Here is a 133,876-nt window from a genome sequence, read left to right on the forward strand (position 1 = left end):
AGGACAGCATTACATTTTTGATATTAATAGTAACTCTGGGCCTCTGTGGAGTGTGCAGCTGATCTTATCGCTTTCTAAAAATGAATAACAAAACCTAAGGAGTCCTGAATCATTCAATAGCACAGATTATTATAGTAACAGGTGTGTCAATCGCTAACTAGCTAGCAACAAGCCCCCAACACATTGCGTATGCTAGCGGCTAATCTTGCAAACGAATTAAAAACAGAGTGATTTTAGATGTTGTAGCTTAATTAAACGAGTCGTCAGTTATGGTAAACCCATCAGCAAATAAACTGGAGCAGCCAGGCTACGTAAAAAGTGTAGGGGGGCGTGTTTGCAGTCATGTCCAGCGGGTGTGTGGGCGGGAGCGTTACACAGTCGCTCCACCTCAAGTCACTACTAGGGCTGGGTATCGTCACTGATTTTTAGAATCGATTCAATTCCGATTCACAAGGTCCAGAATCGATTCGATCCACGATTCGATTTAATTCGATTCGATTCGATTCACTTCGATTTGAATATGGGAAATTTTGACAGTCAGAAATATTATAATTCTGATTAGTACGTTTACATATTTTTGTATCTATAAAAAGGAAGCTGACACACACAAGACTTTAACAGAGGTGTGAGCGTCACAGCAGATGCCTTTGTGTCAAAGTAGCTGAAGATAAAACACAGAAACACATGAAGGTGATTTTTCCTGGCCTGGATTTTATAAAAATATTCTGCAGTACATCAAAAACGAAAGAAAACCATTAATCAACACATGAACATTACCTCTGAAGTTACAGCGGTTTTATTAGAGACACGGCTAAGCATTTTGCATTTTGCATAATTTTAAAAAGTTTAAATTTGTTCAGCATTGAACGGCAGAAATTAGGTTTTCTTTTCGGAAGTATATAAAACAGAAAAAAAAAAAGTCGGCCGATAGCGATGTAAACAATGGTAGACTTGTGCATAACAAGCAAGCGAATAATAGAGAGAGAGAGAGAGAGAGAGAGAGAGAGAGAGAGAGAGAGATGTGCATCGTGGTTGAAGCAAAACAGTAAAAGTAAGAGTGAATACTTGACGATGTTTTTGTGAAGCGTAGTTTGGATCTTCTTTTGCTGCTGGTTCGGTCAATATTGTTTGGAGAGACATCAAACTAACAGCTTTAGAATCAGCGCATAAAGGGCGTGAACACAAAGCGCAGACCCGTCGGCTTTCAGCCCCAACTGTGAGAAATTCGACATCTAACTGATTCTGATCCGCGGGCTGCGCTGTGTGTTTAAGTCTTTGTGCAGAATCCGTGTTCCTGCTCTCATTTACTGTTTTAGCTGTTTGGTGATTGTTGAAATTTTGTGAGATTTCACCTGAGATTCTGGCATTTCGGGCAAAATAAATTTATATTAAAAAATCGATTCAGGATTTTAATGAATCGATTTTACGTAATCCAAGCCAGAATCGATTTTAATCGATAAATCGATTATAAAAACCCACCCCTAGTCACTACTGCTTAGACTCTGGCTCCGAAATTGCAAGATGGCAGCCTCCACAAGCGGGATATTTTGGCTTGATTTTTGCACAATGGGAGGATCGTCGCATCGTCCATGTTTTCTACAGTCATTGATTGTGATGCTAATTTGCATTGCAGCAGTATTTTTAAAATTAAATTGCTAATCCAAACAAACATTAATCCGTGAGCAAACAGGAAAGGGAAATGGATTTTAAAATGAAGAGTGGAATCGCTATTTTAAATTGTGTTTTAAAAAACGTTTTGAAAATCAGTTTAATTTGGAATTCGAAAATGGTTTTTGAAACGAGGTTTTTATTGACATTTAGGTCTTTTCTTTGTAAAATTCATTATCAAATTGAAGGGTTTATTGATGGATTAATAATTCATTTTGAAAAAATGTATTTAAAAATAGTGTTTAGATTAAGTGATTTAAAAAATCAATTCGAATTCTATAAATTATTGTTTAAGCACAGAATTCTTTATTTCGATGTGTGGCTCTTGTGGTCCTCCATAGAGGAGGCGATCAGGGGAGCAGGATGACGCTGTCAGTGAAGGGAGGAGGAAGAGGAGGAGGGTCCTGCCCGCCGGCAGCAGCATCATACTGAGCCTCTCTCCATCCCATGTGCTGCAAAGGGAAGAAAATGGGCTCACGTTCAGACATGTGCTCCTAGAATTTCAGCTCTGTTCGGCTTTCCTGGTTTTTAAAAAATATAGCTGGTGATAAGAATACATCAACAGCCTGGAAGATAATTTATCAATCAAAATGCTTCCCTGCTCACCATCCGCGCAGATGGAGGGATGCGAGGAGGAGGAGGAGAAGGACGCACACATGCAAACAGAGGTAAAATGACACAAACGTCTCCTGTGCTGACTTCCGACACTCCAAATCAGCGTGTGAGAGGCGAGCATGTATGCAGGAGCCCGAGCGGCTCTGTTGCCCCTGTGGGACATTTCGCCGCCCGGCTTATGCTAGAGGAGCTCAGACATCAAAGAGCCGGACCCCTCCCTAAATCATGCTCTTCACGCCATTTAAGCGAACTGAACCAGTCAGTAAGGAGAAATGATACGAATAGCACAGCTACATCTCCCTTCACGGGGAAGTTTCTGGGTTTAAAACACGCTGTGTGTCTTTTTGTGTAAAAATGTGCGGAGTGAATGAGGCTGCCGTTTTATTCTGGACCGTGTGTCTTACTGTGTGCTCCCTTACAATAGACAGAATAAAAAACGCCTTAAATCATGTTCTCACACCACCAGGGCTTGGTTATGACCCCAAACACCTGCATGGTAGGGGTGGGCACAGGGGAAGTGAACCCCAGACCCCATTTTAGTGGTAATGCCTTGCTCTTGGAATTTACTTGCCCCACCCTTTGACCTCCAAGAGCGAAAAATATGCTTAAAGTTGAGGTGGGAACAAAACCATCAACCTTTAGTGCTTATTCACCTGCTTCTTGCCCCCTTTTGATGGCTTTATGCCACTTACTTACTGGGAAACCTCAAACCAAAGTGTGTCAGTGCCTTGCTCTGATGTTCAAAGGCAGTAATGTATTACTAAGCTTTATGCTCGATCAGAGTCAGGGTTTCATCAGTAAATTATGTCTTAGCACCATCTTCTGCAGAAAAATGTATTTGTAGCTGTTTTGTGGGTGAAGAAGAATAGAAAAGAGTCAGAGTCTTACTCACATTCTAATTTAACCTGCTAATATTAAACTAGTTTGCTTTAGTTTCTTCTTGAACTTTGTAAAGAATTAAGTTATAATCCAAGAACAAGAGCAGAATTGTAGGGTCGTATTGCAGTTTTCAGCTAAATTTCCTGGTCTTCATTTGGCTCAGGCACTCTCCCAGACACCCACCTCAACCATGATCATACAGTTAAATATCCACACTTTAGCCGTATTCTGGTAATTACTTTATTGGCTTATCAAGGCCCAGCTGTGAAGCCTCGAGCTGGATTTTTTAAATGCATGAGCGAGGCGTGGATCCAAGAAACACTGCATGATCACTGCAAAGAAAGAAAAGCATCTACATTTTAGCTAAATCTACCTACCGTTTACAAGGATTCAGCCAAAAGAAAAAAGCTTAACCTTCCAGGTATTATCATATGTGCCAGCATTTTATACTGAAAGGAGAATGGTTGGACCATGTATTAATACTGTAATTGTCTCGGTGCAAAGAAAATGAAAAAGTATTCATAATAACAGTTTGTTTCCATTAAAATTAAAAGGAAATGAGAATCAAATAGCTTGGGACTGCTGCTCTGATAGGTGGTTGGGGAATAGGTTTTTTGTCGTGGTTGGTGGGAAGTGCAGGAGATCGAACCGCTCAACCAGGCAACCTCAGTGCCTTCCTGTGTGCCGATGAACCAGCTGCCCTCACTGTGCTCCTGAGGGAAATCTAAGCTGACAGTGTGTGAGGCTGCAGGTAGAGCCGGGCAAAAGTGGGACAAGTGCTTCCTGCTGCTGGAGGAAAAAGAGAGAGAGCATGAGCGAGCTGGATGCTGAACGTCCTTTTCGTTTTGTCGCAATTCCGCCCTTTAATGGCCTCGAACTTTGACCACTGATATGAGATCAAGCACCGTTTTCCTGTCAGCATCAGAACACCATGAACACATCTGTGTCACTGACACAAAATAGATCTAATCAGACTGTGTTCATCTGTTTGTAGAGCTTTTTAGGTCACATCTGTGAAATCTAATGTAAGGGGAGCTGAGAATGGTGAAGGATCAGTTTAGGGCTACACCCCAAGAACAGTTTAGGTTCTTAGAGCTCAAACCAGGAAGTGCTGGTGTCTGTCGGTCCTATATTTTATTGGAATAACATTTAACGGGTTTAAGAATTCCAGAAATTAGCCCAGTTCTCCAAGTAGCTGAAGTTACACCTCTGACATCGGTGTGTGCAGGTGAAATGTGTGCAAATAGGTCTTACATTACAAATCACAAGACGAGCGAGCACCAATTGTATGGAAAAAAAGACATCCCAGAATTTATATCCATATGTGGGATTTTGCAGTGTTGTTACTTCTCTGTTTTGTCAAGTGTTGGTACGTCATCCACAAAATGTCTTCCATCACTGTCAGAAACACCAGGTAGCTTTAGGATCTTCAGTGGAAAATGTGGTCAAATGTGTCCCTGACCACCTTGTTTAGTGATCTAAATGACCCATGAGCTATTTGTCTTGGTGGTCATTCATGACCTAGCCTGCCTGCGACTATAATACTAGGTCATTATGGCCACACAGAGTGAAACTAATGGTGCTCTGTGAAACTCATCAAAGTCAAAAGTTGGTTCATCAGCTGCAAGTTGCTCTGTAATGGCAGATTAAGTCAAATAACTAACATTTGTTGGAACGACCACAGAGTAAATAAAAAGTAAGGGGGGGAAGCCACCAACATTAAGTCACCCAGCGGTTTGTAGAGTGTTACGAAGCTTCAGGTTTGGCCTTTCATCCGTCACCATCTTTGTTTCATTTAACCTGCATCATGAGGTGGAGGTGACTGAAAAAGTCTAATCCACCTTTCCAATCCCAAAGCTGCCACACCCTGATGCAAGCACAGCTTCATCTCTTGTGGATCAGAAGTAGAAAGAATAGAGGCTTAAGATGCCTTTGAGCCCTGTGCACACTCTGTCGAAACAGCCAGTCTGTGTTTGCATCACACCCAGCTGCTGCATCAGTCAGATGCTTCTCCTGTATTTACCAGTGACTGATGACCACCTGAACACAAACCCCTGATGAGTACAGTATGGTCACCGTGGGATTTGTCCTGGCTTTACAAGCAGACAGTAACTGCCTGAATGCATCTTTAAATTGCTGATGGGCAAGCGAGGATGGACACTAAAAGCCACAAAGGAGACATCATCTTCTATTTCTGAGAACTATAAAAATCGAACGTCTGTAAGTCCAAATGTTCGAATCATCAGTCCTTGAAGGAGCCTGTATTTGGGCCACCAGGAAAATTCACTTCACCTTGACTGACTATAAAACTCATCCCCAGTTTCTGCCTTTTGGCTCATCTTATGTCAGTCCATCTGAAGTAGTTACCTCCAATGACTGTGCTAATGACATGCTGCATGTGGACATACCATTTGGCCTAAAAGTTTTAACCGCGTTTTAACCTTGTATTTGGCATTTCCGTATGATGCGCTTTGTCACGTGTGACATCACTGCAGCGGTCCGATGGAGCGTGTAAAAGGTAAATCTTTTTAACGATGCACTCCCTGCAGAGGGTCTGATTCTGATGAATCTTCAAGGTTTGGCTGTTGCCAGTTTGCATCAGTCATATGTTAACCATTATGTTTGTTTCACTACATTGCTCCAGAAAATGAGCTTGAAGCTAATCAGTGTTCTCCTGTATGCAGAGAGTGATGTTTCATTCAGTGCGTTTGTACTCTGGAGGTTGTTTAAACCCACAGGGAGACGTTTCTTTGCCTGTGTACTTTTGTTTTTTGCTTTGCAGGAGGTCACTGAAAGCTTTACGAGTTTCAATTACCATTTTAAATTAATTGTGTGCGGAGCACAGCAGCACTGCAGATACTCTGTTAGTGGCTGTGGTCACTCAGGAGGGCACTGTACTTCTGTCCTGTGAGAGGGAGGAGATATGAATGATGGGATGATAATCCAACAGTTACTTTTCTGCTCAGTGAGCAAGCACAGACACATATCTGAGAGATGGCTGACTAGAAAGAAACCGTCATCATCCCAAAGCTTCTTGGGGCTGCTCTTTTATTCACACGATGCCACCACACACCTGGCTTCACCTGTTTGATTTAGCAACATGAATCCTTTCATATGTCAGGCAACTCTGTCAATGTTAGTAATACGGGGAGATTCTAACCAGCTGTGCGTGTTTTTCTCAGTCAGACTAGAAATACATGTTTGGGTGTGGTGGAAAAGTTGATTTGTCTTTCAGTGTGCATGTTGAGTTTCTGTTAATCTGTGACGTTTGCAGCTGCTTTCATTTTTCCAACATTCAAGCGTGGCGTCTCCTCAGCTGCTTGTCCGAAACACAGCACAAGAAGAGACAGTGCATGCGAAAATAAGCAGTTATGGCCTTTCTGGCTTTTCAAGTCAGCAGGAGCAGAGTGAGTCAGTCTGTTATCAGAGGTGATGGGCTGTCAGTGTTATTACAGAAAGCCAGGCAGCATTTTAAGACGATAGAAGAGGGCAGCGCAGCCTTCAGCACAGAGGGGCATCGGGCAAAATGAACGCTTATCTGGAGGACGTGGTAGGAAGGAAGTGCTTGTGATGCTTCTGTTAGCTGCTAACACTGTCACTGCAGTGTTCTAAGCATTACTTCACATTAGCCACATTCAGAAAAGATTAATATTATTGTTGGATTTTAAACATTGGTGTCACCAAGTAAAGTAATGCCAGTGAATCTTAGCAATCACAGCTTGAGAACCACCAGATGCATGCAGCTAATCCTGCAGAAATATTCTACAGTGGCAGCAAGGTCATGGTTCGTACCCGCCTAACGTGTGGTTCTGTGAGGGGTCTTTGTGTTCTCCCTGTATCTGTGTTGGTTCTCTCCAGTTTCTCCAGCTTCCCCAAAGGTGTGCGTGTTAGGTTAACTGGTGACTCTCGATTTGATGTAGGTTCTGAATGATTGTTTGTCTGATGCACCAACTTCCAGGTACTGCTCGTTGTCAGCCTGTTGAAAGTGTTACAGGATAAAATCGCTGCTTTGTCACAGCTGAGTGTGTAAACTGTTGTGCGTGTGTGGGTGTAACTTCACTCTGCTGATATCAGTGACCTGTGCGTTCAGCCTGTTGTGGAACATGATCTGATGGGTTGACCCTGCTGTCTGCTCCAGCAGTGCAACAGACTGACGGAGGAGAGAGACGAGGCAGAGAGACAACTCAAACACATCAAGAGAGGTGAGTCCAGCTTGTTTACACCTTCTCAAACTCTCAAACACACAAAAAATGTGTTTTGAAGCAGGAAATGAAATTAAAGAATCTTTGCTAAACAACAAAGTTAACCTTCAGCAGCTATAACAACCAATAATGGACTGACATACATTTATTCTGCATACATTAGTGCTCTATAGAGGATGAATAATACCAAGTCTTGTGATCTTCTTAGTTTTAAAAGCAGTCAACTCTGAAAAACCTTTACACATATCCCATCAGAATCAGTTGATTGTTTTTGTGTGCAACAACTTGTATATCTAATTTTTTTTACCTTCATACTATGAATATTTTCCCAGTTACAGGCCCTAAAAGTACATGGGTGTGGCTTCGAATTTTTATCAATGGTTTTTAAGCCTTATAACTTTATAAAACAGAAGATATCTATACCAAATTTCCTGGTCCTAAAAACAAGCTTTGTACCGTGGATGTTTGATCTGTACCCTGAAGATCCAGCTACTCCTGGCATTTCCTGTCTGCTCACTTTGACCTTGGGATAAACTGGTTTAGAGTTTCTGGATCAGCCCATATTCATTAATAGTTTCTGCTCATTTTTCTTCACCTGTCAGATTTCCATTTAGTAAAGTCCTCGTCCTCCTAGAGGTTGCAGAAAACTATAATTATCATTTAAAAGTAAAAAAAAAAATGGTGCCATTAATCCTTCAGTGCACACAGACAAATACTTATGTCCAGATATCAAATACCACAGAGCAGCCTGACACCTCATCCCAGTGAGCCTTCACTTCCTCCCTCCTTCTTTGCGTTATTCATCTGTGTCTCTGCTGGTATGACATCACCAACACCTTGTCCTCTGAACAGGTGTGTTTAAGAGGGTGTCACCCGTTTCCATGGTGACTGTCAGTTTAGTCAGCCAGTTGTAGAGGAGCACTTTTGTTCTGAGGAGTGATTCTAAAACTGAGGAAACGGCAGCACTTACCTACGGCTCCCATGCCTTCCATGATTATTCACGGAGGTAAGAGAAGGTTTACTGATGTTTATCAATTATAGAAGCATGTAGGAGTCAAGTGTTTGCATAGCTACCTGATTATGTGTGGGATGGATAAATTAGTGGTGCTAAATGTCAGTTTAGGATGCTAAAATTCAGACTACCAACTTTTTCATATTCAAAAGGCTTATATTCGATATTCTTGTAGATTTAGCCATATTAACGAACACACAAGCCAACATTTGTCTTCCAAAAAGAGTACATTTTAATTATCCTTTTGTGTCTTAGAGAAGCGGGTCAGTGATGTCAGTCGGTTCAGTCAGCTATGTGTATGTGGGCGAGCTGTTATTGTCCAAAGGTAACAGGAGAACCAGGTGTTCTCCATCTGTGGCTTGTCCTCAGGTGACGTTTCAGTAAAACAGGCCGATTCAGAGTCATCGCCTACCACCCCTAACTACAGCAGTTCTTCCTAAATCTAACGGTGTCGTGTCAATGTCTGATTTAAGCATAGTTTTGTTTTACTGAGGTCCTTTGTTGATTTAATTTAAGTGGAGGCATTCAGATGATCTTACCAAAGTTAGTGTCCCCTGAGGATGAACTCTAATGATGCTGTCAGGGCTCATCCTCTACATCTGGTGTCACCACAGGGCATGACACTGTATTTTTTAACCTTCTATGAACATAAGTTAACAGCTGTTGGATAGATTACTGAGAATTTTGATAAACTCCAGCTTGGCCCCCAGAGGATAAATCCTAATGCAGCTGACATTTCCCTGATTGCCATCAGGTCAAACTTTTTATTTGACCTTTTAATTTGCACAACGTTGTCATCTACATTCGTGATCCTGCAGTGAGACTGACCTTTTGTATTTTTAAGCATTTAATGCATTGGCATTAAATTTGGCACACAAGCATGATCCCAGCAGCATTATATTAATCACACTGGTGATTTTTACTGCCTGGCATCATAAAGTTATAATTAGCGTTACCAGTTATTGGGTTTATGACCAGTTAACAGCCTTTTCTTTCCTTAGTGTTCTGTGAGAATGATTAAACTGACACGCTACAAGCTAAACTAAGATTGCAATCATTGCAGAGATCATTATACTTAAGCATCAGCTTTAACCCTGATGCACCGTTTGTGTTATATAATTAAGAGCACAGAGCTGCCGTTGTGTCTGCAGACTTTCAGTCGGTTGTAATTTTGTCTAACTGAGCCAAGCACGAGCAGCTGTTGTTGGGGCGGGGCCTATGGCTAATGGGGATGAAATAAATGAATAAATTAACAAATGTTTGTTGGTTTAACTGGCGTTTAAAGAAACATGAGCTGAGTTATCCAGCTGGTGTTTTGTTGAGGTCTTCAGTGACTGTCAGATATCGCAGTCCTCTCCTAGAACTCAATAATATTCATATTAAATGGTAATGATGTGGCAGTTTAAAGCGCACGGCATGCTCCTAATGGAAGGAAATGATTGTCTTTCATATTTTGCAGTTTAAAGTAGAGTCAGTATATGATACAACGATCGGCAAAAGCATATCATTACACACACAACAAACTTCCTGTTTGCAGTCCTTATGTTTAAAAGGTGCAAATTAAAATCTGGGTGTTTAAAATTTTTATCAGAAAGACTTCTGTTCATTTGGGGATTTTTCTCAGAACATTTCATGGAAACCTGTGAGAAAAACATATTCTAGTCTTTTAATCCGACTCAAGCCTCAAACTGCCAGGAAAGTGTCACAAACTTGTCGTCAGCAGCAAAACTGGACCTAAGATCCTCGGCCGTGTCAGCAGAATGCTGATCCTCCTTTTCACCATGGGTCTCATCACTTCACACACCCAGTCTATCGTTCATTCACTCATTTATTCATTCACCGCCTTCCCCCAGAGAAGACAGCAGTCGCTCTTGTCATGTTATTCTCATGAATTATTAAAACCTCCTGACATGAATAATTCAGCAGCCGAAAACTGGGGACGGACGAGAGTGTGTGTGGGAGGGGGGTGGGCTCATCTTGCCTGACTCTTTATCCACTGTGGTCCTTGAAAGGCCCTTTCTACCTGTTCCTCAATAATTGATGACCGTGCTCTAATGGCTTTAATGAGGGAGACTTGGCTGCCTGGCAGGTACTTGATTTTGAGCTCTTTTGGAATTCAAAGGCCAGTCTGAGATTAAGTGAGCATAAAACAGTGAAAACATGACCCAAACCGGAGTCTCTGTGAGATAATAAACTGGCCTCAGTGACGGAGGATCCTATCCACACTGAGAGCAAACATAACTAACTGACTTTATTACAATCCTGTGAGTAAAGTAACAGGATACGTACATGATTATGAAACTCACTCAACATTTCACATTTTTATATTTTTGTTTCTATAAGTTTAATTTAAGCATATTTCTGTTATTTCTGTTATAGTTTGAGACCAACTATATATTATAGTTGGTCTCAAAAATGATTGTGGTTAAAAAGTCCACCTTGGCATCTCTCTGTTTGCTTCTACTGCTGTTACATTTCTTCTGTGAGTGCAGTTCTTATAAGGTATTTTTAAGGTTTTAACTTTATCTCCATTTATGGATTCCCACTGTAATTGTTTAGCATAAAAATTTATCAGTTAAATATTTGTTCCTTTTCACAAAATCAGACTCTGAGTATTTAATGTTTGTTGCTTATAAAAGTTGCAAAAAGCACAGAGAAGAACAACAGCGTGGAAGATCATGGGTTTGATGAGAATGCTACTAATACACAGGTGATTATAACGAGGCTTACTTTGTGTAGAACTGTCCCTCTAGTTGGTCTTTGAGATATCCACATTCTAATTTGGAGTCGATTTTAATGTGTTGAGAATTAATTGTTCCAAAAATCTAAAAATCTAAATATATTTCTGTTGTTTTCCTGTGACTGGACTAAAGATAGTCCAGGCATAGCTGCCCTGTCTCGTCTGGTGCAGCGTTGTATCATATTCCATGGCAGAAATTGTGAGTTTAGTCCAAGATTACTTCTATAAATATGTTTGCAAGCTGACAAACCCTAAAGTAGGAATAACTAAACAGATTGCAAAGGTCCTAACATGTTTCCTGCAGCAGCGAGCACTGAGGAGCATCATTTAGGAGGAGGTGATCTGTCAGAAGGTTTCTTTCCCTTTTGCTTTTCTTGAACCTTATATTTTCTCTGTTAAAATGGAAGCTGTCCGGCGCCCTCAGCTCTTTTCCTGAACCTTTCAGCCAGTAGGAAGCAGGCGGAACTGATGTCTCACAGTCTGCAATTTATTCTCTATTAAACCAGTGCAGCAGAGCAAGTAAAAGAGCACAGGAGCAGAGTGACAAACCCGCCTTCTTGGGAGGGATTTTGGCAGCAGCCAAAATTTGTTTGAGCTCAGTTAAAACCAAAGAACAATAAAAAAAACTCCACAGAACAGAAGACAAAAGAATATGTGAAATGCAGTGAACACATCAGCAAATAAACTTTAGAAAAGAGACAGAAATATATTTCTATGTTCTTCTTCCACCAGTGCTTTGCATCACCTACTGTAATGCTGCATGTAGCTGGAGGCCAACTGCGCAGCACTCAGCTTCACAGGCTGATCGCCTGCAGTGTTATTATCATGTGCAGCCTAGTTATCCAGTCTACTGTACTTAGATAAAAGCCTGTGGCTGCACTTTCCCTGCATTCGAGTACTGCAGGAAGTACTGTAATTACATGCTCAGAGTCCACAGAGGACCTGTGACCATGTGACTCTGGTAGAAACTTTCAAACTACATGAAATCAGGACCCGGGCATAAACACGATGAGCACAAAGGATCCGACACTCAAAAACAGTACAGAAAATAACAATGGCGTCAGATTTAATCACAGATTGTGCCCTAAAGCATTGAAGCTCTTGATCATGTTCACAATGAACTTCTAAAGTTAAAACATAGTTACACAATTAGACATTCAGTTATCTACAGCTTAGCTTAGTGTTGGAGCTTAAACTCCACAGCTCTCTGTCCTCTCCAGCATTTTAACCCTGTTTTAACACTCTGCGCTGGGATTTTGCTGTTATGATGAATGTCCAAACCGTTGGCTAATCCTGCAAATCTTCTGCCGATAACACGGACCGCCACTAAAGCGGCTTTACCAGCTGCAGTTCGTCGATGAAAAACAAAAGCCTGCCTCTGTTTTAGCTTCAATTGTCACAGGTTTTATTGGCACGTCATTTATCTCATGAGGCCCTGAGCTCGGAGGAATTACTGACCCAGAACAGCTTCTGCAGGACAAAGTGTGTCTGTGAGAGGATAGCCATGTGTTTTATTTCACACTGTTCCTGTGATGCTTTCAAAAAAGATGAATCGTCTGCTCTTCAATCCTTCCATCCTTATCTGTCAAATAATGGGGGTGGCTGTAGCTCAGGTGGTAGAGCAGGTCATCTACTGATCGGAAGGTTGGTGGTTCGATCCCTGGCTTCCCCAGTCTGCATGCCAAATATCCTTGGGCAAGATACTAACCCCAAATTGCTCTCCGATGCATCCATCGGAGTATGAATGTGTGTGTGAATGTTACCTTAGAAAGCACTTAGAAAAATGTGCTTGTGTGAATGGGTGAATGTACAAGTTGTGTACAGCGCTTTGAGTGCTCAGAAAGAGTAGAAAAGCGCTTTATAAGAACCAGTCCATTTACCATTTAATGCATCCTTTTTCATCATTTGTCATGATCTCAGTCAGCATGAGCACGCCATTTCAACTGGAGTTCCAGTTTATATTTAGTTAATAAATAACATCTTTAAACTCCTAATAATTCATATTGGTAGCTTACAATTTGTCACCAAAAGGTTGATTCTGCTCATCTGGACGTAGCGTTTTCAGTGGGAGAAACGTTTCGTCACTCGTCACTTATTTAAGCTACTATCGTCAGTGTACGCACACACGAGAAAAATGAAGGAGACACAACAAGCAGGGTCTGTGTGTCGCGTTCTGCTGGATAAAATGCTGAGCATGTGGCACAACCATATTACATTAAATATGGATTATAAAACCTACACATATCCACATATGTAAAGTCATCCTCGCAGACATGTGGAGATATAAATAAATGAATTATGCATGGTTTAACTTTAAAACAACGTAAACAGCCACATTAATGGTTTTTCAATAGAGGAAAAAAATAAAAGAAAGAAGAGGAAGAAGCTTAACATTTCTCACTGCACATTGTTAGGTGTGGGATTACCGGGAGATCCAGAGACTGCACCAGCTGAGGGTTTCTCCTGTAAAGTAGCATTTGAAATCTATAAATAGCTGAGAATGAACTGTTTGCTGCGTCTGACCCGCAGAGCTGCAGCTGAGCTGCAGTGAAGTCAAGTGGAGGACGATCCGCGGTGGCATGTGGGCTGAAGCAGTGTTTAAAGGGACCAAACGAATCCCTGAGAGATCTCTGAGGGTTTAAATGAGTCTCTGGATTGGAGGGAATCACACACCCAAAGCCCATCCACGAGCATTAAACATTGAATGAGGGATTAAAAATAGATCCGGAAGCCTTCCCTGTCTCCCTTCTCTCTCACGTCATCCTCACTGCTGCTTCCTCACCCATATCCAGGCCCTTATGTAAGCATGGCCGACACGCTGGGTCAACATCTTCTGCAGCTTTCTGTTTGCAGCTCTTGGCTGCTCAGAAATGTGTGGATGGATTTTATTTGGTCAGAGCTCTCTAATCAGCACCTTTCTTCATTCATTTATTACTTTCATCTTATGATAGGTTTAGAAACAGTTAAATGATGATGTTAACCTAGCTTTATTTGTTTTTGAAAAATATGCACTTAATAGTTAAGTGGTTAACCAACAAATACCATCCATCCATTTTCTGCTGCTTTCTTGGGGCGTGGGGATATAAGACACAGCACTCACTGGTCCTCTCTCAGCTTCCCAGGACAACCAAGGATGCAATGTCTCCTTCCCATATGAAGGAGCTCCCCGCCCCTGACGGTGTCCCTAGGGAGGTGCTTTGGGACTCCAGGGTATAAGATCTATTGTTACGGGCCTAGAATTTCAAGGCATGGCCAATTGGAGGATCAGACAAAGCGCCTCTTCTTTTTGCTGATGATGTGGTTCTGTTAGCTCCATCAAGCTGTGACCTGCAGCCTGCACCGGGGCAGTTTGTAGCCGAGGGTGAAGTAGCTTGAATGAAAATCGCACCTCGGGTCAGTTGGTGCCCATATCGCAGGCCTGCTTTATTTTTATAATAATTTATAATAATAAATCAAACTCAAAAAACCCAGACCTAAACATTTACATGATGAGGTACATGAGGAAACTATTTTGTTTGGGTCGGTTTATTTATTTGCCCCAACAATTTTGCTGTGATTTTGTGCCTTAAAAAAAAAATTACTCTACTTTAGAGATCCTTCTCATGTTAGTGCAAAGCACAAGTCCTCCTGTCCATGTATATAGGACAGAGGCTGTTAGAGCTTTGTTTTGGGTCTCCTCAGGAAACAGTTCCTTCCCCTGCTCCTCAGCCTCCTCCTGAGGATCTCCAAAAGTTGATTCTGTTCATCTGGACGTAGCGTTTTCTGGGAGAAACGTTTCGTCACTCATCCAAGTGACTTCTTCAGTCTCAGCTGACTGCAGGTTTCCCCAATCTTATAAACAGTTCTGAGGATGTAGTTCAGCTTTATTTCCTGGTGAAGACGATCATTTAAAACAGAGCCCAACAGGATTGATGTCATCATTTCTTTTAGCAAAAATATGTTTGATTCAGATCTACACAGATTAAAAAGCATGATTATTTGTGGTTTTGTAATATAGTTCTATAGTTGTTGTAGTATCTCCTTCAGTGCTCTTTTACTATTTTGGATCAGTTTCCCTAACAAATGTGTTGCTTTGCTTTAAAGGAAGTCATTTTTTGGTGGTCTTTAGATCAGATCAGTGTCTGAGCCGAGTGATGCTGATCCGCAGCTGGAGCGCGATGTCCCGCAGGCCCTTTAAATCCAGCTGTTTTTGTTTATGCAGAGCTGTTGGTATGTGCCCAGAATGCATCATCAGGCAGAGAAGCGTTAGTCATGTTTCCTGCAGGTCTCACCTGACTCTAAAATGTAATAAGCTCAGGTGACCTGAAGGCATCAGCGACACAGAGACGGGTTCAGCTTGTGGTCACTGTCATCATCGAGGGATTTCTATTTTCTTCTCATGGTCTGATATTACTTTGACATTTTTTAAATATGCAGATTTTTTTCATGCAGCAAAACCTTTAAACGTCACTGCTGTTTATGTATTTGTGAAAAGGGGACACCAAGGACAGGCTTTGAAGGACATGTATGGATTGGTGAAATTAGGAGTTAGACTTTATTTTTTGTTACAAATTAAGGAGAAAATATTGTGTATAAGTGTTATTAGATGATATTTCTGATCACTGTCTGGTCTGAGCACGCCGGCTGAGCTAACATCTTTTAAAGATGACGTTCAGGATAAGCTGACGATGTACGTTTCTGCATGCCAGCAGACGCGAAGGTTTCACTTACAGCAGCCTAACAACTGGTCTGGCAAATGATGGAGCAGCAGCCTGTCATTAACTGCTCCGCTCATGTGCTGTGTTATGAAGTCTGCATTCAGCTGGTGATGGAAAGTGTTACCCTGAACATACTGAGTGCTCAAATACAGGTTATTGAGATTCCTGCTAGGAAACAGTGAACAGGATTCTTCTGTCATACTGCATGTGACAACCACAAAGCAGCTTCTATTGTGCAGCTAGCTTCTGTTAGGTTTCTGTCAAGTTTGTTTCCTGAGTTTTGTATTAATGAAACTTTATGATGTTTGTTTGAGACGCTGCTGGTCTAAGCTGGTTCATAAAATATAATACAGATGCATCATAGATACGCTGTCTGTGCCTCTAAAGTGAGAGAGTTTGGTTGTAATTTGACAAAAATTAAATTCACAGGACAGTAAAAAAAACATTTTCTATGACTATGTCAATTCAACTTTTAGTTTTTTTATTTAGCAGAAAGAGCCGGTCATTTTGTGTGATGCAGGCTGTGTAAATGATTCAGGGAGTAGCTGTGTAAGACTCATTTAAACTTTAGATTCTTTAAACTGAGTACTAAGTGCAAACCCTGAATGCTGATCTAGTTGAACTGACCCTGCATGCTCCCTGTGCTGTTTACGTGCATTTAACTACACATTTCAGCTCTGCAGACCTCAACTGTGATTGGTCTGTGAGTAGCCTGCTGCACACAAGGATAGCACTTCAGAAAAAGGAAATGCAAAATTAGACGTGGCTGTAGCTTCAGAGACAGAGCAGGTCATCTATTAGTTAGAAGGTTGGTAGTTTGATCCCCGGCTGCTCCAGTCTGCATGCCAAATATTCTTGAGCAAGATAGTAACCCTGAGCTGCTCTCTGATGCAGTCGCCGGAGTGTGAATGTTAGACAGAAAGCACAACCATAGGAAAAAGGCATGCTGTGTAAAGCACTTAACTAGAGTAGAAATAGAAGAACCAGAATGTATTCCGCTTGCTCAGTATGCCAGTCTGTGTATGTTTCTCTCCATCCTTTATTCCTGTAAAAGTAAGTTCTGTTCTTTCATATTTTAGCGCCAACGTGAACTTTTGAGCTACAGCAGAGCGATGCAGGGACACCAGCAAGTACAAATACAAAAAATACTGAATGCTGCCCACTACAGCAGCTGTTCACTGCAAAGGTGTGGGTTACTCGGGAGTCTGACAGAAGTGTGCCGGTTTCATCTGTTTATGCCACTGTTTCACACCACAGACAAATATGCCCATAAATATTTTGACCAATGCTAAATGCTACTGCAACAACAACAAAGAAAGAGGACAGTACATCAGAGTTATTACAGAGTCTCTGTGGCAGAGGAGGAGGAGGGCAGGAACACATTTCCTCCTGCCTTCAGCTGAAGGAGTGAAGAGTATAATTAGATTTGGAGCTTGTATATTGATCAGGAAGGACTGTGTTAATGGAGCCGGGATGTTAGCAGCAGCTTCCTGTTGGCTCTAATATAATCCAGCGCCAGCTGCTGAGAGAGCCCAGGACTGACTGTGTCGCAATACTAAAACTTGTAATGTATTTCAGTTGTATTTGAAATACAGACTTTAGATTTAAACTCTGGGGATTAATCATCAGAGCTCTCTAACCAGTTACACCCAGAATGCAGCAGAGACGACAGCACAGTGAGACAAATTGAGCTTTATTTTGACACGATAGCAAAGCTACTTCTCTCCTCTCACTCTCCATTTTTTTCACCAAGTCTCCATATCTGGGTCATTTTAAAATAACCGAGGAGTCGCAAAGGCTTGGTGACACGTTCGAAGGCTGTGAGCGTCTAACAACCTCAAGCCTGCTTCTTTCAGCTGTTTGTGTTAGCAGATACTCTCTGAGCAGAATGACACTCTGCAGGTGCACGATGCTCTGCATGCTTCTTCTCTTCTCTGCATCAAGGAGACAGATACTCACTCAAAGGACCTTTCAATGACTCACTTTACATGTTTAAATATCTGTCTTTCTGATTGGTCAAAACCTGCAACTCTTTTGCTCCCTGTGGACATGTTAATAGAAGAGCCATTGTCCGCTTAAGGTTCAATAAAGGTTACGATCTGTACTGGAAACCTGATTTTTGTTATGTTCAAAGGTCGAGTAGCTTCAACTGCATCTGTGTGTGTCAAAATAAAAGTCGCTTGCAGCTAAAGTGAAAATTTGCTGAGCACTGATTTTATTCACAAATCTTGAGGTTTGATGCTTTTTTTTTGAAATGATGTTTTAATATTGGGTTCAGACAATAAAAAATGGTGATCTCTGTCAAAGTCAATTAATTCTGTGAATATTGTGTAAAACAGTAACAATAAAACCATATTTATGTACTTGCATTACTTATGCTGTGTTATTACTCAACATTTAGAATATGAAAACAAAACTGACGCTCTGTGTGTGTGTGTGTGTGTGTGTGTGTGTGTGTGTACTCCCTCAGTGTCTCAGATGGTGATTGAGGAGGTGAGTGTTCTGCAGACTCAGCTGGAGATCGAAAAGTCGTGTCGGGAGAATGCAGAGGCCCTGGCCACAAAGGTTGCACGCAAACACACGCACACACCACAGACCACACACACGCTGCTCAATAATCAATGCTAAGATTAGAATTATCAGGGCTCAGCTGGCAGTATCAGGAGGAGTGAGTCAGGATGTTTCTGAATAAATGAACTGATCGTTTGTCCAGTGTGACGCCTGACATACATGATGCCTGCCCAGATTATTATTATTGACTAAAAATAAGTTCTAAAAGACAAAAAAAACAACAAATCATCATCACAGAGCATTAGAAACATCTCAACTCATAAAATAAAAGCAACGTAACCTGTCAGACCAACTAATGCTGTAAAAAGCGCAATGCTTCATTACTGTTCTGAACAGTAATGAAGTAGACATTTGAAGTATAATGAAAAGAAAATAATCCAGACCAGAGCAAAGATTATTATTAAAATCTATTAAAATCTAAATGCAGTAAACAGGAAATGTGTGCTTCAGGATTGATCCCAGTAGTTTGTGATCTATGATTTCTGTGGCTTTAATCTCACTGAGCTGCTCTTACTGTCGACCCCTGTAACCTCTGACCTGCAGCTCAACTGTGAGAACAGGAAGCTGAAGTACCCGAGTCTGACGTCACGGCCGTGTTTGGACGAGCTGCTCCCCAGCATCTCAGACTGCATCGCGCTGGAGGCCGACGCAGACGCAGCTGACACGAGAGACTGCAGCCCCGACGTCTTCACGCAGTACCATCAGCAGGTTAAAGGTACAGCTCACCAAATGAGATTCACCTTCCACAAACAGCAGGAACGTGTTCTGGAACAACGTTTTGTCACGGATTCATTTTTACTCATTCATTCTTGCTAATAATATACTTTTAAATCACTGTACTTGAGGAGTTTTCCAATACACTCCATAATTCAGCTGCTAATCTGAATAAATGAATATACTTCACTGTGTTTGCTCAGAGCTGAGGGAGACGGTGAACAGCTTGTTGGAGGAGAAGAAGAATTTTGTCTGTCAGATTCATGACCAGCAGCAAAGGATAGAAGAGCTGATTACACAGGTGAATACTGCACAGCACAAACATTACTGTTTGTGACATCATGGGTCACGTGATTAGTTTGTTTCTGGAAACATTTTGTCAGTCCAAACCTTTCTCTTATCATACAAGCTTAAATTGTGGGTCAGTGTGATGATAGTCGTTAAGATTTCATAAATAAAAATAAAAAGAGACAATAAAGTTTCTGTTTTTAAGACGTTTTCTGTGTGTTTGCTCTTCCACTGCGAGCAGTCAGAGAAAGATCAGACAGAGATGAAGCAGCTTCATGAAACAGTCGAGCAGCAAAGCAAAACCATCAAGAGATTTAACAGAGGTGAGTCGAAACAAACTGCAGGCGAAGAGCAACTTAATGCAAAGCAGAGAGCTGGAGTAAAAGTAACCTCATTCAGCATCACATTTATGCTGCTATGCTAATAACTCCAAACCCTTGGCGTAACATCAGCGCCTTTCTAAACATGCATGTTCAACACTCTGTCTGTTTGGTTGTTTTTGAAATTAAAATAAAGTAACATCGCTGCTTTTTCCATGAGTCACTTGCAGTATTAGAAAAAAAAGAAACTCAAATTTATCCACAGATAACAAAAACAGGAAAGATGGCTATCAGCTAATAATCCTTAAAACATCAGTTTTTAACTCTCCTGGTAGAAGGCTGCCTTATATACTGAATAGTAATAGCAGTTAGATGAATGCTGTCTTTTTTAACCCGCCCCCCTCCCGTCTCTGCAGTCTCCATGATGGCAGCTCAGGAGTACGAGGGAATGAAGGAGCAGCTCGACTTGGAGCAGAGCCTCCGAGTCAAAGCTGAAACTTATGCACACGAGGTAAAGAGCGAGTCACAGAAATGCGGCTGTACGGTCAAACAAAAGAAGCTTAAAATCTGCCTTTTCCTGTTTGTCTTGGCAGAGCAGAAATTTGAAATATGATTCATGGTGGAATCAAACACTCCTTCCAGTTTTCCAGCTGGCAAACACAATGACTAATCTTTCACTACAATAATACATAAAAGCCATGCTTGCTGCTGCTGCGGCTGCTGTCTCACCACAGCTGCAGAACTTAATCTTCATATTTTGCATAATCGGCATTTGAGAGTTTCTCCTCTTCGTCCAGAGCACTTTGTGACTCCCACAGTTTTCTAAAGTCATTCATTCTGATAATCCAAGTAACTGTTTCCATGAACTGAAAGCTGAGCTTTGCTGCTGCTAGCTTCAGTGATAAACAGTGAGCTGTGTTTCTGTGCTTGTAACTGATGTGCGTGTTAATATTGGTGAAATGTCCTGAATCTGGTGTTTACTGATCTGAAAAGTGAACAGTCTGTGGGATTAAAGCAGATTCTGTGATGGTTTGTTTAGAGTAAAGATTCACAGACGGGCATTTCCTTCTCTCTTTCTAAAACTTCCTTTGTTCCCATCATCCTCATCATCGTCCTCGGTCTTCTGCAGATGCTGGTGAAGCAGAAGGAGGCCAACAGGCAAAGCATGCTGCTGCTGCAGAGTGCTGAGCCCAGCGTTCAGCTGCTCAAAGCCCTTGAAGACGTTGCTGCTGTCACCAAAACCCTGGAGGAGGAGCGACTGCAGCATCAGCAGAAGGTAAAATATGAAGCCTCTTCTTCTGCAGCCTTAATTTCACTGCCAGGAAGGCGGAGTTTCTACTGCTGGAGCTGTATGAATATATCCTGAAACAAGCAAATATGATCATCGCGCATGGTTAAGGATAATAGCAGAGGTGTGATTTTGTTGTGTTTACCTGTGAAATCATGTAGAGCAGTTAAATAATACTCTCAGTCAAAGCGGTGAGTGAGAGCTGTGCCTGTGCTGAAATATTTCAGCTGTGCTGAAAGAGTTTAAATATCTAAATTAAAAATTTTAAATTAAATTTATTTTTCTTGTGTGTCTTGTTGTGTTTTCACTTCCAGGCTTTGCATTTTGTCTCTAGTTCCTTTTCTGATCTTCTCCACCCTCATTGGCTCCATCTGTTCTCAGTTTCTTCTGTAGTCCTGCCTCGGTGCTTCCTGGAGATTCTGCTTTTCTAGACATTTTGGAATTTTTGCTTTGATTTTTAAATGAGTTAAATCGGTTTAGCACTGAAGCTTGCTCTTTGCTAACACTCTTCTTTTGTTTGCATGTTGATCAGACAGTCAATAATATACCTTTTATATAAGGTATATATATATATAATATAAAGTTATTCCTTGATGAAATGCGGTGGTCATGTGATTTAATGGGTCTGATGGCCTTTCATCCAGTGCTGCATGCTTGGAAAGCCTTCAGTCTGGTAACGGTGCTTCTGTGTAGCTTGTTCTGAATCATGTGCTACGCCTGTGTGTAGGTGCAGAACCTGGAGGAACAGCTGGAGCAGAACCGTGTGAAGACACAGCTAGAGGCTCTGCAGAGGCAGCTGGAGCTGTTGGAGGTGGACAAGAAGGAGTCGGAGGGACGACTGGAGCAGGCACTGAAGAAGAACGAGGAGCTGGAGGAAAAAGGTGGGTGGAGGTGGAGACGCACACACATTAAGAGTGTCCCATGGAGAATATATACAGGAGGTGCACTTCACCAGGTCCTCAGTTGAGCATTAAAATAAAAGATTAACATTAAAAGGAGACAGGAGACACACAGCATAGCAACAGAAAAAAACTATCTCTGATTGGCTGGCAAGAGTCCACCTAAACAAACTGAGTGTAACACAGTGAAGTAGATTGTTGCTTTTGTAGGAAGACGTGATGAAGCTAAAGATAGAACAAACACTTGCTCTCAGACCTGTGGGCGCGTCTCTTCTTTCAAAGGACAGAATAATATTTCAGCTGCATGAAAACTGGAGTCCTGTTAAAACTGGGATCAGTGAAGCCTCATGCTGCTACATGTTATTTATGCACCAATACTTTTCCAGCCAATGTGGCTCGTGTCAATTGACCCAGTTTTAGTGCTCAGATCAAGCTGCACCAGAATCAGACCGGTTCAACCTTCTGTTTTCCATTTTTGTTCCTAATAAAATGGACGTGCTGATGAATATGCAGAGGATTAGCAGGGGTGCACTCAATAACTCTGCACACCCATAGATTCCTCATTTTGTCAGGTGACCTTATGTGTTGATTAAAGCTTTAATATCATTGCGTGCCTAGTATACAACACTGGAGGTGAAGGGAGGCTGTATTTACTGAATTGTGCCCACTGTGATCTTCTGGAATGAAAGTTTTCCACATTATAGATGCAAAAATGAGTTAAAATAGGAAAAGGGAGTAACATACAGCAGCAGGCAGGCTAAATTGTAATCTGAGGCACCGATCAGGTCCCACACTCTGACATACAGAGAAAGACCCCACAGCTTTTAAACACAGAAGCAGGTGCCATGAGATGAGGTTCAGATAATTCTTATATTCAAGTAAAATGTTACAAACTCACTGAAGCTGAATATGAGAGACAATAATACAAATATTAAATGTTTAAGTCTGGTTTAACTCATGTTTTTGTCTGACCTGCTCCCTGATTGGCTTTTATATTCATCCTCCATCTTTCCTTTGGATCACCGGGCAGCTTGTCTGTGTCTGTGTAGAGAAGCAGGTGGATGCTGCTGAAAGAGACGGACAGTCTGTGGGTGAGAGTCCTGCCTGCTGAGAGGATCCTGGGAGTTAATCAGCTCATTCCTGCTCTTTATGATATCACTGTTCAAGCTCACAGCAGGTCAACACGGCTGTGAGTCCACCGAGGGTTAGGTTAACTGCTCGGTCCCTAATGCAGTTAGCAAAGTAATCAATAATTTCTATGTTAGCTTTGAGTCTCTTTCAAGCATCTTCTAAAGACGAGGAGCAAGTAAACGAACTGCAGCAGACTGATTAATGAGAAATAATCTACATTTATAATTCACATTAGGCAAAACTAAGTAAAAATAAAATATCCATGGTACAGTCAATGTTTTACGGTTTTTAGTGATTTTCTATTGTAGTATAATGTGAGGAGGAAACAGCTGACCCGACGGCTGATTAAATAAGAGGGTTACAGGTCTCGGTGCTTCGTGGCTCCTGTGTTTATTCCTCTGCTGATGCAGAAAGAAACAGGATGACTCAAGCCTCACAACACTGTCTGATACTCGTAAATGGGTCACATGATGTCAGGGCTAAAACCAGCAACCAATGACAACCGTTAAAAACATGACCGGATCCTGCTCTCTGAGTTTAGGAAGGAGGATTTTTAACCGCTCACGTTTTCTCCTCTCCAGTTCACGAGCTCCAGGAGGCCCAGAAAAAAATCGCCATGACGACCAGCACAGACCCCCCTCCTCCTGCACCTGGGGTCGCGCCGCCTCCCGCCCCTCCTCCACAGCCACCGCCACCCCCTCCTCCTCCCCCTCCCCCTCCCCCTCCGCCTCCCCCCTCCAGATGTAACCCCCTCAGGTGAGAGACCAGCGTTTGTCTCGGCCAATCAGAAAGCCTGGCTGCCAGTGAGGGCAAACACATGAATAAATAAATAAATATTAAGAGAAGGACTTAAAATCACGTATTTATTTTCCCGTATCTGATACTGAGAGTAACAACAATCTGATAAAAAGCTGATATGGATTTTCTTTCATATGTGAGATAAACATGTCGTTGAAGCTGTAATAGGAAGTAAATTTGACTATTTGCACATAAGTCTGACCTCGTGATTTTTCTTTTGTCTCTTGGTTTTTCATTTTTAATCATTTTGCCTGTTTCTTCAGCTCTCTGATAGCCATCATGAGGAAATCTTCCAAAGGTTCCAAAGCCTCCGTGAAGGCTGAGCAGCCTCCTGGTGGGTTTCACCACACTGTTTTATATTCATGTATTGATAGACAGAATGTTGTTGTTATTATTTATCATGATTGTTATGGTCAACAGCGTGTTCTCAGCCAAAGCCAGCCTCAGAAATAAATGAAAACGCTACATTAATCCAGTAGGTGTAATTTGGGTTTGTCTCCCTCTGGCTGTCCAGCTGCTGCTGAAGGTGTGGATGACGTGAAAGTGAAGGCGGTGAACGAGATGATGGAGCGGATCAAACATGGCGTCGTCCTGCGGCCCGTCAAGAGTCAGGACACCAAGGTGAGACGGAGCAGTGCACGCTGAGAGGCGTGACCCTAACCCTTTTTTTTCACAGATAAATTTGAAAAACAAGGACACGACTGGAGTTACGAGTGCTGATGTGAACTCCAGTTTAAACCAGTAAATGTGCTGAGCTGCATTTCCAGCATGACGAGGCACAGACATGCGTCACCTGTCAGAAATAACAGGCGTTTGTGTTTCTTTCGGTCGACCTGCCTCCGTTTCAGTCACTTGTTTTCTTCTCTTTCTTGTTGTTTTGTGTCCTTTGTGTGTCTCTTTTTTAGTCTTATATGAAGCCAACGACGAAGCTTGGGTCATTGTTGTTGGGGTTTTTATCTCTGTGGGTATTTTTAGAAACACTGACACCCCTCCATTGATTCCCAAATATATAAATGGATGTAGAAACACCTGAGCTTGATCTATCAGCTGGTAAAGGCTGTGAGGTGAAAGCTCTGACAGGAACCACATAAAATCTGATCCAAGAATAAGAAAAAACAGAAAACCTCGTTCATTTTTTTATCATTTCCTGCTCACTTTAATATGTAAAGAAAAAAGATCACAGTATTTACTATAGTGTATTTTAATGCTCCAGAATGTGAGTGAAGCATACACTCTATAAGAAGACGCATTTGCTCATCACCATTTTAAACTAATTGTCAAACAGGTTCTTTTGTTGTCACTTGTCAGCTTCCATTGATTTTTTTTACCTTCAACAAGAGTAAGAGATTAAATGTCACAAATATGAGCTGTAAAAAATCAATCTGTACTTCCTGATTCATCCTTCCTGTTTTATCTCAGCTCTGTTGTTCATGTGAAAATGAATCCGGGTGTCTGTTAATACTTTCAGGGTTGTTTTTCCTCGTGCAGTCTGAAAGCACTCTGCCTGATTGCTGTCCTCTCTTTCCTCTCCATGTTTCTTCTTCTTTGTGCCGCTGCAGAGGATAGCAGTAAAAGTGAGTCAAGTCACAGTTGCTCTCTGGCTTTCCAGAGAGACTAACACACACACACACAGACTGCAGGTCCTCTTCCAGTCACTAAAACATGTCACTAACGTCCATTGTTAAGCACTTCATGGCCCAGACATCATGTGCCTGCTCTGTTACTAGAAGCTTCTTCCCCTTTTCCATGATTCTCTGCTAGTGATGCTGCACAGATCTGTCGGTGGAACATGAAGGTCAAGTGTGATGTTTCTGTTTTTGTTCCAGCAGCCTCCAACCTGTGAGGAGAAACAGCAGGAGAGCGCCATGGAGGAACTGAAAGGCATCCTGGTAAAACGGGCTTATGTTGGCTTTACTGCAGCGTGTTAAACGTTGTTAAATGTGAAAAGAGAATATTCAGACAAACTTTAATCTGCATGGATCTTCCTGTGTAGACTGGAGATGTCAAGAGGAGAAATAAGTGCATTGCCCTCTGGTGGGCGGTGCGCATCGTAAGCTCTGACCCCACGAATACGCCAGGCTTAAGATGGTACTTGTTTCCATCAGACCTGCTGCAGGGTGTTTGAGGATTGATCTGGATGTGGTTTTCTGTTCCACATCGCTGCGAACAGTGCCGGGTTTCTGTTTCACTGAACCAAGTTGCTCAGAGCAGACAAAGAGCAGAGGAGGCCAGACACGGAAACAACGCAAAACATCAGGTTAACTGTGAAAATACGAGAAACTGCATGAAGGATAGTTCAAAACTCCCCCAGAGACAGACCTCATGACATTCAGTACATTCAGCCCTCCCACTCGAATGGGAGGGACACTAAACAGCCCACTAAGGAGGTTGTAGCTCTGAGCAGTTGTGTGATCCACTCTGACTCAGTGTCTCAGCCTCGTGTTTCCAGCACACCCTCACAACACGTTTGGGTGCGTCGAGACTGGAGCATCTTCCCCCACCACCTGATTGTGCCGGGTGCACTTATGAACACTCTGGTGCTCAAACAAAGTGTTTGTTAAAGGCAACCTGTGACTAGCACAGAGGTCTCAGGTTCAGCTGACTGACACTGTAACAATGTCTAAATGTAGTATTTATGTTTTCTGGACCTGACAGTTAGGATTGTGCAGTAGGATAAGTTGTAGCATCGTTGGTTGGAAACAATTTGTTTTCAGATTAAAAAACTGTACTTCCTGCAGTAATGTGTGTACTCCTCCAGGAGACGGTGAAGAGGAGCCCCAGCCGAGGCTCGCAGGAGTCGGGACCGTCACCTCCCGGAAAGAAGGACAGCGAGCTGGAGGTCATCCTGAGACGCCGACGCAACAAGGCGGGCGAGGCCGGCTCAGGAGGTAGCAACCTGCCACCAAGCTGCTCATCAGCGTTGCATCAGCAGCTATTTTCATTAATTACATACAATAAAACATTTCGTCTTTAGAAATATTGAAAATCATTATCAAAAGTGCCAACAAGGACCTCAAAGAGCTGCCATAGTGTTGGTCAGGATACTGTCACTAAAAGTTCTATATTATTTTGTACTATTGTTGTTTTTTACTGAAGTAAAAGTATTTAAGTATAATCAGGATAATATGAATATAAGATCTTAATAAGAGCTTAATGAACAAAAGTCTTTCCAAACGGCTGTGTCAGTTTGTGTCCAGCAGAGGGCGCACTGCACACACAGGACAAACACTTCTGCTCTGCTTTCCTTGCATTGATTCACCCGTTTGGCAAAAAGAGCCACGACCTTCTAATTTTAAGTGTGCAGAGTATTTGAGCTGGATAAATATTCATCTACAAAATTTCTAATTTCTAAAAAACAACAACAATGACACAAAGAAGAGCGAGCAGTAAGCAGTAGGATGTAGTTTGAGTAGGAGAAAAAGTTCAAGGAAGACAAAAACAGTGTTAAAAAGCAAATAAAAATAAAATAAAGATGAGTAGAAATTCAATACATGCAGTCAGAGAATATAAAGTCACAGATGAAACTAACATCTACCCTCTATTATCAGACATCTGACATTCTTTCTTCCAAATAAAGGTTCTTTACCATTTTGAAGGTTTTTTTTTAAGTCAGACTCATGTAAAAACCTGCTTTTTGGTTTTTGTCTGTCTCTTTGATAACCAGATGAGGGCCATATGAGCCACGTCTCATCTTCTGACAGCCTGAATGGAAGGCGAACCAGCAGCGACTCCGGCAAAGATCCAGAAGGGCCCGGCGGGCTGAGTGCCCCGTCTGACCCAGCAGGGCCCAGGCTTAGCCCAGAGAGACGGAGGTCGGGCTCGGGGCCGGTCGTAGCCCGGAGGAAGAGCTCGGACACGGGCAAGGAGAGGAGGTCCTGCAGCTCTCTATCTGAGAAAGAAACAGCCGAGTCTCCAGTCAGCAACGGCTGCATCAACAGGTGGAGCGACACTCATCACAAGCATGCCCTCCATCCCGTCCTTATACTTTCTGACCCGGGTGGAGACACCATCAGTATCCCTGGAAGTTAATGTATCTAATCTAAAAACCTTTGCATGTGTAAAAGAAACACAGAAAAGAATATTTGAAGTCATGCAGTCAAGAAGGACGCTAATCTCCACAGATTACAGATTATAGTGATCGCTGCGTCTCGGCTGTTCTCGGTCTCTGACATGTTGCTTGCTGTCTCTGCTCCACAGTGTCGAGGAGGATCAAATCAAGTCAAACGGAGTCGACCATGCAGTGCCCAGTGATGATGCAGACGCCGCCCTCTCCGCCGGCTCAATCAACGGCAGCGCAGACGCAGAGTGCTAGGATGGACTCTGAGTATCTTCGGTTTGTGCGTTTTTTGACAAAAGAGTGAGGAGATCAGATGATTTGCCTTTTGTTTACTGTGTCAGATCAAAAATGGAAACGTTGACTTTGTTGTACTTTTGTATTTATGTTTTTTTTGGATTTACACTAACCGACTAACAACTCGCTCGGATGAAGATGCGCAGGTAACAGAGCAGTAAGAGCTAATGCACTGGTGACTTTTTGAAAAAAGCAGGGCTCAGATAAGGGGAGGTGATCAGCCATTGTAGAAACTCCAGCGGCACAAAGACCGACTGTATCTGCTGCTCCATACGTACCACATGAGGCTAACGCGTTCACATTCAATAAAACTGACACTCGGATTTTTGTAGCTGCTTCTAAAAACACCAAAAAGTCTCAAAGGAGCCAAAAGAACAGCGTTAGTGCACTGTTGGCTTTTCTACAACGGCTTTTATCGGCCGCTCGCTTCTCTGATGATTTTTGAACATAAACCTGTGGATCCAGGAGGAAGGATGGGCTGCACTGTACAAGGGAAGCTGCACTATTTTTGCACAGATACTCAGTTTTCTTCAGACACTTTGACTTGTATAAAGACTGCAAAGCTTTAGGTTGATTTTTTTCTATTTGATGCACAAAGATTCTGCTCAGCGTCACTTTGTGTCATCAACAGGAATGCGCTGTACTGTTATAGAGCCCAGTTCTCTGGCTTCTCCTGCCTTGCCTCCACGTCCTGTATTTTTTCTCCTGGTTAAGTTAGACCTGTGCTGCAGCTGGCATCCTCAGCGGCGCGAGCATATCTGGTTTTGCTCTGTTTATGACCTGCAGTTGCAAATAGTGGAGAAACGCTCTTCTTCTGCTGCTTTTAAACAAACGAAACACTTTGTCATGGGTTGCTTTTGAGATGTGCACCACAGATTCTGCTGTGTTCTCCGGCAAACCAAGCAATACCAAATGTACCAACAGACAGTTGATTGCAGTTTTAAAAGTGTGTTTTTTGGTAATGTGGGGATGTTAAAATCAAAGCTTCTTTTTAGACATGTTCTAGTCAATGATGAAAGCATTGGATGTTTCAGAAACTTCCAGATGAGGTAAATGAGCAGTTTAGTTTTGTTGTGCTGCTTTCAGCTTCCTGCAGCTGCCTGCAGCTCCACCTGTCCAGGCGTTTACCTGAGTATGAGCTCAGGCTGATGAAAACACCTGGGAGTCATTTTTATAGACAGGGTTTAAAAAAAACAAACGCTTCCTGCCTTCTCACACCTTTCAGTCCAGGTGTGTCGTCATAAGTCATGCAAGGTGAGAAGGAGGGAAACACAGAAGTGACATGTGACTGATATTTCAGGTTTAGAGGAACACGACACAAGCTTTTTAACGATACATGTCACAGAAATGTTCTCAGGGTCCATGGGTCAGACCTTCATCAAACCTACTTTAGGGGCCTCAGTGAGAAAACGATGAGGAAAGACACAGACCGCTTTTTGTTTTTCTGGTTAAATGAGCTAAGAATAGAAGTGCTTTGGAGGAATTAGGGTGCTTGTGTACTTTTTCTACCTCTCCATACACCTGCATCTAAACCTCAACATCCTGAGTCATAGTCTGTGGCGTGAAAACTCACGAGATCGTGTCATAGTCCACCAGAGACGAGTTGTCTTCCTCCACTGAATCAGCACTGAGTCTAGAGACCTGTTTGCACGTGTCCTGAAACACCGCCCTGGTTCCTCACCACAACAGTTGACTTTTATTTTGTAGGGCTTGCTGTCTTTACATTGCTTTCCTGGCACGTGCCCGCAACATTAAAACAATTTTTTACGAGTATGCAAAGGCGCAAGGCACATTTATGTGACGCTTTCACTGCTTGTCATCTTTTATTAAAACACAGAATCACATTTAAAAAGTGCATTTTGTTCCGTCCATTTGGTGTGTTTTACTCTAGTGCAAAAGGACCACACACTCAACATCAGAAGCTGCCTCAGGCCTGAATATTATGCATATTGAGGCCTTGCACAGGCCTCCAAATGGCAGGGGAGTCCCCCTGCAGTTGGTGCAGGTTTTGGGTCCACGCATAGATTGCTTAGTTGGTAACCAAGTGGCTTCTTAACCGAGGGATATACCATATTTGACAGAGATGGGATGACTAGATATTGTGTGTGTTTGAGATATAAATGGAGTGTTGGTTTTTTTTAAACATCACTTTAAATAAATTGGAATTCAAATAAAACGAAAGGTTTCTGTCTTTATTTCAACAATGAATTTGGAAACCTGCAGTGGTTACATCGTTGAAAGATATGATGAATGTGTGCCAAGTCAAATATCACATGTGTGGTAATATGAACATATAGCATTACTTTGAGTGACAGCGTTACTGCCACTGAATCTTAAAGTCATAGACCAACATGTGAAATATGTCAGAGAAGATGATGTAAAGTTCAAAGGGCATAAAAATCTCCCCCTGCACAATCAGTGGATTTATTTTTGTACTCAAACCTATCACGCTGTTGGTGTTCACATAGGCCTATGTGCAAAGAACTGCTGTATTTTCTTTAGAAAATGAGAGATAGTCAAGCATTTTTTCTCCATGAATTTACAAAAGGAAGGAAAAAATGGAAGAAAATAAAAGCAAAATATTTCACAATAATTTACCTAAAAGCAGATCGTGCCACTTCTTTCCAGTTCTTCCACAAATAGTCACAAAAAAACTTTGATGTATAGATTAACCCACTTTAAACTGTATGATAAAACTCTATCAGCTGTAGCACATTAAATGCACATAGGCTGCAAACCAGACAGCTGTTAAACATCCAGTGTGTTGTGCATGGGTTGTGTCATGTTATGCATTCCACATTATTAATAATGATAGAAACAATACAATGAAGCTGAAGTAATTTTTGTTTTCTGGGATTTAAACTGAAGATCACTGACTGAGCTCTGAACTGTTTCATATTTTACTGTCATAGAGAAACGAGGATCTGACAGTTTGTAAATTATGGATGATGCTCATTCTAAATGTATTAAATAGCCCATTTCCCCCAAGCTCAACGAAACCTGTTTAAATTCATTCATAAGGTTTATGCAGCTGAAGTTTCTTCAAGGTGAAGTCTGGCTTTATGTTTTTCTTGTGTTGGTTTTAGTTATTAGAAAATGCATATCAATTCAAATAAATGACGTCACAGTTTGAGATTTCTTATATATTCTTTTAAATGGATAACTTTAACTTTTCTGTTTCTAATTTGACCGATTAATCATTCTTATGAGCAATATCCTGCAATAATAAGGCCTTTTCATTTGGTATTTAGAACGATTTAAATATTTTATTCCTTGCATTAAAAAATACAGATAAGATAGATTTACACATACTTCATTTCTACTGTTGTTTTCAGAATGTATTTATGTTACAGGACGGTTACAGGACCTTTTATAAAGTTAACCGTCTGAGCAAAGTAAACAAGTGTAGGTCCCCTCCGAACCACCAGATGGCGCGAAGGCTCCCTTAAACCCACATACAGTCGGCGGCCACTGTTGTTACGTAGGAATCCAAGATGGCGTCGCAGTATTTCCAAGAGATGCAGGAGAGCTTTAAAAATAACAACAAAAGCCGCGAATTTCCCGCTCATACGGCTAAAGTTCACTCGGTGGCGTGGAGCTGTGATGGCAGAAGGCTAGCCTCCGGGTCCTTTGATAAAACAGCGAGCGTCTTCGTGCTGGAAAAGGACCGTTTGGTGAGTCACATAGCGGCATGTTGCTAGTATGCTAGCGTTAGCCTGGTTAGCTCGCTACCGTGAATGAATGAAAGTTTGACGTTAGAGAGCCGACTGTCACAAAAAACACGGTCCCCCTGGATAATCCCTATCACTCAATAACTGCCACTAACCGAACAGCCTTGTAGTTATTTAGGAATTTACGTCATTAAGCAGAAACCTATAAGCTCCGTCTGCAGCCCAGCTTTCTACTTCATTTTTTATTCATTTTAATTACGTATATATTTACTGATTAGTATTTTTATCACTGGAATGCCCAAATTTATAAACTTTCATATTTATGTAAAGAGACATGATCAAATCAGAAATTTAAAGTCACAGTCCTCAAGTTCAAATTATAACTAATTTTTTCTTCCTTTCCACAAAGTGTGGTATGCAAGATAATCTGAGTCATATTTCTAAGATAAAACTTTACAGGTGATTGTCTTGCTGGGCTGCTTGTGGATGTGCTCTGTAAAGTGGCACATGATGGATGCCTGATACATGTGATGTTTGTCTGCAGGTGAAAGAGAACAACTACAGAGGTCACAGTGACAGCGTGGATCAGCTCTGCTGGCATCCCACCAACCCGGATCTGTTCGTCACAGCATCCGGAGACAAAACCATCCGCATCTGGGATGTACGCACCACCAAATGCATCGCCACCGTCAACACGAAGGGTAGGCTCTTGGTTTTTGTGGCGAACAGAGTCAGCAGCTAGTACTGACCTCAGGTTGCTGCTGTTTGCCTGCATTTTCTCTTTGGGAGTTATTGTAGCTGATAGAAGCTGACTGATTCAGGTAACTGACTGGGATCCTTTATGACCCCATCTGTATATTTATGTCAGTTTGTTAACATTGTAGGCTCTGATTTGATTGTAATTGGACATTTACTATTGACAGTTGAAGATTTTAGATTAAGATTAAAAGTAATCCTAAGTATTTTTGAGTGCTTATGCTCAAAGGCTTTGAAAGATTCCACTTCTTTAATCCGGATGTTCGTTCAGCATGAAACAAAATCATGAAAATAGCAAACAGTCCGAGTATGATGACATCATCCAAATTTGTTAATCAGAATGTTACAGAGTCATCTGTTCATGGTGAATTCATGAGTCCGTACCTGCTGATTCATTTTTCCCTGGTGGTTTCTCCCAGGAAGCTTCTGTAATTTGAACATCCGTCAAATCTAATTAAAATAATTGTCATACAGACTTCTGTAAGGCTTGTTTGTCTGATGTTATCCTCTAAACACACAGCTTGCATTAATGCTGAATGAGCTACCTGCACTCTTAGCTGCAGCGCTGCTTACTGTGACTAGATGGTGAAGAGACTCTTGAAAAGACACTGACATAAACCATTGTGAGTTATAGACTTCAGTAAAGCAGGAAAGATGTTTAGTGAGTCGAGCTTCCCAGATTATGAAGTCATAAGTAAAGCATAGTAAAATATAATTATTCCTTCATTCATGGTTACATTAGACAGCGAGTTGTAACCAGTTTTTTGAACAAATAACATCTCTCTGTGCAGCTGGTCATCCCAAAAAAATTTAAATGAATAAAAAAAAAACAACTTCTGGTTATTCAAAGATACAATAGTCTCACCGTCTGAGGAAAGTCTGCTGGGATGATAGCCGGCACTTTTGTATCGGTCATTCAAAATGCCCACCTGTACAGGAGTCATGACCCTTCTTTAAACCTCGCTCATCACTGTGTGATCAAAACTGAATCTTTGTCTCGAGGTGAAAACATCAACATCTGCTGGAGCCCGGACGGTCAAACCATCGCCGTGGGGAACAAAGATGACGTGGTGACTTTCATCGATGCCAAGACGCACCGCTCTAAGGCAGAAGAGCAGTTCAAGTTTGAGGTGAATGAGATCTCGTGGAACAATGACAACGACATGTTCTTCCTCACCAACGGAAACGGCTGCATCAATATTCTGAGGTACGGAGCAGATTTCTGCTCACGTTCATTCCTGACATGCATGTTCATGAAAAGCTGAGCATCATGTTCTCCGTCGCTTCTTACACACCAACACCAGCTAGCTGCTGAGTGAAAGTGTACAACTAAAGGTTGGGGAGTTTGATTTTTCTTTTTTCAAATCAAGGCGAGAAAATGTCTACAAGCTGATCCCAGAGCTGGCGGGAATGGTCGCCACTTCATTGTGGTTTGGCTTTAAAATGTGTTTTTGCATTATTAGAAAAACAGAGGAAGTTTTCTATCTGCTCCTAATTCTGTCTTTGAAAATGAACACGCAAACACTGCAGGTCAATAATAAGTAAAGGTCTGAAGGTATTTTACACTGACTCACGTTTTTCTTCACCTGTGCACGAGCCATGTGGACTCCTCTGAAACACTGGTGTCAAATTCGTGTCAGAGTATTCTGATTATCTCCGTCATATAAATGACGATCTGCACTCATGAAATAAACAGTGGGTTTGTTCGCAGTTATCCTGAGTTGAAGCCCATCCAGTCCATCAATGCTCACCCGTCCAACTGCATCTGCATCAAGTTTGACCCCACAGGGAAGTACTTTGCCACAGGAAGTGCTGATGCGTTGGTCAGCCTGTGGGACGTGGAGGAGCTGGTGTGTGTCCGCTGCTTCTCCAGGTCAGAGACTGTTTATTTTCAGAGTTTTATAATTACAGTAATGGTCTTTTAAAAAAATAAATAAAAAATGCATCATGGATCACATCTTTATCGTGGAATAGAAATGTGCCGTTATGACTCTAAGGTTATTCTGGATCTCAGAGAGTTTCTTTCTTTTATCGCTCTGACGGTGCAGACTGGACTGGCCAGTGAGGACTCTGAGCTTCAGCCACGATGGCAAGATGCTAGCCTCGGCCTCCGAGGATCACTTCATAGACATTGCTGAGGTGGAAACGGGTCAGTGAGACAGTTTGGAGCTGTAAATTTGAAATATATATATTTTTTTACTAAGCATTAAACACATTCTCCGTCTTCTCCTCGTGTTGTAGGAGAGAAGCTTTGGGAAGTTCAGTGTGACTCTCCAACCTTCACAGTCGCCTGGCACCCAAAGAGGCCCCTGCTGGCCTACGCCTGCGATGACAAGGAGGGCAAGTACGACAACAACCGGGAGGCGGGCACCGTCAAACTGTTTGGCCTCCCCAACGACTCCTGAGGTCATTTCTGCGTTCAGACTTGTTTAGCTTGAACTCTGTCAGCGAAACCTGCCAAGAATGGAAGTAGAGAGTCTTCTCCAGCGCCGAGCACGATCCTAAAGTGGTTGTAGCCTTCTCCTACCAGCAGATGGTGCTGCTTTCCTAGCGTTTCCTTTACAAACTCTAACTTCATTCCTCATTTGTGTACATGAATAAAAATGTGCTGTAAGATACTGTTTGTATGTAAAATAAAGTGTTTTGATATTAAAGCTGCTCTCTGTCTATAAGTCTTTTGTTTTGAGCTCTGATAGCTGAGCTGAACACCTGTACCCTGTATAAGTACTCACACACTCAAGCCAAGAAAATCCATTCGCTTTTGCCTTCAAGTCAAAGACTGATTCACTGCTTTTGTTACATGTCCACTATTCCTAAATAGTTCATTTTTATTTCTACATCACGAGACGTTTTATTTTTTAATTAGGCCATCGTTATAAGGTTTAACACTGCCGAGTGTAAAACAGACATCAGCTGACAGCAGAAGTGTCTTCCTGTCTTTTCCTCCTGTGACTGCTTTATCTTCCTCCACCCTGACATACGTTCACAGCGTGAGCAAAAATTTAAGGCCCTCAGCCCAGGCTGGTGGCAGCTGGTCACTCCCGGTCCCCAGAGCCTGAGAGCAGCAGGCTGCAGGTTGTTTTCCCCTCGCAGCTTCCTGTCATCTTGGCGGGGATGTCAACAGGAACCCTGCTGTCTTGCTTTGATTTCTTTTAATTTGGTTCAACCCCACATGAGAAATGTGCCCAAAAACCTTCCTGTGGAGTGGCTGCCCTCTGCTGCCTCGCCTGTGCTGGCATTAAATTAACCTTTTATTTTATATTCAGAAATATTTGCTGGAAAATGTTTTAATGCTTCATTCACTAAAGTCTTTTGGAAACCTTTAAGGTTTCTGTGCAAAGAAGACAATGTGGTGAAGTGTCACCACTGAAACTTAAAGGTTTGTGAATTTGATGTTGTGTGTCTTTTGTCTCCCACCACAGTGTTTAACATGAAGATAATCAAGATATTTTAACCTGAGCAGGCGTTCTGTAACCTTAACCAGGTCATTTTGATTTCTATATATATAGTTTATATATATTTATATTTTATAAGTTGAATTTGCTATATCTGTGCGATACTAAGAGGCATTCATATGCAACAGGTACTGTTGTAAAGGTTTTCATACATACTCTTGTTTTGCTATATTTCTTTGTAACAAACATGTATTAGTTGCCCCCCCCCACCTTCGCCCACAACCCTAACCCTAATGTCACAACTGTTACAAACAGGTTAATATATATAAACATTGCTGTATTTTAGTGCCTCTTACTGTATATTGTGTGAGTATTGCTTTGGAGCAGGCAGTTATGTGTCAGCACAGTCTCATCTGTACGCTCACTGCTTGCTCATGTTGTGTTTGGAAGTACAGCTGTTAACATGTGTGCAGGGTCCTTTCATCTGTGGCTCTACTGTCTGCTTTTTCCAAATTAACTGACAGTGAGGTTGTACTCTTTATGTGAATTTATAGACTGTCTTTACAATGTGTGGGTGAAGCAAATGGCAGTCACATACAAGTGATTGAGTTTGTATTCTTCTCATGAATCATAACAGCATAAATACACTAACAGCCAAAAGTATTCACTCACTCATCCAAATTATTGAATTCAGGTGTTCCAGTCAGTTCCATGTCCACAGGTGTATAAAATCAAGCAGCTAGGCATGCAGACTGCTTCTGCAAATACCTGAAAGAATGACTGCTCTTGGGACCTCAATGAGTTCTAGTGTGATACTGTGGATGACACCTGTGCAACAGGTCCAGTTGTGAAATTTCCTCACTTCTAAATATTCTACTAAGTATTAGAGGGATTATAACAAAGTGGATGCAGGCTACAGACCTCCAAACGTCACACGGCCTTCAGATTAACTCAAGAATAATGTGTTTCCATGGCGACCAGCTGCATCCAAGCCTTACATCACCAAGTTCAATAAAAAGTGTTGATGCAGCGGTGCAAAGCACACCACCACTGGACCCTAGAGCGGCAGCAGCATGTTCTGGAGTGACCAATCATGCTTCTCCATCTGCATATCTCATGGACGAGTCTGGGTTTGACGGTTGCCACGGGAACGGTACTTCTCTGACTGCACTGTGCCAAGTGTAGAGTTCGGTGGAGGGGGAATTATGGTGTGGGGGTGTTTTTTGGGAGTTAGTTCAGGTGAAAGGAACTCTTTGTGCTTTAGCAAAGACATTTTGGACAATTTAATGTTCTCAACTTTGTGAGGACCTTGCTTTGTGAAGACAAATGAGCGATTTAAACCGGCACAGGCTAAGCTGATCCTATAAGGATCTTCATTTCGATGCTGACATAAGAATTAGTTAAGTCAAGCACCTTTGATTGAATTTGGCCTCATGAACCTGGAGTGTTTCATCCAATCAGTGTCCCTGCTGATCCCAGCTGTTACTCATTGTGTCTGAGTATTGTGAAGAAGGTGGTCATTATCCATATTTGTGATTACCAGTGAGCATCGTGAGTTAATAAATCAAGTATAGTCACCTGCAGGCTATATCTGATCTACCTGGAGCAGCCTCACTGTTTCATTTACTGCTGGCCTGTAAATCACTGATATTTCAGCTTTTTGATGCAGCTTTGAAACCATGTTAACTCTGCTGCTGTTGCATGCAAAGCTGGAGTTATAAGCCTGTAAGACATTTATTAAACATAATGACAGAAACTGTTAAAAGTCAAATCCAAATTGGATTTTTGCCAGACTTTGTGTCTGGCCTGGGTCATTTCCTCTAGATTAATTTGAGGTAAACAGCAGAGAAGCAAGCAGGACAAATCTGCAGTAACATCACATCTCATACTAGATATCTGCTCTTCATCTCTCAGTATAATGAGACAACGAGTTAGCCTACATGAGCATACTCTGATGATGCCATCTACAATATTTGATGTTATTAGATAAATTCAGACAGTCTCTTGTGTTACTGGTTCAGTCAGCAAATTAAAGTTTTTACTACACGCATTTTTTTTAGAGCAAAGAAAGGTAGGAAATATAAGGGGATGGTGGCTCATGACTAGGGATGAGGGTTTAAGTGAGGTAATGTGGAAATTTAAAAAAAATCTTATTTCACTGTGTGAGGATGCAGGGTAGCATTTCCCTTGCTAAGGTGAAGCACACACTCACCATGTCTGAGGTGCCTATTTAAGGAGGTTTTTGGGGGGCTGCGATGTTTACGTGTGTTGAACCTTGGTATTTATAAAGAGAAATATATTCAGAGCTCTGGGAAACGACTGAAGTCTGTTGTGATTGTTTTTTCTGTCATCTGGTCCCCTTCACGTTAACTACCGACCGCTACATGCTGTAAAACATCAATTCCAACATCTCAAAGATGCTTTCCAACAAAGCTAAGGGCAGCAGGTCTGCAACATGACAGCCATATTAGAATCAGGGAGGTTATTTTGAAGCCCTTGTTCAAATAATTGGGGAGAGAGCCATAATGTCACCAGCCACTGCAACATAAAAATTATATTAACAGCAAAACTTTTATTTTGGCCCAAATAAGAACTTCTAATTCTGTTTGACAGCTTAAAACTGCTTGTTAACCTCTCTGTGTGACTTAATCGCTATGTTTACCACTTTGCCTGCTGATTGGTTCTTTGGTGTCAGGACAGTCTCCACCTTAAATAGAATAGAATAGCCCTTTATTGTCATAGTACCTGTACAAAAAAACTGAGTGTTCCACACCAACTGTTCCAGAATAAAATATAAATAGTAGTCAATAAAAAACAAACATTAGAAGTATATACAAAACAAGAGAAAGCCGTTGCAAAGTGCTTGGAAGTAGTGGAAAGAACAGACATGTCTGAGTATAGAGTCTGTATGTGAGTGGCCTGAGTGATGAGGGTTACTCAGACCATGGCTCAGATTGATGAGGCGAGTGGGTACGGGTGGAGTGTGGGGGCATAATGTTTAACAGTCTGAATGGCCAGGGGAAAGAAGCTGTTAATGAGTCTGGAGGTGCCATCCAGGGGGCAGCCAGTCCACCGGGTGGTGGGCAGGGTGTAGGGGTCCCCTGTGATGGCCCTGGTTTTCCTGAGAAAGCAGGATCTGGTGATGGCCTTCAGGGGTGGCAGAGGGCAGCCGGTGTTAATAACCCTCTGCACAGCCTTCCTGTTCTCAGTCGTGGCCCCTGAGTACCAAACACCAGGCAGGAGGAGAGCACGCCCTCCACTGAGGAGTGGTAGAAGGCCAGCAACAGCTTCTGGTTTAGGTTATTTTTCCTCGGGACATGGAGGAAGCGCAGCTGCTGCTGGGCCTTCTTTACCAGGGCGATGGTGGTGTGGGTCCAGGTGAGGTTGGCAGATATGTGGGTGCCCAGAAATTGGAAGGTGGAGACAGATACTACCCATTCTCTATTTATAATGAGGGGAGTGGACCTGTCTGTGCCCGCTGAAGTCCATTATGAGTTGTTTTGTTTTAAGGATATTCAGCTTCAGGTTGTTTTCTGAGCACCAGCAGCACATGTTCTCTACCTCCACCCTGTACGCTGTCTCATCTCCATCAGAGTTGAGCCCATCCAGCCAATGGTGTTATCGGCATACTTGACAGTGATGTTGGTTGGATGGGTTGGTTGTGTGCAGTCATATGTGTACAGAGTGTAAAGTAGGGGTAGACAGTCTCCGATGTGCTGAGACGTTACCTGCTCAAAACTTACATGACTACAGACGGGAGGGCTGTAGGTCTGTATTCACTGAGGCTGTCTACGCCAGTCTTTTTAGGGATGGGAATGATAATGGAGGTTGGATGGATATTGTAGACATCACCAGGCAAAGAGTGAGCAGCTGTGCCTGCTCAGACTACAGTCAGCATTATTGTGACTAAACAGACAAATGTAGAGGTATTTAAGCATTGCCTGTGCTCTCCTAACTTCATATTAAAAAAAAAAAATCCAGCTTCTGAAACACAGCAGGATGCTCACAGACTCCTAAACAGCCTTTCAATAATGCCTTCTTCTTAATGTGCTTAACAGTTTAAACATATGGGAGGTGAAACGTGTCAGGATTGAGCTGCAGCCTGAAACAGGTTTCACTAATCAATCGTCTCATTAACTGAACAGCAGCTTTCCCAATGTGATCCTCCTCTATTTCATCAGAGTGCTCAGATGTGCTCCAGCATGCTAATCAATCTATCCAGAAACTAATGCTTTCAGACAAGGTGTATGTAGGTGTGTGTGTCTGTGTGTGTGTGTGCTGGTGAAGGCCAGCTGTGTGCTGAGAGACAATCAGACCAGCCCGTTCATTTGCCGCTGCCACAATGAATTAGGGTCCAGATCCACTAAAGGGCACTTCCACCGTTCTGGATCGTTGGTGTGCTGCATTGATTGCAGGCTTCCTGATTGATTTCTGGAGTTTGATGAGAATTTTAAATGTCCCAGCAGTGACCAAATGTACTTTGTTTCAGCTGGTCAAATTGTTCAACAAACGTCCGTCAATCAACATTATTGATCAGACTAACATTCGTTGTATTTACATGCGCTTAAGGAACCGGACTACTCCAGCTTTCCAGCGTATTCCTGCCACGTAAACAACAAACCTTGTTACCGTAATGGAAATAGAGGATTAAAGAAATCTGATTTCCCAGGTGGATTTCTCTACAGTATTTGTGAGAAACCAGATTTCTAATTGGACTTTACAAGTGTGTATGGTGGGTATGTGCATGACAGAAGACTGCTGACAGGTATATAACACTGATGGAAGAGGTGTCCATATCTTTTATTAGATTCACTCCTTATGTGTTAATAGACCTCTCTGCACTGAATCAAACTTGTTATTAATCTCTGTCTCTCTTCCACAGCATGTCTTTTATCCTGTCTTCCTTCTCTCACCCCAACCACATACATAGGGCGATAGTGGGTCAAAGAGTTGGCAGTTCGTCTTGTAACCGGAAGGTTGCCGGTTTGAGCCCCGGCTCAGACAGTCTCGGTCGTTCTGTCCTTGGGCAAGACACTTCACCTGCTACCTACTGGTGATGGCCAGAGGGGCCGATGGTGCGATATGGCAGCCTTGCTTCTGTCAGTCTGCCCCAGGGCAGCTGTAGCTACAACTGTAGCTTGCTTCCACCAGTGTGTGAATGTGAGAGTGGATGAATAGTGGAATTGTAAAGCGCTTTGAGGGCCCCGAAAAGCGCTATATAAATGCAATCGATTATTATTATTATTATTAACCAGTCGCAGCAGATGGCCCCGCCCTTCCCTGAGCCTGGTTCTGCCGGAGGTTTCTTCCTGTTAAAAGGAAGTTTTTCCTTCCCACTGTCACCAAAGTGCTTGCTCATAGGGGATCATATGATTGTTGGTTTTTTCTCTGTATGTATTATTGTAGAATAGAATAGAATTCAACTTTATTGTCATTGCACATGTCACAAGTACAAAGCAACGAAATGCAGTTTGCATCCATCCAGAAAGTGCTTCAGCCATAATATAGATATATTACAAAATATATATTAGCAATAATATAGATAAATACAGAAATGGGTCTGTTATAGGTATGAGGGTACAAAATATGGGTCTATTATGGGCATGTTACAATGTGCACGGTATGAAGGTATGTTATGAATATGCTATAACCATAAGTATGTACAGGCTGTAGTGAGTGTACAAGCTATGTACAGGCTATGAACAGGATATAAATATTAAAACTATACAGAAATATGAACTATGCAAGTTATCAGTGTTGGGAAGGTTACTTTTAAAATGTATTCCACTACAGAATACAGGCCCCAAAATGTAATTTGTAACGTATTCCATTACGTTACTCAATGAGAGTAACGTATTCTGAATACTTTAGATTACGTAATATATTATCGTGCTTTTTACAACTACATGAATATATTACTGCTGTGTGATTTATTACTATTACTGAAGGCTATTCGCCATACCAATACCAACTAGATTTTTAAATCTTAATATAAAATGAATAACAGTAGGGTGGACACAGTGTTGGGGAAAAATGGAATACATGTACCGGCGTTACATATTTAAAATACAAAATATGAGTAACTCTATTACAGTTACAGTTACCGTTTAAAAAAGTGGTATTCAGAATACAGTTACTTTGTTGAAATAAATGGATTCATATGTTAGGCTACGCCCTCTCTATTTTTTGGTAATTCCACACCACATTAGCCATGTCTGGGTCCAAACTCTGCTGCAGATCCCTAAGTCAAATGATCACTGCAGCATTACTGAGAGTTGAAAAACTGCCTAAATTATTTCATCTGTTACAGGTTATGTGATAGGTTTTTTGTTTTACTTTTAGAAATATAAGAAAAATATAATGGTCCTTCATGTAGTGAATTATTTTATTTTGCAATTTTATTTTTTTTTTGCATTTTTTTGCATGCTGCTATCAACTGTTTATAAAGTAAAACTAACAAAAAGAAAAAAACAAATCCAGTTGAACTGTGCAGCAGAAAACAGCAGACAGTTTTTGGAAACCAGCCAGAGATGTTAGTCTGGTGCTGGTGAACACCAAAACCAGACCTAACTGAGTGAATATTGCAGTTAGAATCAGCAGCTGGACCAAAACACAATTTTAATATATATATATATATATATATATATATATATATATATATATATATATATATATATATATATATATATATATATATATATATATATATTGCTCGGTGCACTTCATTGGCTTTTTTCCCCTAACAGCTTCTCAGATAATTGAGAATTTAAGCCTATGATGCTCAAACCAGATCTGAGCAGCCTCATTGTCAATCCACACAGGCTTTGTTCAGCAGCTAGTGCTCAAACATTTAATTGTTGTGTCCAGATTAAAGTTATCGATTTATTTGAGTTGGGATCTGTAGGAGATTACAGACATGTAGAAAGGCTTAATTTTAATTTGAGGTTCAATTTATCAGAAGGGTTTTTTTTCTTTTTTCAATGTCTTTCTTTTATTTCTAATCACATATTTGGATGAAAGCGAGCGGTGACGTTTGAAGATCAGAAAGCCCAAACCCAGATGATCACGTTAACATGAATTATTTGTGCTTCCACAAAGTAGAGGGCAGGGCGAATATGCCCCTCGTGTTTGAATGCACATCAGAATGAGCAGTATTCCTTATTCTCAGAAATATGTTTAAAGGATGTGAAAGTTTCCACCTGACAGACACAAAGCTTTATAATTTTTTCAGAATATGTGGTTCTTACGAAGCTCTATGAAGAATGTGAGGTAGAAGTGCTCTTATATATTGTGTGTTTGAATGAGGCTCTGGACACAAGCAGCAGGTCTGGTTCTGGTGAGCTTGGATGAATCTGGAGAGACTTCATGAATATAAACAAAGATGTGTATTTCTACATTATAGCTTCTAGCTCGGCCCACATAGTTTGCATTTTATACGAAAGGTGCTGAACCGCGTGGAGGGGGATGCCAAGCGATCACTGTATTTATTTTTTATGAAAAGCGGCAGGTGTGTTCAGCAAGCCCTGCTTGGACAAATAAAGGCTTAGTCTATCACAGACGACAATACGAGACATTTGGGTGTCTAATTTGTGATTTCAACCTCAGGGGACAAGGCAAGAATGACACAGATTACTGCTTTAACTGCATGTGCAGGAGTCAGGACTTTTCTTTCTGGGGAGGCAGTGAACTGCTGACCGCGGCAACTCTCGGCTGACTGAAGCAAATGCTCTGCGTAAAGACGAGAAGCACTGGGACACACAAGCACTCACCTCAGCAGAATTCATCCTAAAGAAAGTCATCTTTTTTTACATTTTATTTTTTCAATGCAGCTTTATTTGTTCTACAAAATGTTTGCACACCTGAATTTGAAAGACACATCAGGGGAAAAAAACCTGAAGATAAATAATATTTCAGTCTGTCTGAAGGTCCTCATATATATCAGTTGCATGTTCTGTTTAAATCATTTCCAATAAAGAGCTCATTTACATATTTTTTTCACCTTCTGTTGTCAAAATAATGACTAAATAATGACAGGAATGCAGACTGTTAAGACGAATATCATTTTAGACTTAATGTTGATTAACTGATTATCATAATTGTTGTAGTGCGACATTCTAGCACATGTAGTTAATGACCAAACTCTGTACTTGATAAATATAAACTTCAGTATAAAAAATTTATGAGCTCGGTCATAAACAAGTGAATGCAGAAAAAAAAACTTATGTGAAGATTTGGACCTTAGCTGTAGCTGCACAGAGGTGAACTGTCAATGAACTCTTGGTTCTTGATTGGAGATGTTTCGAATAACTCTATTAGTCACCTTTTGCTGCATATCCCCAGGTCTCTTCCTGGGTCTGTGCCGTGGTAAAGGGTGTTGTGCAACGTCAAGACATCTACATCATCATAATCGCCATGCTGGATTATAATTCTGAGAAGGATTTGCTCTTCCATCAGTTTCCAGGTGGACTGCAGATTCAAGACTTTCAAGGTTTTCCCTGTGGATGTGGGCTTTATCAAGGAGTCCTGCCCTCTGGATTACTTCCATGAACACAAAGCACTGAGGTGGAACACATCTGTGCTGGGAGTCTCACCACCAACATCTCTCCCCTCAAAGATAAGAACAAAATCTGCATTAGCTCAGAGTGGGTTCATTTAATAAGTATAACTGATGTGATTTGATTATTGTTTTTATTTTTGCTTTTGCTTCACTACTGCCAAGCTGCTTTCATACAACCCAATTGAAGTCTAAATTGTTGACATTCACTTGTTAACCCTGAAACAAAAAAGGCATACATCTGTGTATTAATCTATATTAGTCCAAATAGATCTAATAGGTTGCTCTAGCCTTCCAAGTACTACCTTCCCCTGGAGCGACCCAGGCTTCTAAGACCAACCCAGATTAACAAGTGCCACGATCAAGAGGGGAGCTGCCATGACAAGTCTGACTGATAAGATTTAACCTGCGAGGTTACTTGGGTTTCTTTGTATCAGGGCAACCAGTAGATGTCAAAGCAGTCACGTTGGGCCTGCTTTGACATCGCCTGCTTTGACATCGTGCTTTGACACGTTGCCCCCCCCCCCCCCCCCCCCCCCCAACCACATCTGCTCTAGAACCTTACTGCACCCTCTACTGTATAGGATCTAGCTCATACAAGCTGAACAAGACTTTTTCTAATGTGCTTTTGTGGGCCTACCGATTGTCAAAGCTTCACCAGTCCATTTACCATCTTTACCATGCACCTGTGCACTAGTTTTGGCCAGTGCAAATGAGACCACAAATACAAGCCCAGCTCCAAAGAAGCTGGGAAGCTGTGTAAAGTATTTTATTCATAGGAAACTCTTCCACTGCTGGCATAGATGCAGTATACAGTTCAGCATCATCCTACTGAACCATGAAGGACTTCGCAGAAAAAGACATCTGGATGGGCAGATATGTTGCTCTAACACCTGTATGGAACTTTCCACATGTGCCAGCTGCCAGTTCCAGTTGCTGCTAAAGGCCTGAAAATCACAGGCATCAAACACTGATTTTCAGCCTTGTCCTGTGCACACAGAGATTTCTCTGTATCTCTAAATACTGCAGATGATGAGATATTCAGTCTTCACAATGTTTTACTGAGTAAGTTTTGGCTCCAGACACGCTCAGTTGTTGATCAGTTTTGTTCTGTCATAAGCAATCCTTCCTCTTGGCTGATAACTGTCATGTTTCCTTTCATAAACAGCCTGATTTACAAACGGTTTACTGCAACCTTTATAGCAGTTGTGATGAAAGATGCAGCAGCAATTCATCTCATGTTTTCTTCTTTGAAGTATTTCCAACAATCGAGGCAAGTGATGGATCGTTTCCCGAAGCAGGAGCGATGGCTTGTTGGCTGATGATAAACTGAGCTCCCCTTGTGACTAATGGACTAATCAGTGCGGTAACACCGCACAACAAAGGAAGAGGAGGAGGTAACCATCCAAAAACAGGGAAAACAAATATAGAAGCTGTTCCACTGAAGAAAGTTAAGCCGATACCAAGGTTTTACCATGCTCCGGTGACTCCACCGTCTTCACTTTCTTGTAAATTACTTCATTTCTTTTACATTTTCTCCTCCTACATTACCCAGAATGCTGGTGAGAAAACACAAACGGCTTTTTAAGCTGAACAGGGTTGGCGAAATATGAATTACAATCTGGTGTGAAGCTTATGGAGTAAGATTCAGTCCACTGCTGTGTTTTCGCTTCAGTTTAAATGCTTTATGAAAGAATTTACTGCAGCAGGAGGAAGAACAAAGACCGGATTAATGAGGAGGAAAGGAGATAAAGGAGGGAGAGCAGGTGGGGAAGAGAGAATAGAGGAGGATGACTAAAGGAAGCCTAAATGTGGTCTGAAGAAAGGAAGCAGAGACAGCGCTATGGGAGGGGACAAGACTCAGGATAAAGTTTATAGGCCATTTATAAACACAACACCACTCCCTCCCACTGTGAGTGAAGCCAGGTATGGTATAAATGACCCTTGTGCTAATGATGTCATTTGACCACTTATTTTTTACAGACATTATTTCATACTTTAAACATTTCTTTTCCTTTGTATTTTGCTTTTGGATGCTTCCGCACCTCCACATTCAAACTGTCTTGAGCCAAAAGCAAACTGGAGCAAAATATGTCGACCTTTGATCAGATTAAAGGAGGCAAACAGCTCCTGGACTGTGCTGATCATACAGCAGGCAGAAAAGCAGCTGGTCTTTTCTGGGATTGCACATTTATTTTGTAATGATTAAAGATTTGTGGTTGGATTTGTTTCTCGAGTTTCACGGTAACGTCATCATATCACCTGTTTGTGAAATAAGTGTAGAAATTTAGGAAATGAAAAAGAAAGCATCAAAGTAAATCCAGCTCCTTTTCCTACAGTGACCTTTTCCCATCACTGGTATACGACTCTGATACACACACACACACACACGTCTTCATTCAGTCCAGTCTCATTTCACGGCGTATATACAGAGGCGCATGTTACCTGTTCAGGAGATGGTGGATAATCACATTAACAGTAAGAATCAAGGGAAATGTGTTCTTATTGAGCAAAACCACTCTGAGGATAATTTTGAACACATTAATCAAACTTCTCTAAGCCTCTAAATGTACATTAGGGGCTCAGTTCACCTTTTTTATTCTCACTTTACACTAATGACTGTACTACCTCCCAGCCAAATCAATATGTTGTGAAATTTTCTGGTGACACTGTGATACTACAAACCCACAGCTGTGTAGTGGAGAAGTGCGTGAGCTGGTGTGATGCTCACCAACTAGATATTAGTACAAATAAGACAGTGGAGATGCTGGTGGATCCCAGGTCAGTTGGAGATCACCTTCCAGTGGCTGTAAATGGCCGAAACATCCGGCAAGTTAACTCCTTCAAATACCTGGGAATTCATATTGTTGGTGATCTAAGCTTGGTTTGTCCTCAGATCCATCAGTGTTGACACTTTCTCCGTAGACTCGGGTCGTTTGGTGTTTGCAGGGATATAATGATGATTTTCTTTTATAGAGCAACAATTGAGTCAGTTTTAAGGTATGGTGTTGCTAATGGTTTGGTAATCTAACTGGCAAATCAAAAGCTTATATTTGAACTTGCAGGGACGATCGTGGGCACAACAGCTCCTGTAAACCCTCAGGAATTACTAGAACCGACCATCCTCAAGCAGGCAGATGGCATCATAACATGTTCTCTCATTTTCTGCATTCTGAGTATGTTTTATTATACTTAAGGCAAAGGTACAGAGCTTTTCTATGTAAGCATAACTGGTACAAGCACTTATTCCTTCCCTTCCATCATTTAAGATGATTAATGAACACAGACCATGAGAGGAACAGGTCCAGAATAAAAAAAAACCCCAGATAACTAATTTGGTTCTTTAATCACTTTTATCTCGTGGTTACAGATATATGTGGGTTTTTGGGGGAGGTTGGGGACTAGTGTATTTTTAATTGATTTATTTACTTATTTTAATAATAATTTTAGTAATCTTCTAATGTCTTCATTAATCTATGTAGAGTGCACTGGGTCTGTGCGATGTAACCCGTCTGTCCAAAGGGAGACAAATAAGGAGACTTTGACATTCAGCAGCCTACACCGTACACACCACAGTACTGCTTCCTCCACATCACAATTGTGTTTTTTTCAGTCAAATCTGATTCTGTCGTTCACTACTAGATGCAAAGATTTTAGTAGTCATTTGATTTCTTCTCCTTTTTTATACAAGGGCGCTTTCTTGAAGGCAGCACATGTTTATCTGTGACTGCATTTTATAAAAGCTGTAAAGACACAAACTCGTGAAATTTCATGTCGGCATGCGGATCAGTCATTTCTTCATTCGAAACATCTCAGCTGATGCCTTGAAGCGGGGGGAGCGGGGCGCTTCGTGTTAGCACTGCGATCGCAGCAGCATGACTAATCTGATGCCAGTGACTTCCTCCGGCGCTGTTTTGATGGACAGATTTTTAAAAGACCTTGTTGCGTTGTAGGAATGTTCCTGGACTTTAAAACAGCAGGTCAACTCTGAAAGTGTTGATTCTGTGAACCACTGTTGGATTTAAACACTGATGGCTCTGCAGCATGTACACATGATAAAGTGTCTTGTGAGCTGTAAACAGATGGAGCATGAATCCAGAGCATATACAGTGTTTCATATGAATTATTCACTAATGGCTGAACCTTGTTTTAAAGTGACATCTGGTTAATGAAAATGCTGCTGCTGTTCTGTAGGAGGACTTTCATTTCTGGCAAACACCGGCTGCAATTAAACAAGATTATTTTTATTTAATTTTTCTTATTTTCTGAATATTTTGAGGATCTACTCAGTTCCTAAAATAAGTTTACAAGGAAAACGAATAAAACTATAGGGATGTCCTGTGGAGACGGATTTAAGCCCCAGCACAAGATTATCAAACCTTTACAGACAAGCAGGCCTGTTGTTTACTGCTGCAGTTTTTAACTGAAGCAATAAAAATAATTATATCTGCTAAACATGAAGGCTTTATATGCTTTTGAATAAAAAATATATATGCATCCACAAATATAACCATATAAATGAGCTTACTTCATTTAGCTGTTAGCTCAAAGGGCTTTACATCGTGAGGTAAGAACCCTGTCACCTAAAGCTTCTGTTGGATACAGCACAGGTACAGATACTCTACAATATTATATATATTTTCTTAAAAACAACAAGGTCATTAAGGTAAGATGTGACTTGATTATTCAAGACCTTGTATATGAGGAGCAGGATTTGGGATCAACTGATTTTAAAGGAGCTTTTATCACATTAATGTCATGGTCCCGAGTCTTGTGACTCAGTATTTATGGTTTTTGAGTATTTATATTCTTTATTTCTGGTTATTTCTGGTTATACTTTAGTGGTTTTGTACTGTGCCTCCTGTGTGCTGTCAGTGTATTCTGCTTTGTTTCCTGTGTCTCGTTATGTCAGATTAACTCCGGCTGTGCTTCCCTCCTGTTTTCCATCCCCTCTTTACTCCCTGGTGTATTTAAGCCCTGTGTTTTCCTCTGTCCATTGTCATGTTGTACCCTTGCTGTGCTGTTCCTCCCTTTGCGGTCCTGAATTCAGTCCTTGGTTTGTTTTCCTAGTTTGTGTTTCTTATTTTCTGGTGTCCAGTTTAGTTTCCAGTTTTCATGGTTTTGATTTGTTTTTTGTGAAGTTTATTTTTAATGGAAAGTCTTCCCAACAATAAGTTTCCGTGTACGAGTCCTGTGTTTGGGTCCTACATCCTGCCTGCCACAGCACACCCCTGACAATTAAACTTATAATAATGAATTATAACAGCCCCGCCTCATAAACAAGATGCAATTAAATAATGTTTTTCATCACTACTTGGACTGTATTCTAGTATCAGTATTATGAACAGTAAAATTGGCAAAGCCAACTGGAGTTGGTTTGGTTTGTATTTGTTTATAGAGAAACCAGATGGCAGCAAAGTCCATTTAGCTATAGTTTTATTTCACTTCAACATGTATTATTTAAATACATTAACTCTATTTTCTCAAAGACTCATTGCTGCAGCTTCTCTGTTTTTAAGTCCCACATGTGACGTATTTTTCCTCGGTTGGAGGCTAGCCTGCAGACGGTGTGGACACAGAGCACATTAATTAGCTTTATTTTCTTCTGCTAGGACAGTGGTGTTTTAAAGGCATGGTGGGTTAATTCAATTACATGCTCATGTCTGTTTTTTCCACAGAGCTGTCTCAGGCCACAAATACACAGCACAAGGTTCACGTCACTCTTCTCTGAAGTGTTGTCTCAGCCAGCTGTATGTGAGCAGGAATAAATCCTTAAATTCTTCAGACTATGATGACAATAAAAATCATATTTTATATATTATTTACTCTATTCTTTTCTAACAATGCACTTCTTTTATATACTACAGACATAAATGTGTTTGAACCTAGAAAATGAAGTCACTGAAGAAGTGCCAAAACCTGCAGTTCCTCTAATGTCCAGCAGAGGCTCCAGCAGGGAGTCAATCCCCACATGTTCACAGCCTGACACAAAAACTGTTTTGGAGCATTTTAATAACATTATGTGACCAATAAAATGGCTGCTGAGAGATTATACTAACAGAGCTCCAGTTTGAGCAAGCGAAATTGTAAACTGATTTTGTTTTGGATGTTAGCACTAATTGGCACAAATCTGTCTGTTGCAACCTGATAGTCTGTGCTTGTTCAAATATGGTCCTTCTTCCAATAAATGACAACCAAAAGTCAAAGTGTTATATCCAGAACAAAGTCTCATATATGCTGCTGTGTTTGGAGAAGTTGTACTCGTAGCTAATTTATTTGGAAAACTAAATTTAACATCCAGAACATTTCATCGTCGAGCCAAATTTTTGCCTTCTCTGTAGCAGCTGTGGTGTGATCGCCTTCCCGCCCCTGACAGTGTCATTTAATATGGAGCTAATCTAGCACTGCATTTATATTACAGATTCCATTTTCTGAAAATGTGCTGAGTTCATTCTCAGCAGCTTGGAAACTCATTTCATTTACACTCAGTTGTACTTAGTCCTATTTTACAGCCTAAACTTCATTAAAGTAAATGGGAAGTGTTGAGTATTCAAGGGTGATGTGCAGAGTCGTCACTACAGGGGGATAAAACTGATGAGCCATACCACGAAGATATGAGAAAGAGTTGTTAAAGCTAGGCTAAGATGAGAGGAGATGATCAGTGAGTGGCAGTGTGGCTTCCTGCTGAGAAAGAGCTCCACAGATGTGATGTTTGCTTTGATAGCGCTGATGGAGAAGTTTAGAGAAAGTCAGAGGAGATTCACTGATGATAGGGTGCCAAAAGAGGAAGTGTGGTGCTGCCGGGAGTATGTGAGGGTGGTGCAGGACATGTATGAGGACAGAGTGATGAGGGTAGGAGTGACAGATGGGTTGAAGGTGGGGGGTGGGATTACATCAGGGTTCTGCTCTGAGCCCCTTTTTGTTTGCAGTGTTGATGGACAGGCTGACAGATGAGATCAGGGAGGGGTCTCTGTGGATGCTGATGTTTGCAGACAACACTGTGGTCTGTAGTGAGAATAAAGAGGAGGTGGAGGAGAGGCTGGAGAGGTGGAGGCATGAGCTGGAAAGAAGAGGAATGACAGTCAGAAGAAGCAAGACATAACACATGTGTGGGAATGAGAAGGACACAGGTGGACATGCAAGGAGCAGAGCTTTGGAGGAGAGAGAATGGATATATTAGACAAAGGATGTTGAAGATGGAGCTGCCAGTCAGGAGGAAAAGAGGAAAACCATACAGGAGGTTCATGGATGTACTAAAGGAGGACATGCAGTCGGTGTCCTCAGTCATGACAGAGGAGGATGCTGGGAAACAGAAGCAGATGATCCACCATGGCGACGAAAGTTTAGTCTCCAAAAAAGATCCAAATTGTCTATTCATTGCATTTTGTGTAGTGAGTAATCTCATGTAGACCAATAGTGTTTACACTGACAGGAGATGTGCTGTTTAACAGAAATGTGGTTATGTAATCGCAGCCCGGCCTTGTAACAAAATGTGTGATGGCATACTGTTTCACAGTTAAGAGTTTTTATGGAATATCAGTGGGGTGGGACTCTTGGTGCTGGAAACTGGAACTGTGTAAAATGCTGTACGTGTCTCTGCAGAATACAGAATGCAAAATAAGCTAACCGCAATAGCTTGTCAATGTCTTTTAAAGTCAGGAATGAGGCAGGGGATCAGTTCTTGCTTGACCTGATTCATTTGCCTTCTCTTCGTGGGGCTTTAGTCTGCCTGGAAAAACCTTAAAGCCTTGTAGTACTGCAGACAACTCAAGCTGACATCTCCTTTGATGCACAATTTAAAACACACAGCCTGACATGATATGGGCCTTGATGGAAAGTCAGTTAATCATCAAATTGATGTTTGACTTTTTTTTAAAAGTAGAGGACATCTCATGCTCACAGACATCTGTATGAAATTTCATAGAAATAATATTTAAATATGTATGAGATGCAAAGAGAGAAAGACGAAGAAAATAAGAGTAAATTATCAACGCAGTCTAAAGTTTCATGATCACATTTGTACACTGATGTTGTGCAACATGACAGAGTCTTCTTATCCAGCCAATAATCACCTGCCTACATTTTTTTTTAATCATTGATTTCTCCAGGGGAAGTGGGTGTGTAATGCTGTGTAAGCAGCCTTAGCGGCGCCAGCAGGATGTAGTGGCAGTAAATATGGGCAAATGTCACTAATGGCAGCATCCACGATTGGAGTTTCACATCATAACACCAGCACCACTGACTTTGCAGACTTAACTAAATCTTAATAGCTGGTGACTGAATCCTCTGTTTTCAGAAGCCTAGGGATGGTTTTGTTTGCTTGTGTCTAAGCCACTTATTTGTTCATTAACACAAAAATGAGTGAAATGCGACCTTGCAAAAGTGGGAACCAGGAATCTTGACCATGCAAAGACAAACATCTGGTGACATTAACCCCGACAAGCAGCCTTTAAATGATTTTAAATTAGAGGATTAGCGTGTCAAAAATGCATCTCTAACACATTAACCAGCTAGAACATCCAAAGATGGAATCTGCTTTGGAAAAAGAAAAAGGTCTAAATAAATGCGCACATGGTGCACACAGGAGTAACCTCCCCCTGAACCCACATGATGGATGTTTTGGAGAGGTGATGTGATTGCCATAACATAGATTAGTATCCTCAGACGGCATAAAAGCCTGGGGAAATGACTGCCTCTGGGTAAGAGCCATCATTCTTTTGAAATATTTAAGGTTGCTTTGCAGAAGGATTTTTTAAAAGTAAAAATATAGACATTTCATTATTTAACCCCAACACAACATCTCTGCATAACTAAGTACAAACCATCTTTCAGTGTCCATGATGTAATTGTAGAGATTCAAACATATTCTTCATACGATTTTATATACATGAGAAAATGTATGTTTTTGGTTGTGTAATTAAAGGAAATGATATGAAAACTGATAACACTGATTCACTTTAAATTTAGAAGGTTAATAAAGTGAAAATGTTTCTGAGTGAATCTCAGAAAGTTGATTTCCTTACCTGGATTATTGAACATGGAACAAGACAAACAAAAAACAAAAACTTTTTTGGGTCATTCACTGCTGCAGTATTTAATCTCTGCATTTCTTATGCTTACTAATCCCTGACAGTACACCTAATGTTGTCACTTTCTGTAAGAAGTGTTTGAAGTGTAGAATAAAGACGCCAGTACAGCATCTGCGCTCATGATGCCCACATGCAAAGATGGGGTTTGATCTCAAAACGCATATTAATAAATAAACCTAAACTAATGCCTGGTGGTGCTTAATTGTAAGGACTGCGAGTTTGTTTCGATTCGGCTGATTCAGCCGTGATGTTAGCGTGACACGCAGGAGGCAGCACCTGTCCTATCTGTTTGCACAGGATCTGTGTACATGCGTGTGTGTTTGCTCAGCGATAAAGGAGCTTGGTAATGACACGTTAACAATGACTGCATTAGCGTTAGGCATCACGAGGCTTCGGATTGACGGCCTCCGGCTACGCAGGATGCTCTGAGAGCTGCTGGCCCCGAATGCATCAGCGGCACCATTGTTTTGATTCATAAAGAAATAAAAGCCAGTATGTGGCCTTTGCATCTGTTCTCGGTCACATTGTGAGCATTTATTAAGTTATAAACTACCTACAGCTGCAAGACAATAAAATCTGAACATCCTGTTATTTCATGTCACTGTTTCAACTCCCATGAAGGCTTGATGACTCAGGACCAGCTGTTTGACGACTCTAGGCTATTTTAAACTTCCAAACTTTCCCTTGAAGCCTGCATTGTTCAAAATTAAAGTGACACATGCAAGTCCCCCTGTCTGGCGCTTTCTTTCACTTCTACGTGTACAGCAGGCTAACTTTGAATTTACAAACAGCTGCTGCTGCTGGCTTCCTGTCGTGCGCCCACGTGGTCCACATGCATATTTCTATGAATGCTATTTTTTTTAAATGGCAGTGTCAGGCCTCTGTGTGAAAGAAGTAGCATTCGGTTATCAAAGTGTCCTCTGATCACATCTGGCAAAATAAAATAGATGGCATACTGTAAACTGGAATATTCACGCCCGCAATCAAAATAAATGAATTCACCGACACCCCATTAAAACCTCTGAGGGTAAAATCCTATTTTGTGTTCTGGCCTCTTTTTAATTGTGCACCTTTGTCAGCTTAAACACTGTTCTCTTTGAATGAACTTTATGTGTATCCTAACAGGCTCACTTGTTGGTGGTGGCGTGCGCACTTTGGAGAATTTAAACAAAGCACAAAGCAGCGTCTCTACTTTTACACGGATTCGCGCTCCTGTTGAGAATCTGTCGCCATATGCTCTCTCTCTCTCCCGTCTTGGAGGAACAGAGTGGAGGCTGTGAGGTAATAGTGCGCAAGAGGGGGTGGTGGAGAGAAAGAGAGCGCGCGCGTGTGTGTGTGTGTGAGAGAGACTGGATATAGGACAGGCATCAAACGAAAGCTCTCCTGCAGACTGGTCGGGATCCCATCGGCCCCTCGGTCCTTCAGACGCATCAGGTTAGTGAAAGCAAACGCAGCGCATGTTAGACGATGAGAGAGCCCGAGCTGCCGGGACGCCGCGGGGACCCCCGGTGCTCCGTGCTTGTTTGTGCTTTAGTGCTGCAGCTCTGATGGATGGAGGGGGAGCTGGCACTCTCGGTGAGGCAGACGGTTTTAGGCGTGAGGCTGTTTTGGTCTCGGTGTGTTTGTGCACGCGGGCGGGCTGAAGGTACGCGCTTCACCTGCTGGCGCGATGTCTGTGCACAATCCGCGCGGCTGTGGGCTGAAAGAGCCACTTCTGGCACCGGGGCGCGGAACACAAAGGCATGCTGCGGATATCTCCCCCTCCCTCCTGCTCCTCCTCTCCCCTCTCGCTCTGTTCCTTCCGTTTTCTTCCAGGTAAAGGCGGATCTCCTCAATCCTCCGCCGCCATCACTCGCATTCAAAGGTGTGCGTTTTGTGACAGAGACGGGAGAGGAGGACGAGGCTGTAGGGGAGTCAGCCGAGGGAGGAGGGCCTGGCCGGCTCCGGTTCTCCGCAGTGTTGGTGTTGGTGTCGGCGGGGCCGGCCGGCGGAGAGCCGGAATTATTTATAGCAGCCAGCGCGCTGATTGGCTTTATGAGCAGAGGGTGCCGTCACAGAGGAAGTCTCCGTTTGTGTTTGGCATCGTGAAAATCAAGTGTGTGCCTCCGTGCATGCGCACACATGCGCACGCGCTTTTGATTAGCGTTTGATAGGCGGTGTGTGTGGAAGTGAGTGAGGCACCCAGCCAATCACCTGTAGAAACGTAAGAGCAGCGGATCATTTACTCAAGTTTCCACCGCATGCTTCTCACAGACACAGTTACTGCAACTCTCACAGCTCTGAGCACGACGTTTATTTCAGATAAAGATTTCACTGACAGTGTCAGAGCCTTCAGTGGTGCCTGATCCTGGATGGGTTAGTTTATGATGTGTGCCACAGACAAACAGCTCAGCAGTAAAATGTCTCTCAGACGTTCCTGCATTAACTAAATGTTTGTATTGTTATGTTTTTATATTCCCTGTCACAGGGAAAGAAAGTAAATGTGTAAAAACGTAACTGTCTTTCAGCTCAACATAAAACTAATCTACATGACACATACATATCAGCTACCATCATAGATCAGTCAGCACTTCAAATACTTCACTGCATTCGTACAACTGATGTCTGATAAAGTCAGTAAAGCGTTAAGATATTTTACTCTGAGTACATCTCGCTGATTCTTTGTCCACTGATGTTTTGATGTTAGGTAAGATGAATGGACACTAGATACTTGTACATGTTTTTATATTTAACAGTCTTTAAAACATCAGTGGGGAAAAAAGATAAATGATGTATTTTTAGTGAAATAACTGAATTTGAACTTTAAAGTTTAATGAATCAGGTGTTAATCATACATCGGTGTCTTAAAGTTTCTCACCACCAGACGTCCTGCTGTTTGAGCTCCATCCAGTGCATAGTCTAGTTCTTACCTAGCATTTTTCTGCTCTGCTTCAGTACTCAAAGTAGCCTTGTTCATCCATTCACACACATACAGGATCCACTCAGTGTTCAGTATCTTGCTGAACTTTGACATGCAGACTGGAGCAGCCAGTCGTAGATGACTTCCTGTGTATCCACCTTTTCTCAAGCAGCCAAACACTTGACCACCTTTTGTAGTGTAGGATTTAGTAAAATTGTTATTTTACACTCTCACTGTAAGTGTCATTAAAGTGTGAGATTGCATGCATATCTGAATTCTTATGGTCAGCCCACCTGAGATAAAGGTGGCAGTCATGTGTCACCCAGCGCTCCCACAGACTGCTGTGACTCCAGACACGAGTGTGGTTGTTCTGATTGTGGTTGTGTTGACTGCAATGCTGAGATGACACTTGGGTCTCTGCTACTGTATGTAACGCTGTTGAGTAATAGCACATATTATGATAAAAGCTTTGCCATTTGAAATCCCATGTGGTTTCATATCATATCAGACATATTCATATCAGCCCAGATTCAACACAACCGTAGATGGAGCAGTAATCTCTGCTGCCACAGTGCCACCTTCACATCCGAGTAACTGACAGTAAATTTATTTACATGTTAAGAATCACATCATATCGCCTTTCTGCTGTATCTGCAAAGAGCTTCCCTAAACTCATATAGTTCCTGGACTGGACAAAAAAAAATATCCCACAACCAGTTCCTTTGAAGAGAACATTTAATCTGAGTTAAATCCAGATCACATCACACACATCACAGACAGTCAAGGTGAGGAGAATGATCTGCTGTCTATCCTGCATTGATCCCGTAAGTGTGCGTAGAAAAGAATGCATTTCCATGATCAGCACTGCATTGCTTTTCTGTTCTCACAAAAGAAAATCAGCCAGTGTTCAACAGTTGAATAAAACCGAGCATCGCTGGCTTTGTGCTCCTGAGCTGTGAGACGTTTGAGTGACAGCTGCACAGAAAAAAATCGCCCGCCGTGTTGGCATTCTCGCTCTGTCTGTCACCCCACTGTTGCCACAAACAGACCTCTATCACTGTGCTGATAGTGCATTATCTCGCGTTAGTCACTCTGGATGTATGATCACTATATAAGCTGTTTGTGTGAATTTTGTTCAGTTTTTCGACAAATAAAATGTTACTGAAAATAATGTAAAGGACATCACACTTTATGTCACTTGTTTTACGTCTGCATTCCTCTGGAATCACACTTTCAGTGCTCTTTGGCAGTGATGTTACTATGCTGCCCTGTTAAGGATCTTATGTAGTTCAGATATTTAGATTTTAAAGGTTTAACAAGTCAGTTAAGATGAAATAAATATAACACAAAAAAGAGCGACTGAGCTCTGAAAATAGGAAGATGGCAGCTGCCTGCACCGGCAAAACACCGCCCTGCTGTGCTAACATTAGCATTATCAGGGATCCTTTCTTCCTGAAATACTATCTTTATGGTCACAGGGTGGGTGGGGATATGTCAGCTGAGGCACGGTGCACACTGGACAGGCTGCCAGTCCACCACATGAGGCAGCCAGAGTCAGTCACAGCCCATTAAATATGATGTTTCATGTCATGGCAGAAATCTGTGCACAAATAAAAATATTGCATTTATATTTATTAGCATGTTTACCCAATATGTTGCATGATAGACAATCTCTGTTATTGAGGTCTGTGTTGAGGCTGTGATTGCTAGAGTGAGGTAAATCACATTTACACAAGGTTCATCAGCTGAAGATTGTCTAAATTCTTCAAAATGACTTATTATTGTCTAGAATCCAGTATGACCTACAGAAGTTCTAACAACTAACAAAAATATTTGGCATATGCACTCTACATTTCACCAAAATTCAAAATAATTATGGTCGTGGTTTATCACTACTGGTAGAAACCTTTATCTATGACGCTCTGAGTATTTGTATAAAGAACAATTCAGTTTGTGTGTGAGAGAGTGTGTGTGTGTGTGTTCTTTTTGTTGTGCTGTCACTCTACAGGAGCTTCTCTGCAGGAGTGACTGCATGCCCGAGAGTCTTCATAAAAGATGCAATATTTGTAGCCAGCTGTGCACTGCAATACCTTCACTCAGAGTTCTTTATTTAGAGAGAATCTCACAGATTTCACGCCGTGAGATCTCTCACTTTTCCTTCGCTCTCTAGTACAAATAAGTGACTACTCAAACATTGTGAAAATATTGTGTCTGTGTTTGTGGCTCAATTTACCGCTGTATTCATTCATTGCCTTTTTGCCTTATGTGTGGATGGCAGCATACAAAAAATAACACCAGGACACCAGCTGTGATGAACACTGGAAGAGAATAGGTCAGAATCTGAGAGTAAGTCATATATGTAAATAAATTCAGTCAATCAATTAATGGTCACCACATCTGAGAGTATTATTATTGCACTGCCAAGAATCTAAATTAACATTTTCATCAGAATAGCTCATAGCATGATGCTGCCGCCGCCGTGCTTCACCGTATATTTCTCCTGATGAGTTTTTCTTTTCTTCATGTCTCGACAAACAGCTGTCTGATCTGACTGCACTGCTGAGAACTGCAGTTTCACCATAAAGGGTGCTAAATGTGTTTTCTATAATGCTTTCACACAGCATATCTGCAGTGAAGTCCACAATCATCATCAGAGGGTGATGACAGCAGCATGTTATGGGTGTTCATAGGCCAGCGTTTGGTAGCGTTTGCTTTATAGTGTAAGTAAAGTCTTCACTGTCAGTAGATTTCCATGCACAGAGCATGCAGTATTCCCACTTTGTTTTTGTAAGTTGTTTGGACCAGTAAACTCGAAAGCTGAAGGCTATAATCAGTGATTTTTAAACAGGAATTATCAAAGTGATATTCAGGACAGTGAACTGTTTTTGTCTATCCTGTATCCCACGATTAAGCAGGTTTAATAAGTACTTTTATACCTTTTGAAACATTTATCCTTGGGTGGGGCAGAGGTGCAGTGGTTGGCAATGTGACCTCATAACAAGAATGTTCTGTGGTCCAGTCTCTCTGGGGCCTTTTTGCATGTGTTTGCACAGGTTTTCTCCGGGTGTCCTGGTTTTCTCTGACAGTCTAAAAGACTGAGGAGTGACCAGCAGAAAAGGATTAGCTTCTTTGTAGTGACCAGAGAACATGGAATATATGTGACATTCAGCAGCTTGTAGTGACAACAGAAACAGAAACTTTAGTGGATCAAAGTTAAGCTTCTCTCAGCTCTGAGGTGAGGAGCTGTGAAGACTGGGGATTTGAAATTGGCCGTAGGTGTGAGAATGATAAAGCACTAAAAGTACTAATAAACATGTGCACAAACATGTCTCACTGAGACTAGGAAAGTGCTGTTTTTCATTTCCATTGCCTCAGATCTTCACATTTCTGATGAAATTCCAGTTTCCTTCACTGTGTGTCAGCAAAAGGACTCTTGGGCAATGTTCCCTCTAATTTTTCACGTGTCTGAGTGAACACACAAACTCCCTGAGCGGTCCCTTGGACCACTGTGAGCGACATTAGACGTGTGCACTGTGGTCACGCCAGCATTGAATCCATCCAAGTTACATGGTTTATTAGAATAATCAAATTACAGCATTTACATTTGTGTTAGACTGCTTTTAATTAACTGTTTAGCCCACTTACAATGAAAATTAAAAAAAAAAATCTTGTTCATGACTTGTGTAGTATGTTAACACTATTGGAAGTAAAAATAACTTGAAGTCCAATTTTGAAAAAACAACTTTTTTTTTTTTATTTTTATAAAGCTCTGACTTGTATTATGAGTCTGTGGTCTGGGAGAGAGTCCTGTAACTCTGTGTCTGCAAAATACAGTATATAATGACCAATGTTGGGCAATTATATAGTTACTTCTTCAAAAAAGTAACTGAGTTATGCAAACAACAATGTTTTTTGCAGCTGTTTACCTAAAAATACAGCCAATGCGTTTTTTTTAATAAACATTTCAAAATATTTACAGAACAATCATCTGTTCTGCGTCAAATTTGATGCCACACAAATTATTTGTGCCACTCCAAAAAATAATTTCTGTCCACTGTGTGATAAAGGAGAACAACAGCCTGATACCTGCAGGCCTGACAACAGGAGATGTATCACTCCTGTAACACCTGTAACATTCAGCAGTCGCCTCATTGTTCTGACACACACAACAAAACTATTGACTACACTACACACTAACTACACACGATCTGTGCTAAACGCCGCAAATCTCTCACATCTCAAAACACACCGTCGCTCCTAAAACTTCCCCTTTTCCTAACAACTAAATGCCATGTTGCCATATAATTTTTTTGATTGGTCATCATGGTAAAATTTTCCACCAAAGGGTGGGGTTTTTGGTTTTGGTTTTGCTCACAGGTGGAGAGTGCTTTCGAGCGTTTTCCTTATAAAACGCCATTTTTACCGTTTCTTCCCGCAGTAAATATAAACAACAACAGTATTCAGGAAGAAAACCAAATATTGCATATATTTTTATCATAACTCTGGTTTTCCGTGGCCTATCAACACAATTTAAAAACTGGTATAAAGTCCACACTTTTTCCATCAATTGTTCCGTCTGTCTTGCTCACATCTCCAATGGTTGTACATGTTGTCATTAACGTGGCTTCACTCCACATCAGCCTCGCCGCTTTGCTAGCTAAAACACCGGTGTCAGCACATAAGGACGCTGTCATAGCCTGTCAACGACGTTGATTAGCTGCGTATATACGAATGTGAATCGCATCATTGGCTGGACTATGGGATAAGGTGGCATCGTTCTAATCCCATACGGGAGCAGCCAGTCACTTACTGACTAACACTGCAAAAACAGAATTGTTAAAGTATTAATTTTAATTTCAATTCAGGTTAGATTTTTTTTTGTGCGCAGAGACTGTGCCAGCAGTGCGCAATTGCGCATGCGCGCAGCTTAGAGGGAACATTGCTCTTGGGTTATTTTGATTGTAAGCTAGAAAAATACGCCTTTTGAAGCAGCTAAGCTGTGATCATATCTGTGGACATGATTTACTGTGGTAATTAGGAAAATAATTAATGAAAACTAATGCTTTGTAGCAGGAGTAACTCTGCTGAGATGAGGCATGCAAAAGCTGTCCAAGTTTGTGAGAAAGGACACTCGTGCCAACACTGGCTACGCCAAAGCTTCAGATATGCTGAAAATTCAGCTCAGTGGTATGAAAGTAACTTTATTTAATTTAAAGTGAATTTCACACACACAGCATACTCTGACATGGACACTTAATCCATCTGTTGTCAGGGGCTGATAGTGGCTGGATGGAGTGTTTTTAATCTTTCTGAAATGTTATGCAGATAACTCATGCTTCATGCTGAGCTCTGATGAGGCTCAGTCTGCGCCTGGCTCGACTGAGCCTGACCTACTGTGAGAGGGTTGGATACTAGCTTAACACCACCCGGGGGACAGTTAGGGATGCTGTCACATGGAAATAATAATTCAATTCAATTCAATTCAATTCAATTTTATTTATATAGCGCCAAATCACAACAAAAGTCGCCTCAAGGCGCTTCATAGATACAGAGAAAAACCCAACAATCATATGACCCCCTATGAGCAAGCACTTTGGCGACAGTGGGAAGGAAAAACTCCCTTTTAACAGGAAGAAACCTCCGGCAGAACCAGGCTCAGGGAGGGGCGGCCATCTGCTGCGACCGGTTGGGGTGAGAGAAGGAAGACAGGATAAAAGACATGCTGTGGAAGAGAGACAGAGATTAATAACAGATATGATTCAATACAGAGAGGTCTATTAACACATAGTGAGTGAGAAAGGTGACTGGAAAGGAAAATCTCAATGCATCATGGGAATCCCCATAAGCATAGATACGAGTGCCAGGGTAGACGTTCAGCTCACAATTGACCTTGTTGTTCTCCTGTGATGATTTTCAGGGTAGTCAACTTTTTGCCGTTTCATTTGGCTTCATTCATGACTCAGTGGTTTGAAACCAGGTGACCTTTTCAGAGGCAGCACCGTGGCATTAGCGGAACATAACTTTGGAGCTTGTTTCTGCTTTCTGTCCCGATCCAGTCTGTCTTCACATTTTTGCAGTTTTTTTTAATTATGTACGATTTTGTTAGCTTGTTTGGCATAAGGTTTCATTTAGCCTCAAAATGTTCTTTTCTTCTATATATCATGCTGGCTGGACATGTTGGAGCATTATAGAAACTTAAAAAAATAAAAACAAGTCCTTGAAATCAAAATTTTAGAACAACTAGCCCTATTCAACTAACGTACCTTTATCAGCGGGACTATTTTTGTTTAGTCAATATAAATTTGGATTGTTTTGATTTGATGAGATGAAGAAAGGATAGGTGTGCAAACCTAAAACACTTTATTTGACATTTTGCCCCTTTTTCATAGTTGTATTGATGTTTTTGGGGGTCACTACCCAAAACATTTGGCAGTTCAAATTGTTTTGCTTGAACAGTATAAAGTTTCGAACAGGCACATACTACTACTACTACTGTCAGCTGCTTCTTTGTCACAAGGGGGCACCACAGCAGGCAGCTCCACACGTTTGATTTGGCAATTTTAGTTTCAGTGACACATCTTCCTTTTCTTTTTCTAGTTCTGATGTTTTTAACAAATGTACAGCCCATTGTGGATGTTTCTTATTTATAGTCACACTGTAAATGTGTTTCTTGCTCTTGATGGCCTTAGCCAGTATCTGAGTGCTAAATGTAGTTTCACATCGAGTGAATTCATGTGCAGAAATTACAATAAAACCCCTGAATCCTTACAAATGTAGAGCACGCAAACACCTGAGACCTTACAAACAGCAGGCACAGTGAGACACGAGAGGCTCGCTCCTGCATTGTGGAGACAACGGCCTCAAAACTCTTGGTTACTGTTTGCTGAGTTCACCTTATTCAGACTAGAGGCCCCACACACATACACACACAAGCCCGTTCAGCTATCTTAGTGAGGACCTTCATTAACATAATGGTTTCCCTAGCCCCTTACCCTAACCATAACCATTAAAAATGAATGCCTAACCCTAGGGCTGGGCGATATGACCCAAAATTCATATCTCGATATTTTTTAGCTGGATGACGATATACGATATCTTGATTTTTTTTTTTTAAAGCCATAAGGTAAGAACAAAAAGAAAGTTCTTAGTCAAAGCTGTGTCCCAGATGTCACACGGGCACGTTTATTAACATACAGCGTAGATGTACATGAAGAAATTACTCAAAAAAATAATATAATCATTTATTAAATAATAATTCTCCATGAATAAAAGAAAACAATGTTGCTTTTGTGCATAACAAAAAGCTCACAACTGTGCAGTCAAAATGTAAACTAACAGACGCTGAGCATATTAACAAAGACAGATTTCACAGCTGCTATATTCCCAAGTTCTACTGCGTGACTGACAGCCTTGAGTTTGAAATCTGCTTCGTAACCACGTCTCTTACAGGTGCCATTTATGGTCCTTATACACACACAATACAGTAATATTACGTTGATGCACTGTACGTATTACTCCGCGAGGCGATTACTCCGCGTATTACTCCGCGTATTACTCCGCGTATTACTCCGCGTATTACTCCGCGACTACGGTAGCTGTAGTCTGTAGTGATGGGACTTCCGGCTCCTTTTAGAGAACCGGCTCTTTCGGTTCGGCTCACTAAAAAGAGCCGGCTCTTTCGGCTCCAAACCGGCTCTTCAGGTTGTTTTGTTGCTTTAATTAATTTATTATTAACAATAATATAAAATTATGCACAAAAGGAATTACTAATGTAAACAATTTTTTTTATTTATATATGTTTATATATAAATAAATGCGGTGGCCCCTAGAGACAAAACACGTACACACTCCAAAAACCACATCCAAACTCCAAAACACATTTCTAGCATGAACTGAACTTCCAAAACATAGCTACCTAGATCACTTAAATTACACAATTGAAAGCATGAAAGCATATGTGTATTGTTTGTGTATTTATACACAAGCATTCATATATAATCAAATAATTAAAAAAAAAAAAGTTCATTTACCTGTTATTACCACACACCAAATCCGGTCGTTGGTACTTGCTGGCTTGTGTAGCCACTAGGTAACAAAAGCTCAACAATGCCCATAGCATCCTGGAGTACTTCTGTTGTTTTGAGTTTTTATGTGCTTCTGTGTTTTTACGTGTTTTGGAGTTTGTACGTGTTTTTACGTGTTTTGGAGTTTGTACATGCTTCAGAGTTCGTACGTGATTTGAAGTTTGTATGTGCTTTGTCTGTAGGGGCCACCGTAAATATACTTTTATTTATTCACTCCACATAAAATGCAATAAATAAATCATATAATACAAAAATCAACTGTTTTTCTTTGACTCATCTCTGTGCTTGTCCTTCTTGACCTTAGTGCAGCATTCGATACTGTTGACCATAATATCCAGTTAGAGCGATTAGAACATGCTGTAGGTATTACAGGTATTGCACTGCAGTGGTTTGTATCATATCTATCTAATAGACTCCAATTTGTGCATGTAAATGGAGAGTTCTCTTCACACACTGAGGTTAATTATGGAGTTCCACAGGGTTCAGTGCTAGGACCAATTCTGTTTACATTATACATGCTTCCCCTAGGCAGCATCATTAGAAGACATAGCATACATTTTCACTGCTATGCAGATGACACCCAGCTCTATCTGTCCATAAAGCCAGATAACACACACCAATTAGTTAAACTGCAGGAATGTCTTAAAGACATAAAGACTTGGATGGCCACTAACTTTCTGCTTCTTAACTCAGATAAAACTGAGGTCATTGTACTCGGCGCTGAAAAGCTTAGAAATATGGTATCTAACCAGATTCTTACTCTGGATGGCATTACCTTGGCCTCCAGTAACACTGTGAGGAACCTTGGAGTCATTTTTGACCAGGATATGTCCTTCAACGCACATATTAAACAAATATGTAAGACTGCGTTCTTCCATTTGCGCAACATCTCTAAAATTAGAAATATCCTGTCTCAGAGTGATGCTGAAAAACTAGTTCATGCATTTATTACTTCCAGGCTGGACTACTGCAATTCATTATTATCAGGATGTCCAAAAAACTCATTGAAAACCCTTCAGTTAATCCAAAATGCTGCAGCAAGAGTACTGACAGGGACTAGAAAGAGAGAGCATATTTCTCCTGTTTTGGCTTCCCTTCATTGGCTTCCTGTTAAATCCAGAATTGAATTCAAAATCCTGCTCCTCACATACAAGGTCTTAAATAATCAGGCCCCATCTTATCTTAATGACCTTGTAGTACCATATCACCCTATTAGAGCACTTCGCTCCCACTCTGCAGGCCTACTTGTTGTTCCTAGAGTATTTAAAAGTAGAATGGGAGGGAGAGCCTTCAGTTTTCAGGCCCCTCTTCTGTGGAACCAGCTTCCAGTTTGGATTCGGGAGACAGACACTATCTCTACTTTTAAGATTAGGCTTAAAACTTTCCTTTTTGCTAAAGCATATAGTTAGGGCTGGACCAGGTGACCCTGAATCCTCCCTTAGTTATGCTGCAATAGATGTAGGCTGCCGGGGGATTCCCATGATGCATTGAGTTTTTCCTTTCCAGTCACCTTTCTCACTCACTATGTGTTAATAGACCTCTCTGTATTGAATCATATCTGTTATTAATCTCTGTCTCTCTTCCACAGCATGTCTTTTATCCTGTCTTCCTTCTCTCACCCCAACCGGTCGCAGCAGATGGCCGCCCCTCCCTGAGCCTGGTTCTGCCGGAGGTTTCTTCCTGTTAAAAGGGAGTTTTTCCTTCCCACTGTCGCCAAAGTGCTTGCTCATAGGGGGTCATATGATTGTTGGGCTTTTCTCTGTATCTATGAAGCGCCTTGAGGCGACATTTGTTGTGATTTGGCGCTATATAAATAAAATTGAATTGAATTGAATTGAACTGTTCACATTTCAACTTTTATTATACTTTTATTTAAATTTTCAGCTTTTTCCTTTTACAAATTTAAAGTGAAACAACACAGAACACTGCAAACCACAACACAATTAAATATAAATTATAATATGAAAACAAAAAGAACATGCATATTCTCTGTCATATGGACCTGCATGAATACACTTTCTGAATCCTTAATCATCTGCAACTGAAAATAGTTGTGGATGATTACTATACCTTTCTAATGTGACGTTGTTGTCCCTGGCTCTTTCTCTGTCTCTCTCTCCGGCTCTGTTCCTGTGCTACTGAGTGTAACTACTGCCCCTCCCCCCTCTTCCCAGCGTAAAGCACAAGGCTTGCATGCTGAGTGAAGCCGAAAAAAAGTGCGAGAGAGAGGGTGAGAGAAAGCCATTTCGTTCGTGACCGACCCATCACTAGTAGTCTGGAGCCATCAAGCGGTGCAGCTGCAAAGTCGAACTAAAATATTTTTTGACAGATTGCTGAGCACCGTGTACCACATAAAGTCGGTTCGCGGTCAGTAAGCACAACCAGAATTCATATATAAGGCGCGCTGTCGAATTTTGAGAAAATGAAAGGATTTTAGGCCATGCAGCCCCTGTGTAAAATCCCCACAGGGGCTGCATATCGTTAGCGCGGTTAGCTCGTTAGCGCAATTAGCTCGTTAGCGCAATTAGCTCGCTAACACGTTGACGCCGTCCAGCCCCACGCACGGGGCGATCCGCGGTAACTCGTTAGCGGAGATTTGCCGTGTCCATCTTGTCATTGCCTGCAGGTGAAGCGATGGGGGAGGGGGAGTTGTGTTCAGTGAAGGAAGGCCGAGTAATGTTGTGTAGAGACAAAAGTGGACGAAAGAGAGGCAAACTTGTGGCTCCACAAGTATAATTATAACGTAACATTATATCGATTATATCGATTAACATTATAAATTGGACTTCAATACTATATCGATATAAACGATATTGTCACATCTTTATATCTCGTATGAAAATATATCGATAATTTAAAAAAACTCGATATATCGCCCAGTCCTATCTAACCCTTACCCTAAACCTAACCATAACTTAATTGTAACTCTGACACTAAAACCACATTTTGAGCCTCAAACAGGCCTTCAAACTTGTGAGGACCGGTGAGTATGTCCTCACAAGTGACTGTTGGTTCTCACACGTATAGTCGAATGCCGATTTCGGTCCTCACAAAGATAGCTAGACAGGAACACACACACACACACACTGTTACACTTCTGGTTTTTGTGGATGAAGCTCCAGTGTAATGAAAGGTTTGCCCATCGAAGACTTTCAACATATTTAGTAGAAGACCGTCAGCGTGTGGTAAAGTTGGTTATTTCTTTCCATCATATTGATAGAGGTTAATTTCTGCTTCATCTGAGCACTGCTATCTCCACTCTGCTATTGTGCCTCACTGCAGTTTGTGTCAGGGTCTGGCTGTGTGGCAAGCAGAGGCTGGACCCAAATGCAGGACTCCAAAGACGAAACATGAACTTAATCAGCTTTATTGCTGAGAACTACAAACTCAAAGCACAAAACAATAAACTCCTGGCGTGGTAACTAGGCTGCAAAACATGAAGCACACAGCAGAAGGACATGAAGACTGCTGACGTGACGAGGAACAGTGATAAACTAGAGACTTAAATACACGGGATAACAAGAGGATGGGACACAAGTGGAAACACAGCAGAAACAAATCTGACTGATGGAACAGGGGAAGCAAAACTGAATATAACACACCTGAGACAAGGTAGCTTCAAAATAAATCTTATCAATAGGAGAGACAGAGGAGGAGAGAGAGAGACGTTAAGGAGTGTACTAAAGACAGAACACAGAGACGAAGACTATAATGGACAGGACATGACAACAAGACTGGCAAGCACAGGAAACACTGCAGACAAAACCAGAACCACTAGGGATAAACAACAAGAAAAACTAAACTAGGAAATATGAGTCACTCTAGAAACACCATAATGATTAGTCCATAAACACACAGCACCAGCGACCCAGGACCATGACAGTCTGTATCTTCATTTTGGATCTGACTAGTCCTCAGAAGTTTAGCAACATCCCTTTATGGCTTCACTGACTTTCTTAAGGCACTTTCCTCAAACTGTCTTTGTGCTCATCGCGTAATATATTTCTACAATTAGTAATAAATTGTGCTTTTGTATGTTGGCGTTCAGTTAAATCCAATAACTAAACTTTTATCAGATTTTTTTAAACCCCTCTTGCACACATTCGTCTCAAGGAAATCTAGACGACAGAATAATAAGACATTTTGCTTCATATCAGCATTTCTGGGTGCTTTGTTTGAGTTTCTTTTTTTTTTTTGGCAACGTGCTCCTTAAACAGTCATCATTTTTCCATCTGGCTGTACTTGATCCCTTGTTCCCTGTCAATACCTAATTATCTGTATATCAGTGTGACTGCCTGTCAGCTGCTTCGGCTGATATTCATTCAACGTATCAGTTTGCTAAGCGACACATCGTCTGGTCCGTTTGTCCCTCGACACGTCTGCCTGCTTTTCTGATTATCCCAGTCTACCTGCCTGTCTCTTTGTACCCGGGCAGATGCGCTGTGCAGTGGCTCTAAATTGATGACTCATTCTAAAACCTGCATGAGTCATCGATGCCTCCCTGGCTCATTACGAGTCTCACACCTGTGATAGATTTCACTTTGTTTCCCATTAGGTGACTCACTGTAAAACCTTTTCACATTTATTGCTTTTTAATGACCACTCAGACATTTAATGGACTTGTAGTGGGATCAGGGTCAGTGTGATGTGACGTCACTTTGACCCCTTTACTTTCTGCTTAAAAATGCAAACTCATAGTTTTGATTATCTAACAGCAGTTCTATTATTCTTTTCCTCATTTGCTTTAATATACTGTTGCAGTTATGCTAAACAGCCAAGGTTTTCAATAATGCAAGTAATCCTTGTGCTAAACACACAAACTTCTGGCTGTCCTTCATAATTTAGGTTCAGATACTTTTTCCACATTAAAAAAATAAATAAATAAAAATAAATAAATAAATTAAAAATATATATATATAAATATATATATATATATATATATATATATATATATATATATGTGTAAATTCCCCACTCGCCCCTGTGGGCGGTCAATCCTTCAAGCTCGGGTCCTCTACCAGAGGCCTGGGAGCTTGAGGGTCCTGCGCAATATCTTAGCTGTTCCTAGGACTGCGCTCTTTTGGACAGAGATCTCCGCTGTTGTTCCCGGGATCTGCTGGAGCCACTCGCCTAGCTTGGGAGTCACTGCACCTAGTGCTCCGATTACCACTGGGACCACCGTCACCTTCACCCTCCACATCTTCTCGAGCTCTTCTCTGAGCCCTTGGTATTTCTCCAGCTTCTCGTGTTCCTTCTTCCTGATGTTGCTGTCATTCGGAACCGCTACATCGATCACTACGGCCGTCTTCTCATGTTTGTCTACCACCAGTATGTCCGGTTGGTTAGCCACCACCATTTTGTCCGTCTGTATCTGGAAGTCCCACAGGATCTTAGCTCGGTCATTCTCCATCACCCTTGGGGGCATCTCCCATTTTGACCTTGGAACTTCCAGGTTTATACTCGGCACAGATGTTCCTGTACACTATGCCAGCCACTTGGTTATGGCGTTCCATGTATGCCTTGCCTGCTAGCATCTTACACCCTGCTGTTATGTGCTGGATTGTCTCTGGAGCATCTTTACACAGCCAGCACCTTGGGTCTTGCCTGGTGTGATAGATCCCAGCCTCAATGGATCTTTTGCTTAGTGCTTGTTCCTGTGCTGCCATGATTAGTGCTTCCGTGCTGTCTTTCAGTCCAGCTTTGTCCAGCCACTGGTAGGATTTCTGGGTATCAGCCACCTTCTCTATTTGCCGGTGGTACATACCATGCAGGGGCCTGTCCTTCCATGATGGTTCCTCGCCTTCCTCCACTTTCTTGGGTTTCTGCTGCCTGAGGTATTCACTGAGCACGCTGTCAGTTGGGGCCATCTTCATGATGTATTCGTGGATGTTCCTTGTCTCATCCTGGACTGTGGTGCTGACACTCACCAGTCCCCGGCCCCCTTCCTTCCGCTTAGTGTAAAGCCTCAGGGTGCTGGACTTGGGGTGAAACCCTACATGCTTTCTTGTCTTGATGTCAGTGGCTTCTATCTCCTTTGGCCAGCCTATTACCCCAGCAGGGTACCTGATCACGGGCAGGGCGTAGGTGTTGATGGCCCGGATCTTGTTCTTACTGTTCAGCTGACTTCTCAGGACTTGCCTGACCCTCTGCAGGGTGGTTGCAGCTTTCCTAGTGGCCTCTTCATGGTTCCCATTCGCCTGCGGGATCCCCAGGTACTTGTAACTGTCCTCTATGTCTGTAATGTTGCCTTCTGGTAGTTTGAGCCCCTCAGTTCTGACTACCTTCCCTCTCTTTGTTACCATCCGACTACACTTCTCCAGCCCGAACGACATTTCGATGTCATTGCTGTATATCCTGGTGGTGTGGATCAGTGAATTGATGTCTCGTTCACTCTTGGCATACAGCTTGATGTCATCCATGTACAGGAGGTGGCTGACAACTGCTCCATTTCGTAGTCGGTATCCGTAGCCAGTCTTGTCAATTATCTCACTGAGGGGGTTAAGGCCTATGCAGAACAGCAGTGGGGACAGAGCATCTCCTTGGTAGATCACGCACTTGATGGTGACTTGTGCTATGGGCTTGAGGTTGGCCTCCACAACTCAATGGGGATGTGGGTATGTATATATATATATATATATATATATATATATATATATATATATATATATATATATATACATACATATTAGGGGTGCAACGATACACAAAATTCACGGTTCGGTTCGGTTCGATACTTTGGTGTCACGGTTCGATATTTTTTCGATACAAAAAAAATGTTCATGCCTTTTTATTAATTTGTCATTTATTAAATTTTCACGGCACATTCTGCACCACATCTCTGTGCGTTCATCATTTGTTTGAAGCCAGCTCACCTCCTGCAACCACTTTTCCGAGAATACGCGCTTCTTTTGTGGTTCGGACTCCTTCTGACATTTCTTTGGAGGTGGAGGAAAACCAAAGTAATTGCTTAAAGGAGCTTGCTTCTTCGACATCTTTAAGAGTTCTAAACAAATGTCCGTCCTCCTCCAGAAAATCTTATGTACGCAAACACACGTTGCAACTTCTTATCTTGTGCGCGTTTTTTATTTTGACAGTGAATGCGCACCTGCAGCCACAGAAATTCTTTTGTCCATGAAACCATAAAGCTGCACTTTCTTTTTGCCTTATAGTCTGATTTGTCATAACTTTTCCGTTTTGTGGTAAGCTTTTCTTTGGCTGTCACTTCTTCACCCTGACCTGTCTTATTTGGCTCAGCAGAACTAAAATATATATCCTGCTGCTTTTACACACGCACTCACATAACGCTCAGCGATTCTCTGTGCGATCAACCTCTCACATGTTTAAGCTTGCTGCAGGAGATTTCACTTGTCATGTTTGCATAGTAAGCTAACGATTGATAAGATGTCAGAAGAATTGGTGCGCAAATTATCATCACTCACCAATCAGTGCTGTCGCTCTCTATACACAGTTCGTGCGATTGCAAAGTGAAAGCAAAAAACAAGCGCAAATTCAAACGCTATTTCAATATGTCACATTTTGACAGTGGCTCACCGATGCCAATGACATAATTACCCAGCTACATTTCCGAAAGAATGCAAAAGCATTGACATATATTTTTCCTTCCTACGATAGGCCGACGGGCAGGGCAGGGCAGCCCGACTGGAAAAATCGCTAGCCCCGGGACGACGGGCTAGCGATTTTGCGAACCCTGTATCTGATTGAGGAATCACTCATCTTTGGAAAAGAGAGTTTATTACAGAGAAATGTCTCTTTCCAAAATAAAAGCTATACTATATGCTTCTTCTGGGCTATACTCTCAGCAGCATATTAAACATATCAGGTCCCCATAAGGAGAATCATGTGCTAACGGCTGTCTAAATGACTCGGCTAAAGTTTGTAGAATGTGCTTGTTGTTTTTGTCTGCTTCCACTTGTCTTTGCACTAGGATGATGTCGGTGTAAATGTGCAGTCATATTCTTTGTGTTCCCACTAGTGCTGTCAGCATTAATCTGAAATGAGGTTAACGCCACAACACGGCAAATCTCCGTTAACGAGCTACCGCGGATCGCCCCGTGCGTGGGGCTGGACGGCCAACACGTTAAAGAGCTAACTGCGCTAACACACTAGTTCCCAGCCATGTAATTGAGCATTGCTGGCACATCCAACATACTGTTTTACTTTAGTCCATGACGCGCTTACCTTCAGGGTCATACGTCACATGAAGACCAAAATAGTTCCAAATGCCAGATCTGAATGAGGGTGGGGGAGGTTCAATTTGCCATGTTGCAAGGAGAGCTTAACTTCTGTCTTGCTAGCTTGCCCTGCGCTCAGTGAATCTGTGTTCGACTACTCCGCCTAGGCTGCACTGTCGAGCGCAGATCCACTGAACGCTCAACACAGACAGCACCGCCAGAAGGAAAGTTGATAAAATAAATTAAAAATGTTGTATTGTTCGATACATATGCGTACCGAACCGAAAGCACTGTATCGAACGGTTCAATATCGATACGAGTATCGTTGCACCCCTAATATACATATATATATATATATATATATGGGGATATCTATCTATCTATCTATATATATATATATATATATATATATATATATATATATATATATATATGTATATATATATGTGTATAAGAAGTTTTTGTTCCTACTTTGGGCTGATTATGATGTAAAGAGTGAATATCCATCACAGGCTGCGAGCACACAAGCCCCAACAGCCGGCTGTTCAAGCCTTCTGTTTATGAGGGGCAGCCTCATAAACGTCCGCAATCCCAACCTAATTAACTGCACTCGCATCTCTCAGTATGGCACCACAGCTCAGTGTAAGATAAATAAGGATTGTTGTGACCCATGTGAAGCCACACTTACAGTGTAGAAGAATCCAAATATGAAACTGGAAATGAGCACTTCTCCTCTATACATATTAGAATCGAATGAAATGACATTCACATGTCAGGGCTGTGGTGGACGGTGGAGCTGTCACATAAATGTTATGTAGCCCTGCATGCATCAGCTAATCACATTCGTCCGGGTGTTGTCTGAGGCCCACAAGTGGCAGCAGTTTGCTTCTTAAACTTAGCCTGCATGTCTTCCTTCCTTTAACGCTTATCTACTGGCTGATGCAAATTGCCTCTGTTGCCCTGGCAACGACCCTTTGGCACCTGTTGCCGTGGTTCACCGTGTCAGCGTTTGCCAATGGGCGACAGTTCTGGCTGACTTGGGAGAAAAAGCAGCTTGTGCACCAGGAGGGAGGGTGAAGAGACGGAGCGCTCTCAGTGCATTTTACTGCTTCACTCTGATGTGGTGTCTTCACCTTGATGTCTTCTTTGCTGCTGTGGTGGAGTCAAAGGCTGAAAATCATCTGGATGACTTTCTTTTATTATTATCCATTTTAATCTGTAAGACTGGGTCTTAAAGGGAAAAAAAATGTTGACTGTGTGTATAGGTGTTGAATTCAATTGTATTTTTTAAAAAAACTACATTATTTTACTCAGTGCATGTCTTCTCCTGTGTTTTTGCATGTATTGTATTATCAAATGACAGAAATGGACGAACATGAGAATGTGCATGGCATGATTGCAATCTGCTCCACACACAGAAGAAACCTTCAAAACCAATGACTTACAGGAAAACTAAATCCTGCAGAGAGGTCGGGACTTGTCAGAAAGGTTGAGCTTTATATGAAACCGAATCAGCTGGTTTGTGTGGCTGACTTGAAGTAGTATGAATGGTAGAAGACAAGTTCAGAATTCAGATTTTTAATGTAGTTTAAAATGAGTGGGACATGACTAGAATTAAAATGGTCCAATGAACTGAAAAGAAATTTTCATTTAAAAATGACAAATTTTCTTTCTAATTCACAAATTCCTATTTTTTCTTTTCTCTTACAAAACTGGCTCAATAAAGAAACGGCAGGGAAAAGTAATTTTTCAAATCATTATTTTTGTTTTTTCTCAGAACCACATCAGTTTTAGGGTTTCTCCGTCTCTTTGGTCTCCGCACTTAGACCTCGGCTTCACAGAGCCCCTCATCTCACCCCTCAGAAAACCCGCCGATTTATTGTTCAATCAGCCATGTAATGAATCACTGTCCGCAATCCCAACCTAATTAACTGCACTCGCATCTCTCAGTTAAATAACTTGTGCCCGGTCCACACTGTGTCCACGCCGAAGCAAAGCCATTTTGCTCAATTCCAGCTGACCGCCTTCAGTATATTCAGACCAAAGTCCTGCTGAAACGGTATGCTGGGTTTTTCAGTTGCACGTTTCATTGTCCTCTCTTTGTGTTTTGCACAGGAAGTCTTCATGTATGCGGGCATTAGCCTGCTCTGGCGAGCTGCCGCTGCTCTGAGGCCTCTAAAGTCGTGTTTAACACACAGCTGTCACTGTGCTTATCATGGTGCTCTTCACACTACAAGTCTGTAACCGGAAATGGGACAAAACTTGGCCCCGCTACACTGTTCAGCACAATGTTGGCAGCGTGACTGTAGTGTCTCGTTTCACCGTACGAGGCCTAGAACAGAAATAGGTCATGAATTAGAATTAGATCTCTGTATATGGACTGGACAATGGAGTGGATGCATATGGAGAACACTGGAGACGCTCTTGTTGTTTTTATTGATACATAATCGAGAAGATTTGAAAAACTTTTTCAAGTTTTAAAACAGTTTCAGGATGCTCTAATTGCGCCTCTCGTCCATAGCAGCTCTTAAATGATCTGATTAATCTCTGCACCTGCGAGAAAAACAAAAAAATGAACATGCAGGTGTTTGTGTTGAGATGCCATGAGTTGTCCCAGATGGAGTATCTGCTTTCATCAATTATGAACCAACTCAACGTGATGCTCTACAGTTGAGGCTGGTGTAGACTTCACCTCCAGTCATGATGAGAAGTGTGCCAGTTAATATCTGGACAAACTGAAGCCACTTGTACGCACTGCTATCCATTTCACCATCTTTCTAAACTCTGCTGCTGTAGTTTTCTCTCCATGAATAATTTATTTGGGGTCAAATCTCCTGCATCTCACTGTACTGTGGTCTCTGTGGACTTTTAGCGTTCTTCCTTCTGATGGCTTTTAGATATATGCAGCACATCTGGGCGTGAAAAGAAAAACAACGATTACACACAAAGAGAGTTTCTTTGTGATGTTGTTGTCACTGCCAACATCTCTGGACAGCTCTGTCTGTCCATTTGTGGTCAGAATCCTCCAGGGCTAATGAAGTCTGATAGAGAAAGACCACCAATATTATACCATTTTTGGGGTCTAAAGGTAATAGTGGAAGGTTCTGACATGTAAAAGGAAGATATATTTCAGGTTAAGCTGTTGGTAGGTCAGCTGTGTTACCTCGCTTTTGTTGAGCATTGGTGTTTCTAATAGGTGCAAATAAATTGTATGAAGCCAGCCTCGATGTCTGTCTCAACGCTTTAATCACTGATTTTAATTGAAATGCATAAAGTATCGTTCTAGACTTCAGTTTATAACTATGTTGCAGTTGACCAGTATTGGCACGCATGCACATTTAGACAAAATGCTTCAGTGTTGGATTCAATACAGTTTCCCAAGACTTCCTGCTGTGTGCAGTAAGCTCTGCAATTATCTGATATACACTCTAAAAACAATGCGACTGTATGTGGGGCCTCTGTCAGACCGCAGCCTTTGCTTTTTGTGTTTTTAAGCTCTGTGTTTAATGCTAATCATCCGCTGGAAGAGCTAACAGGGCGTAACTTGATTACACCCCTCCCACACAAAGCAAAATGTATTAATCAATAAGGCCGCTGTCAGTAAATCACAGATGATCTTGATTTCAGGTTCATTTTTTATCCCAAATTGCTAAATAACAAATATCAGCAACAAAATATTTGAAGATGATGCCGCAAAGAAAATGTGATTTCACAGGAAAAACTGGAAAACAATAAAAATATAGCTGAAATCCTCCTGACAGTAAAGTAAATGTAAGTGTGCGGTATTTTTTTAATTTCCTTTTTCCAGCACAGCTCTCCCTCTCTCAGCAACATTCATCACTCGAGCAGTTGGCAGGCGTAACAAACCTCCCACCCACACAGCATCGCCACCCACCCTCCCAGCATGCCACTTACCACAGCCCTCTTAACCCCAATGGAGTGAAACGGGAGGGAGGAGGATAGAGTGAACGCTCTGACAGGAAAAATAGCTGAAGGAAGAAACAAACAGCATTTATATTCAGCAGTAATCTGTCACACATTCATACCAACGAACGCATCTCATTATCTCTTACATTCTGGTCATATACTCGTTTGGAATCCAACATGAGAAAACAGCCATGGCTGGCTTTATTTCCTGCATTTCTAACAGGGTTTCATAACCAATGGAGAGGAGTTTTGTTCTTTGACAGAACATTTTGTGTGCATGGGTAATCAGTGGAGGATGGTGTGTAAAAGTTGAAATAAATGGAACAAGAAAGAAAATGAAACCCAAAAAAGGAAAAGAGTCATTTCAACTCTGAGAGATGTGAAAGATGTGGAGCAGTTTGCCAAATATAGACTTTGACAAACTTCAGATGTCTAAATTTATCTGTTACCTAACTATTTGAAGTAGGACACGTTTTCTTTGCACTGTGTGTAAGTTAAGGCTCAAACAGCCACATCAACATCAATCAGTCAATCAATACTTTATTTATATAGCACATTTAAAGACCAAAATTAATTACATATCGGTGCAATAGTAGAGTACAAATACATTTCCAGACAAAACAAAGCACTAATTAACCCGGGAGTACTATGTTAAAAGAAATATTTCACTCCTAGCATAAAAGTTAGGTAAAATCAACACAGAAATATCAACTGGAAAAACCCAGTAACACAATATGTTAAAATTACATACAAATGCAATAAAAGTACAAAGTGTACATCTGATAAATCACTAACTAATTGAAAATGCAAGATCAAATAAATAAGTTTTCAGTCGTGTTTTAAAGATTGAATAGATTCTGAACCGCGAATATCAGCTGGAAGACTGTTCCAGAGATTAAGTGCAGCAATGGCAAAGGCACGATCACCTCTGGTTTTCAGCTGGGACCTAGGTTGCACCAAGAGCGTTTGACTTGATGATTGAAGTGCTCTCCTAGGAGTATACAGGCTGAGAAGTTCAGTTAAATAGCACGGCGCAATATTATTTACGATTTCGAATGTAAGCAATAAAATCTTAAAATCAATCCGATATTTGATGGGCAGCCAATGTAGGTGAGCAAGTTTTGGAGTAATAGAATCAAACCTTCTAGTAAAAAGGCGTTAAAAGGCGTGCCGCTGTATTTTGGACAAGTTGTAGTTTATGAAGAAGGGCAGATTGGAGGCCTAGGTAAAGGGAGTTGCCCTAGTCTAATCTTGAAGTAACAAAGGTTACTTCAGTTTTTCAAGTTTTTCAAGATCCATTCGCGGTATGTAATGCTTAGCCTTAGAGATTTGTCGTAGTTGGTAAAAGCTAGACTGTACTACAGAGGACACTTGTTTATCAAGTTTAAAGGAGCTGTCCAAAAGAACACCTAAGTTACGTACTGTATCAGAGTACATCAACGCAAATCTCCTTCTTCCTTTGAGGAATGAGAAAATAAAAATGGTTCAGTAAACCCGATCGGCATCCAAGCATCAGATCTACGCAAATCAGAACGCTTTGATCAGAGCTAAAGCTGCAGGTCTGCTTTTAGATTTTTAAAAATGTATTTTGAAGTATTCTTGGTCAAAAGATGAATCCTGCTCACTTTGGAGGCCTTCTTGACTTTTGATTTTCATGTACCAACCAGAAGGTGTGGACACTGACTCCATTGGACACCTTGCTGTGTAGAAAACACAGTTCTTTATCTGTGGACGTGTTTCCATGCATCTTTGGAGAAGCAGCGCCTTTAACCCAGATCTGTCCTGCACAGCGGAGCAGACAGTCAATTCACTTATTTGTCCATGCATAATGAAGCATCCACCCCTCTCAGGACATCTGTCCTGCGAGCGGCAGAGGAACACGCACTGCATTTTGGTGCATCATCGTCATCATTCTTCTCCTTGTTTTTGGACACATTCATCTCAGGAAGTGTACGGTTACTGGGCGAAAGAAAGGTTTGCAGCTATTTTCTGTTCTCGTGCAGCTCAACCTCAGCCTTTTTTCTCTTGTGTACAACTGGTTTTTGTTTTTTTTCCTTGCCGCAAGATTTTTGTTGTGTGAATTTTTTTCCTACTGCTTTCAGTGTGCAGTGAACACGTTTCACAGCTTTAGAGTCTTCTCAGGGGAAACCTCTAAACTGTTTAAAACCTTCAGTTATGGAGAGATGGTAAAATAGCCGGGTTTTTACAAATCATTTCAAGGCAAAACTTTGTGTTTTTGCTGTATGAATTAGCGACACACATCAAATAATAGTTAGCATGTTCACAGCTGTAACATTTTGTTATAGCAACCTTATAAATAAAAACATGAATGAAACTAGTGCAGTTCAGACTGCACATACTGTCTTTACTCGTTAACATAAATGAGCACCTTCAGTACTTGTTCAGTCGTGACACATGAGAATTTATTATCGTAGTAATATTCAAGCATCAAGCGGCAGTGATCTGTGCACCGCTCAGAGTCAGTGCTGAGGAGCATGGGAACAGATGTTTGGCCCTGGGGGGGTTTAACATGCTGACCAGGACAGTGGCGTTTGCAGCTGTTAGCAGGTGACTCGTGTCTGCATCTTGAATTAGCACCTGTGGGGGCATCAAACTGCATGTATAAATGTTTAGATCATGGAGCAGCAGTGCTGCATTTTCTCCTGTATCCGCTACAGCAGGATGGGGAGAAAAGTGCTCAGATGCGTCCACTGTTTAGGATTCTACATGATCATTATTGTCAAAGTTTGTTTTAAAATGATATTATTTTAATAATATCAGAACTAACACGTACCTGTGGTTGTGATCTGATGATTTTAGGCCATGGCCATGATGTCGTCTGCTGTCAGTGGCCAATATTTTGGGATTTCTGTTGCATCAAAGGTAGTGCAAGTAAATAATCTAAGTTATAGCTCTCCACACAGACTGTTTACCTGAATGCAACCAGAACACTCTCAAGTCTGATTGGTCAGGACTACCTCAGCTACAAAGGCCAGTCACTACGTTTTTGTTACCAAGAATTGTCCTTTGCCTACATATTCAACATTCAACATCAACTTGTTTTTTTCTTTTTTAATGCCCTGTTTTTTGTGATGAAGCATTTCATCACAAAAAAAACCATATGAACATATGAAACCTTGTCTTAAAGGTTTTGCACAGTCTATACTGTTGTATACTTCATATACCTTTGTCATTTCATTTAGTCTACTTTCTTCTCTTCTTTCCCATCTAGTCTTCTGCCCTACGTATATTTTCTGGCAAGTCATGTTCTTCTTCCCATCCTCCCTTGCTACCTCCTCCTCTTTCCAGTCCCTCCCTCTGTCCTCATTTCTTTTCATTCTATTCATTTGTCTCTTGCTTCACACACACAACGGGAAGACAAATGGACAAATGCCACGATGGTAATATATAGCCCGCTTCCTCCCCCTATAGCCTCCAGTACCGGAGGGGAGGAGGCATATCAAGCTATATCAAGAAAAGCAGCCAGAATCACCCGAGGTATGTGTTATATCATGGGCTCCATTGTATGCATCACTACTAGGATTTCAAGCAAAAGCAAATTCTGCTGTCTTATACTTTGACCCTTCCCTGGATTCACTGTGCTTCTTCTTCCTCTGTAGAACCACCTTTAGCAGCAATAACCTGAAATCATCACTTTGTACATGACTTCATCAGTCTCTGATGAAGTCATGCACAACTTTGGCCCACTCTTCTTTGCAATGTTGCTATAGTTCATTAAGGTTAGCAAGTGTTTAAGGTCCATTTCAGTCAGGCTGAGGTCTGCACCATCACTTTAATTCAGATTAAGTCTGTCTTGTGTTTTATTATCATATTTTTATTACTTCTACTATCCCGTCATAAAAAAAGATTATTTAAACAGCCATTAATTTCAGTATTAATATATCCACTTCTTCTCCTTTATAAGCCTTTTATTATGTAAATCCACAGTTAAATTAATTTATATTTCTATGTACAACAAAAAGAAATCCTAAAAATAGTGAGTTGATTATGGAAAGTAGTGATATTTCAAACGAGTGATCAGGTTTTGGAGAACTTTCAGACATTCGCTGAGTGGATGGACAGATGGAGAAACGACTGAATGATGTTCTGGATCGATGCAAACAGTAAAATATCAGGAGATGATTAAATGTCAGCACGTGAATAGTGTTTCTGTCTGTCAGAGGTGAACATTTCAGCAGCGTCTGAGGGTCTTTTGTTTTTTGGGGTCTTTTGTCTTCAGGCTGAATGAGTTCACTCTGAAAATGTCACCAGCTGTTTGGTTGCACTTCATCACCAGCTGCCTTTTCTCTCAGTCTTTTTGTTCACTCAGTGTCTGTTTGTCTATTGTGTTAAGCTTTGTAGTTTCATGCTAATTGCACTTTGTTGTGGAGTTGTTCACTCATCTGCTGGAAAACACCTCAGAGGTTATTTATTTGGCAGTTGGCTGGAGTTTTTTCCTGCTCAGTTCCACTTAGTCATTTTCAAACCTACCGAGATGCAAATGCAGATGTGCATGGTCCAAATGTCCAAGGCTATATATAAACGATCCTTTCACAGGCATCTGTGAGGCATCCTGCATCTGTAATGAAGTTTGATGTTGGATGTGTTGATGCTCCAAAGATGTGTTTACATTTGCTTTGCTTGAGCTTGATTAATACAGCTGACAATAACTGTGGTCAAGGTCATTTTCAGACCGTGTCAGGAGTTTAAGATGAGTGTCTTGTCGTGTGCCTGCTGCTATCATCTACACCAACTAGCCAATCAGCAGGACTGCAGCATGAAATGGACACTTGTTAACGAGAAGAAAATCAAACCAAAAAGGAGGAATGTGTAGTTTGTAGAAGCTGCCTGCTGAGTTTAGTCAAATGTCCACCAAGGAAACCTCATTTAGAGCTGTTAATTTAATAAAAACCTTAAAAATGTCAGACAAGTACCTTTCAAAGGAGCATTAAAAAGTAGACCAAAGTCAGAAGTTGTATTTATTCTAGGCCGATCCTTTAAATAAAATGAGCAGGTTAACATGACACACACATTACCTGAGCATGGTTAAAAAGCAGCTTTTAATTGTAATGTTTTTATTTTGGTGTGGATGAGGCACCTGTCTTATATTTGACTGCCTGCAAAGCGCCTCGAAGATCAAATGACAGAACTAAGCTGCAGGTTTAGTGCTCACTGGAGACGCAGCATTTGACTTGCTCTCTGTCTCTCCTTTTTTTTAAAGCCATGATTATATATGCTTAGCACCCACACATGTATTTTATTTGTTTCTTATCTATCTTCTTATTTATCCAGGCTTTTAAATGTGATTTATTAATAAAGTGGAGCTGAATTGAGTTGAGACTAAAAATATGTTATTTTAGTTCAGTTTAGAAACATTTATTTACTCATGTCTGCAGACTGCAGAAAATCTGATGCATAAATACCTATATGCATAAATTTAACACTATGTTTAAAACCCAGATGTGTACTGTTAGAGCTTGGTATAATCCCAAGGCCTTCATCAATATTAGCATCAGCAACATAAAGGCTGTCTTAATGTTTGAAAATGAATTGAACTGCAATAATAGTATTATTATATTATAAGTCATCACTGCTCAAAATCACATTTATCATATTTATGAGTGCAATTCCTTATAATCATTCCCTGAAATTTTAAGTAAATACCATCGACAATTTCCTGGAATATTACAAACAATTTTATATTATTTAAAAATATTTTTTTATGGAGGAAAAACAAAGAACTGAGCTTCAGCTTAAACAGCGCTGGGTAAATTTCCAAATTAGGCAGGAAATGAAAAAGTGGAGGAAATATAAAGTAAGCTTGATAAAACAGAGAGGCAGAGGGTGAGAGAGAGTAACAGCAGGGTGAAAATGTAGCAGGCAGAGTGAGACAAAGACACAGAGACACAAACAGACGGAGAGACGACTAGAACAAAGAGAGTGTGAAAATACAGTCGTCCTCTCTCCGTGGGGTTGCCAGCGTGGAGTGGCTATCAAAGTTTAAACCTGCAGAAACAAAGTCGAACCTCTTTGACATCAGGTGGATTCAGCATTTACTCACCAGGAAAAAAATCAGAGCACAGGATGTTAATGGCGTGGCGTCCTTTGGTGCTAGGCACAAACTGCACAGGCTGAAGGGGTCCGTCTCAGTCTGCACTGCTGACAACATTCACCAAGTTCATTGACATATATTCAGTTCAATTCAGTTTTATTTGTACAGGACCAAATCACAACAAGAGTCGCCTCAAGGCACTTTATATTGTAAGGTAGACCCTAGAGTAATAAATACAGAGAAAACCCCAACAATCATATGACCCCCTATGAGGAAGCACTTTGGCGACAGTGGGAAGGAAAAACTCCCTTGTAAGAGGAAGTACCAGGCTCAGGGAGGAGCGGCCATCTGCTGCGACCGGTTGGGGTGAGAGAAGGAAGGCAGGATAAAAGATATGCTGTGGAAGAGAGCCAGAGATTAAAAACAAGTATGATTCAGTGCAGAGAGGTCTTTTAGTACATCATGAGTGAAGAAGAAACACCCAGTGCATCATGGGAATCCCCCAGCAGCCTACACCTATAGCAGCATAACTAAGGGAGGATTCAGGGTCATCTGATCCAGCCCTAACTATATGCTTTAGCAAAAAGGAAAGTTTGAAGCCTAATCTTAAAAGTAGAGATAGTGTCTGTCTCCTGAATCCAAAATGGAAGCTGTTTCTATAAAAGAGGGGCCTGAAAACTGAAGGCTCCCATTCTACTTCTAAATACTCTAGGGAACTCATGACTTCAGTCCAGTAGCACCTTATCCCGCTCCCGGATCCATCCGATTGGTGAATCACTTACAGGTTCCACAGTACAGGCTTAAAACAGTGGACATTATGATTTTGCTCATTCAGGCCCAATGATGTGGAACAAACTTCTATTCAATATTATATGAGCTTCATAATCTTTAGTATAATAATCTAATAAATAAGTTAATATAATAATAATCTATACTTGTACTGTATAGGTGGACTTGATAGCCATCTTTATCACTGCCTTTTGTTTTTCCCTTTCATCTTACATATGTAGAAAAAATAGAGGTGCTACTTGTAAATCAGTTTTAGAAAGGCGCCACAGTTTCCTCAGTGATACTATTATTGTTTCCTCATGTGGACAAAGGAGCGTTGTCCTTCAGTATCAACTGCTTTAGCCATTATTGCAGAATAAACACTGAGCGTCCGGGAACCTAACAGCCACCTCACTAATTGTTAAAAAAACAAACCCTGCCATGATAACCATCCATACTCTGAACAGAAAGTACTGTGTGCATTTTCCTCTGTGGCCCTCTGTTGTAACCTTTTGTCCTCAGTTGGCTCTCAGTCAATAAAACTTGGAACCTGCCTGCTCTGTTTCCTGTACATGAACTTGTTAATCCTGGAACTTCCTGACTGAAGGTAACATTCCTCACCGCTGCATCCAAATTACCCGATGATGTTTTGTTTCACAGTGTTAATTAATGTAAAATGTAAAACATTTTAATCTTAAATGTTGAGTTTTAGTTTTCTGTGATATTAGTGGCAAGTATGAACAGAAAGATCCAGAATTTAATTTAGCAACCATCCTTAACTAAAATGTGGATCTGTCATTCTCAAGACAGGCTTGCATTAAATATTAACAAAAAAGGAATAGTGTCATATTTAATCCATCATATCAGTCCTTCATAAAGCTAGTGCTAAAATTAACCCTATTAACTATTATTAAAATGTAAAATATGCAAGTTAAAATTAGCCCTGTCTCTGTGACGCGGTCTTTCTGAAGCTCCTTTACCACAGTGGGTCAGTGACTCGAGAAGAGTAATGAGAAGAATAATCAAATGCAGTCCTGTAGACCTCCTTTGCCTTCTAGCCTCTGTTGAGGAAATAATTTTTCACTGCAGACTTACATGAATAAATAATGTCTGGAGTGCTAAAGTTTCTGCCCGGCAAATCTGAGAGAGCGGAACAGTGTTAGCAGTTCATAATTAATTCATTTACTGGCGTCTGTGCCATTTATTTTCTGTCTTTGGTGACTTTTGCATCATCAATGTATTATTTGTAGAGCGGGCAGCAGCGTTTTACTCTGATAAACAAAGTGAAACATATTTGCAGTCTGTGCATGGAGAGACTCAAAATATGAGCCTGAGTGCAGAATCTATGAAGGAACAAATAATCGTGTTAGGTTCAGGGGTGATCGGACTTTGGTGTTTATTTGGTCTCAGGACTAAAGATATAAGATTCAGATTTGATGAAAGTCATCCTACTTTATAATGCAACACAGGCCTGAAACAGTGGGCTTGCAGAAACAATGGTTTCAGCTGGAGGCCTACAGCATGGTTATGTAGAAGTTGTTTTTACACATCATTGCTGGAATTTTCAGTTCAGTTGTATTTATATAGCTCCGAGTCACAACAACAGTTGCCTACAGGCGCTTTTTGACCTCTGTAGTCTTCACATTATCCAGACATCTTCAAAATGACAAAGCCCAAAATAATGAGGCTACATAATTCAGAGGTTGATGATGTTTTTGTGGTTTGATAAATATGGGGAACACACTTAATGTGTCCCCCATACACAGATGATCCACCCCACTCATCACCCATCACCCTAACCCCTAACCCTAACAAAGAAAATCTAGCTTATTTAAATGGAATATATAACACATCAGTTTTGCTGTACCATAGAAATTCTGTTTATTTTAGTGACCAGGTGAAGTTTGGGGATTCTCTGGGGTCCCTGAATATCAGCGTAAATGAACAAGTCAAGTCAAATCAAGTGACTTTATTGTCACTGTGCAGTGGTACAGTACACAGTAAAATGAGACAACGTTCCTCTAACACCATGGTGCTGCATATAACAGACAATCAACACAGAACTACATAAAGTGCAGGGTGCAAAAATTCCAAAAAACCAAAACAAAGACAGTGCAACACCAGACAGAAGAGAACAATACAGACACAACAGTGCAATAGAAATGTGCAAAAGCCTGAGCACTGTGCAAAGAGTAACTTGGTGTATGAAGGTGTGTGTGTCTGTGTGTCTCTGTGTGTGTGTATGAGATTGTGCAGATTGGGGCAATGATTGACCAACATTTCAATATTTCATTTTGTTTTAATTCTCTTAAAAAAGATAAGTCAGTAACAGCTCTGCAATAAATACAGAATTAGCAAGCTTGGTCTCAGAGGAAAAGAGCATACCTCCTTATCCCCGTCACCAGGGCGCAGCAAACATGCAAAATATGAACTTCTGCTTATCCAAACCCCTGAAGAGTAAACCAGCCTTTTACTTAACATTATTTATTATTCAGCATGCTCTAAAATTTCTCAGAGGTACCTTGGCAATCTGATGCAACATGAATGAAGCACAACAAATGATGCAGCCATTTTACTTGTTAACCCTCTCAAGGCAGGCGTTGCAGATTTGCAACAAGTAAAAGCTAACAACCTGATTACCCTGCATACATATTTTATGAGGTTTTTTTTACTCAGAAGTACCACTGCAGGTATTCTTTTGTGCATTAGCAACAAAAACTTAATTTGAGCCTGAGAGGGTTAATACCAGGAAAGCTTCAGAGAACTGATGGCGCCGCCTTACAAGCTTCTCAGACTGTGTTGTAATCAGGGGCACAGCCCGGTCCCATTGGCACCAGATGGAATGGCAGGTTGGGCGTATGAAGGGTAAAATGAATATACTTTTGCACTAGGATGCTACACCACATTAAGATTTTTGTGCTCCCACATCCTTCCTGGACAGATGAAGATGGAGTGTTGTGGTGGAGTCTTGCTAACCTGCTGTGAAAAATGGCTCCTGTCAGTAATCCATCTCGGTCCACTCGTCCAGTATTGATTTCCCTTCCAGGTTTGCCCACGTGTCCCCAGGGTCAGCTTATCAAGCACAGGGTGAAAGGCTAGCTGGATGTGTGTGTCTGTTTGTGCGAGTGCATGTGCGCTAAGCACTACAAATTGTAAGTTCCTGGAACTGGTTAAAAAGGACAGGAGCAATTCTGGTGTGACTGATGTGCTGAAACTTGCTTAGTCGAGAGGGGAACTTCCCTCAGAGGTTCGGTTCCTGCTTGCTGAAGCTTTACTTTCCATCTTTGAAATGGTTGCGTTTGGAAAGGAGATGACTTGAACTTTATAGCTATATTAGCAGCTCAGGGAATTCTAGGGTCTGAAGTCTGGGGACTTTATATTAATGCTGATGTGGTCTGCAGGACTTTTCTTGTACATAGTTTATGCAAACTGACTTTCATTACTCATGTAATTCATTACTGTGACATTAAGTGCTGCAGTAGGCAGAAATACAGAGAATGAAACCAGACAGCCCTCCTCCTGCAGCTGCCTTGCTTTGTTCCAAATGCCACCCTGCAGACAAACACATACTCTATAAGTAAATCAGTGCTGAGTTCTAGGCCTCAAAACCTGCTCTCTCTAGTGAAAATACTCTTCTTAATTCACCATGCCGCCATGTACTTCTCTGTGTCCTTTTCCATGGTTACACTATTCACTGGTCCTAACAGACCCACAGTTGGCCAAAGTCCTCTATTAGAGTACAGGCAGGATTTTCCAAAGCCTGCGAACCAGAGGAGGTGCAGGAGCTGGGTTCCCTCTCAGACCACTTGAACTACAACATAGTGAATTTTTTTTTTATTATAGATTATAGAGCCGCCTTTCCAAAGGTTCAAAGGTTGTAATGAAGTGAGGATCAAACGTGTTAAAAACAGAGGTGTTAAAGGGTGGTTCTGTCCAAGGTTATTATAGTTAACTAAAACTAAACTAAAACCTACAACACCTACAACATAGTTACCAAAAATGCAGAACTTATTTATTTGATAATTGTTCGCGTGTGGTTAATAATAATATGGATGCCTAAACAGTGATTATTAATGACAGTTAAAACAGGGTTTTTCCCTTCTTTTAATGGTTTTTGGTGTTTGCATGTATTTGATGACACACAGAAACACAGAATAGCCTGTAGCCAGCATTATCCTTTAAAGCTCATTCATGTGTACTTTTTGTCTGCTCATGCACACATTTAAAGCTTTTCCTCCTTTTTCTTGCCTCCCCTCCCCTGAAACACGCTCCCTTTGCCTGTCATCAACATGTTCCAGTGACAGCCTCGTGCTTGTCTTCACCAGTCGCTCCCATCCACATCTCCTTCCACGAAACTTGGAAACAACTTCCAATTAACTGGATAGGATCAGCAAGCCGTCCTGCCTGGCCCTGATAACATTATCCCACGTCACGCACTGCTGCCAGCGCCCGGATTATGAAATTAAAAAAAGAAGCTGAAGAAGAAGAAGAAGAAAGGATGGTTGAGGATGGAGGGAAAGTGGTTGGGTGCTGGGGAATGGGAGCAGAGGTGGGAGGGAGGCTTGCCCCTGGGGGCTGTCATCAGTGATTGTATAGTATATTTGGCCCTGTGTGAAAGGGAGGGTTATGTAAGGTTTTAAAGCCCCTCCACTATCACCAGAACAGAGAAGTTCAATATGCCGGAGAGCTGCTTCAGCTTCCAGTCCAGTGCTAACCGCCCACTGATAAGCGCTTACATAACGAGCTGCGGTTGAGGTCTCTGGTGTCTGATGAGTATGTAAATGGAGGCAAGTAGAGGAGCGCTCCTCTGTTTCGCACGATAACGCCATGATGAATTGCTTCAGTCTTTTCTCACATGAATTATTTTTGAAGATTGCATTTCTGTTGTGTCGAGATGAAGAAGCAAAGACTGTTTGGGTTGTAGTGATTTGAAAATGTCAGACCCATCTCTTCTTTTTTTTAAACGGACGACTAAATGTCTTCAGTGAGCTTAGACGTGCCTCTGATTGCTAACAGCAGATTGTAGGAAACACCAGATGGCATTGGCAGGTTAGGTTTTGGTTAATGTACTGTGTATTATGAGCTTTCCTCAGCTTTGGAAAGGCCTTCCTGAGGAGAATCATTGACTTCCTGAGCCTGGTTCCTCCTATTAAAAGGGAGTTCTTCCTTTCCACAGTTGCCACGTGCTGCTTTATTATCACCCTTTTGATTGGCCTTTATCTTGTGCCCACTTTCTCTTTTGAATTGACATGTTTTATTTAAGTATTAGTAATTAAATCGTGACACTATAAAGAGTCATCATATTTAATAGTTTTCAAACAATTCCTTTTAAAAACAAAACTTCTTTTATTATATAAAAACTAATCAAACATTCAAACATTTTTATATGTCAAAGTTAGGAAGAGAATGCCCCCTGTGTGTGTGTGTGTGTGTGTGTGTGTGTGTGTGTGTGTGTGTGTGTGTGTGTGTGCACACGTGTGTGTGTCCTCTTCTTCCAGATGTCCTTGTCTGACAGCCGCATCTTTCCTTTATTCCATTAGTGAGTCCTTGAGTCTGTTTCTGTAATGATAAGAGAAATGTTCTGCTTCCAAATGCGTGCACACACACAGACACACACGCAGACCCCTCGTCCAGTTCGTGAGATACGTCCCTGCTTCTGCTACGCTGCTGCACGTTTTGTTCAGGTGAAATACCAGGGAAAAAAAACAACATACATCCAGTCTTCAATTTTTTTCCAGCTCAGGGTTGGAAGTTTCAAATAATATACTGGAAGCCATTTCGAAGTCTCATAAAATAAAAGAAAGGATATTCAGAGGGAAATGTTAAATAGTAGAATTTATCATCATAATTGTGACCTTCTTATCTTTGCCTTTGTTACAAACAGTAAAAAACATTATTATGAAAAAACCCACATTCACTGCATCACAGAAACATGCCACACCTGACCAGCTGGGATCGTATTAAACACGGACACATGGCCCGTCCTGTTAGGGATGCGTGGGCTCAGGGTTCCTGTGTCTTTATACATTACGGCAATGAATGTCAGCAGCCGATTACGCTACGCACAAACACACAGCAGCCACACACCCACCGTCTCCCCCCCGATAGCAGATACATAAAGTGTTGTGGAACTTCTTTTCATCCTTGCTATGAAAATACATAACAAAAAAATACAAAATACAATAAAATACACAAAATCTAACATAAAAAAACCCTGCAATATGACAACAAAAACTTCTTAGCGTTTATTATTTCCCATCGGCGCTCCTGTGTGCTAGTTTTGTAGTAACTTTACACCTTACATCACTGCTGATAGTTAATATATTTACTTATTGTTGTGTATAATAAAGCCCAAGGCACCAGTTATGTGACATTTAGCTAAGTGTGGACCTGTTCTGCTCATTTCCAGCACTAGATTTTTATTCTTGGACTCCACTACAGTAGCTTTGGATGATTCACAGTTCAAAATAACCCAAATTACGTACTGCAGGAGTACATGCTGTGTTATTCATGCACCAGAAAGTTGGCCACAGTGGTATTAGAAAAGCACATGCACATATATAGCCATATATAGAAGTTTCAGGAAAGCAGCATAATAAGAAAGAATCCTTTCCTCGTTGTGTGGCATCTGTTTCCAGTGTTCACTGTTCTGTTGAAGGACACAGAGACTCGCTCGGTATCAGAAGCCCATAAACTGTGCGTGATAGTTAAATTGTATATTTATTGCTATAATAAAAGTGTGTGTGTGAGTAAATGTGGTTGTAGTATAAAGCACTTTGAGTGGTTTGGAAGACTAGAGCTGTGCAGCTGTATGAATCCAGTCCATTCATCCAAAAGGCCACATATTTGTTTCTCTTCCTCAGTGGTTAAAAGAATGAGTTTAATATCTAATAGTTGAACTGCAGGTGACTGTAAGGACTGTAACCTCTGACCTTCTTAAAGCAGCCGGGACATTTACCACGACAGCTGCCGTCTTGTTGAGACAGTGACCAAAAAAGTACTCAAGATAGAAGGAAAAAAAAACACTTTCACCTCCAACTGAACCAAAGTGACCTGTTTGATTTAGCTAGTCAGGTCTGTAAGAAGTCAGCTTGGACGGCACCAGACACTGAGGCAACACCTACACAGCCAGCTTAGAATGACTAATTATCACAAAGTGCAGTTTGTGGTGCATTTGTGATGGATTTTAAGAATGCAACACGCACGTGGTGTGGTTGAAAAGTGGGCTTCAATAGAGAAGGAGCAACTGCAGCATTTAGGAGCAGAAAGAAGCACAAAAATAAATTATAGATAAAAAAAAATGTGATTACAAGCCCAAGTGGGCTGCAATGGCGTGTTTTCTTTGTTTATAATGTTCACGTTTAGTTCGCTAAAACACTCATTCTTCCTCTTTTACGACTTTGGTCATACCTGTAGGAGCGGCTAAGCTAAAGGTCTGACAACAGCACAAACATGAGCCAGACCAGACCAGCTGGTCAGCGTATTTCTGACACTGCCCCCTGGTGTCAGTACACAGCTACAACATGTAAACAACAGGCTGCAAAGGTCCAGCCAGTTACATGTCACTGGACTGAGGGTGGAAACTGGAAAAGCCAACAGCTTACGACTAAAGAGACTTTACTCACACACACACACGGCTGTTCAGAGCTCTTTGACATGTGATTCCAGTTAAACTCAAATGATAGTCACATGTTTCTGCATGCACCTGTCCGTAAGCACGCACACATTCATGCAGAAACACTTACTCTCCTCACCAGGTTAACAGTCTGACATTTCTTCTATTATCTATCAGCATACATTTGCAGTCTTTTTAATCAAATCTTGCGTGTGGGTGAGCATGCTGATTTTGAATTTCTGAATGTGTGTGTATTGAAATGAGGTACTTCACCCCTCGAGGCGCTCGGTCACAGTTACAAATGGATTGCCATCCCACTCGGCCTCGTCTCCCGTGTCGCCTCCCAGAATAAGCTGTGCAGCTCAATCTGCCGTCCCTTCCTATTTCATCCCGGCACCATTCAGCCCTGGCAAATACTGGCGTATCAAAATGATGCCACGAGTGTTCAGTGAGGAGAGCAGGAGAGATCTGCTTCAAAATGGAAATGCTGTTCTGGTTCGCCAGGTGCAATAAATGTGGAGGATTTCATCTTGGCTGCCACTTGCACAGTTAATCAAATAGATACAAGTGAGTTTATACAGCAGCACAGGAGAGGGCACTGTATTCAGAATGGGCCAATGAGCATTCAGGCTGCAATTTGTCTAATGACCAAGAAGCCAACAAAGAAAAAAGAAAACTTAAAATCCAAACTTTGCACAGCACATATTGTGCATGTTTTCTTCAGATGGGAAGAAAATCTGCACTGCTAGCGTTGTCAGTGCTAACAAACTGTTACCATAGTTTTATCACTCATCTCCTTAGTGTCAACTATTTGAAGAACATGCACGGTGAGTGTCATGTTGGCCAGTTTAATGTCACCATAATAAATTAGATGTTTTACTTTAAAAAAATATAGTAGATTTGGCAGATTTGACAGAATTTCTAGGTGTAGCCAATTTGGCTTTCACTTGGGTGGTCTCTGAATCTCATCTCTGCTTCACACAGATGATGTGGTTCTGTTGGCTTCATCGGGTCATGGCCTCCAGCTTGCACTGGAATGGTTCACAGCTGAGTGTGAGAATCAGCATCTCCAAATCGGAAGCCATGGTTCTCAGCTGGAAAAGGGTGGACTGCCCACTCCGGGTCAGGGATGAGTTCCTGCCCCAAGTGGAAGAGTTTAAGTACCCGGACACGCTGGAGTTATTATATCTCTCAGGTCGTCTGGGAACGCCTTGGGGTTCCCACGGACAAGCTGGAGCAGGTAGCCGGGGAGAGGGAGGTCTGGGCTTCTCTGCTTAGGCTGCTGCCCCCACAACCCGGCCCCTGATAAACGGAAGAAGATGGATGGAAACATAGTAGTTGGTACCAATGTCATCCAAATTCCTGGATTTGATATTACAGCTAGCTAAATTTTTCTGAGCTTCTTCTTCGAGATGCATATTCACTCTTGCATTATTTACATTCTGGATTTTTATTTTCTTGCACCGGTTAAATCCATACATTACCTCTTTAATAGGACCTGCACATGCAGCCATATTTTCAGCATTTTATCTTCAAGTATCAGATCTTATGACAGTTTGTTCCATCAGTATTCCAGAAAAGCAGCAATAATCATTACATGCTCACATTTTTCATCTGCAGTCTCTGTACAGATGATACGACACAGTTTTTTACTGCACAGTCGATGTCTCAGCTGGTAATTCCACCTGATCGATTTATTCTGAGAATCAGTTTAAATAATAATTCTGATTACAGACACAAAAGTGTGCACTGCAGTCACTGAATCACAGTCAAACTTGCAGCTTTACTTAAGCTGAGTAAATCAGATTTAGCTAAAGATGAAGTTCATGCAAAAGTGATTTTATTACCAGCTGGGTTGAAATACACGAAGTCGCTTCTGAAAGTGAGACAGTGAGATTAGCATAGTGTATGAAATATTAATTAGATATAGACTTTTGATGTAGACAGGATTTTTCATTCTCATGAATCTAGTGTGTGTTTTTATGTTGATGCTGTATGAGTGAGCACAGCCTGATTTTCTCATACATGTTTAGTATATTTCATATGTTTCAGGTCAATCTAAATAGAAAACAACTGCATTTCTTTCACTTTTCCATTAAATATGTATGACCACTTATTGACTGCTCTGGTATTCAGTTACAGTCGGATAAGTGACTCAGAGCAAAAGGGCTCAGTATTGATCTACGATCTTCCCAGGAAGGGATATCTGTCAGGGGGTAAAGAGTGTTAAAAAGATCCCATTATGTGTTGTTTTAAACTCAGAAGGAAATGCTGTCTCATGCTGCCCGATGCCAGACGTGTTGCGGATCTTTCACCATGTTTGGAGATGTAATCATGCACTTTCTACAAAGGAGGAAATATGATTGTTTACAGCTGCAAAAGCTTAAATTTAAATCAAATCACTGGTGTGTTTTTCTATGTGAGGAAAACAGTTTGCTGTTTTACTGCTGTATGGTTTGTTTAATTGCTTCTTTTTTCCATCTCTTGTGTCCAGCAGAGAGTTGCTGAAGACGCTCGGCATCACAGAGGAAGGGGGAAAAACTGAGACACTCACAGATCCCGGGCTTGGTGGCTGCATGCTCAGTTGTCTCCAGCTTAAAGAAGAACATCTGTACTAATCAGCAGGAATCATGGATTTTGTAATGAAGCAAGCTCTAGGTGGTAAGTACTGCAGTCCTAAATGCTTTTCCTGAGAATACATTAGAGTTGGAGATATTTTCTGTTTAATATGCTGTACAAACACATATGTGCATATAAACATGAAGGCTTTCTGGTTTCTCTTTGAATCGGCCTGTAGTTTGACCAGTTATGTTCGATCACATGGCAGCATGTAGATAGTCCATGTAGAAAGTAAAGGAGAGATCTTTTGTCCCTAGCTGGCAGTCAGCAGGAGAGGTCGTGCATGAAGCCAATACATTGCCGTGGGTGTTGTAGGGTTTCCATCTTGGTCAACGATGCACTTCCAGGCCTTGTGATCTGTGGCCTTGACCTTTACTTACTCAAGGGTTAGACGTCATCATTTAAGATCGTCTTCAACTTGCTCAAGCTAAGTCTTCTTGGGGCGTCACACTTGATTCTCCACTGGGTGGGATGCCGCTGCAGCAGAATAGGACAATATATATTGGATGCCAATATGAAAACATCTATCGTTTTCTTATTACGATATTGTAAATAAACTGTTTATGGCAATATTTTTTCATCGTTTTGATGGTAACTGTAGTGGCTATATTAATTTCTTAAAGATCTCTCTTGCTCTTATATTTAAAATAGCCACACTACGGACAGACAGGTGACTGTTTCTATGCGTACTTTCCCCCCTGAGGCTAATTCAATGGACTAGCAAATGGGTCAAGTTCCAGTGCTTTGAGCTCTCAAATCTAGGGCTGCCACGATTAGTCGACTAGTCACAATTACATCGACTATCAAAATCGTCGACGACTGTCGTTTGAAGCTTTGTAAGATCACAAAAGACGCAGGAATAAGTAGTAGAATTTGAGAGTGTAATAACGGACTGAAACAGAAGATGGCAGCACTGCATGTACAAGGATGCCAGCTGCCGTTAAACCCCGAAGAAGAAGAAGTAGCTCTGTCCCAGAATTCATAGCGCAGCCCAGTTCAGTTTCCAACAATGGCGGCAGCTAGTTAGTTTTAATATTACTCTTGTTATTCTTTCTGGGTCACAAAATAAACGTTTAACATATTTTCAGGCGAGAATGTAACTGTATAAACCTCAAATATCTGCTCAGTTTATCAAGACACCACATATTTTCAAAAGTGCTCCTACGTTTTCTGAGATGTCTGTTACCCACTAGCTCGATAGCTAGCCGGGGGTAGGCTCACTAGAGCCCGTGAGAACACCGGACTCCCGGCAAATCATTTTCAAACCCACCGCCGTCTTTCGCTACTCAGGTTAAACACATATAAGTCACTTAGATAACTTAAAAATGTTATTGTTTGGCTTTTTTTAGTATTTTATTTGTTCCTGAGTAAATCGGTTTGGCTGAGATTAAAGTTGTAGTTTTTACACAGCCGAATAAACGTCAAGCAGACAACTGATTATCAGAAGTGTGAGATGCTCGAGAATATACTCTGGTGTCCCGTTATATTTTAGATAGCAAGGAGTTTATTAAACTTCACCGAAACAATCTGCAAATTTCATTAAAATTTAATAAACTATCATCTTGTCTTTATTTTTAGTTAGAACATACCTTAAACACTTAAAGCTGTAAGCTAATGATAGTTATATAAGAGCAGATGCATGCTGGTGCAATAAGCTGTACGCTGTACATCCAATGGATTCATGATCTGATTAGTCGACTAATCGCAAAAATAATCGGTGACTAGTCGACTATCAAAATAATCGTTTGTGGCAGCCCTACTCAAATCTATACTTTAAGTGAAATTTGTTGACGGCATGAAGAAAGTTTAGGTGTTTGGTGTGGGTACTGTGGTGGAGAAGCCTGTAGATGTTTCCCACAGAGCACTGTCCTCACTTTAAAACCTGTCGTGTATGTGTGCATATTTATGCAAAGGCACGTCCAACCTCAGCAGCAGCACTTTAGTTTTCTCGTTTCTTATTTTTTGGTTTTAAAAAACACATTTAGTTTATTTCACTGACAAACTGTAACAGGAAAGGAGATTTATCACAATAATGGTGATAATAAGTTTTATCCTCTTGTATTTCCTTTGTAATTCTGTATTTTTGACCCAGCCCGTCATTTACACCCCATGTGGCTTTTATGCTAGCTGAGATTGGGCTCATTCACAAAGAGCGAACTAAAACAGATCTAAGTGAATGTTCTTGTAAGTGAAGGTCCCCCAAGGGTACTGAGGTCATGCCTCCTTAAATCAGCCCTCTCATCTAGTTCAGTCAGGTCGGTGACCACCGGCCAGAATGAAATGAGATTTATTCCTTTAAAGCTCAGCCTTCCCACTTTGTCACAGGACTAATTTATATCTGCTCATCTCCTTTGACTCCTTCTTCCTTTCTTCTTCTCAGTTTTCCTGCAATCGATTCTTCTATGCTTATTCCTCGTGTGTGTTCTCTTCTATCGCTCTTTCTCATAAGAGAAAGAGCGATAGAAGAGACCTTCAACAGTTGCTTCTGGTGTACAGTAATCTTTCGACAGTTTCACATGTTGCTGGAGACAAGCTGGCTCAATAAGATCAACAAATAATAATAATAATAATAATAATAATGATAATAATAATAATAATAATGATAATAATAATGATAATAAATTTTATTTATAAAGCACACTTAAAAACCAAGGGTATGCCAAGGTGCTTAACAAGTAACATAGAGAATAGGAGGAGGATGATACAAATAGGACCAAAGCAAGTACTAAGTATGCAAGCAGGTAGCTGTCACTGATACAAAGGAAAGCAATAGGTACAGAGCAAACAAGAATTTAAATGAGCATAAAAGTGCATGATATAAAATCCTAAAAGAAATATTAACTAGAGGGAAAGGCAAGATTGAATAAGTGGTTTTTTAGTTGTGATTTGAGAGGAAGTCGAGAGGAAGGGTATTCCACAGTGCTGGGGCAGCCAGAGCAAACGCACGGTCACCCCGGGACTTCAGCCGAGATCTGGGTTGGGTCAGAAGTAGTTGAGTGAACAAATGAAAATTAGAGCTTCCAGTGATGCCCCAACAGGCAAAGATGCCACCTGCATTTGATGATTCATTGAATCTGGCTTATGGGTCATGTGACCTAAGTGCCGATGCCTATTTATCAGGTGATCTGGTGATATTTTAATGATCCACATTGGTTCAGTCACATGCATAAATGCACAGGTTGGCCTTAACGCCTGTCACAGTCTGGCTGAGGTGACGTTACGTGAGTATGTATTGTAAAAAGGACTCAATTGCAGAAACAGAATGTGAAACGTGGCGTGGACAAAAACAAGCCGTTTATTAATTATTAATTATCATTAGCTGTATAAAGCGCTTTGAGTGCTCGGACAGAGTAGAAAAGCGCTATATAAGAACCAGTCCATTTACCATTAAGGCTGGCAAAAATGGATACAAACAAAGGGTATGGGTGAAACTAAACAAAAACCTAAACTGGGTGAACTAAAAGTAAAACATGGAAAAAAAAACTTAAACATGAAGACTGGTGTTGATACCTGGAGACACGACGTGGATTAGCAGACGACCTGACAAGGAATGACTGAAAACACACTGACTAAATACACACAGGAGGATAATGAGGGAAGTGGAAACACATGGGGAAACAGCTGAAAGAAATGAACATAACAAAGTCACAAGGGGAGAGTACAACTAAACACATTTAACCTAGGAACACAGGACCTCTTCAAAATAAAACAGGAAACATAATGAATCACAGACATGACTACATGAACTTGACAACAAAAGACATGCAGACATGAAACACATAAAAGACAAGGAAGACTTAACACAGGCGTTCAAAACACAAGGGAATCTGATAAACAAATGAACTTAGATAACCTAATGAACTTAAACATAAACCATAAACATTAAAAAAAAAAAAACTAAAACTCAAAACGCTGGGTCAAAAGATCCAGGATCGTGACAATGCCAAGTCATGTCAACCCTGATTCACAGCACATAATATTTTTGTAAATAATGCTGCTAACGTGTGGCATTTTAGAGTAAATAAGATTAAATAATTTCATTACTGACAGCAAACTGTTGCCTCCTTGCATCTGAACACATTCTTTATCACACAAATATGGGATTAAAGTAACTGTGATCCTCTTTCCTCTCTCAAGCTTTAAAGTTGTCACATTCATCAGAATAATCAGAATCAGAATACTTTCATAATCCCTAAAAATATTGTGTTAATTTATTGTTAAGTACTGGCACCTGTCTGCTAATAGTGCGAGTGTTAGTTTTGTCAGTTAATAATATTAAATGAGCTGTTACATTTGAACAAGTAAAACAGCATAAACCATTTTCTTATACCATCCATCCACCCATTCATCCATTCCTTTATCATCCATCCATCCACCTGTCCATCCATCCTTCCATCTATCCCCAATGTTTGTGTTTGTTGTAATTTAGCTCCTGTAGAGGTGTGCTTGAGTGCAGTGACCTTTTCCCTTGGAACAGGGTGGCATTTATTTCACCAGGACACAGCTGGCTGTTCATGAATATATACAAGCAAACACACACACACACACACACACACACACACACACACACACACACACACACACACACACACAAAACAAAACAAAAAACAAAACACGGTTTCAGTCCTGAGGTGGAACATGACCATTCTGATATGAAGTGGGAGTGTGTTGAGGTGGTCGTGTAAGGACATCAGTCTAAAAATAAAAACCCTGCAGAATCTGAGGCTTAGAAACTCTGATGTTTGAACCAAGTTTTGTGTTTGTTATTTATAATAATAATAATAATAAAAATACTACATTTTATTTATAGACGCCTTTAAGACCCTCAAGCTCACCTTACAATAACACAAGAACAATAGCAGCAATAAAATATAATATACATGGCAAAATAAAATTTAGACATAAGGTAACAAAACAGAATAAAACACAAGCATAAAAGTATAAAACTGAGCAAGGTAAAAATGGACTAAGACAGATCAGGTGTATGCAATTCTGAATAGATGGGTTTTGAGGCGTGATTTAGAAGTGGTGAGAGAATTTGTGGTCCAGAGATCTGGCGGAAGTGCATTCCAAAGTCTAGGGGCAGAACGACTAAAGGCTCTGAGTCCCATGGTAGTCAGGCGAGCAGGTGGAACAGACAGAAGGGAAGCTGAAGAAGAGCGGGGTGTACGATGGGGTGAGTATGTATGGAGAAGATCGGATAAATATGGAGGAGCGAGGTTATGAAGCGCTTTGAAAGTGAGAAGTAGGATCTTGAAATTAACACTGAGGTGAATTGGAAGCCAATGGAGCTGTTTAAGAACAGGTGTTATATGTTCAGTGGATCTAGTTCTGGAAATAATACAAGCAGCTGTATTTTGAACTAACTGCAATTTATGGAGGGATTTATGAGGTTGACCATAGAGAAGAGAATTACAGTAATCTAAACGAGATGTGACAAGAGCATTGACAAGTATGGCGGTACTGTTTGGAGTGAGTGAGGGACGAAGGCGGTTAATATTACGGAGATGAAAGTAGGAAGACCGAGTGATATTATTTATATGTGCTGTGAAGGACAGAGTGCTATTGAGGATGACACCAAGACTTAACCTGAGGGGATGGTGTGACAACAGAGTTATCAATGGATAATGAAAGACTTAGTCAGTTTTGATCTGGTGCCTATTAAAATGAATTCTGTTTTATTGCCATTAAGTTTAAGAAAGTTGTGAGAAAACCAGACCTTGATTTCACTTAAACAGTCAGAAATGGATCTGGGTGGGAGAGTAGCTGTGTGTTTGGGGGACAGGTAGAGCTGGGTGTCATCTGCGTAGCAGTGAAACTGGATGCTATGCTTCCTGAAAATATTACCTAGAGGTAGTAGATAGATGATAAAAAGTTAAGGACCCAGGACAGAGCCTTGGGGTACACCGGAATTAACTGGAGTAGATCATGATCTGTGAGTGAGTAATTAAACAAACTGTGAGCAGCCAGAGAGATAAGAGGTAAACCAGGCGAGTACTGTACCATTGATACCAATAGATGCTAATCTGTGAAGAAGGATGCGGTGGGAGATAGTGTCAAAAGCTGCTGTGAGGTCAAGGAGAATGAGGATGGAGATAAGTCCAGAGTCAGCTGCAAGCAGAAGATCATTGGTGATTTTTACTAGAGCTGTTTCTGTACTGTGACTTGAACGGAAGCCAGACTGAAACTGTTCGCACAAGTTATTTCCAGTGAGGTGACGATGAACCTGTGCAGCCACTATCTTTTCCAGAATTTTTGCTAAGAAAGGGAGATTTGAAATTGGCCTGAAATTATTTAGATTGGAGGGATCTGAACCATTCTTTTTCAGTATGGGTGTTATTATTGCAGTTTTAAGAGAAGAAGGAAAAGAACCAGGTGTGTATGATATTAGTAATCAGTGGGGCAAGAGACGGGAATGAGAGTTTGACAAGATTAGTCGGCAGTGGATCAAGTTTACACGATGATGACTTTAACTTAGTAATTATGGAAGTTAGCTGAATTATTGTGGGAAGTTCAAAATTGGATAGAGAGGATGACAGTTGAGAAGGGCAAAAAATGCAGATAGAACAATTGACCATATCACAGGACGAGGGCAATTGTTGATAAAGATTCTCAATCTTGGTGTAAAAAAAGTCCATAAATCTCTTGCAAACTGCAGCAGAGTGTGTATGTATGGCAAAGGTATCTGGGGGTTTAACAATATTATGTAATGTAGAAAACAAAGTGCGTGTTTCCTTCAGCAGATTCAATAACAGAGGTGTAGTAGGCAGATTTAGCATGATGAATAGCTTCTTTATAATGTTGTATATGACTGAGATACATGTCCTTATGAATAGTAAGTCCTGTTTTCCTGGAGAGACGTTCCAGGCGGCGTCCAGTAGCTTTAAGTTGGCGAAGTTCAGATGAATACCATGGGGCAGAGCGAGAGAAAAAACAGTTCAAGTTTTTTGGGAGAGCCAAGGTATCTAAGAGGTTGATAAGTTCATTGTTATAGTGAGATAGCAGGTTGTCTATGGAAGCTGAGGCATCAATGGTAGGTAAATTATTAATGCCATGGGAAAGAGCTGATAGAGCAATGCCCCTAATATATTTTTGTATAGTGGGAGACTAACGCTGAATAAAACAATTTGAAACATTTTTGTTTTTATTTTAGTTTAGTTTAATAAGAAAAGACTCTCTGCTACATTTAAATATTAACACTTCATCATTTTTGGCATTTGGAACATCAGTGGAGAAAACATTGTGAGCACAGTGTTCATTTCATATGTTTTGTATGGAGTTTTGGTCTTTAGGGTGAAGCACACAGAAGCAAAACATAATCTCCATGACACTAGCTGGCAGCAGTAACCTATTAACTACACGCTGGCTTTAAATGAGGTGAGGAACTCTCGTGCCATTAACATACAAACACAGAAATATGGAAATAAACAGGAGAAAGGGAATAAAAAAGTAAAAAGAAATGTACATTTTCTTTTTTACTAAAGTCATATTTGTCTTTCCTACTGTGGATCAGGCACGTTTTAGCTAGTCGATATTGTGAAGAACCCCCACTTTATTACACCAAAGCACCAAGACCAAGTTATATTGCCTGGAAGTTTTCCAGTGAACGTCCCTCCATCGATTAAACTTTTTACTCTCAGATATTCATCTGGACTAAAATATGAGAACATGAACGCATACGTGTATGGCTGCAGATTTTAGAGTGAAAATCATCCATAGAGGCCAAAACCATATTTATTCCTACTGTAAAGCTGGAAATGGGGGGCACTGTGGGGACTGGCCCAGTTAATGGAGCCAGCTTCAATTGCCTGAAGGCTGGCTCCGTAGTCTCCACTTGTTTTTCTATTGCTGCTTGGTCCAAGTTCAGATACTGATGTCCACAGAACAGGTGCCTTCAGCAGTGGACATTGTGGACAGTCTGACCACGGTCTACACAATATGTCTACCAGCATCTTTCTATCATAAGGCTTTCAGAAGTTTGTTCTACTGAAGCTCTTCTGTGGGCTCAGGCTGCATGGGTTGGCCTTCTTTCCTGCTGTGGGTAAGTGAGTTACTTGACCCTGTCTACGACAAGGTTTCCATCACTGCAGTCACTGCAGTTTTGTCTATTTAACATTTGCTCAGATTCTTACACTGCCTAGTTTTTCCTGTTTCTGATGCGTCAGCTTCCAGAACCTTTTTTTTTTTCAAGTCTTCAGTGAAGATTTATCCCATAAATTCAAAGAAAAAAATCCTGAAACTTCAACATTAAAAAACTAAACTAAAAAGAAACACAATGAAACAGATGTGACACTCTTATAACTTAATTCTTAAACAATTTTAAATAGTAGTTTCCAAGCTTGGCGGAAACATTTTTTGTCAAAAGACTTATTTTTCCTTTGGAAAGAAAACCATCAACACGTAGACGACAGTGCGAGATTTATTCTGTGATGCATTTTCTGAGCCTTTGGAAAGCTTTGTGAATTCTCTACACGTGGACATGATTGAGGCCTGGTTCCGGTTTATGCTTTATCTGCACAAACACAGTGAAAATGTCATTTAATTTAGGTGTGTGCAGTAAAACACAACACATGGAAGCAAACTTTTTCTAATCCAGCCTGACACACTCTCAGGCTGAGCCTCACTAATGTCATTACTTGTAGGATACCTCCTGAACGTTTCATTGGTGCAGACTGAGGTATAGATTTCAGCTGCAGGCCTCAGTTTGTATTTACTGGTTATTTAATTACAAATCACATTCATCAGAGTTTCCATGTGTTGGATTAATCAGTCCAGGGCAGCATGATCGATCCACACACAGGCTGGGAACGAAACTGTGCACAGTGTTATTCTCAAACACATGAGCGAGAGAGAGATGCTCTGCATTTTTAACTCAAATATCATGAAATAGTACATGCATCAAATTTTAATCCTCAGATTAAATGATTGCACGCATGTCCAACACTTACTGTGCCCCTCAAAACAAACAGCTTGGATCTGAGCAGGACTATTTTTTATCAGAAATCTGGGTTCTTTGGACTGGCAAAAATATCAAGCAAGTTTTTACAGAACAATATGTGACTTTTCATTTTAAGGTGGAACGTTATTAGCCATGTGGATATTTGAAATTTGTCATTAACCCCAGTGATAAGATGTGATCTCTGAGTCTCTCTGTTGCCCACGTTTTGTCTCTGCCATCAGTTCGTTCATTTTATTCCTAATATGGACTCCGTGCCTTTTCTGTGATCTGGAGGTTATCAAACATGCGAATGTCTCGCCGTTTCTCATAAAGAAGCTCAAATAAAAGATGTTCAGATATTCTCTGAGAGATCAGCGTGAACCGGTCCTGACCACGCAGGTCGAGCTTCTCCTCTCATTTCCTGTGCAGGCGTGATGAAGATAAGGATACAGTAATGACAGGAAGCCAGCGGGCATGGTGATCGGTCGATTAGACTCCGCAAAAAGAAGCTCCCAGTTGGAAATGTGGGACTCTGACAAAGGGTTAAACAACTACCCTGTCATGCTGCCCGAATATCTGATCGATGTGGCAAATCCAGACACTCATGTGAATTATGAAGGCCTAATTTGGCAACGAGGGTAATCCATTATTAAAATGAGCTTCATTTTTCAAATCACCCCACCCCTGACAAATTAACCAACAGCACTGCCATCCATCTGACTGGCCGGAGGAGGAGTCAGTGGGGCATAGCTTGTCTTTTATTTATTAATTAATTAATTTTATCATCTGTTCTCTTTTAAATGGAAAAGTTTGGTCAGAGTTTCCGTTACAGTGAAGTTCAGTGAGTAAACAATGACCTGATAACTGAGCACGAGAACTTTGTGTTTCTATATTTCATGGTTTTAAAACACTGAAAAACTAAAAAATCAGCTTGTCAGTGTATCATCAAAACACATTTGAATGGCATATTTGAGTCTTTAAAATGTCTTTAATCATTCTACATACAAACTAATCCTCACAAAACCCTTCTGCTTCTCAGAGCAGGTTGATGTCTAACCACACTTTTTGTGGTTAGACATGATGGCTCTTTGTCTCTAATTGCTGCTGGTACCAAGACTGTCTTAGTACCCAATTGCATTGGGCATTGCATTTAAATGCGCTGGAGAAGCATTTTTTCAACATGGAGTCAACATAATAAATGAGTGAACTGAAATTAAACAAGTGAAAACAAAGCGAATGAAAGTCTGAAACACAGACGTCGACTGTCCTGCGAACTGGCTTCTTATAATTCTACCAAATGCATACAGAACTACAATGCAACACACAAAACAAATGAAATTATTTTAACATGATTTTTATATAACAAATTAAATGACTAAAGCTCTGCCGTGCTTTTAGGTTAACCCATAATCTTTTCTGCAAAAGATGTATTATCCATTATAAATTTGATAGTGTGCGTCACAAGTGACCACCATATCTGGACGCTGCTGGTTGTCCAAATTTAGATCTCTGATGTTGTATCATTCAGTTTCTATTCATTTTTTATGTATTTAAATAATTAATCTATAAATAATTGGATGTATTCTTACCTATAACGATGAAATGTTGTTGTTTTTTTGTGCTACTAGGTGTAACACAAACCCAGACCAGGATCAGTTTCCTTCCAAAGACTCTTCAGTGAAAGTCGTTGCTCACCAAGTATTCCAGAGTCTGGCGAATCTTTTTAAAAGGCTTGTTCAGTCAGATTTACCTGATTTTCAAATGGATCTCTTTGAAATTCTTTTTTTCCTGGCTTCAACCTGAAAATGTTGCAGAATGATGGTTATTGAAAATGCCTTGCTCTTCGTATTTTGGGATTTCATAGTTTTTATTTTTCAGGATTAAGGCCAGGTGCTGAAGAGAGGGTTCGATTATCAGGACAGAGTTTTAGGAATCAGTGTATTTTGTAGCACTTAGTTTGACATGACGGTTCCTAATGATTATTAAGTAGAGCTGCTTGATGATGATTTTTAGGTCTACTGATCTATTTAGAGAAACATATATTTTCAGTAGAGCAGGTTTTCGTATGTTTCCTGCAGACAAAAAGGGAATTGTGTTATTTCCACCAAAAAAAAAGAAGTTTTACTGGAGTTGCTTTATGGAAAAATGTTTTTTACTCTAATTTTAGCTTGCCGTCAACATTAGTTATTCTCCAGATAGCCTCAAAAACCATTTTTATTTATTTATTTAATAAAGACCAAAAAAAGATATTGATCTATTTACAGCAAAACAAAAGAAAATCTGTCAACCATTTCTGTACAGGACAAGTTATTGTTGTTCATTCTCACATCCTTGAGTGTGTGTGATGCCCAGTTATTTTCACCAGGAGCGATAATTTTGGTTTTTCTTTTGCTCTTAGTTAATTTATGGTTAATTTTTATGCCTTATAAAATTCTCCCTTCTCCCACCACACAGAACAAATCATTGTTCCAGTTGGGCAGAGGACTGCAGAGGCACTTAAAGATAAAAATGACAAATACTGCAGAAAATACAACAAAGACATCTACTCTCCATTTCATTTCGGTTTCCATTTCAGCCTCTTCTGAGGTTTTCATTCCCAGCTGCTAATTACTCCTTGTAAAAGCTCTCTGCTTGTAATGACGAGCATCTCTCTCTCTGCTGTTATCTGTCCACATACAGCTGAGACATTTATCCACTTCATTCCTTAATCAGCTTCAGCCAAATCTATTAAATCAATCAAATCTTATCTGCAGAGACTCTCTGCTGTCCAGTGTTTGCCTTTTGGGCATCTAGTTTATGCTGATGAAGCTGTGCTGCAACCATCACGCTCCATATCTCTGCCCCTTCCAACCCAGAGCTTTTGTATGTTACAGCTCCTGTGGCACAAAGACTTGAGTCTGGGAAATAGTGAAATAATGAGTGATTGAATGCACATTGCAAGGACTGAGGGCGTTAGAGCACTTAGCCTCAAACTGCCTATCTTTGTCTGCAGAGGAAATCTGTGAGCTTGCCTCTAATGGATTATTGGAGGTGGTGAAGGTGGAGCAGGGAGATGGATGAGAAGGAAAGGAAAGGAAACGACTGCAGTGACGGTAATGGAACGACAGACTGAAACGCAGAGAGAGAAATGAGCAAAATACAAGAGTCAGGCTAAATGCACTCTTTGAAGTGGTTAAAAGGGAAAAAGTAAAATGCTCTGCCTCTCTGGGAAATTATTTTAACGATCCCGCGAGGCTGCGGAGATGATGATGAGGAAGACGAAGAGAGCATCTTCTCAAAATCTTATCAAAACACCTTAAACTTTTAATCATGCTAATGGGGGCAGGTGGAAACATCACTTGGCTATTCCTGCATTTGATCCAGAAAGGTAGTCATAGTTAGTTTGACTTGAAAGACTGTGATTAAGAAACTATAACCATAAAACATCATTATTAGACTCAGCTGTACCTTGTGTTTATTGACACTTACCATTGAGTTGGTGAACATATTTTCTGGTAAACAGCTTCAAGTTAGTGTTGTAACCCATGTTGCATGGATACAGATAACTGTCAGCGAACGAGCCTACTGAACACATTGGGAGCAAAAAACAGTAAAAGAACTTCACTCTGTTCCATCAGTACTATAAAAAATCACAATGAGACAAGAAATGTCCGGTGCTTGGACATCACCTCAAAAATAATCTGAAGGGAGAATACAGCTGCATACTGTTTTTTTAAATAACTGGAGCTCATCTGCTGCATAACAGATTGTCCTTTTGCAAATGAACAAAGAAGCAAACCTCATGCGATAAATACTCTGTTTAAAGGATCTGAAAACTACTGAGCTCTTTCTAACGTGAAGGCAAAAACCAAGGTTGCCTGATTCATGAGCTGTACATGCTCACACACGGTGTAACTGAGTGTTTTATCACAATGAAGGCTCCACAGCACACACTCTGACCTTAACTCACCTCCTCAGCAAGTTACAGGGAACATTTCACAGCCTGCCCCTCCCACCAGCTGAGCGCTAATTTGTCATCTGCAGGTTTGCTGCCACCACACAGCGCTGCAGGGCAATTAGGGCCACTGCATGAGTCTGCTGAGGAGCGACAGGAGCAGCTGCCCCTAGGCTCACAAACCCAGGAGAGAACCACAGAGTCTTTAAAGCCACGTTTCTTCTGAGTAATTTACTCAGAATTGGTCTCTTTAGACTCTTGTGCGAGAGAGGTACTAACTCGGGTTTTTACTGCAATATAACAATAAATAACTGCAAAATATCTGTGATAGTTTATAGAGTTTGTAATTGATGGTGATGGATAAAATCAATATTTAATGACCCCATCTGCTTCCAAACAGGCCACTTACAGACCTTGTAGATTGTATTTGTATTTATGAACATATCGAGGATCCCAAGAAGACTATGCTCCAATGATCAACCTGAGCAGTAAGACATATTCAGCTTGTGAGGCTTAAGAAAGGCACTAGGCTGGAAAACCAGGCTGCCAGCCAGACTGTCCTCTCACCAGTCCCTGAGAGGCAGATCGATACTCAGATGAAGTTTTCTCTCTGCTGGACGATCCATAATTTGTACACTCTCAGGTGGTCCTGTATTTACTATCGATCAGACGGAGGTAACAACAGCAATATCGATAGGCCAGAGGGAGTGGCTTTCACATCTGAAAGGCAACTCCAGTGACAAATGTAAGTAAGAGTAAGTGTGTTCCAGGAGCAGATGCTGGGAAACGTATCCAAGAATTTGGAGGAGGCAGATTAAAGACTTCCTTCAGTGGTTTAAGTTTTAATCTCTTTATGATATAAACCAAAAAATGTATTTGTAACACAGAAAATGCCAATGAATGAATCTGAATGAATCAACGTTTTCAGAAAAAAAATTGTTTACTGCTCTGAGAACTTCTCAGCTTGCTTTAGTTTTTTAGATTTCTGAGAATTGATCGTATCTGACTGTAACCCTCACTGATAACACCGCTCTACTATTGTAAGTGTTAACCTTAGACTTTTAATGAAAAGCATGCAAGGTTCCGACCCTGTACTGGGATGTGTACCTAATTATTCTGTAATCAGAGGTTGTTAGCATTTTTGTTTGATAAATGATGTTAAATATTTAGTTTGATTTCATTCAGATTTTTTTTCTAATTGACCAATATTTTCATTTGTGAGTATAAAAAGGCCCAAAGTCTATCTCCTTCATAATAATAAAGTCTCATTTTTTCACCACACGCTGTGCCCAGAAACTTTGAAAACTTACGTTCAGTCTGAATTATGTTTAGTAGCAGAATGCGGAGGTACAGGTAGAGATAACAGATGGCCACAGCAGATGGAAGAATGTGTCTTCCTCTGTCTCAGTGTTTCTTTGAAGCTCTTCCAGCTGGCTGTTCTTCTTCCGTCTTGTTTCCAACGGACCTTGAAGCTCCTGGGTGAACCTGTTCACCACCTAATCCTCAGAAATGCAAACACACAGTATTTTAATAGTTGACTAAAAAATAAAGTATTGTTTTTACTATATTTATTATTTTATCGTATTTATTATTCTTACTGTATCTCTTATATTTCTATTGTTCAGCACTTTGGTCAGCCTTGGGTGTTTTTAAAGTGCTATGTAAATAAACTATGACGATGATGATGATGACAGAAGCAGGTGTCAGGTACATGTTATCTTTTGAATCGGTCTGCGTCATAGCAGCCACAAATGTATTATTAGACTTCTTCTTAAGTGAAATTATTGCTGCAACTTATTTTTATTTTTCTTATTTGTTCAGTTTTGGAAACATTTAACATCTGGATTTAAAAAAATAATAACGATGAAGGAACTTACAGTATTTCTATGTTTTCTGTCCAGGGGCCACCAAAGACATGGGTAAGATGTTAGGCGGGGAGGAAGAGAAGGACCCGGATGCAGCCAAGAAGGAGGAGGAGCGACAGGAGGCGCTGAGGCAGCAGGAGGAGGAGAGGAAGGCAAAACACGCCCGCATGGAGGCAGAGAGGGAAAAAGTACGGCAGACCATCAGGGACAAGGTTAGTGTTGGGGTCGTTACACATTACTTGTTACTTTTCTCAAAAGTAATGCACAAGCTGGAGAAACTACTACACTACTGTACGCTACTTGACCTGCAACACTCAGAAATTACTTAGTTTCCAGTTAACAATATAAACCTGAGGCTACAATCCAGCACGCCAACAAACCCGAGCCTAACGAGGACGCACATGCAATTTTTGTGTTAGAATTTAAATGTGAACACAACAACACAAAGAAAAGTTCAAAAAGATGATTCCACTTTAGAAACACAGACATGTTTGATACTTTTCTTTCTGTCACAGTCAGCTTCCGACTGCTTGGACAGAGGAGGAGGACCCAAACGCAGACACGCAAAATGAAAACTTGATTCTTAACCAAAAGTGAGCTGTTTATTGTGGCTGAAGTATGAAACAAAAGGCAAAACCAATTAAACGCTAAACAAAAACCTATACTGGGAAGACTGGAAAGAAAAGAAGAAATTTTGTATTGCTACGTGTTACTTTACTGTGTTCCTGAAAAATGAAATGTTATTACAGTAGCGCATTACTTTGTAACATGTTACACCCCAGACTGGCACTGATGCTGCATGTCATTTTAGGTCTGATTACAGAGGTGGGTCTCACTCGTCATTTAATTACCCTTTATTTTTTCCCTGCACGTCACCGGTGTTCCTCCTTCATCCAGTATGGGTTAAAAAAGAAGGAAGAGAAGGAGGCAGAGGAAAAAGCGGCCATGGAGCAAGCCTGCGAGGGATCGCTGACACGCCCGAAGAAAGCGATCCCGCGAGGCTGCGGAGATGATGATGAGGAAGACGAAGAGAGCATCCTTGACACAGTCCTCAAGTTTCTGCCTGGACCTCTACAGGACATGTTCAAGAAGTAAAACTAAAAAAACACAAAACAAATCAAATGAACCCTAAAATCAGGGTCCGGTCTGGCCTGAGTGAGGCTGCGGGGCAGAGGGAGGAGGGGTTCTTTGGGTTAATTGAAAAGAGACTGAGAAAATTATTTGTTGGGGTTTGAGTGTAGATTCGGGGCATGTTGAGGTTCTTGGGATCACAATGAATTTGGGGGGGGGGGTCCTCGTCAAACTGTTAGAGGCTACACACTGCCTTTGTAGAGAACCTTTACTTTGCTTTTTCTACTCTTTGATGACAGTGTCATTCTTCCTCTTTTCTTTACCGCAGTAGTTGTAAAACTTTCACATTTCTTACACTTGAGTTGTTTTGCTCTTGTTCACGCCCATTAAGAACAAACGGAGCATGGCCATCGTGGAGAACAGCATTGGACGACAGTGGATTCGTGTCTGCTTACTTTTGTGTTTAAATGGCACTTCCACCGCGTTTTCCAGTTGATGGAGCATGTTCTGTTTAAATCAATGGGTGTTTTCGACTTTTACAAACGTCGTGTAGACCTTTATAGTACAAGAAATCAACATTTGAGTTTTTAGGACACGTGCCTTCATATCATCTCCTCTAGCAGAGGAATTGTAAATGAGGGTTTCATTTTGAGTCAACGCTGTTGGTAGCATGTAGGCACTCGTTCAAAGATACAAGACTGGACAATTTTGGAATAACGTATTTGATATTAGAATTTCTAGTGGGCATATATGGTTGATGATGGTGCCAATGTTCAAAGCATCAAAACTTGTGGAAATGCCAGAATAATTGCAAAACATTAAAATATGATTTGTAATTCCTTTTAAGATCAAAGGCTTCCAAAAAAAAAAAGAACGGTCTGCGAAAAATAAGACAATAAAAGAGATCCCTTCTGCTTCCACCTCTAGTTTTACAAGAGCTTTTCTAATCTGGTCAGCTGATTAGACTGCCACTACGTTTTGACAGAAGAGAAATTTTACAGCTTAAACATTTTAAAAACTTATGTCAACGTGTGAATTTTCATTCATCATAAGCTAACAAGTTGTCATCATTTAGGTGGTGTGGGTGCCATAGACAATCAGAGCATTGACCAATGGGATACTGGGGGTTGCTGGTACATGCTTTCATCTCCACTAGCAACGGGTTGATTTGGTTACTAAGCACTTGATTAACTTATTGGTGTTTTTCACACTTTCATTAACATGCTGAAATTGAAATTGACTTCACATCCCACCTGAGCTAACCTTTTCCTTCATCTTTTAATGTACAAATCTACCTTGACTTTCACTCATCAACATCCAGACCAAAGAAATGCTGGTAAGACCTTATTTCTTTCGTCACAAACAACGACGTGCATGTGTAACTTTTATTTTCATTCATATGTGCCAGGCCTGCAGAAGACACACAGTAAGTTCGTTCAGCGCATGCATGCATCCCAGGGACCGCCGCTAAGCTAAAACCGATGCTCTGTTTCTTCCTCAAAGGTATTCCATAATTAATAGGTAATGTCACCGTAGACTGAGCCTGGGATAACTGGTCTGTGAGTTGTTGCGTCTCACTGCCTAAAGAGCCTGCTAATATTCTGCATCCTGCATTTGTTAATCCAACTAATATAATACTAATAATAGTGATTTGTCATGTTCAAATAGGTGTACTGTAAATGAAAACAAAATCTATTTACTATGTGGACATTAATAAATAAAACAAAGCATGTTGGTTATTCTTAAAAGACCCAATGACGTTTCAGTGGTTAGTGATGGAACAATGTACGGACGGTACATTGTTCCATGAGTCTGTGACTTAGAAAAACTTTAGGGATTATTAGGACCATTGATAAAGTTGGCATAAACACCATAAAACACATTTTTCAGTTTTTCTTATTATTATTATTTTTCTAGCTCAGATAGGAATTTTCACTAGACAAAGCCATACTGTTTAGATTGCAATAAAAAATATATAAAGAGAATATTTCAAGTTACATGTCTCATGTTTGTTTCCCGTAAAAAAAGAAAAGAAAAGAAGAAGCGAAAAAAAGGGATAAATTTGTTTGTAAATCCTTACCATTCTTGTATCTTTAAACATGTAGACAAAGAAAATGTATGTAGAAAAAAAGTCATTGTTCTGTCTCAGTGTGCAACACGTGTACTGTAAGTGTGTGTGTGTTTATATGTGTGCGTCTTTCTATGTGTCTGTGATGTGAGATCATGTTGTTGATCCATATAGTCCTGGTTTATACCGTGTAAGTGTGTCTTTGAGCTATTTTTGTGCCATGTCTAAAAAGAAGAATACTTAACACATTCCTTTCAGATGTTGAGCATGCAATGTTTGGTAGAGAATACACCAAATGAACCAAATTATGAAAAAATACACAACTCCCTGTTTCTGTAGGAGTCTCCAGGCAACAGAATCTGTGCATTGTATCCAGAGAGATTGAACTGGAGAGTGTTGGAGATTATTAGCTGTCAGTAAGGAAGTGGTCAAAGAAAAACACACAAAAAATAAAAACTGTATTTTATTTTAAGAAAATGTACCACAGGGGCATTGAAACAACATTTATGTATAAAATAGGATTCTTTGAGTCTCCTATTTAAAAACTGCTCTAAAACTAAACTTTCACAGCCCATTACACAGCCATGCCATAACATGTTTAAGTGGGATGAAGTTCAGAGTTTATTCCCAGCTGGACAGCTGTCCTGCAAATACACTTGATTTGTCAGATACGTGTGCGTGTTCTCCTCTTTGTCAGCCCGTAACTGAGGACGTGTTTAGGTATGCCAAAAATGCCACTGTCATATTACTACAAATCAAGCTTACAGGACAAATTGGCACGTGACATATCTTCTACTACTGTGGGTCATGCATTCAGCTGGTGTTTTCCAGAAAACACAAAGTAGGGCAAATCATTTGCCTGGTTAAATCGTTTAAACGTGTGCCAACAAGAGTGAAAAAAAAATCTTTCACCTCAGCTTGAAGAAATTAGTCCTGAGATAAATTTAAGTGGAATTGCAATGACCTCAAAAGAAAATCTTGGACTGGGGATCATTCTAGAGGATGGTTGGTAGTGCAGTGGGCTTCAGTTAGGTGGCATGAGGAACATTGTCTTGATAGTTTTGATTATTTACATTAAAAAAGGATTCCTATATCACCCAAAGCCAGGCCACGTGCACCTCTGCGAGAACAGAGTAAGCCCCCCACCATAGCAGCTAGAATTATGGACATGGCTTTGGTTACTGGCCCTTCATGGAAACTACAGCCATACATCCTCTGTATGTAAAATAGTCTCTCTGCGGGACTCATTTCGAGGCATCACAGCATGTGAATTGTCTTTGAAAAGGGCTATTGCCATGTCATCTTTACGTCAGGTAAGCGGTAACTCATCTGTCGCACCTGTGCGTGTCTGTGCGTGATGTGCTGCTGTTTGAACTCATTCGGGTTGCATGATATACACTTGTTTGTGGAGCTGTTCAGTTTAACAAAATCCTTGGTTTCATAGATGAAAGTGTAAAAGCGAGGAGGTTTTTTTTTTCTTTATTATACAAAAAATAATCCAGAGTGATTTTTTTTTTACAGGGAATACTTAAAAAGTTGTGGTAAAATAGAAATAAATGTAGGTGAATGAGAGCAATGAAAATTATACATGAAAGGTCTCAAATGCTTTAAAAAGTCCAAGTCCTGGCTGATATTTTTCTGAAACATCTTAACTCAGAAAGATGGAACCGTTTTTATCGGAGACTGCGTCTGAAAACCTGGATGATCAAATTCTGTTGTCAGGAGCCCAGAAACATTAGATATAATAGGCTTGGAACTGCCATTCAAAACCACAGTCCACCACCCCTACACCCCCCAAAAAAGGACAAAAACAATGTTCATCGGGTTTGGTGATTTTTCGTGACTATTAGAAAATGACAGCACAAAGAATCCATACCGGCAGAGTCCAAAAGACATGCCATAGATGTTTACATCCTAAATATAATGTTATTAAGTGTAATGAATGATAGAGATGGAGAGAATATCTTAGAATTAACCTAAACCTTATTGTTCAATCAACTCCGAGGCTGGACTTTGTGAAAGATGTCATAACATTTGTCTTGTTTGTAACATTTTCACATAAGCTTATGCATATGAACTGCCCTGCTGAATCCTGCCAGTGACTGTAGAAATGAAAGTGAATGTGCTGTACTTAATACTTAGTCAACGAGTTTACTTGTGACTGGTGAACTCTCATTAGCTGTAACTGTGAACAGAAATACATTCCTGACTTTTTTGGCATTTGCACTAGGATAAGTTGAAATGTTATACTGGCAACTGCTATGGCATCTACTTTCCATGACAGTTTACTTTACCTGCCTGCCAGCCTTCTGAATGCTACATTAGAAGGGCTCTAGTGATATTCGCCAGGTTATTGATTATGTGACCTTGTTCTGGTCACCACTCATGCTGTCTTTACTGTCTGAGAAGCAGACTCCATCTGGGGAGAGAATGGCGTGATGATCACCGGAAACTGCTGATAAGAAAATTTGTAAGGAAGTGAAAAAAAAACCTTTTTAAAAAAATCTCCAAAAGTCTAAACGAGTGGGTCTTTATTTTTAATTCAGGTTGAATAATGACTCATTTCAGGGGGTAGAGGTTAAGAATGTAAAATATGAGTTCTTATGTTGTTGTTTTTTTTTTTCTTTAATTGCATGTCATATACTCTTACGTGGAGCCCGATCACTGTAAAACTGTCATCTATGGAACGGAAACATCCTTTTTGGAAATTTAATGCATAAGACTAATAAAAACAAAGGTTTATTTAAAAAAAAAACGTGTCTTTAGTCCTGTCTTGCTTATGACCATTTCAGTAACTTATTAAATCTGTTGTTTTTTCATTTTGTTTTCTAATATTGATGACCATAAAGAACTGTGTGCAGTGACCATACAAATAAGACTGAGTAGAAATGCAGTGCATTGGGCTCGGTCATTCAGAACTCTAAGTAGAGCTACTACTCCTCCACATAACAAGCCGCCTGTTGAGATGGTTTACACATCTAATAGGGATGCCTCCTGGATGCCTCCTAGGTGAGGAGTTCCATGCATATTAGTGATGGGTCGTTCGCGAATGAAATGGCTCTTAGAGCCGGTTCTTTGAAGTGAACGACGCGAGCCGACTCCTTATTGGGAGCCGTGAGGTTTTTTTTTTGTTTTTTTTGTTTTTTTCTTTCTCTCACCCTCTCTCTCGCCCCTTTTTCCTGTACTTTGCGCTGGGCAGAGGGGGGAGGGGCGTTAGTTACACTCGCAGTAGCACAGGAACAGAGCCAGAGAGAAAGAGAGCGAGGGACAACAACGTCACATTAGAAAGGTATAGTAATCATCCGCTATTTTCAGTTGCAGATGATAAAGGATTCAGAAATCATGCAGGCCCATATGACAGAGAATGTGCATCTTCTTTTTGTTTTAATATTTTAATTTATATTTAATTGTGTTGTGGTTTGCAGTGTTTTGTGTTGTTTCACGTTAAATTTGTTTAAAAGGAAAAAGCTGAAAATTTAAATAGTAAAAGTTTAAAATGTAAATAGTTGTTTTTTGTATTATATGATTTATTTATTACATTTTATGTGGAGTGAATAAATAAAGTATATTTATGGTGGACCTTAGAGACAAAGCACGTACAAACTCCAAAACACGTAAAAACTCAGAAGCACGTACAAACTCCAAAACACGTAAAAACTCAGAAGCAAGTACAAACTCCAAAACACGTACAAAAGACAACAGAAGTGCTCCAGGTTTCTAGGGCGCAGTGTTGAGCTTTTGTTACCTAGTGGCTACACAAGCCAGGAAGTATCAACAACTGGATTTGGTAGTAACAGGTAAATGAACTTTTTTTTTTTTAATTATTTGAATAAATATGAGTGCTTGTCTATAAATACACAAACAATACACACATGTTTTCAATTGTGTAATTTAAGTGATCTGGGTAGCTCTGTTTTGGAAGTTCAGTAAACGCTAGAAATGTGTTTTGGAGTTTGTACGTGCTTTTTGGAGTTTGTATATGCTTTAGAGTTTGTACGTGCTTTGTCTCTAGGGGCCATATATAAACATATATAAATAAAACCACTTTTTTTACATTAGTAATTCCTTTTCTGCATAATTTTATATTATTGTTAATGATTAAATAATTAAAACAACAAAACAACCTGAAGAGCTGGTTCGGAGCCGAAAGAGCCGGCTCTTTTTAGTGAGCCGAGCTGAAAGAGCCAGATCTCTAAAAAGAGCCGGAAATCCCATCACTAATGCATATCCAACTGCAATGCAACCCTGGGGCACTTCTAGAACACTTTAGAGCAATTAGGTCTCTGGACTGGCTTGGGAATGCCTCAGGATCCTCCCAGAAGAGCTGCAGGAGGTGGTTGGGAGAGGGAGGTCTGGGCTGCCGAGTCTGCTGTCTATGCGACCCAGAGAAAATAAGATTAAGCAGTAAATACTGGCTTCCAGTAAAACTTTGATTTTATTACTTTGATTTTTAATAAACTACAATTTAGAGATTCATCAAGCCAAAAGTAATTTTTTGAAAAACTCTTTTAAGTGGAACAAACTGCCTTTTGCAATTAGAGAACTAGCTACTATTACTCATTTTAAAAAACAAATTAAAAGCTTATTTACACAGTTTTTAATCATTGTAAATATCATAAGAGGCCAATGTTGTGACATGTTTTTCATTCTTGTGTACTGTGCCTCAATGTTATTGATATTTACATGCTTATATTTTTACAATTGTAAAACCTCACTGTGGATATAAGAGCTAATTATGTGGATATATTTGCATGTACTTTATTGTGTAATGTTTTATTAGATTATACTTGATGTCTTGGGCCCCAGGAAGACTAGCAACCGCTATTGTGGAAGCTAACGGGGTTCCTTATATACAAATATATGAATAACCTGGAGATTTAATACATCATTACTCAAAAACCAAGATTTAAAATAATATCTTACTGTTTTCAAAAAAACCATTTATGAATAAAAGACTGCAGTATTAGTTAAATCATTAGAAGCTGCTTATCTCATAGTATAAAGCCCTTACCAGGCCTTTGTGGCACTTTTACTTAAACTGTGTTATTTACTTGTTGTTTATTGTAGACTGCACTATTTTTACACTTCATCATGGTGCTGCAACAATTTTCCTTGTGGGAAGCTGCTTATCTCAGCTGCTTATCTTTCATGATTGAAGAAGTGATGTAATTTTTATCTCAGCTAAAGATATGATGAGAGAAAAAATGTGCACTGTGCAAAAGAAGCTAAACTGTACTGAAAAGAGGTAAAAAAAAATGCTGAATGTACAGCAAAAAAAGAGATAAGGAACCTGAAAATTGTGCTGAAAAGAGGTGAAAAAGCTGAAAATTGTGCTGAAAAGAGCAGAAGAGGCTGAAAATTGTGCTAAAGAGGTGAAAAAGCTCAAAATTGTACTGAAAAGAGGTGAATCAACAGAATTGTTTGCTGAAAAGAGGTTAAGAAGCAGAACTTTGCGCTGAAAACAGGTGAATCAGCAGAATTTTTGCTGAAAAGAGATAAAGAAGCTGAAGTTTGTGCTGAAAACAGCTGAAGAAGCTGGAATTTGTGCTGAAAAGTAGTGAAAAAGTGAAAATTTTGCTAAAAAGAGGTGAAAAGGCTGAAATTTGTGTGGAAAAGAGTTTAAACAGTTGAAGTGTTAACTGCAGAATATGTTGCCATAAGCGGGATTCGAACCCTGCCCTCCTGGTCTGAGAACGGCTGCTGCTTGGGACCAGGAAGCAGAGTTGCAGTCTTACACGCCTCTCTGCAGCTTCTCTCCTCCTGCTACCCCCCCAAAAACCCATCTCCATAGAGACTGTGTCTGCTTCCAAAAAGACAAAAAACAAACTAAAAACCAGCAACAAACAACTTAAACATTTACAAAGAAAGAACAATACAGTATCCACATCTGAACCAAAGAGTAAAACAGTGAAATGTGGATTATTAAATACTAGGTCTCTCTCCTCCAAGTCTCTGTTAGTACATGACTTAATAATTGATCAACAAATTGATTTACTCTGCCTTACAGAAACCTGGTTGCAGCAGGATGATTATGTTAGTTTAAATGAATCAACACCCCCGAGTCATTCTAACTACCAGAAATCTCGAAGCACAGGTCGAGGGGGCGGTTTGGCAGCAATTTTTCACACCAGTCTATTAATTAATGAAAGACCAAGACAGACTTTTAATTCATTTGAAAGCCTGATGCTTAACATTGTCCACCCCAGCTGTGAAACTCAGAAACCAGTCTTACTTGTTATCATCTATCGTCCACCTGGGCCTTACACAGAGTTTCTGTCTGATTTCTCAGACTTTATATCTAATTTAGTTCTGAGCTCAGATAAAATAATTATTCTGGGTGATTTTAACATCCATGTTGATGCTAAAAATGACAGCCTCAACATGGCATTTAATCTGTTGTTAGACTCAATTGGTTTCTCTCAAAATGTAAAAGAACCCACCCACCACTTTAATCACACTCTAGATCTTGTTTTAACATATGGCATAGAAACTGAACATTTAACAGTGTTTCCTGAAAACCCTCTCCTGTCTGATCATTTCTTGATAACATTTACATTTACAATAATTGATTACGCAGCAGTGGAGAGTGGACTTTATCAAAGTAGATGTCTTTCTGAAAGCGCTGTAACTAAGTTTAAGAATATAATCCAGCCACTGTTATCATCGTCAATGCCCTGTACCAACACAGAGCAGAGCAGCTATCTGAACGCTACCCCAACAGAGGTCGATTATCTTGTTAATAATTTCACCTCCTCACTACGTACGACTCTGGATACTGTAGCTCCGGTGAAAACTAAGGTCTCTAATCAGAAGTACCTGACCCCGTGGTATAATTCTCAAACACGTACCCTAAAGCAGATGACTCGTAATCTGGAGAGGAAATGGCGTGTCACAAATTTAGAGGATCATCATTTAGCCTGGAGAAATAGTTTGTTGCTTTATAAGAAAGCCCTCCGCAAAGCCAGAACAGCTTACTACTCATCACTGATTGAAGAAAATAAGAACAACCCCAGGTTTCTCTTCAGCACTGTAGCCAGGCTGACAAAAAGTCAGAGCTCTTTTGAGCCAACCATCCCTTTAACATTAACTAGTGATGACTTCATGAACTTCTTCACAAATAAAATTTTTATCATTAGAGAAAAAATTACCAATAATCATCCCACAGATGTAATATTATCTACAGCTACTCTTAGTTCCATTGATGTTAAGTTAGACTCTTTTTCTCCAATCGATCTTTCTGAGTTAACTTCAATAATTACTTCCTCCAAACCATCAACGTGTCTTTTAGACCCCATTCCTACAAAACTGCTCAAAGAAGTCCTGCCATTGATTAATTCTTCGATCTTATATATGATCAACCTATCTCTAATAATTGGCTATGTACCACAGGCCTTCAAGGTGGCTGCAGTTAAACCTTTACTCAAAAAGCCATCTCTAGACCCAGCAGTCTTAGCTAATTATAGGCCAATCTCCAACCTTCCTTTCATATCAAAAATCCTTGAAAGAGTAGTTGTCAAACAGCTAACAGATCATCTGCAGAGGAATGGTTTATTTGAAGAGTTTCAGTCAGGTTTCAGAGCTCATCACAGCACAGAAACAGCTTTAGTGAAGGTTACAAATGATCTTCTTATGGCCTCTGACAGTGGACTCATCTCTGTGCTTGTCCTTCTTGACCTTAGTGCAGCATTCGATACTGTTGACCATAATATCCTGTTAGAGCGATTAGAACATGCTGTAGGTATTACAGGTATTGCACTGCAGTGGTTTGTATCATATCTATCTAATAGACTCCAATTTATGCATGTAAATGGAGAGTCCTCTTCACACACTGAGGTTAATTATGGAGTTCCACAGGGTTCAGTGCTAGGACCAATTCTGTTTACATTATACATGCTTCCCCTAGGCAGCATCATTAGAAGACATAGCATACATTTTCACTGCTATGCAGATGACACCCAGCTCTATCTGTCCATAAAGCCAGATAACACACACCAATTAGTTAAACTGCAGGAATGTCTTAAAGACATAAAGACTTGGATGGCCACTAACTTTCTGCTTCTTAACTCAGATAAAACTGAGGTCATTGTACTCGGCGCTGAAAAGCTTAGAAATATGGTATCTAACCAGATTCTTACTCTGGATGGCATTACCTTGGCCTCCAGTAACACTGTGAGGAACCTTGGAGTCATTTTTGACCAGGATATGTCCTTCAACGCACATATTAAACAAATATGTAAGACTGCGTTCTTCCATTTGCACAACATCTCTAAAATTAGAAATATCCTGTCTCAGAGTGACGCTGAAAAACTAGTTCATGCATTTATTACTTCCAGGCTGGACTACTGCAATTCATTATTATCAGGATGTCCAAAAAACTCACTGAAAAGCCTTCAGTTAATCCAAAATGCTGCAGCAAGAGTACTGACAGGGACTAGAAAGAGAGAGCATATTTCTCCTGTTTTGGCTTCCCTTCATTGGCTTCCTGTTAAATCCAGAATTGAATTCAAAATCCTGCTCCTCACATACAAGGTCTTAAATAATCAGGCCCCATCTTATCTTAATGACCTTGTAGTACCATATTACCCTATTAGAGCACTTCGCTCCCACTCTGCAGGCCTACTTGTTGTTCCTAGAGTATTTAAAAGTAGAATGGGAGGGAGAGCCTTCAGTTTTCAGGCCCCTCTTCTGTGGAACCAGCTTCCAGTTTGGATTCGGGAGACAGACACTATCTCTACTTTTAAGATTAGGCTTAAAACTTTCCTTTTTGCTAAAGCATATAGTTAGGGCTGGACCAGGTGACCCTGAATCCTCCCTTAGTTATGCTGCAATAGATGTAGGCTGCCGGGGGATTCCCATGATGCATTGAGTTTTTCCTTTCCAGTCACCATTCTCACTCACTATGTGTTAATAGACCTCTCTGTATTGAATCATATCTGTTATTAATCTCTGTCTCTCTTCCACAGCATGTCTTTTATCCTGTCTTCCTTCTCTCACCCCAACCGGTCGCAGCAGATGGCCGCCCCTCCCTGAGCCTGGTTCTGCCGGAGGTTTCTTCCTGTTAAAAGGGAGTTTTTCCTTCCCACTGTCGCCAAAGTGCTTGCTCATAGGGGGTCATATGATTGTTGGGCTTTTCTCTGTATCTATGAAGCGCCTTGAGGCGACATTTGTTGTGATTTGGCGCTATATAAATAAAATTGAATTGAATTGAATTGAATCATCTCACTGAGCTAAAACATGGCTCAGCCCAGCAAGCAAAACTGGTGATCACACTGATAATGTGGTCCCTGTCAGCTTTTGCTGAAAAGTGGTAAAAAGCCAAAAATTCTACTGAAAAAAAGGTAAATAAGCTGAAATTTGTACTGAAAAGAGGTAAAAAGAAATGTTGACATGAGCAGGATTCAAACCTGGGCCTCCTGGTCTCAAGGTAGTTACTCATCTCACTGAGCAAAACTGGTTCTCAAGATAAAAAGAGATGGAGAGACTGACAATTCTGGTGAAATGAGCAGAAGATGCTGAGATTTGTGCTGATAAGTGGTGAAAAGGCTTAAAATTCTGTTGAAAAGAGGTGAAAAACTGAAAATTCCACTGAAAACAGGTGAAAAAGCTCAAAATTCTGCAGAAAAGAGGTGAATCAGTAGTATTTCTGCTGAAAAGAGTAAAGAAGCAGAACCTTGTGCTGAAAAGAGGTGAATCAGCAGAATTGCTGCTGGAAAGAGGTTTCTGCTGAAAACAGCTGAAAAAGCTGAGATTTCTGCTGAAAAGGGGTGAAAAAACTTAAAATTCTGCTATAAAGGAGTAAAGAACATAAATTTGTGTTGAGAAGAGTAAAAAAAAAAAGTTTAACTGTTAACTGAAAAAAATGTTGCCATAAACAGGATTTGAACCCGGGCCTCCCAGTCTGAGAACGGCTGCTCATCTCACTGACTAAAATGTGGCTGATTAAAAAGCTTCCAATAAGTATTTTTTTCTCCTTCTTTTGCTTTAGACAGAAAAAAACGTAACAAAAAAATGTTTACTTGGTGAGCAGCAATGAGCTAAAAGCCCATAAATGTAAATCAGATGACCTTCACTGTAGACCATCAGTCTATTGCCCTTAAACAGAAGGCAGCTTTTACTTTTGCACTAAAGCATTAATACTAAATGTTCTTGGTTTCATCATTTTGTTCATCAAAGAGACATTGGTAGTTTAGCTTGCATATGCAGCCTCATCTTCGCACTTTCTACATTTAAACAGATTCACACTGTTCAAGACAAACAGTCGCCTGCTGTATTCCAGTAATTCCACCCTGCTTCTCCGCATTGCCGTTGCTGCTTCCACAGTGTTTTGTAATGGGTGAATTACCAGCAGTGATTTGCTCTTTTACAGTTTTGTTAATCCTGAATAAAAGACTCCCTGACAGATTAGTGCGTGTGGGCTGTTTGTCATTCAAAGCCCTTTAACGAGAAAAGTCTTTCGGTCTCTGGAAATTACAGACAGCAGAGAAGAGGTTTAGTGTTTTTCTGCCTTCTAAGAAAGACTCAACTCAAGGCATGCGCACATGCAGAAAGAGAGTGGGAGATTATCTGTTTATTTTAGCTAATGTTCATATTTAATGGGGACACTGTAAATGGCAAAAACAGAGGTTGCATAATCACATCTACTTGTTTGAAATGTGCCTTTGTGAGGATCCTTCAGGCTATTTATTCTGAGCTAGGAGCACATGCTTTGTATCATAGTGTGGGTATTCTACTCTTTTTGCTAGTCGCTATATAGATGTCTATAATTTAGATATCTATAAAGCATATATTTTCCAGATACACGTATGTGTTCATTTTTAAAAATAAGGTATATTAACCAGATTTAAGATAAAAGCATCATGCAGATGCCGGTTCTTCCACATTCACCATGAGCATGAATATTATTTTCAAGCTTTCATTAAATTAGATGTTATAATGGAGCCAGAGTCTGCAAGCACAGTTACGGTGTTGGAGTTCATAGACAAACATGAAGCTAAACTGCCCAACAAAGGCAAAGTCCAGCAACTACAGGAGTCAGGCTGAAGCTGAAATTTGCTAGACTAGCTACTTTACCAAGAGATTTCTGTTTTTTAATTCTCAATAATGAATGTATTTGGCTGACAGGAAAACAGTGCACTTTTCTACTCTTCGCTCAGATTTAAAGAAAAAACTTTTGTTTACATCCTGTATGCTTGTTTGCGAGCCTGCACACTTTTCCTTGGGATTGCATAAACAGCACACCACTAGGTTTTTGGTTATGAAATACATAAACAGTTAATGATAATGACAGATAATCGGTATCAGTAAAACTACAATTATCTTAATTCTTTTGGAATTGTAAAAGAAACTCACAAAACTAGAAACGTACAGATACTGTAGATGGTGTGGACCCTGAAAGATTCCATGAAAAAAACCTTCTTGGTGTGATGATTGATTATACACTAGTACACAGAGAAACACACGGCCATGAATGAAGGAGAACGCGACACTGAACTGAGGGAGACGTGGACATAAATACACAGAGGGTTAACGAGGGAGGAGCACACGTGGGAACACAGGTGACACTGATAATCATAACGAGACACGGCATGAGTAAACACTGACGGGAGACTGTCAAAGTAAAACAGGAAGTACACAGAGGTGCAGACAGGAGGAGAGAGAGAGAGCACGGGGAGAGCACAGACATAACGGGCTGGGGAAAACATGGAATAAAACACAAGGAGTGCAGACGAGGGCTCACAGATAATAATAATAATAATAATGGATTGGATTGGATTTATATAGCGCTTTTCAAGGCACCCAAAGCACTTTACAATGCCACTATTCATTCACACTTGCATTCACACACTGGTGGAGGCAAGCTACGGTTGTAGCCACAGCTGCCCTGGGGCAGACTGACAGAGGCGAGGCTGCCATATCGCGCCATCGGTCCCTCTGGCCAACACCAGTAGGCGGTAGGTAAAGTGTCTTGCCCAAGGACACAACGACCAGGACAGAGAGCCCGGGGATCGAACCGGCAACCTTCCGGTTACAGATACGCTTCCCACGGTCGCCCCAGATACACAGAGGGGCACAGAAAAACCTAGGAACCAAGGCATAAATAAAGAACAAAATACAAAAGACACAAAAACTAAGAATGCTGAGTCAACATGACCCAGGATCATGACATGTATAACAAAGTTTCAAAAAGTATTTCATTATTTCATTGAAGCAATTTACATTTGGGACCTCATATTACTCCACATTCTCTACTGACCACTACTTTCACCAAATTTGAATTACTTTTCAGAGGTTTTTAAATGATGACAGGTTCACTGTCATCATTTACCATTTTGCAAGAAAGGGCCATGAGGTTAATTCTGAATACTGGTCACAGAGATCACACAAAAGCCTGTCTTGAAATCAAACATACTGAAATTTACTGATCTGGGTCATTTTAAAACCACACAAATTATGTTTAAAGCCAAAAACAACGTGCTCACTGACAATATTCTAAAACTGTTGATTTGAGGGGAGTTCAGTTTAAAACATCTCTGTGTCCATACAACAGTGAAATCCCAGTATCATGGCATGAAACTGTAGAGGTGGCTAATGTAAATGTGTTGTCTCTTTAAACCTTGGATGCACAACCTACCAGTACCTACACTCTTCCACGAGTGGGGTCAAAAATGACCCCAAATTGAAACAATGCATTTTGCTATAAACTCGGTTGTTATTCTTCAAAATCTTTAAAACGAAGAGTTGTAATATATTCATATTTGAGGTATTCCCCATAAAACATGATTGTGACATGAGGCCCTTTGCATTTTTATTTATTTTTTTCATTAATTTTAAGAAATTGCAGTTTTTGTATCACTTGTATCACTTTTGTATGCTTGCTCGGCATATAGTGCAGAAGCTGGGCCTTCCCTCTGAAAGGCACAAGTTGTTCATCCACTGTAACACAATCACTGAGGATGAATTTCTGCCTACAGTTGACCAGGAACAGGTCCCATATGTAGCAGAACGCTGCCATGTGGTTTGTTTTCAGTCCATAGGCTCTGGTCCTCTTGTCCTCAAAGTGCAAGAAACTGCGAATATCTTTAAATCTTTGAATTGACATAGTGGCCTTGCACAATGGGTTATGCAGAGGACTCCCAAAATGCACACCAACTGGTACATCCCAGTTCGTCTCATTTCCTGCAAGAATGGTCAATCAAATGAAGGGTTAGATGTAAAAGTACAATGTTTGAAATGCACAGGAAACTATAAACAGGGCCGCACATAAATGGTCCGCAGGTGCACATTTGCTGTCAAAATAAAAGACGCGTACCAGATAAGAAGTTGGGACGGTCGTTTGTGTACATTAGACGTTCTGGAGGAGGACAGACATTTGTTCAGAACTCTTAAAGACGTCAAAAAAGCAAGCTCCGTAAGCAATTACTTTGGTGTTCCTCCACCACAAACGAGGCACGTATTCTCTGAATTTCCGGGAATACTTTTATTTTGACAGCGAATGCGCATCTGCGGACCACTTATGTGCAGCCCTGACTATAAATCATGTATGTTACTGTGTAAAAATTTATTCCTGATCCATCAGAAGTGTAAGTGGGACAGTCAGAGTTGCTAAGAATGAAAGTTCCATAGAAGATTCCACAGGAACTGCTTGGGGTCATTTTTGACCCCACTTGTGGAAGAGTCGGGTAGTGATACAAAAACTGCATTTTTTATAAATCAATGAAAAAATAAATAAAAATGCAAATGGCCTCATGTTACAAACATATTTTATGAGGAATACCTGGAATATGAATATATTACAACTTTGCATTTTAAAGATTTTGAAGAAAAATAACCCATGGGGTCATTTTTGACCCCACTGTGCATCTAAGGGTTAGATGTAAAAGTACAATGTTTGAAATGCACAGGAAACTATAAACAGGGCCGCACATAAATGGTCCGCAGGTGCACATTTGCTGTCAAAATAAAAGACGCGTACCAGATAAGAAGTTGGGACGGTCGTTTGTGTACATTAGACATTCTGGAGGAGGACAGACATTTGTTCAGAACTCTTAAAGACGTCAAAAAAGCAAGCTCCGTAAGCAATTACTTTGGTGTTCCTCCACCACAAAAGAGGCACGTATTCTCTGAATTTCCGGGAATACTTTTATTTTGACAGCGAATGCGCACCTGCGGACCACTTATGTGCAGCCCTGACTATAAATCATGTATGTTACTGTGTAAAAATTTATTCCTGATCCATCAGAAGTGTAAGTGGGACAGTCAGAGTTGCTAAGAATGAAAGTTCCATAGAAGATTCCACAGGAACTGCTTGGGGTCATTTTTGACCCCACTTGTGGAAGAGTCGGGTAGTGATACAAAAACTGCATTTTTTATAAATCAATGAAAAAATAAATAAAAATGCAAATGGCCTCATGTTACAAACATATTTTATGAGGAATACCTGGAATATGAATATATTACAACTTTGCATTTTAAAGATTTTGAAGAAAAATAACCCATGGGGTCATTTTTGACCCCACTGTGCATCTAAGGGTTAAATGTGTAACTGTGATTATTTTCATGTTGGATTGAAATAAAATATCTCCCTCTGCTGGTACTGCAGCTTACTGCAACTTCTGCAGCTCACGCTTAGCCTCGGTGGGAAATGAACACTGTGGACCAGCGTGTCTATTACACGCTTTGCCATGATACTGGATTGGGAGTGAAGCTATGGAACAAACTTGGTGAGAAACTAGAGCAATCACTCTAGTTTTGCAATATACAGGGAACAAAGATGGCTTTGGGTGTTCTCACCCAGTATTTATCCTCTGTGTGATGTAGAAATCTCAATAATACATGATGAACTTGTCTTTTTCCTTTTTTGTTATTGTATTATTTTAACATATTCAAAATAAAGCCACATGATACCATAACACAAGGTATGCAGAAGAGCATCTTTAAACAAATAGCACATCAAACCTGGAAGCAGATGGGCTACAGCAGCATTAGATCACACTGGGTGCCATTCCTGTTAGCTAAGAACAGGAAACCAACCAATGGTGCAATTCATGCCAACTCGTGCTATGAACTCATTAGAAATGAACAGCAGAAAATTGGAAAAATTGTGTGACGAGTCCTTTCAAAAGAGGCCAACATTCACCCCATTCAAACTGGAATTAAAGAATTTTATGTGTTTTTTCATATTATCTTTAATAAATATTATGTTTAAATAGTTTGCGGATTGCTTTCTATGTTGATTTACATTTTATACAAGTACTGTCTGAAAACACATCTACAAGTATACTGTTAAAAAAATATGAAAATATTAACATTTTTACAACATTGTAACAACATAACAAACACATTTACAGCCTGGTTACAACAACTGTTTTGCTAATTTCCTCCTTTAATAAATGCATAAGAGGGTATCCAGTGCAGCCAGCAGTCAGTTTGTGCATGACAGATAAAAAGTACTTATAAACATAGATTAAAGCACTGCATGAATATTTGTGAGTGAATGTGGCTAATAGTGAAACTCACTTTGAATGCTCAGTTAGTGTAGAAAAATACTACAAGTACCAGTGCATTCATTAAAAGGGTTACACAAGAAATCTTTAGAGTCTGATATTACTAAGTAATAATTAGCAACCAAACTCAGTAAACCTATCTGTCTCGTCAAAATGGAAAACAATAACCAAATGCAATCTAGCTACTATATGCATTTTGTTGTTGAGAAACTAATCACCAGGTGGCAGCAGTTATAACTCTTACTGTCTTTATCGTTTGCTTTTAAGGACACAAGAACAAAATTCAGTCAGATGTGAGTTGATAGCCACCTTTGAAAGACAGCTCAAATGTGAATCTGTGTAATGAAAAGATATACTTGATGTACATCTGGATTTGCTCTGTAGTACTGGGTCTGTAGCTGTGTGTGATCCTGACCAGTGTGACACAGTCAACAGTCTGACTTTATTTAACAAAAGTGAATTATTTCTGCAAAGAACACAAACGTACCGAGGAAGCCAGTGATAAGTAAGACCAAGACCAGAGTCCAAACCCAGGATACAGAGGGTCATCAAACGTGGTGTTGAAGGTGTGGAGGTGGATTAGCTTGTCAGAGGAGACTCTGTAAAAAGACAGAATGCCAGCAGGACAGTCCACATACACTGCTACTCTGCCAGAGACAGAGGAAGAAGAGGAACAGGAAGGGATGGATGTTCCTTTTGTATCATGCCAGATCGAGTAACCACCATCGGTGAACAGACTCCAGGACTGAGGATTCCCTCCAAACCAACTGTCATTTCTTTCTCCTCTCCTGCTGATTTTCTTGTAACTCACTGATATATGCACACCTCCACTCCACTCAACCTCCCAGTAACAGCGGCCAGTCAGACCATCTCTGCACAGCAGCTGATGATTCTGGTCAAATCTGTCTGGATAATCAGGATATGACTGATTTTCTTTCATGTATGTCACATTCCTGTTGTTGTCAGACAGTTTAAGGTTTCTGTTTACTGTATCTGTGTTGACTGTGAGCTCACAGAAATCTAATGAAGACAAAAGGACATAATTTGCTCATTATTAACATTTTCATGACAATTAACGTTGGAGATCATCTTCATCCACAGTAAGTTTTGGTCATTTTAATTTTTCCTGACTCATTTTAAAACATACTTACACTTCCTCAGACCTTGTCTGAGCTACTGGACACCAGCAGGCTCCAACCTGAAAGGAGGAGGACTGTCAGGACCAACACAGTCTTTTCACAATGCACTTTCATCCACACACTTCACCTATTTACTGCCAGTGTTGGAGTAATAACTGTGTTCTTCACGAATGCATTTTATATCAGTATTGAACACTTGTAAACAAGCTGAATACACAGGATTAAAGTCTATTTGATCTGTTCTGCTTTGAGTTACCATTCATTTATTTTTACTGTTATCATTACTTTACTATTTCATGAAGTACATGGAATGTTGCTCTACAAATAAAGTTCAGATGACTTGGAAACTTCAAATCCACAATTTGTACACACTAAATGGTAAATGGTAAATGGCCTGTATTTGTATAGCGCTTTTACTAGTCCCGCCTAGGGACCCCAAAGCGCTTTTACACGTCCAGTCATCCACCCATTCACTCTCACATTCACACACTGGTGGAGGCAAGCTACAGTTGTAGCCACAGCTGCCCTGGGGCAGACTGACAGAAGCGAGGCTGCCATATCGCGCCATCGGCCCTTCTGGCCAACACCAGTAGGCGGTAGGTGAAGTGTCTTGCCCAAGGACACAACGACCGAGACTGTCCGAGCCAGGGCTCGAACCGGCAACCTTCCGATTACAAGACGAACTCCCAACTCTTGAGCCACGATCGCCCACTAAATCTGTTGCCTTGTTTCTTCTAATAAAGTAATGAAGCATTCATACAGTAACTATCCAGTTAATCTACTTATGGCTATAACTATTTAGCTTTTTTCCCCTCTTTGTCATTATCTTTGAGCGAAATACATTTTTCCATACTTGAGACTCTGTAGTCTCCAACAGAGACTACAGTCCAGGCTGCTATCTTCAGACTTCAAGTCCAGAAGATAGCAGCCTTTTTCCTGAGTCTCCTGGGTGATTGTAGCTCAGGTCCAGCTCCCTCAGATGAGAAGGGTTAGAAGTCAGGGCTGAGGCTAGAGAAGCACAGCCTTCCTCTGTAATCAAACAACCTGATATCCTGAGAACACAAAAAGAAATTAAGTATTTTATCCCTTTTTTTCTGTAATGCAGTGACCATTACTGTTAAATTACCATTGCTATTTTTATCTGCAAGTATTCATATTTGGCAGAATGTATCTGTTCTGCCAAGTGGCATGGGGAGTGCAGCAACTGCGGGAAGGTTAAAGCTGCCTATATTATATGTCATAAATGAGTTTTGCCAACTTGATGTATAGAAGAGAATAACCTGACCAGCAGGTGATGTGGGCTAGTATTAAGACAAGCTGACCAACACTAGAAAATTTCAGTTTTTACATAAATACAATATTTTAATTTATTTTAATGATAAAGATCTGTTGCTCTCAGAGAAATAGATTCATATCTAAACAATAATAAAAGCCACTGTATAGGAATGTGCCAAGGTTTGTTTTAGACTGGACTAGACTGTTGAGATGTTGAAATCAATAAAGGTACCTGAAAAATGGTACCATAGGAAGAAACAGAATAGATGTGCAACTGGTGTGACACACAAAAAGATTATACTAAATTTAAAGATGACCATTTGATTACGTTAGAGAAACCTGACCTGAGAGTTTCCAGTCTAGAGTGTGGATTCTTCAGTCCTATCATTTTACTCCTAAATCTTGCAGGTTGTTATTATTCAGATCCAGCTCTCTGAGACTAGAGGATTGCAAGCTAAGAACTGAGGACAGGGCTGCACAGCTTCCTTCAGAGAAGTTACAGACACTCAGTCTAAAGAGACAATAAGAGAAATAACATTTTAAGTGAAACAAGCCCAATTAAATACCTTCTGTATAGTCAATACTAGACAGTACAGACATGTATAGACTAGTGCTGTCAGCGTTAATCTCATTAAAATGACGTTAATGCCATAACCGCAAAACGCGGCAAATCTCCGTTAGCGAGTTAGCGTGGATTGCCCTGTTAAATGAGAGTTTCTAGGGTGCAGGAAGGACACCGCAAGCCACAAGACAGTAGTTCCACTCCTGAATCATGCAGGTTGTTGTTACTCAGGTCCAGTTCTCTCAGGCTGCAAGTTTGGGAGCTGAGAACTGACGCCAGGGAGCCAACATTTCGTTCTCTTATGAAACAGCCAGTCAGCCTGAACAAAATGGTGAATAGTAATATTTGTGTTAAAGTGACATGTCAGTAGTTTTTTTAATAAGATGTAGTCCTATCTACCCGTCTAATCTATCTAAAAGTGGCACTAACTCTTACATATCCCACATTACTATTGTTTGAAGAACTGAAAACACGAAAATCATGAAAGCCTAAAATTATCAATGAGAGACCATAACTGCGTGTAAGATAATATATGAAAAAAAGGTAGGTATTCCCCCAGCGTGTCCTTGGTCTCCTCAGGGGCCTCCTTCTCGTGTGACATGCCTGGAACACCTCATGCAGAAGGTGCCCAGGAGGAATCTTAATTAGATGGCCAAAGCACCGCTGTCTCTTTTCAACGTGGAGGAGTAGTGGCTCTACTCTGAAACCCTCTTGACTGAACTCCTCACCCTATCACTAAGGAAGAGGCCAGCCACCTTTAGATGAAGCTAATTTCTGCTGCTTGTATCTGTGATATCATTCTTTCTGTCAATAAACAGAGCTTGTGGTGAAAGTTGAGTATAGGAATAAACCGTTAAATTGACAGCTTTGCTGTTGTGATCAGCTCTCTCTTTACCACGACAAACTGGTACAACATCCCCATCACTCTCCGACACTGCCTTGATACCTCGGTCAATCTCTCACTCCCCTCTCCCTTCAGTCCCCTCTCTCCTCAAGGATCGCAAGCAGAGGAGTTTAAGACCCTGAAATACTTAAACTCCTCTGCTTTGGGGCAGCAACTCATCTCTGACCTGGAGTGAGTACTCCACCCTTTTTTGGCTGAGGACCATGGCCTCAGATTTGAAAGTGCTAATTCCTATTCCCGCTGTTTCACACTCGGCTGCAAATCACACTCGGCTGCAAATCACACTCGGCTGCAAATCACACCAGTGAGAGCTGGAGACCACCACCTGATGAGGCCAACAACAACAAGGCAACATCCTCTCCTAAAAGCAGAGATGAGATTCTGAGGCCACCAAAGTGGAAGCCTTCTGTCACTTGGCTACAACTAGAAATTCTGTCCATAAAAATTATGAATGTATTCAGTGACAAAAGGCTGAGTTAGACACCCACTGAGAATAAGTTTGACTTACTGCCAAAAGATCAGACCAAGCTCCAGGTTTTTGCTTCAGCTACCGCCTATTCCACATTCTGCTTGGACTGCCAGTACCTATCAGCAGTCTCCAAAGTCCCACAGACTAAAAAGGAAGGAGCTGGAGGGAGAGCATTTGGTGGTCGGGCCTTAGCCCATGGGTCCTGGCCGGGTGCAGCCCAAAAAAACAATATGGGCTTCCTGTCCTGTAAGCCCTGCACCCACAGGAAGTGCCATAGAGGTCAGGGGAAATGGGTGTTGGGCGGTAGAACTTTTCAGTCAAACATCTAAATCATTCAATTCAAGTGTTTCAATCATTTCCATAGCCATGGGTGTATAAAATTAAGCATCTAAGCATGTAGATTGGTACGACAAACTTTCCTCACTACTAAAAATTCCACAGTCAACTGCAAAACGGGATTTGCTTTCTTTTAAGTAAGGCAGAACTATATTCATCTGACCCGAGATTGTCTAGTATACACTGTGGACTTCCAAGTCTAGCAGATAATAGGTTCAATCCTGAATCCCGAAGGTTGTTGTTACTCAGGTCCAGTTCTCTCAGTCTAGAGGACTCAGGAGTAAAAACTGAAGACAAGGCCTCAAAACTTCTCTTTGCAAGGGTGCAGAAAGTCAATCTATGTAAAACAACATAGGAAAGACATTTATTTAGCCTTATTTTCTGTTTCACAGAGAAGACTATTCACTAATTTCAAATATCTATACACTTTGTTTTCAATACATGTGTACCTGTGTACTTACAAGGCTTTTCTTGAGGCTTTGACCACAGGCAACAGCCTTAGAAGAGCCTCCTCTGAAGCAGAGTATTTCTTCAGGTTAAACACATCCAGATCATTTTCTGATGACAGTAAGATGAAGACCAGAGCTGACCACTGAGCTGGAGATAGTTTATCTATAGAGAGACTTCCTGATCTTAGAGACTGTTGGAGTCTAGAGAACGATTGTTCAGTTCATGGAGACAGTGGAAGAGATTGATGCTTTTCTCTGCAGTCAGATTCTCACCAATTTTCTTCTTAATGTGCTGGATTGTTTCCTGATTGCTCTCAAAATGTCTTTTTGTGTCTCGAAGCCTCGAAGGAGACCCTGATTGGTCTGAGTTGAAAGACCCAGAAGGAATGGGAGAAACAAGTCCAGGTGTCCATTTGGACTTTCCAAGGCCTTGTCAATAGCACTCTTGTGGAGATATTTTAAATCATTTCTTTCTTTAAACAGTTTAGATCATAAAGGCATTTTTAGCTGATCTTCCAGCAGATTAATACCAGAGTTGATGAAGGTCAGATGGACATGAAGAGCAGCCAGAAACTCCTGAACACTCAGATGGACAAAGCAGAACACCTTGTCCTGGTACAGTCCGCTCTCCTCTTTAAAGATCTGTGTGAACACTCCTGAGTACACTGAGGCTGCTCTGATGCTACAATCCGTCAGGTCTGATTCATAACAGATCAGGTTTTCTTTCTGTAACTGGTCAAAAGCCAGTTTTCCCAGATATTCAATCATCTTCTTGCTCTCTGAATTCCAGTGTGGATCTGTTTCAGCATCACCATGATACTTGATCTTCCTTACTTTAGACTGAACCACCAGGAAATGGATGCACATCTCAGTCAGAGTCTTTAGTAGCTCTGCTCCCTCTCTAGTCTTCCATACATTGTCCAGAACTGTAGCAGTGATCCAACAGAAGACTGGGATGTGGCACATGATGTGTAGGCTCCGTGATGACTTGATGTGGAAAACAATGCTTGTGGCCTGGTCTTCATTTGTTAATCTCTTCCTGAAGTACTCCTCTTTTTGTTCATCGGTGAACCCTCTGTCACTTCTGTCAACTCAGGAGGAATCTGATTGGCTGCTGCAGGCCGTGTGGTTATCCAGAGGTGAGCATAGGGAAGCAGATTACCCCTGATGAGGTTTATTAGCAACACATCCACTGAGGCAAATTGTGTAGCATCAGTCTGGATCTCAGTGTTGTGAAAGTCCAGAGAAAATCGACACTTGTCCAGACCATCAAAGATGAATATGACCCGAAACTCATCAAAGCTGCAGATTCCTGCTTTTTTATGTCAGTAAAGAAGTGATGAACAAGTTCCACCAAGCTGAACCTTTTCTCTTTCAGTACATTCAGTCACTCCCTTTGTGAGCACTGTTCTGATCTCTTCCTTTTTTTCCAGGTAAACCTTTAAAAATGTCTTCTCGTTTGATTGTTGTTTCTTGCCTGTCTACTTTCCTGGATGATGTTTCAAGCTGTCTGACTTCATGTTCATTATTGACCTCTGTAGTATCCCCATCTGTAATGTAGAGTTCAGC

The 133,876-nt window shown here is 40.8% G+C and overlaps 3 protein-coding genes and 1 pseudogene across 9 annotated transcripts; 3 read left to right on the top strand and 1 right to left on the bottom strand.

Annotated features, from left to right (window-relative positions):
• The first annotated feature begins 2,047 nt into the window (after positions 1-2,047).
• shtn3 (shootin 3) lies at positions 2,048-30,354 on the top strand. 5 transcript variants are annotated; one of them, XM_087847200.1, is made up of 17 exons: positions 2,048-2,336; positions 7,301-7,364; positions 18,284-18,378; positions 18,928-19,099; positions 19,302-19,399; positions 19,628-19,709; positions 20,123-20,217; positions 20,836-20,982; positions 21,722-21,875; positions 23,606-23,780; positions 24,086-24,156; positions 24,337-24,443; positions 25,382-25,396; positions 25,649-25,711; positions 26,581-26,710; positions 27,487-27,760; positions 28,020-30,354. In XM_087847200.1, exons 1-17 carry the CDS (start codon positions 2,259-2,261, stop codon positions 28,132-28,134), a joined length of 1,935 nt encoding a protein of 644 aa, XP_087703326.1. In that variant the 5' UTR covers positions 2,048-2,258; the 3' UTR covers positions 28,135-30,354. The 5 variants fall into 5 exon arrangements, with proteins under 5 accessions (XP_087703326.1, XP_087703328.1, XP_087703334.1 ...); XM_087847202.1 differs by having other exon boundaries at positions 26,584-26,710; XM_087847208.1 differs by having other exon boundaries at positions 25,652-25,711.
• A 1,273-nt stretch (positions 30,355-31,627) lies between these two features.
• On the top strand, positions 31,628-35,253 carry thoc3 (THO complex 3). Its single transcript, XM_006797632.1, has 6 exons — positions 31,628-31,847; positions 32,389-32,545; positions 33,603-33,807; positions 34,312-34,473; positions 34,649-34,749; positions 34,842-35,253. The coding sequence occupies exons 1-6, from the start codon at positions 31,668-31,670 to the stop codon at positions 35,003-35,005; spliced, it is 969 nt and encodes a 322-aa protein (XP_006797695.1). The 5' UTR covers positions 31,628-31,667; the 3' UTR covers positions 35,006-35,253.
• A 19,607-nt stretch (positions 35,254-54,860) lies between these two features.
• cplx2b (complexin 2b) lies at positions 54,861-114,425 on the top strand. 2 transcript variants are annotated; one of them, XM_006797633.2, is made up of 4 exons: positions 54,861-55,072; positions 93,670-93,836; positions 108,568-108,743; positions 109,429-114,425. In XM_006797633.2, exons 2-4 carry the CDS (start codon positions 93,806-93,808, stop codon positions 109,624-109,626), a joined length of 405 nt encoding a protein of 134 aa, XP_006797696.1. In that variant the 5' UTR covers positions 54,861-55,072; positions 93,670-93,805; the 3' UTR covers positions 109,627-114,425. The 2 variants fall into 2 exon arrangements, with proteins under 2 accessions (XP_006797696.1, XP_006797697.1); XM_006797634.2 differs by having other exon boundaries at positions 93,673-93,836.
• A 12,628-nt stretch (positions 114,426-127,053) lies between these two features.
• Positions 127,054-129,975, bottom strand: LOC118454709 (stonustoxin subunit beta-like; annotated as a pseudogene). The gene is made up of 3 exons (XR_015716629.1): positions 129,932-129,975; positions 128,325-128,371; positions 127,054-128,193 (listed from the first exon to the last, which is right to left on the bottom strand). The product of XR_015716629.1 is annotated as a stonustoxin subunit beta-like (transcript).
• Positions 129,976-133,876: the final 3,901 nt, after the last annotated feature.

This window comes from Neolamprologus brichardi, chromosome 2 (assembly GCF_056152115.1).
Source record: "Neolamprologus brichardi isolate AB-2024 chromosome 2, ASM5615211v1, whole genome shotgun sequence".
Classification (NCBI taxonomy): Eukaryota; Metazoa; Chordata; class Actinopteri; order Cichliformes; family Cichlidae; genus Neolamprologus; species Neolamprologus brichardi.

What these genes read in the sequence shown, in the direction of transcription:
- thoc3 (XM_006797632.1), top strand. Translation starts at nt 31,668, where the DNA reads ATGGCGTCGCAGTATTTCCAAGAGATGCAGGAGAGCTTTAAAAATAAC. An exon ending in CGCCACCGTCAACACGAAGG is followed by an intron (nt 32,546 to 33,602) that starts GTAGGCTCTTGG and finishes CTTTGTCTCGAG; the next exon opens with GTGAAAACATCAACATCTGC. An exon ending in CATTGCTGAGGTGGAAACGG is followed by an intron (nt 34,750 to 34,841) that starts GTCAGTGAGACA and finishes CTCGTGTTGTAG; the next exon opens with GAGAGAAGCTTTGGGAAGTT.
- shtn3 (XM_087847200.1), top strand. Translation starts at nt 2,259, where the DNA reads ATGCTTCCCTGCTCACCATCCGCGCAGATGGAGGGATGCGAGGAGGAG. An exon ending in CTGAAACTTATGCACACGAG is followed by an intron (nt 20,218 to 20,835) that starts GTAAAGAGCGAG and finishes GGTCTTCTGCAG; the next exon opens with ATGCTGGTGAAGCAGAAGGA. An exon ending in GACTGCAGCATCAGCAGAAG is followed by an intron (nt 20,983 to 21,721) that starts GTAAAATATGAA and finishes GCCTGTGTGTAG; the next exon opens with GTGCAGAACCTGGAGGAACA.
- cplx2b (XM_006797633.2), top strand. Translation starts at nt 93,806, where the DNA reads ATGGATTTTGTAATGAAGCAAGCTCTAGGTG. An exon ending in AATGAAGCAAGCTCTAGGTG is followed by an intron (nt 93,837 to 108,567) that starts GTAAGTACTGCA and finishes TTTTCTGTCCAG; the next exon opens with GGGCCACCAAAGACATGGGT. An exon ending in GGCAGACCATCAGGGACAAG is followed by an intron (nt 108,744 to 109,428) that starts GTTAGTGTTGGG and finishes TCCTTCATCCAG; the next exon opens with TATGGGTTAAAAAAGAAGGA.